The 142,400-nt window shown below is 43.8% G+C and overlaps 5 protein-coding genes and 1 non-coding gene across 7 annotated transcripts in view; 3 read left to right on the plus strand and 3 right to left on the minus strand.

The window, feature by feature from the left end:
* Window positions 1-22,061: 22,061 nt before the first annotated feature.
* TRNAD-GUC (transfer RNA aspartic acid (anticodon GUC)) lies at window positions 22,062-22,133 on the minus strand. Its single transcript has one exon. It is a non-coding gene; the product is annotated as a tRNA-Asp (tRNA).
* A 205-nt stretch (window positions 22,134-22,338) lies between these two features.
* On the plus strand, window positions 22,339-37,323 carry LOC131573518 (leukotriene A-4 hydrolase-like). The gene is made up of 19 exons (XM_058827535.1): window positions 22,339-22,556; window positions 23,546-23,676; window positions 25,785-25,905; window positions 26,394-26,462; window positions 27,142-27,246; window positions 29,463-29,515; window positions 30,153-30,225; window positions 30,550-30,690; window positions 30,912-30,935; window positions 31,915-31,985; window positions 32,099-32,210; window positions 33,067-33,211; window positions 33,287-33,390; window positions 33,745-33,815; window positions 34,047-34,101; window positions 34,943-35,038; window positions 35,566-35,648; window positions 36,379-36,483; window positions 36,796-37,323. The coding sequence occupies exons 1-19, from the start codon at window positions 22,410-22,412 to the stop codon at window positions 36,914-36,916; spliced, it is 1,827 nt and encodes a 608-aa protein (XP_058683518.1). The 5' UTR covers window positions 22,339-22,409; the 3' UTR covers window positions 36,917-37,323.
* A 2,130-nt stretch (window positions 37,324-39,453) lies between these two features.
* LOC131573606 (histidine ammonia-lyase) lies at window positions 39,454-50,614 on the plus strand. The gene is made up of 20 exons (XM_058827708.1): window positions 39,454-39,772; window positions 40,266-40,326; window positions 40,495-40,522; window positions 40,820-40,894; window positions 40,993-41,065; window positions 41,190-41,256; window positions 41,433-41,470; window positions 41,556-41,681; window positions 41,951-42,090; window positions 43,568-43,615; window positions 44,225-44,372; window positions 44,457-44,552; window positions 44,668-44,726; window positions 45,506-45,586; window positions 46,204-46,269; window positions 46,369-46,534; window positions 48,537-48,671; window positions 49,241-49,349; window positions 49,443-49,512; window positions 49,923-50,614. Exons 1-20 carry the CDS (start codon window positions 39,526-39,528, stop codon window positions 50,070-50,072), a joined length of 1,983 nt encoding a protein of 660 aa, XP_058683691.1. The 5' UTR covers window positions 39,454-39,525; the 3' UTR covers window positions 50,073-50,614.
* Window positions 50,615-52,631: 2,017 nt separating this feature from the next.
* Window positions 52,632-62,100, minus strand: LOC131573756 (probable imidazolonepropionase). The gene is made up of 9 exons (XM_058827983.1): window positions 61,921-62,100; window positions 60,974-61,080; window positions 59,649-59,713; window positions 58,774-59,051; window positions 55,853-56,078; window positions 54,783-54,907; window positions 53,820-53,913; window positions 53,269-53,429; window positions 52,632-52,892 (listed from the first exon to the last, which is right to left on the minus strand). The coding sequence occupies exons 1-9, from the start codon at window positions 62,061-62,063 to the stop codon at window positions 52,778-52,780; spliced, it is 1,314 nt and encodes a 437-aa protein (XP_058683966.1). The 5' UTR covers window positions 62,064-62,100; the 3' UTR covers window positions 52,632-52,777.
* Window positions 62,101-64,380: 2,280 nt separating this feature from the next.
* LOC131572909 (small nuclear ribonucleoprotein F) lies at window positions 64,381-66,333 on the minus strand. Its single transcript, XM_058826342.1, has 4 exons — window positions 66,175-66,333; window positions 65,517-65,642; window positions 65,067-65,131; window positions 64,381-64,496 (listed from the first exon to the last, which is right to left on the minus strand). Exons 1-4 carry the CDS (start codon window positions 66,175-66,177, stop codon window positions 64,430-64,432), a joined length of 261 nt encoding a protein of 86 aa, XP_058682325.1. The 5' UTR covers window positions 66,178-66,333; the 3' UTR covers window positions 64,381-64,429.
* A 36,116-nt stretch (window positions 66,334-102,449) lies between these two features.
* Window positions 102,450-142,400, plus strand: part of LOC131572813 (netrin-4-like) — a 47,030-nt gene continuing 7,079 nt past the window's right edge. Inside the window, exons 1-8 of one of the 2 annotated variants that reach the window (XM_058826189.1) lie at window positions 102,450-102,623; window positions 106,074-106,603; window positions 123,456-123,734; window positions 132,968-133,094; window positions 134,089-134,277; window positions 140,128-140,344; window positions 140,956-141,068; window positions 142,243-142,311. In XM_058826189.1, coding sequence (XP_058682172.1) covers window positions 102,548-102,623; window positions 106,074-106,603; window positions 123,456-123,734; window positions 132,968-133,094; window positions 134,089-134,277; window positions 140,128-140,344; window positions 140,956-141,068; window positions 142,243-142,311 — 1,600 coding nt within the window. In that variant the 5' untranslated portion in view covers window positions 102,450-102,547. Of the gene's footprint in view, window positions 102,624-103,295; window positions 103,435-106,073; window positions 106,604-123,455; window positions 123,735-132,967; window positions 133,095-134,088; window positions 134,278-140,127; window positions 140,345-140,955; window positions 141,069-142,242; window positions 142,312-142,400 lie in introns of those variants that run through there. The other variant, XM_058826190.1, reaches the window with a different exon arrangement.

Genomic DNA, 142,400 nt, shown 5'->3' on the forward strand with positions numbered 1-142,400 from the left:
GAATGCTGTCTCCTTCAGAGACAATTAAATCTCTTGCCTTTCTGGTTTACAACTGAAAGGGCTTTGCCATCTGGAGGTCTGCTGGTACTGAAGCCCAGGTGCCAGCACACCCTGCTCATGCTGGATTTCTGTGAGCCACGGTGTAGCTGCACCACTTGAAACGCTGGTAAGTGGCCTCTTCCAGCTCATCCCCATCCAGCCCCATCTTGCAGAAAGTTTCCAGTGTGTTCAGTATGGGTTGTCTCCAGGAGGCCCCAGAGTGAGGAAAAAAAGGCAGGAATTTGCTGTCTTTGAACTCAATGCATGAATGGTGACATTCACACAATCTTTCTGGAATATGCAGCACAAAATTTCAGCATCATCTCCCAGTTCTATCATCACTTGATGCCATCTTGATAAGTGTTGTACATATGACCTAAGTATCTATTATTGAGTATTGACCTATTTATACTCTTGTATGCTTCTAAATAACCCCAATATTCAAGACAGCTAAAACTTCATGTTCACTTTGAAGCTGCTGAGAAAATTGCAAACCTGTAATATACTGCCAGTTGGACTTCTGGACACAGTGTCAGGACATCTTTAGCACCAGCAATTCATCCAGTAGCTGCAATTTGTTGTATGTGTTCCTGTACTTGTACACAGGTAAAAAAGCTCCCTTCAGTCCTTCCTGACCAGGTCATTCCTTTCTGTCTGTGACATTACCTGGCTTTAACATTTCCATCCTATTGGAGCACCAATGTTATTTCCAATAAGAGGAAAGAGCCAGAACTAGATTAAACCGTACCCCTTACTACACCAGAGACAGGGACAACTGCAGGATTTGCAGGACGAAACCAAAGGCAAATATAATTTCTTTAGCTCAGCATTCCTTTAGTGGAATTTTGGGTGTATAACTGGGAATTTCAAGCAGTAATACCTCAATGTGTACTCCAAAGCTCAGTCCTATGGGTGAGGGGAGGAGAAGGGCAGGTTTTTTTCTGGAGGCTGTAATTCCTCCTGCCTTCTCCTGGGGAGGCTTTCCTGAACCTGGTGTCCCAGGCTCTCCCATCAGCAGCCTCTGCAATGATGCTGGTGACAGTTTTCTCTCCCACTTCCAGACCCACCTGGAAGGAGGCACAGCTGGATGAAGTTCCCACAGGAGGACTTTGTGATGTATGAAAACCGAAAACCTGAATTTTTAAACGCAAAGCTAAAAGGAGCTTGGTGCTTTCTCCGCAAGGTCAGGAAGAAAAGCTTCCAACTTGTGAGTCACGTGTTTTCGCTCTGCCTTGTGTGAATGGAGTAGTCATATTGGTCCTGCTTCAAGGCTCCCAAGAGGCCAAAACTAAGTTACAACAGATTTTTACATTTCAGGAAGGACATGTGATCTTTCAAGGAAAAGAATAAACAGTGCTGCTGTTCACATCTTGAGCTGCCGCTGGAGCAACACGGCAGGGGCTTCATAAACCAGCCCCTCTTTACTTACTAACAGGCCCAGTGCTCTCACAGGAAATCAGACAGCTTGTGCATTGGGCTCTGTGAAGCTTGCACAACCACCCCATCTTGTCACCTGTAAAAAGCACTCCACTGTATTTGGTCATAGGGTAATTTACTTTCTGCCAGTTCATGAGGCTTTTAATGCTATGCAGGCATAAGATTTGAGGCAGAATCCCATATCAAGTTTTAGAAATTGTTTGCCATTCCAGGCTCAGATGTCTCCTGCTAGCTGAGCATTTTGAGTTACAAAAAGAGGTGGACATGGCTTAGAGGGCTTGTGTTCTTAAATAATTTGCAGAAAAATTATTGTGTTATTGAAATTTTTTTTGCAATGTTTTCTGCTTTTCACTTATTTCCCATATGACTCTCTCAGAAGGGCAAAGAGAAATCTTCTAGTAGTGATGTCAAAATCTAATAGTATGATCAGATCTTCTAATAGTCCAAGCTCTGTCACAGTGTTGGACAATCAATTATAGCTATCAATCCAGATATCTGAGATAAACCTTAAAATGTATTTGGGCATAATTTCTGAGAGGAAGAGGTAAGTGTCTGGGGAAATCCATCTGTGTGAATACTAATTATTGCTAAATATTATACTCTTCTTAGAAAAAAGTGTTGTGACCCAGACTTGACTACAATTTTCATTTTCAAATTTCCATTCCTAGTAGAATAGCTGGCTAGTTGCTTACTTACTGAAGCATTTAAAGCTGTTTCTGATGAAGTAGCAGTGCCTGGGCACCCATGCCAGTGGGTAGAACTGGCTGGAGGGCTGAGAGCAGGGGTGCAGAGGAGGGACACAAGCCAGTGCCACTGCCTGGGACGCTGCTGAGTGCACCGAGGCAGGAGAAGGCAGCAACAGCCCCAAACTGGGAGTTTGCAGACTGCCTTCCCACTCAGATCCTGCAAAGGTGGAAATGATGAAGCGAACTGTCCTGCCCATGAAATCCACTGGTACAGCAATTGCAGAGTGAAGGTCAGCCTGAGCCACAGCTGTGGGACACTTGGATGTCATGGGTGTGTTTACCTCACCACAGCAGTGGAGGTTAGCATTAAAATTTGAAGTGTACTGGTCTCTGCAAACATTACTGTTCTTAGTTTGTGATTTCCATTAAAAATACCCTTCATCATCTTTATGTTTGTTGATTTTTTAGCAGATGGGAACACCTGTATACTGGCATTGTAAAGGAGAGGGAATTATCCTGTATCAGGAACCAATAATCAAAGCCAGTGATCAATTTCTCTTTTGGAAAGGAGAGAACGGAGGGTAGAGAGACATGGGAGGAAGTGCTAAATGTTCAATTAATCAAATTAACTAGCAGATTCAGCTTTGAGGGGTGCTTTATATGATATATTACCATGCAATTAAATGGCAGTATGGTATGTTTCAGGTTACATCAAATTCAATTTAATTTCATGTAAGCTTTCATGATGAAAATTAAGGCAAAAGCTGATTCTGTTGACCTCTTTTACTCTAACCTACTGGACAGCTCCTCAGTGAACAAATGACAGTTTTCCTTAGGATAGTTAAATATGAAGATAATCTGAGTTTAAACACTGAGGTAGTGACTTGCTCGTGTAAATGGCTTCACTGCATGCCTTTGGGACATGCTTAGGATGTCACCTGGGTGCATGCACAGTGTGTATAGCTTACTGTGTGATGCTAAATGTTTGTTGCTCTTTGTTTTTGTTCTTCTTTTCTTTCAGTATTGCCAAAATCCATGATGATGACTAATATTTTTCCAAATGTAGAAGTGAGTCACTTTTTAAAGTGGTTGAGAACTAAAGGTGGGGTGGGGGTGTATGTGGGTGTGGGTGTGTTAGAAATTAGTGCTGCAGGCTCGAACAGGTTCGTTTTGCCACTTTGTATCAGTCTTCAGTCACTGACACACCCTTCATCTAAGGACTGAATCTTAGATGTGCTTCTAATCATTCCCCAAGAGCATAAACAATTCATATGGTTGTGTGAATGAGGGGGCTTGAACTAACATAGGAATGCATTGCAAAGTAGGGATATACCTGAGTATATTCTAATTTATTCTAGAATAAATATATTCTATATAATGAAATTCTTGATTGCTGGCCAGTTACTACAGCACTGAAGTATTATTATTTCATATTCCTCTCATTATAAGAGACTCGAGTGGGTTCACTTGTCTTAAATTACACAAAGTGAGTAATTTTTCAGTTCTTGTAGGATCTGTGGTTTCTGTAGTGCACCACCCCTGTCAGTCTGGAAAGGAGCACAACCTTCAGAAGGGGAGGAGCACAGCAGGTCAGGGCCAAGCTGAGAAGAGCTAGGGCAGCTACTTGAGACGCTGAGACCATGTTAGCTTCTACTTACCGACGTTAATTTGTAATTTTCATGAGTGCTATGATCAAATAAATTTACAAAAACATAATCCAGATTGCTGGGGCAGAGGAACACTGAACACAGAGCTGTTCAAACATCCTGTGTGTTATTGGCCCAGAGCCATTGCCAGCTGCAACATTTTTCTGTTAGAGAGATGAAATTGCTGTTCCTGAATGCACACAAATATTTAAACAACCAGCACAATATAAAGCAATGGATATAAGGATGTAAAAGTAAATCAGCCTTTTGGCAATATATTTTGACAGGAGAGCAACAACCTAGTAAATCCCATCTAACTTTTGCCAGAGCCTTAGTCCTAACCCTGGCCTCTAAAAGTACATTTGTGTATAGATTTGATAGCAATCCCAACATCTTGGGTCTTAGTTTTCCTTTCTCTGAGTTATTACTAACTCTGCACATTTGACATTACTGTTCCTCTTCATCTGAGACCCGCAAAATAAATATTCTCTTTCATTTATTTTGAGTAATACCTATAAATAATTTGCATTTACAGCACATTCTCTTGAAAACTGAAGGCACTTCATAAGCAGGAGGACCAGAGCTCTTTAATATTTCTGAGAGGCAGTGTATTATTTTCCCTATTCAAAACTACAGAAGCTATTGCAGAGAAAGTGTCACATTCGGTGTTACGGCTGAAAGAGAAAGGCAGAGCCTTGAGGAGACATCGAGCCCCTTGAGTGCTTTTGCCACAAAACCGCCCAGCAGTAAATGAGAAAACTGCACGCACCATAAAAAGTGCAGTCACTCTGAATGAACCCGGCAGCAGTACCTCTGAAATACTAAGCCATTTTAAAATCAAAGGATTTTTAAGAAACCTGTTCATTTGAAGTACTTCTCATGAGGCATTTTGAGTCAGATTCAGCCTGCTAAATAGAGGGGGAAGGTGCTAACTCACAATAAGGGAAAGGTCAAAGCTGCATTGACTAGCAAACGTTGGAAATAACCAGACTTTCTACAGCTCAACCCAAGGAATGTTGATAACTGGAAACCTCAGTCCTCCCACCCCGTGTGCCTCAGTGGACTCCTGCTGACTCGGTGCTACTCAGAGCGGCAAAGATCTTCTCTCACAAAGACACTTTATGGTCCCAGAGTGTTCACAAGGCTCCCTCTTCTGCACCTCGAGGGTGGAGGGAGCTGGGCTGATCCGAAGCCAGGCTCGTGCCATCTCTGTGTCTTGTGACGGGAACTACAGCAATATGTTGCCTAGTAATGATCTTTCCAGGGACTCAAAAGGCTTTATAAATTTTTAATGCTCCAAATTCGTTTTCTGATAGCCTTAATACAGGTTTATGATTTCAGTCTGTGAAACAATAGCTGGTGCATGTTCCCAGTTATTAAGGTCCTACTTTTTTTTTTTTGCTTAATTTTCAGTAGTATCTCAATTTTGTGTGAAGTTGCTTTTTGAGCAAGAGACTTGGCAAGTTTTATCAATCTCAGCTCACTGTTCTGTGCTGGCCACAACACAGGGTGACTCAGGTCTCATGCAAATGAATTTTAGAGTGGGTTTAACTTCTGAGCTCCCTGTGGAGTGGCTCCTCCTTTATACCATGGTAAATGCAGGATAAGGATCACGCTACTGATATTTACAATTTATATTCCCTAGGAACTATGCACCAGAGTCTACCTCTGTGATATGAGTAGTGAATATATCCATTCTTCTCCACTTACAGGCATTCATTTCTTGTAATATAGTTTTTAAAGTAGTTCAGTGAAAATATATTTTTTCCTTTCTTTTTGATCTCTCTTAAAGCCCTGTTACTACTTTCAGTTAGTGTTGTTTAGTTTTTAAAGCCAGAAGGCAGACTTGTTGAGCTGCTTAGGTTTCTTATTAATCACTCCGTGTTAGCATGGTTTGTGTCAGCTGCAAGTGTAATGCAGAAGAGGGCAGCAGAGGCAGGGACAGTGTGTCTACCCACGTGTCTCTTGGTGGCACACTTGTACCTGTTCTTCCCTGGGTTTTTTTTTGTCATTTTAGTCCTGCTCCAGTTGAATCATGGACACATTGGCACCATAAGGTCTGCAGAATCAAGAGTCTTTGCCTTAGCCTGTGGTGTGTCAAGACCCCAGGCCCCCACCATGACCAACATGGTCAAGTGAGCAAAGTTAGACACAGTGCCAGAGAACAGAGTACATGGTGGGGAAAAAAGGGCTTGTCTTCACTGGCCTAGCTGCAGCAAGCTGTGGAGCAGGTAAGAACACTGGGAGAGCATTGGTGCTGTGCTGCAACACAGCAGGTTTTACACAAATCAAGTATGGTGAGAGTTTGCCCTCTGTCATCAGCAACCTCTGGTCATCATGGATGAAAATTGCTTCTATTCTCCAAGGAGGAGCAGTCTGAATACTCTGCCATGGGCAATAAAATGTTTGTGGAGATGGTTGATCTTCTATCTGAAGGACGTAGATAGGGGTGCCCTGTCTGCAGCTTTCCCCTTCCTTTATACGTCTTTCTTTACATTTCTTCTTTTCTCCTCTCAAAGAAATTTTATAGAGGAGAATGTATGCATTAGGCAACTGTTCACTTGCATCAGTGCTTCTGGAAGAGCTCTTGATTCCTCGTTACTTACTGGGTTTGTGTAAATTAGAATGTGGCACTTGTGTTTCAATGGAGAGAACAAAATAAGTAATGGTATGATGTGTTAGGCAGTTTTTCCTCTTGAAGACATAATGAGGCTGTTTACTGCTGGGTCATTGTTTCTTCCTGCAAGCTCTGTTGTAAAACCTCTTGCTGCCACCATCAGGACATCAAAATATAAAATACTTTTTTTTTTTTACATTACTTTTTTCTTTACATTACCTTTTTTGTTTGTTTTTTTACATTTACAACATTAAATAAGTCAGTAGAACAAATAAAAATGTCACTGAAACATAAATCTTTAAATGTACACAACAATATGTACTGGATAGTTGTCTCTCTGGGGAGACATCCATAAGGAAAAGTGTGCATGTCTCGGGGGGGTATGTCTATGATTTGTGCAATAGTCATCAAGTAAATAAAAATATAATAAAAATAACTTGCATTGCATGTATTAATGGACATGAATTAAAGGGACATTTAATTATAACATTGTATAAACACTAAGAATATTTTTGCCTGTACTTCAGTACATGATGTATGGCTCATTGAATACTGTGTTCCTTCCATGTTGATGCCAACAGCATTCATGAATTCTCAGAGACTTTTGCATATAACCTGGAAACCTAAATTTGTAAAATTCTGTCTGCCACTTTGCAAATCCAGTCATCATTTTCTATGAAATATTCAACTATCTGACACCAAATATAGCCAGGAAGTACCATGTCTACATGGTATCACATGTCTATCATAGGGAAGTGTTGGTGGAGACTGGACTGGGCAGGGTGTCAGGAGATGGAAATGGTCTCCTTCTAATGTGGTATATATTAACAGAGAATGTGGTATTCTCTTTATAGATTAGTGTAGTATCTTTGTGTGGTCCAAACAAAGAACCACTAATACAAGAATAAATAATAAAGGCTTTTCAGATTACATTGCAATGCAACACACCAGGCAGCTTTTGCAGCCAAGCATGTGGAAGAGCACGTGCTCTACTGCCCTGTCTGCATTAAATCTTTGTTTACTCCTATTCACTAATAAATTATATCCTAATCCAAGTGAACATGGTTTGGATCTTTTCAATTAAAATTATATCAGCCTTAAATCAATCTGTCTTCCCTGAAGAAGTTAAGCTACCCTGCTCCAGTCAGTAGGTCTCTACCTACCATGCAGTTGCTCCAGTCCACTGCTGTGTTCTTGCTGCTGTGGCTAAGGACCCCAGGACCCCCATGGGTGTGCAAGCAAAGCAAATACAAACAGAATTTACAGGCACACTAAAGGTAAGTGGATATTTACTGTTGGCAGTTATGTGCATACCTGCATCCTCATTGTCTGATGACATCACAGATGTTCTAAGGAAAGCCCTCGTGACTTTATTGATTTAATGCGTTTAACTCAGCACTGAAAAATTTGTAGGAAGAACCTTTGCTTTCCTGAATGAGGAGGGCCTAGTCTTTGATAGCAAGTTGTTTTGGGACAAGTTTGTTCTTTGATGGCTGTCTCAAAAAGAACTCTCTGTAATTCCCACTAATTCCATAAAAAGGAGAGGCACATTAAAGTGGAAAGCAGTGGGAGTACCAGGGGAGTGAAGAGCCACTCTTTATGGTCATTTATGGGAACAGTTTTGAGAACACGTTGGTGTTTCTCCACAGCTCAGTAAAGGGAAGCATTTGGCCCTGACGGCTTTATAGGAGAGATCACAGGGAATTTCATGGAGGAAGAGGCCATGGGAAATGGAAAGAGGTGCAGAGTGAGGACAAGCAGCCTGCAGTTTTGCACCTCACAGCTGACAATCTCATGTGGGATAGATGGGAATTTCTTCTGGACTACATTTCTTGAAGTGCTGTGGAAATACCCTGGGTCATCAAGGAGGCTGGAAGAGCAGGAGAGCACAGGGCTACCAGAGAGCTGGTGGGTTTGAAGTCTAGGTCTGAGACTGGCAGAGGTTTTCCACTCTTGGGAATGGGGCAGGAAGGTTCCTGGGTGGGGGACTCCTATAGCTGAATTTTAAATTTGGAAGAACATTATACCAAAGGAGCACAAAGCAGAACAGCAATTTCCCAGTCTGCTTAGGGCAGCTGATTCAAATGTGGAATCAAGGCATGGTATCAGCTGGGTATGTGTTACTGCAGACCAGCAAGGACCGGCAGGCTGCTGAGAGGGTGGTGTTGCACAGCTGCAGTCATGCTGAAATGTACTCTTCTTCTGGATGAACATTTACAGACTTTCAGGAAAAATACTTCCAATTATCTGAGTTTCCACGGAGGTCTGTGGAGGAAGACATGATCCTTCAACACCAGCCTCTAAACCATTTACCATGCAGTTTTATACAGCACTAATGGCTCAGATTACATCCAGATGGGGAAATGGTGTGGCTGTGCCATTCCTTCAGCCAGCTCTCCCCACTGTGGAAACATGCTCTGCTGCTGGAACAGGTGACTGGCTTTGCTGTATTGTCACACCTGCACCAGACATGGGCTATTCAGTAACTAAATTCAGGAGGAGTAGTTTTGTGTGAGGCAGAGCTAAGAAGGTCTGGTACTATCATATGTTTGAATTTTCTGGAATCTAAGGAGACATGAATTCTAGCAAATTATTTTCCTCTACTTGAGAAAAATTGGTTCAGAATGTTTCTCCTCCATTACACCTAAAGAGGGAAAAATGTCACAGTCTTGCCTCAATAGAGGCACTAGTAGGATTTTTCTTCCTTCCCAGTTATTTATTTTCATTTAATTATAATAAGCATAATTTTTTCCACTCACAGTAATGAGCATACTTGGTTGTTACCCCCTCGGCTTGTGACCAGTCTCAGACACACTGAGAGTGGTTTCATCTTGTAGGTGCTCACCTCCAAAACAAACAAATAAATCTTTCTGCATCAGCATAACATCTGCTAGCCATCCAGCAAAGAGCTAGAAGAAATCAAACTTTGCAGAAAGCTGTATTCCTGATGTAGCTGAGTAACAGGAGCTGTAAGCAGGTGTTTGTGACCCTCTAAGGATGCTCTTTGCAGGAAAAGTACCCAAGTAATCAGAGTACTGGGAGTCCTACTCTCAACTCTAGAGAACATGTTTGGGTTGTACTTAGAGTAAGGCTCTAGAAAGCTGCTATTCTCTGCAAGAGCAATACAGAACAATCTGAAACAAAGTTTTAGTGGGAACAACCACTCTTGTTTTGTGCTTTCCAGAACCAGAGGCAAAAATGCCTCCTTCTTTTATTAATGCACTGGGTATGTGGATGGTTCCCTTTGCTCTCTTTCCACATTTCGGGTATGTTTGCATATTTTAGTACAATTACCTGCAAATAGATTTGGTAGGGACAGACTCCAGCCCTGAATATTTAAATAGTCAAACTGGATTTGTGCAAAGATGAGATTCTCTTTTTTTTTTCCATTCAAAGCTGCAGAAAGGCAGGGGGAAAAGCAAAGGGGAATGTGGGAAAGGCATGAAAAATGAGGAAAAAGGCACCTGGAAAGGGCAAAGGGAAATGGAAAGCGCTCCACACACAAGCCTTCTTTGGCTCATGAATTTAACATGTGTGTAATGTTTCTTATGAGAAGTCATGTGAGCAATTTAAACTAGCCCCTAGGCAAGTCTAATCTGAACAAGCTGCTCTGAGACAAGCTACAAATTGCAGGATTTAATAAAAAGGGTTAGCAGAACAGAGGATAACACATGAGGGAAAAGGCTAGTATAATACCAGAACTAGAAATTAAGTCTCTATGAACAGATCTTAAAAATGCATTACATCGAGGTAGCCAAGGCTGAAAAGGAGATATTGCATCAAAATTCTACGCAGTTGCGGGCATAAATAGCATAAATTATCCTGACATTGACTTCCTATCCATGACGAGTGACACAGTTCTCTCATTTTCATCCCTGCCATGTCCTTGTCTTATATTGTGTCACTACCATTAGGTGTCACCAGTCCACAGCAGCAGATTTCTGAGGTGGTAAGCTATAAACTCTCATCTAACAGATGCAGTCTCTTTCTTAAGGGTTCCTCTACTCCTACAGAAGGATTTTCCTGGCTAATGAGCAGAGTTACTGCAGCAAACAGCAAGAGTGGCACTGGATGAGATGGAGCAGATCCTGAAAGTCCCTGGCATTGTTGGTTTAAGGCTCTTAATATTGAGGTTCAACTTCTGTGTAGGTTCAGCCTCAACACTGCAAAGCAAGGCTCCCACCTGGCCTTCAAATTCCTTGCTTGCCTTGCTCAGGCCTCATTTGGCTGGAATAGGCGGGGTGTGAGCCTTTCCACTGCACCTGCACATGGTGCAGCCTGGCTTCACATCATCCCTGCTTGTCCAACAGACCAAGAGTCTGTCTGTGGGTTCACAGCAGCCAAAGTGGCAATGGGGCTAAGGTGGCTAATTGTGTTTCATGAGGAAAACAGAGCTGGAAATGTGTTCTTTCCTCTCTGCCTCGTGTATCATAATGCTCTATACCTCCCCCACGAGAAGAGATTGTACAATAGGGGATTGAACACTGGTACAACACTACTCCTGGGACATACAAGTGTCATCTGATCGGCAAAACAGGTTTTGGAAATACCAAATGTACTTTTTAACTGGTCACAATTACAGGGATGGCCAGCAAACCTTGCAGACATTTTCGTGGAGTTAAACAACTCTTTAGGCAGAAGTTTTCATAATAAACTGTTAACAATGGCTGAAGTGTCTAGTTCAACCAATTTTGGTATGTGCAAGCTTGGCTTCCAAGCAAATCCTCAAGCAAAGACAGTAAATTGTTGGCTTCTAGAGCTGCTGCCTGACTCCACTCCTTGAAGAGTGGGAAGGCTCCAGACCCCCAAGCACAGTGGCCACAGCAGGGCATGAATTGCCAGACTGCAACCGGCAACATTTTGCCAATTAATTCAATACCTTCGAAAAAACAAGAATTTTTTGGAAATTGAAGGTTCGATTTTTCTCCTGTAACTGATAGCTCCTTAGCAACATAAACAAGTGGCTGAATAAGAGAACGTGAGTCACGATGTGACATTAATACTATTTGTAATTTTTGCTGGTAGGTGAGTGCTCTGTCACGCTGACTGCTGCCGCCAAGTTCATTTTGGCAGGAGACCGTGCAGATCCATTTCTTGGATATGACAACCTCATCTGTACTATTGGGAAAGTAACACCAACTGAGCCAAGTGTGAGGGCCCCATGGTAATAATCTTCTCTTCCTACCTTTCACCCTTCTCCCATCTGGGAGAAAGATAGAGGGGTTTCTTTCCTTTGCATGTTCTCTTGCTCCTTTATTAAGTTGTATCCAAAGAGATTGCAAGGAACCTGTGATGCTAAGCCCTGAAACAATATGCCTTCCCAAAAAAAGCATCGTAGTCAAAATCACAAGTGCAATGAAGAGGAAACTACTCTCATTTAGCAAAACTTTTGAAATGAGTCACACAAAGAATCTGTGACAGAGCCCAGATGAGCACAATATGATGTTCTCTGAAATCCCAGTCAGTGTCTGTGACAACATCTATGCTGATATGATCCCATATCCTTCCAGCCAGACACTACATTCCTGAGTGGGATACATGGCTTGCCAGGGACAAAAACTATATATCTAATTAGAAATACAATTGATTAAGAAAGTCCAGAAGCAAATCGAACTAAGAGCTCACCTCACTCAGTACCTTCATCTTGTTTAAGGAGAGCAGCATAAGATGTATGGAGCAATTTTTACCCCTGCTATAATCTCCAAGGTCATGGAAACCTGCACTTATAGATTTCAGGGCTGTGAAGCTGCATCCACTCATAAGTGTTTTAAAACACTGTTAGATCTAGACTTCACAACCGTTTAACTCTTTTGAACCTGTTTATAGTCCCAGTGTCCACAACATTCTATGACAATGAGTTTCATAGTTTAAATGGCTGCATTTAACTTAACTGCATGGAAAAACTGCTTTCTTTTTCATAACTGCCTCCCAAACATTTCACTGTATGCCTCCTAGTTCTCCTTTTATGAAGAACAATAAATAATCATTCCCAGTTCATCTTCCCCAGACCACTTGTGACTTTATAGACATCTATTTTAAAAAATGTTAAAAAATACATTCCCTGAGCTTTCATCAGTGTCTTTACAGAAATATAAAACCTGTTTCATATTACTTGGGTTGAAGCCTGCTGTGGCTATTGTCCAGCTACATATTTTAGCAACAAAAGTAAATATGTTCAGCTCAGCCTCTTGCATCACTCTGTGTATTTGTCTGGCAATATTGCTTCCTCCTTTTTAGGGTTTGCTGGGAAGTATTTATTTAAAAGCAAGACTGGATGAATACTTCTTTCATTGGACTGTCTCAGACACTCAAGGGTACTCCAGAGATCAACTGGAGGAAAATCGGGAGGAATCCTACTGGATACTGGCAGTGGAAGAAGGGCAAGCACTGCACTTCCCATGAGCTGGACTGATGGCTGAAGAATATTACCTATCAGTGGCACACAAGTCCCCAAAGGGTGATTTAACTTCCAGCACCCCTTTGTGTGCATGGGGATTTATCCCATGGTTTGAGGTTTGCTGTTGGCTGGAAATAGGAATGGTGTACAGTTATACATTAAATGCACACAGAAGTCAAAACTGTGTGTAGCTGCTTATTTCTAATGAATTTTGGGAGAGAGGCTGGGCAGTGTGAAAGGTCATACACAGAATTTCCTTTCCCTTTCCTTTCCTTTCCTTTCCTTTCCTTTCCTTTCCTTTCCTTTCCTTTCCTTTCCTTTCCTTTCCTTTCCTTTCCTTTCCTTTCCTTTCCTTTCCTTTCCTTTCCTTTCCTTTCCTTTCCTTTCCTTTCCTTTCCTTTCCTTTCCTTCCCTTCCCTTCCCTTCCCTTCCCTTCCCTTCCCTTCCCTTCCCTTCCCTTCCCTTCCCTTCCCTTCCCTTCCCTTCCCTTCCCTTCCCTTCCCTTCCCTTCCCTTCCCTTCCCTTCCCTTCCCTTCCCTTCCCTTCCCTTCCCTTCCCTTCCCTTCCCTTCCCTTCCCTTCCCTTCCCTTCCCTTCCCTTCCCTTCCCTTCCCTTCCCTTCCCTTCCCTTCCCTTCCCTTCCCTTCCCTTCCCTTCCCTTCCCTTCCCTTCCCTTCCCTTCCCTTTCCTTTCCTTTCCTTTCCTTTCCTTTCCTTTTTCCTTTCCTTCTTTCCTTTCCTGCTACTGTTCTAGTGGAAAGAGAGACGGCCCTGCATGTCTCTGCTTGCCTATTTGTTCATTTCTTTGAGGTGCTTGGCACACTTTCAGCCTCTTTCTGGCAGCCCATACACTGGTGTAAAATTGACATTGTCAGGAGGTGCTGGCAAGCTAATGAGGGCAATCAGACAGGAAACAAAAGTTCAAACAAAAAGAAATACCCCATAACTGAAAAGAGAAATATATTGATCCCTAGTAGAAATGGTACTTTTCATATTCTGTGAGTGGGATTATGTTGAGAAGGCTTTATGCTGTGCTTTGTGAAAAGCAGGAGAGAAGGGATGTTGGGAATATTTAAGCTGCTGTACCTGCACCAGACCACATGTGGTCTGTCTGCACTGCTTCTGAGAACCATCTCAGTGAGGATGGCCAAGGCTCAGAGGGTCTGTGAGCTCCTTGGGAACTGGCTGGGTTATGCCATCAGCCTTGCATGGTGCCCCTTACAGCCCAGCCCTGGCTAATGGGGTGCAAGAGGGTGAAAGGTGTCAGTCTGGGAAGCTGGGGTGCTATATTCCTCACAAAATCACAAATCCTTCATCCCTGACTGTTGGCTCTCCTGGCTCACAGAGGGCATGGCTGAAGGAAGGTCTTACCACTGATCCTGGCAAATCCCAATTCTGAGAACTACAAAGGGGATCCAGCCCCCCTGACCACCTCTGAGTGCCTGAAATCAGATTTCAGACAGCTCAATGTGCTCCCTGGGACTTCAGCCAGAAACCTGCAGAGATCAGGCTCTTGCAAAATAAATGTATTTGAATATGACTTCTGCCAAAGTCTTTCAGGCTTATTATTTCCCCTTAATGAGATTATGTGAGCCAGAATTGCTTCAGTTTCTGCTAAAGAGAGCTATCTCTGCTATTTCTTCAGCCCAGGCTTTGCAGTGTTTGCGCAGGCACCCTGATGTGTGCTCAGGACGAGAGGATCCCACTCCTCTGAGCAGTCCCAACAGTTAGAGGAAGTATTTCTTGACATGCCTGAGGAACTGCCTGTATCTCAGTGCAATGCTTGTTCAGGGAGACTTTTCAGCTCTGGCCTCTTGGGCCTTCTTGAACCTTTGTCTCTGCTGAAGATGACCTTGGACAACTCAGCAAAGACTTTCCTTGAGGTCATGTGATGATTAAAGTGAAAAATCCACCCCTGGCTATCTGAACTCAATCAGACTCAGGGAGTAAGGATGTAGCCCCAAGGTTTCCCTTGTGCTGAGGATATCCCCCACATATTTCAGGAGGAAGACCAAGGGGGAGAAGTGGAAAGGTCTGCAGTTCATGGCTCTGAACAAAACTTGTACAGGACCTTTCCTCTTGGTGTGAGGCCTTTCCCAAGAAAGTCCTGCTTCCCAGCTCTGTGTGCATGGACCGGGCAGGGCTGCAGGCATTGTGCAATGTTACATGGCTGAGGTTATGCACAGTGGGTCAAGAAGAGTAGATCAATGCCTCCACTGAGAGCACCACGTGTGGAAACCTGCATCTATGGGTTATTTCACAGATTTTCAGGGGAGAGACTTCCACCTGAATAGCATATTTAATCAGTTCATGTGTTATGTTGCATGTTATGCAGTAAATTGTGGGAGAAGTAGGAAGACACTTCTGCCTTGTGAAATATCCATGGCAAAAAAAACAGCTGAAGTACAAGAAGTATGGAAATTACTTCCTGTGTTGTGAAAAGCTGGCTGTGCCTGTGGTAAGGGTCTCCAGTTGTTCTCAGACTTGGGGCATCCACATACAGACAAAGGGGGAAGTCTACTAGTGCATCTATTTAGGGACATTTCACTTTATGGCCAGAACACTGTGGGCTTTGTGGGTATTTCTGCAAAGGAGCTGAGATATCCGGAGCAGAGGAAAAGCAGAGACAGCTAATGAGGAGCATTGCAGGGAGCAGCTCATGCAGAGTAAACAGTAGTGGTTATTGGCCAGCAACTGAAATGAGGATAAGGAAAGGCTTGCCTGGGTTTGAGAAATGGAAGACAAACTGTGAACAAGCAGTTGTTGTTCACACCCTTGCAGCACTTCACTGAGTGATAAAGATTCCCATTATCATTCACTGATTCTGGAGAAAGCATTTGTCTTTCATTATTTTGATAATTCCTTCACTTCTTTTCTCTTTTTCTTTTTTCTTTTTTCTCCTCTATAATATTGTTTGATTAAACTCCTTCCATTGCTTTTTGTGATAAAGCAGAGTTTGCTAAGTACTGGCATAGAATAACTCCATTTTTTCAGCTTTAACTCTACAAATAGAGTCCTATGCTGCTGCCAGGCAAAACCTAGCAGAAAAGTCACAGAGGGAAATTCAGGCCTAAAAATAGGAAATTCTTATTCATCTGACATAGAGCTTTTGAAATTTGGAGAGACTGACAACATCACGTGAGGCTGCATGGTAATATAAACATTGCTCTAATGAGTAGCCTTCAGCTCACACTCCAAGTCTATGCATAAGAAGGGGCAGAAATATAATATCAAATGATTTGCAAAAATGTCCATTGGTTGGAGATGCAGCAACAGCAGAATGCTGCAGATGGTGTGACTGTAGTAAGCCAGGCAGAAGAAATAAGCAATGCCTCTCCAACAATCAATAGTTACAGAGATATTATTGCCCTAATGAAAAGAAGAAAGCACACAACTGAATTTTTTCTTACAAAATTAATAGAAGCTTTTGGTGTTTAGTACATATTTCTTCTCTGCTCCCCACTCTTGAATAAAGACATCTTTAAGTGAGATGTAGAAGACTTCTGCTTTTTGATTGAGTAATAAAGTATTTTTTCTGCACAATTCATTTGTTTCTACTTGTGTTTTTGTTTTGGTTTCCATTCCTGCTCTGAATATGGATATAAGGGACAAATATCCAGCTAATTACTTGCACCTTTTTCCTGAAGAATCAAAGAAAGATTCCAAGAAGTCAGTCTAAGGGAAAAAAAATATCAAGGCCAGTTAAGGGAAATCCAAGATACTGAACTACAGTAGTAGGCCTGACAATATTCCTCTACTACTAGAGACAAAACACAGCATAGTACTAGCTAGGAGCAAAATAACTAATAAAATTATCAACAATTAGTATCTTTCAACACTCCTAACTCTAAAACCATACCCCAAGTTTATACAGAGGCCAGTTTCTATTCATCTCCAGAGTAAAGGTCTCTCAAAGCTGAATCCTAAGTAAACAAACATGAAATCTCCTCTTGGAAAGCTTTAGATACTAAACAACAGGAAAAAACATTTCACATTTGTGTGAAATGTCTCTTTTGGTTCAGTGTTAATTCTTGGATGCTTAAAGGTTAGAATGAGCTTGTTTGTTTGGTATCTCATGGAACAGAAAGAATCACCCAGAAGCAGAAGTTTTTTAAATTGATGACTGAGAAGATTGTGAAGATAGTAACAGCTATAGATACATGTAACACATAGGTGATTTCTTCATACACCACAATTCTGTCTGTATAAAAACTTTCATATGCACTAGGGTTTTCAGATTAAAAGGGATGTTGTAACCCACTGCTGCTACACACAAGTAACATGACCAGAAAGAGGAAGTGTTGTCACCCATGGTATTTCAAAATATTTAACAAAGGAATAATTTAAGCAAAGCAAAATCCTGAATAGGCAAAATGGTGTAATAGACATTTAGCATCAAATTAGCAGATGAGTTAACTGTGCATCATCTAGATTTTTGGGTTTGGGGCAGGAATTATCCTTACTTGAGCCAGTTACGATGGCATCCTGAGGCTGCCAGATCTCCATGCACAGTTAATTAACATCCTCTGGAGAAGAAAACACAATGCACACCTTGAAGTGCTAAAAAGGAATTGTGCCATAATTGTGTAGAAATATAAATATATGCAGTTCAAGTAGCAATTTTAAAGTTAGTTACTTACTTATTCCAAAGTTGTAGGTTAATGTTATCAAATGTTTATTGTGGTTTTTGGGTGCTTTCCTTTTAGAATAATATGAGTGAATCTGAACATCAGATCTCTCTAGTAGCTTAAACATATCCTAAAAAACATAACCTAAAAGCAGAGGCTAATTTTTCTGGTGGTGTAATTTGTGTGCATGTCTAGCAACATAGAAATTATATTTAACAGACCATCTGACAGGTAGAGATAGAACTGTATGAATTGTTTGTGCACTTCTACGAAGAAGATAGCACGGAGGAACTGTCTTGCTCAGGAAAAATAAAAGTAATAGAATAGACATTCTCAAGCAGTGTAAAAAACAAATAAATGAAGAATAAACTACTACTAAGATATTGCATTAAAATATTTTCTATCTATATGTCCCAGGAAACTGGCTCCATTAATGGTCATCCACGTACAAAACGGAACAGTTCTTTGTACATCATTTTGCTCAAGTAGTAAGTGCTCAAGATGTTAAGAGCTACTGGAGAAAAAGTGGACACCTAATCTACCCTTGTTATAAGTGAATGTGGAAGGATGCTAGGCTAGTCTGGAGGAGCCATAAAACCACAATGCATTGGGGTCAAATGCCTGATGGTCGCCTGGGTATTTTTAATTGACAGGTAGGCCAGTATCCCATCTAGTTTATATTATCGTTGTTCCAGTGACCCAAGTGGAGCTGCAGGATCATGCATCAATTGAAAGCCCAGACCTGTGTAATGACGTTGGAAATTCTCAATGAAAGGACTCAACTGCCAGCTCCTTGGTGGCATTCTGTGTTCACAGGCCCACATCCTGCTCTGTCAGTGTGCCAGGGAGTTGCAGGAGTGGGCTGCATCTTGGGGGCTGTGCTGCTACCAGCAAGGGCACAGCCCACAGTGCACACGGTGAGTGGGGAAGGGGTGGGGACAGCAGAGACTGGGGACAGCCATGGCCCAGCTGTCATCCTCACACTGCTCTTCTCCCAGGAGCTGATCCACGGCTGGCAACATCACAGAGCTGGCCAGGGCTGCTGGCAGCCAGACTCCTCAGTGGAGAGAGAAGACTGCAGAGCAAATCAGCATCCTTGGGACCAAAAGGAGGTGGATACTAATGATGACAAGCTAAAATTTCTCCAATGAAGATTAAATTCTTTTACATTGCTTATCTTATTTATATGATCTGCTGGTCCCCCCTATGCAGGGATCAGAAGCAAACATCAGCTACTGTTGCAAAGTGTTTCAGCACTTTCTGATGTGCCAAGATTCTCCTCTTCTCTTAGCAGCCAAAAGGTTTACTGCTGGGAGTCTCTGTAGAAGAACCAATCCGGAGTAAAGGGCTTGTATCATCCTAAATTGACAGTTCATCATGTTCACATTGGATCTCTTGACCTGCAAGAAAGCTTGTGAACTATTTGTCATTGTCTATTCCTGCTATTATCCCTTGATGAGCATTTATAGTGACATTTTCTAATCTGTTCTACCTCATCTCCCTACTTAGTGATTAGTTTACTTCCAAGCGATATGCAGTTAAGTTATTAAGTTTGTGAAGGGGTCCTATCTTCTTTTCCTTCTCCTTAGAGTAATCACCAATATAAAACTTCCGAGATACTGAGTTCTCCTAAGTTTGTTTCATCATTAGTAATGACATAAAGTGTTTTTTAACATTTGCAATCAATATTTTGCTTTTCAAAAATCACCTTGACAAAGGTTAGTTGAAGTATTTGGCAGAGTTAAGGGTACATAAAATGCACTTAGTTAAATACACGTATGAATACAACCCTCAGAGAACTGAGTTCTTGAAATCACACGGTCCCCAGGGCCTGAACACACTAAAAACAGATGTTTTAGCAAGATGCCATTAACATGCTTATGCTGACATTCCAGCCCACACCTCCCCACAGTGTTGCTGTGCTACCAGCCTATGAATTCAGCAAGACTGGAACTGGTAATTTACTCTCCAGCCTGCTCTTGTCTTGCTGGTTTGGCTACAGACCAGCCATGATGCTGGCTCTCCATGAGATTTTGATAAATTGAGGGTAATAAAACACATGCATGATGGCAAGCTAAGTGGGAAGACTAGAAGCATCAAAAGAGTTAAAGGTTAAAAAGGTTAAAGCTGTGTGTGGATAATTAAAGAATTTAATTTATTTGAAAAAGAAATCTGGGAAAGAATTCTACTATCAATACTGAATTGTTTGTTTCTCCAGATTTCATTAGTGCTCATTCAAATTGCACTTCTGCAAACAACTGCAGAAGTCTTCCAGACAAGTGATCCATTGCCTTGTGCCTCCTGTGGACTTTGCCCATGAGGAAGCCATCCTGAACTGCACTAGAAATCTCAGAAAGGTCTGAAACGTGTGGGGAGCTGTGTCTGGGCTCGCTGGCATTCCAGCTGTCCTGGCACCCCACAGTCAGCTGGAGAACAACAGCACAGTGGGGGTGCATGGGAAGGATTTGGTAGCACAGGAGAAGGGAAAGAGGTTGAGCTGACCTGGATGACTTAGGTGTGAACAAAGTACCCTGCAGGTGGAGAGAGGCTGACCCTTGTAAAACCCTGCTCAGTGCCCTGAGCTCCTTGTTCCTCTTCCTTTCACCTTTGCCCATGCACCAATGAGAATTTATTTCTAGGACTTTAGGAGCTATATGTTTACAGCAAAACTTTGCCTCTTAGGTAGTGGCTTGAGCACTGTGAGAGCTAAATCTGAAAACAAGAACCACAAGTAAGCAGGTATGAAAATGCTTACAAGACTTCTTTTTTTTTTATGACTAAAAACACTGTCAGCAGAGTTCTGTTTTGAATTAATTGCTTTTCTTATCCCTTATTGTTTTATGACAGCTGAAATTGCCTGACTGGATGCCAGCACACATGAACTACTAAATGATTCTTGCATCTTATTTTATGGTCTGACCTCTGTTTTGAAATAAACTGCTTACTAAACAAAATAAGTTCCCTTGATTTTCTGACGACATATATATGTGGATTTTGAGAAAAGGAAGTGAGCGTGGCAGGAAATTCAGAAATCACAAAAGGAAAAAAGTTATGGTTATTTTTTCTCCCTCCTGTAATACAGACCTACTGAAATTCCTTCTCTGTCCTGACTTAGTTTGTCTGGGCATTTGGCTCCAGTCTAGGAGTTTGTACAAAGCTCTGGAGTGTCAGTGTGGATGGTGCTCACACCCCCTCTTCACCTGCTTCTCACATTGCCATCTCAGATTTGCATCCAGATGGGACAGCTGGGGCAGTGGGATGCTCTTGAGTGACCCATGGGCTTTACCATCAGCTGATGAGTCCACAGAAGCTATCTCTTGGTCTTGCACAGTACATCAGGCCCAGAATTCCTTCTGCAGCCTCAGCTCCCCACAGCTCCTGGTGTGCTGCTCCTATGGCTGTGCACACTTGCGCTGAAGGTGTGCTGCTTCAAAAACCAGTTTCTGAGAGTGACAGGGGCTAGATTCTGCATCTGCCATTACATGTCCATGGTTTCCAGCAATGCTGTGTTAAGAGTAATTGCCCTTTGTTGCCAGACTTTTCTGTCAAGTTGCCCCATAGCTCTTATTACACAGAGAAAATTTCTCTTGTGTATATTCTCACTTGAGTGTTTGCTGCTGGTTGGGTGGCTGATGCGAGGTTGCTCATGGTACAGAACTATTTGCTTTCAGTGTGCAGTTCAGGGCATCAAATTAGTTTTACTGAAACTCAGTGCACAAGCCAGGGCCAGAGCAGGGCTCACCAGCCTCCTGCTCTGAACAACAGGCACATGCATCCTTGCGTCCCTCACAGCTGGGTGTCTTGGCCTTTTGCCTTGGGTCCTAGTTCCTTACTCCTTTTATGTGCAATTGGCCATGGAGCTATTTCCTGACTTGGAAAAAGAGAAATTTGGGCGATCATATTTGCTGCTCAGCATCTACTGACCTCCCACAGACAGGAGGAGATATTTGTGCTGAACTGTATAATTAATAAATAAATAAATACATTTGTGGCAAAAGGATTTTAAAAGAGGGGGTGCCTAAAAAAGCATTTTCAGGGATACTAAGTAAAGGTAAGCAGGGATGCTGGAGTCTCACAGCTGCTCTGCAAGCTACTCTTAGCCAGAGCACACACGGGCTCCAGCCAGGATCCAGTGAAGCCTCAGGGCTTTGTGATCGGTGAAGTTCTCACTTTGAGGACAAAAATGTCAGGCTGTGTTACTGCAAGCTAGGACATGGCCTCTGGCCTTCCACCTGCCCTGTTCTCCTGTACCTGCTTGACCCGTTCTCCTTCCCATTGATTCTGACCCAAGTGAGGCTAGGTTAGGTTTTTTCCATCTAGGTTTAAGAAAAAGGCTGAGTATTTTTGAAAGGTTTGGTCCCTTTGTTCGGCTGTTTGAGCCATTAAAATATGAAAATACTTTCCCTGTGCCTGCTCTCAGTTCTGCAGCTGATCTTGTGACCCTGCAGCTACCCCGGCTCTGGAGCATGTATGCAGCCGGAACCTGATGGGTTTTGCTCTGTTATTCCTGTTTCAGAGTCGCAAAGCTTTTACTACTGCAGTCTGGGAACAGCTTTAATTTACAAAAAAAACTATTTTGCCTCTGGGCAAGGAGAATAGGAAAATATGTGTACCTCCCCGTCGGGGAATCGAACCCCGGTCTCCCGCGTGACAGGCGGGGATACTTACCACTATACTAACGAGGAATTGTACAAGAGCCACCCCTTCCGCAGAGCTGATATTGTGTTTGGTGGCTCGCAGCCGGCTGAGGGCTAGTTCGGGCCAACTGCATTTCACAGCTCACCCGCCCCGCCTCTCTCGCAATGCACCATAGGTCCTGTAGTTCTCGCTCCGCTCTCCCGCCCTCTCCGCGCGGAGGGCGGCACTACACCTCCCAGGGGCCTCCCCTGCCCTCCCCGCGGCGGGCTCCGTGCTGCCCGCGGTGGCACGGCCGGGCAGGGCGGGCAGGCGGTGCGCGAGCGATGGCGGACCCCAGCTCCTTCGCGTCTCCCTCGTGCTGCACCACGCGGCACCTCCACCTGCGCTGCCGCGCGGACTTCGGCGCGCGGGCGCTGCGGGGCACGGCCGCCCTCACCGCGCGCGCGGAGCGCGAGGCGCTGCGCTGCTTGGTAACGGCGGGGGGGCGCGCGGGCGGGGGGCGCGACGGGACCCCGCGGACCGTGAGGGGCGAGCCCGGAGCCCGCGCCGGTGCCCCCTTCCCTCTGACCCTCATCCTTCCCTCTTCCCTTCATCCTTCCCTCTCCCCCGTCCTCCCCTCCGCCGTCGTCCCGGTGCTTCCTTCCTTCCTTCCTTCCTTCCCCGCCGCCGCTTGGCCCTCCCTGGACCCGCCGCCCCTGCCTGCTGCTGGGCTGGAGCCTGACAGCGCCTCGCAGCCCCCGGTTCCCGCCGAGCCCGCCAGAGCCGGCCCGGTGCGCAAGGGAAGGGCAGGACTGTGTCTCTTCCCTTTAAAACGGCGAAGAGCATGCTCCCGAAAAGATGGGAATGAATCACTGGAAATCTAGATTTTGGGCTTTTTCTCCTGTGTGTTTCGTTATGCCAGCTGCTTTCTCTGTTATCTCTGCAAATAAGCATGTGAACCTCTTAAACTTCGCATTATAGGCGAAGTTTGGGGGTTGTGGGCTTTTCTCATGCTGACTTCGTAAAATTCTTTTGTGGTTGTCGCTTATTTTTTTAGGAAAAAATCCCAGTCCTGTTAGTAATAAAGAGTAGCGCCTCGTTCGTGCTAAAAATGGGTACTGCGCTATTTAATTCGTCTTCCATTGCATGAAGGTCTCGATTCGCAGTGGCGTGTTCCAGGATGGAAGCCTTAGCAGGGGCTTTTATTCCGTTCTCCTCACTTCATAGCAGTACTGTGGAGTTGTTACCTTTTCCGTTTTTCTTTGTAAACTCACTTCTATGGTTAAAAGTCTGTTTGCTTCCTCTTTCCCCTCCAGCTTTCCCTTTTCAGTGCTTATCTCTTAAAATGCTGGTTCCTGGTGGTCAACACAGTCACCTTAGAAAATACTTTTTCTTTCAGAGAGACTTGTGTTTAAGGTTACATAGTGCTGCATTTATTATTACACTATTTAACTGGTGTGCAATATGTTCTTTTTCACAGGTCCTGGATACAAGAGACGTGCAGGTATTTAAAGTGACTGTAAATGGACAGGATGCACAATTTGCTTTTGGAGAAAAGCACAGTTTCAAGGGGACCCCCCTAGAAATCACATTTCCAAGTGAACTAAGAAGGTACACACTTTTGCCTGCTCCTTTAGGTGGTTTTCAAAATGCACTGTATAAGCTGCTTGTCTGCCTGTAGGGTTGTTGAATAAAGCTTGCAAAGGGACTTATAAATTAAAATTAGGACATTGCATTTGTTTGGTAAGATCTTGTAGATTAATGTTATATCTGTCTTTCATTAGTCAAAACTTTGTGAGTATTTGTACCTGTCCCCAGACCTTGTATCATGTACAAAATTACTAGCTAAACTGAGTAGCAAAATGATGTGTAATGTATCACAATTTTTTCCAGTGCTTCTCAGCAGTAATATTGTTTCTGCTTTAACTGCCTGGTTCAGAATTGTTGCAGTGTACAGCGCATGGAACTGTAGCCCCTGCTAGATATTCTTTTATACAAGGGCTGGTTCTGCATTTCTGTAGAACTTCAGGTTACCACTATGATTAGATAGAAGCATGTTTTCAAGTAATCAAAGTTTTATTTTGTTGACTACGCTAAGTCCAAGTCCCTGAAAACTGGAACTTGAGTGTTGGCAGCACAATGGAGAGTGAACTAACCATGGTCTACCTCTTAAAGTACGTTGCCAAATTACAGTATGTTTTTTGGCAGTTTGCTTTGCATGTTAATGCGTGATAACTCAGTGGTATCTCAGTCCTCCGTGGTGCCAAAGCTGAAAGCTGTGATTTTATAAGGAAGTTCTCTTGTTTGAATACAATTGAATATTAAGTTGCTTCTTCTTATTGTTTGGTTTTTAGAACTTGTTGCTACCTTTGAAAACTTTCAGTTTAGTCTGGTTTCCAAGCTTTTTTTTTTAAGGTTGTACTCTGAATTAGTGCAATTAAAAAACACAAATAATGAGGAAGATAAAGAAATGTTTTAAGATGGCTGTCCCTTCTGGAAAAACCCCTTCTGCTCTGTTATGAAGTTGAATCAATTAAGTACTTAGGCCACTTCAGAAGTGTAGGCCTGTTTCTTTTGTTTGACTTTCAGCTGCCTTTTTTTTTTTTTTTTTAAGTGCTAAATTTCCTGGTAAGAAAAAAAGAGGGAGGTATGAGTTGTGACCGCAAGAATTCATAATCTTGTGTGAGACATAGTCCCCCAACTATCAATAAAACAGCAATAGGAAAGAGTGGGAGTTACAACTGAATGTCTGATTGTTCAGAAAGCAATGTGCCTTATGGTAATACCAGTTATTTTCACTTTTCTTGTTGAATATGTACTTTGGAATACTGGTTATAAACCAGATGTTTCACCTGGTCAGCTTATCTAGTGTCCAGCTCCTCTGATTAGCTGAAGTTTGTTCTGATTTATGGCTGTATTGTCTATTCCAAGAGTTGCATGCATAATCTGGAGCTTTCTGAGAGCAGAAGCAAGTACTTCCACGTGCTTTGGGTGTCAGTGATGGTTGAGATATGTTTTTAATGAATAAGAGTATGAATGTGTCAGGTTTGTGTGTGTTGTCTTGTTAGCAAGCTGATACCTGTCTTACATGTAACTGTTAGTTTTTACTTGACGCCAGTCCTGAAACCATGAATGAAATCTGAACATTATTTGTTTTTCTTGTTAACCCCTACTGTTAATAGGAATTTTCTGTAATTACTGATAATTTTCAGGGTGGTTTTTTATTTCTTAAGGGTAATACTTGCAGAAAATTAACATCAGATGCAAAATCTAATTTTTTTGATCTACAGAATACTTATTTATTCTGTGTAATTTAATCGTGTGTCATCTTATGTAGATTTGCATTTTTTTGTTTGTGTATTGCAGAGGGCTTTTTACACCTTCATGTACAAGGTTACTTATCTGTGACAAAACTATATACATGTGGGTGGCCCAAGTAGTTTAAAGAAAAGGTCTGTGCTCTCCTTAAAGAGAGAAGAAGAGAAGTTTCTGCTTAGTAAAAACAATAATAAAAGTGCCTTGAGACATAAAAATTGAAATAAACTAGCCATTTTTTAATATCATAATTGAAAAGGAATAATTGCTTTTAATATGATACTTGTTCTCATTTTTAATGCTTTTGAGACAGTGGTACAGACCTATTTTCCAGACATCTTTGCAGAGGAATTTCAGCATGATCAGGATCTGTGTCAAAACAGTCTGTGTCCTTTATTATACAGGGGACAAGAAGCAATTGTTGAAATCTCTTTTGAAAGCTCTCCGCAGTCTTCAGCTCTCCAGTGGTTTACTCCAGAGCAAACTTCTGGAAAGAAACACCCATTTCTCTTCAGCCAGTGCCAGGTTGAGTTCATTTTTTCCAAACTTGTTGACATACCACTGTAATTTCCCTTGGTTTCTAAAGAACTGGAGAGGAAGGCTAGAAAGGAGGAGAACAGTAGCCTGTAACTTCCACTTGTATGTGTCAAAGGTCCTAAATGAGAACAGTTAAATGTCAGGGTATTGTTGAGATTTTATTATATATTCGCTGTTTGGTAATTCTGTAACTGCTTTACCCACTCCAGTATTCTTGCTGAAGAACATACAGTCCTTTACAACCAATATATGTGCCTATTGATCTGTCTTACCTACTATTGTTGCTTTTACAAATGTCTGTAAGGTCTAAGTGATAGAAGTATTGGATTATAGATAATGAATTCTCTGGAGGAGCTGGATAGACTATAGTGTATAGCATATTCCACTATAGTGTATTAGTTAATTTCTTTCTAGTCCTCTGCATTAGAAAGACTGTTTTGTTTCAATAATTTTACTTTTCCTTTCTCCCTCTATAGGCTATCCACTGCAGAGCCATTTTTCCATGCCAAGATACACCTGCTGTGAAACTAACCTACTATGCAGAGGTAGATGAACCTAGTCGTGTGTCTTAACTAAAGACAACTGCTACAATGGGTGAATTTATATTGCTCAGGGTTTTTTGGTAGCTGTCAGCATGTGGCCTAATATAAAAACAGAATATTGACTTTTAGCTTAATGTGAGAAGAAAGAATTGATCTTCCCTGTGGCAGTTCTCTTACTTTACCATTTCCTTTTTGTACATATCAACACTTTTGTCATTGATATGTCATTTACATAGGAAAATAAAAGTGTAGTAGTAAGAAAGAAATATGGTGTAAAATCAGAAAAAGCTGACAGGAAGACAGCAAAGAGTGCTGTAAAGTAAAAAATACTTGAAATGGCTCTCATGTATGCCTTAAGTAATATATTCTGCTATATAGTTAGGGGATATTTGCAGTCCCGGTGTAAATTGTTTTAAGAAAGAAAAAAGCAAGATGTGCACTGTGACATTACAATTCAGTTGTCTGAAGAAAGTGAGCCTTTAACTTCTGTTGAAGATACTCCTCTGATTAATTCAATATTGCCAGTCTTCAAGGCAACATTTTCTATATGCCTTATGTTCTACTTGACAGAGATGACCTAACAACAGAGCAAATCTGGGTTATTCTTTGTTATGAGCTGCTTGTCATATGGAGTGTAATGCTGAGTGGCAGCTGCATTGCTTATGGTTGGGTGCCCTTTCAGATATCCGTCCCAAAGGAGCTGGTGGCTCTGATGAGCGCTAATCGCGATGGAGAGGCGCCCGACCCAGAGGACAGCGCTCACAAGATTTACCGGTTCAGCCAGAACGTAAGTGCTCGGGGCTAGGAAATGGCTGCTTGAGTCTCATTCCTAACCTGTGCAGCTCACAGTCACCTCAGCTATGGTTTTGATGTCATCGATAAATCATATGACTCACAATGGGTCTTTGCCACTCTAGAAATACGAGGCATTATGGAACTTCATATTTTTTCTTCTTTACCTTCTTCTTTACATTCGCAGAAAAGCCAAATTCAAATTCTGAAAGCGTTTCAATACTCAATGCTAGTTCTGTCAAAACCCTTTCTGTCTGCACTGATTCTTGGAAAATAGCGTAGATGCAAATAATATGAGAGCGAGTTTCAGAAAACAGATCCTGCAAATTTTAAGCTCACCAAGATCTAAGCAGTGAAACTCATTGTCAGAACCAATTTTTAGCTTGAAGTTAGGTAAATTCTGACAACAGATTTTAAAATTTTTATGAAAGAAACCTGAAAACTTTGGTTTCTATAAAGAGTATCTCCAGCCAATTAAAGACTACTATTCTCTGGAAGTTTTATTAAGTGGTGCAGCTGGTCTAATGATTTCACTGCTCATAAAGCAGCAGTCTTGATTTACTCTTCTGGCATTTTTGTTCTTACAGATTTTTGAGTTACAGTTCTGGTGTTTATGGGCTCTTCTGGTGAGCCCAGTTCATTTTGCTGAGCAAGCAGATAAAATTAACATGAGATTTGGGCTGTTGAGACTGAATGACTGCCAAGAGGGATGAGATGATGTGAGTGGAGGAGAGAGGGGAGCCTACTCTGAACTGCAGCAGCTGTCAGGTTTGATTTGGCTGCTGCATGAAACCTGAGAGAGGGAAAAAAAGTTCTGTTATCTGTGGGTTCGTCAGTAGGCAGTCTGTGCCCTCTCTGGAGCCAAAACATTTGCCACTCTCAGTGTAGTACAGAAGACTTCTATATTGTGTAATCCAGAGCTGAATGTTGTCTAGGAGTACACTGTTGATAAGCATGGTGGACCTGGACTAGAAATAACATTTAGTGTAATTGAAGTTATAATGCATTTAGCACAAAATACATAAATGAAAAAAGACAAACACATGAAAAAGGACACACACATTATCTGATATACGAGACCATGACACTGATTTGTCAGAAGAACTGTCTGTTTCCTTAGGTGAAAGAGGCAAATGCATCAAGGTCTTGGATATGTATGTGAGCTTACCTAAAACTACTTTTTCTTCTCCTGCATAGCCAGGCTGGAAAGAAGGGTAGTGGAGAGCAACCTCTGTAAAAATGAGTTTACAACCCAACAGTCATTGAAATTTGAATTTCAAAATGTCAAAATAGCAAATTTGACATCAAAATGTGGGGGTGTATTTATAGTCTTTTAATAACTCGTCTATAGCATAAGTCAGCGGTATGTTGTCTCTTGGTCTTTTCAAGAATATGTTCTGTGGGTTAGTAGATAAAATTAAAACACACATGATAATATGGGTATTTTAATAAACAATATTTAAATGATTTGTGGATAATGGTGGAATATAGTTTTCTGAAATTTTGTCTCCAGCTACTTATGATTTAAAGCCTCTCTTACTTAACATTGTTTAGTCGGATAAAGTGGAACTTTTACAGGGATGGCTGTGTTATCCCCCTTTCTTTCCAGAGCACTTGGAGAAAGCAGTTCTCTATAAAGATACTTCAGTTAGGAGTTTTTTCATTAAAATAACAAATATTTAGAGTTTATTTTAATTCCAAACATAGAAATCAAATGTATACATTTTTATTTTTCCTGACTCTTTTGTCTTTAATGTTTTTATATCCATAAATATCCTTGTTTACTTCATTAAAGCTCTTCCTGCATCTTTCTGTGTGATAAAACTACCCTTTATCTGGGCAGTGTCTCGTAACTTCTCCATCCATAAAATTTAATGGAACTGAAATGAATATGGAAAACTGACTTTCTTTTGAAGAGAAACCAAACGGAATTTTGTATGCGGAATTTTTCAAACAGAGATGATGCTTACAGTTTTGTGGGTTTTGCCTGAAACATCTGTGAAGCAAGATCCTTTATCTACATCCTGTAGATAAAGGAGTATCATTTGGGGAAAAAGAACAATGTTTTTGATAAAACAGTGCCTGCCTCTAAGCTAGGAAACTATGGAGGAAAGCATGTTTATTTACATACCTTTGTTCTTCTCTGAGTCAGTAGTCTAATAACTGACATTACAAATAAGATTTCTTTATTTTTCTCACGTTCTCCACCAGGTTCCCATACCTTGCTACTTGTTTGCTTTAGTGGTTGGAGCTTTAGAAAGTAGGTGAGTGAATATGTACAATGAATAAATACTAATAACCATAATAAATCTTCGGAGATTTTTTAAAAATTTGTTTCTTGATCTTATTTCCAATTTTAAAGGGTCTTAGAGGTTCAATTAACCGATTTATTTGTATCAAACTGCATGTATCTTGATTTGCCCTTGAATAATTTTTTTAGTTTTGTAAATTAGAGAAACAACATAAAGAGTTTGGACCTGGAAAACCTCTTAGTGGTTACAATTTAGCGCAAGGAATAGATATTTCTTAGGTAACAGTTAAGCCTTGTCATGTACAAAAGGCAGAAAAGTATTACTTCAGCTTCATTTCTCATTGGCACAAGGTTGTGTTAATCTAGGCAACAATAATGCTGTTATATTAGGGCTTGATAGCATTTAAAAATCTTTAAGTGGTTTTCCTTTTCTTTTGTGCTGAATAATGCATGCATGTTGTTTGTTTTGTTTTGTAAGGCTTTGCTTTGTAAGGCTAAGCAGTGGAGAGGAAAAGCAGACAAAGATTCTCTAATGAGTTTCCTCTGCAATGTGGAGTTGCACAGTTACACATACGCTCTCTGTATTAGTTTCCCATAGAATTACTTCTGGTTTGTACTGTCTTATTGACATTTATTTTTATTTTCAACAGAAAGATTGGCCCAAGGACACTGGTGTGGGCTGAAAAGGAACTAGTGGATAAATCAGCCTATGAATTTTCTGAGGTGAGTAATTAACAACAAAAAAAACAACAAAAGACTATGTTGTTATATAATTATTTCACATAGTATTGGAAAAGAACAGACTACAGCTCACTGTTTTGTTCATCTTTAGTTGTCCTTTCTCTACCTCCCATCCCACAAAATGCTGCTGTTCTATTGCAGTACAAACTTAGTACTGGAAATATCTATTGATACTGTCCCATACTTGTTTTACATGTGGGACTTGCCAAGGTGAAAGGGAATGAAATATGGGATCAATAGCTTATTGTTTGTTCAGTGTTTGCAGTCAGAAATCATCTTAGTAACTAGTGTGAATTCTTGTTCCAGGCTGAAGCTATGCTGAAAACAGCAGAAGATTTGGCAGGCCCTTATGTGTGGGGTCAGTATGATTTGTTAGTGTTACCACCTTCTTTTCCGTATGGTGGTATGGAGAATCCTTGTCTTACTTTTGTAACTCCAACACTATTGGTAAGTATAGCTGTAATAAAAGTCAGCTGTTCCTTGGGGCTTGCCTATCAATCAGGTGATGGATATTAATGCACAAATTGCATTATTCTTCTTCCTAGAAAGACCTGTAAATGTTCCTGCCTTCTTTGGAGTTAGGGATCATACAAGAAACTGATTGAAGTGATCTATTTTGAGGTTGACTTGAACCTAACAACTAATTTGTCTTTCCCTTTTCTTTTTAGGCAGGTGATCGATCTCTATCAAATGTAAGTAAAAAATAGGTTCATCCCCTCAAGTAGAGCACAGCTTGAAATTGTACCTGAATTCCTTTATAATAAATACCTGAAAACTTGGTCTATTTTCATTGGGGAAATTAAAAGTTAAGACAGTAACTCAAAAACTCTTACAAAAGTGGGTGTTAGTTTTAAGTAAACTTTTTAAAAGTGGAGACATATCTAGTTTGTATAATGGATAGATGGAAATAACGTGGGTGCCTGTGGACATAGGGGGCTGACTGAGGTTAGCTGCTCCATGACTCTTTTCCCATGTTGTTAAACCACAACACCTGTATATAGATGTGTTTAAAAATCACAGCTGAATTGGCCTCATTGAAGTTGTTAGGAGATAACTTCTTCCTCTGTGTGCCTGTGCACTAAAACTCATATACAAATTTATTCAGAGTAGAAATAATGAGTACAATTTGAGTAAATACTTTTTTTTTCTACAAAGTAGCATACTTGGAATGCAATTTTATTGCCTTTGTCATTTTACTAGACTGATGTACTGCTACACTTAAAAAAAAAAAAAAATACTGTCTTAAACCAAGAATGCTGTAATATGTGACATGGATATGTTTTAATGTATCATGCATCATTAGCTTTCCCACTGCAGAAGTTGCTTAGGTGGGAAAGCACTACTAGTCCATCACTTGCTATTCTGTATTCTGAAACATGATTTTATAAACAAGTCACCTCCACCAAGCTGCCAGAGAAATTATTTCTGTTGATCAGTATGGCTCTATGGCTTGCAGGCTGGGCATTGAAATCATTTCTGTCAGCTAGGGTCGTGTTGGTCCTCTGCTTAAAATTTATATGGGTAGGTCTACAGAACTGTGAATGCTAACTGACTTTGTGGACATAACATCATAGTAAATGAGATCACATCAACATTTTATTCTTTCTATTGGGATTTGATGGGGTTTTTTTCCAGAGGAATCTAAATGGTGCATTTGGTTTTGTGTTTTAGGTTATTGCACATGAAATCTCTCATAGCTGGACAGGAAATTTGGTAACCAACAAAACATGGGAGCATTTTTGGTAGGTATGATGTTCAATGCAATGCAAATCATATTTTAAATTTAATCTGTAAAGAGACTGACTGAATTCATTTTGCCATCATACCAGTGCTGACTTCACCGATGTCTTTCCAGGCTGAACGAGGGTCATACTGTGTACCTGGAACGCAGGATTGGTGGTCGGTTGTTTGGTGAGCAGTTCAGGCACTTTCAGGCCCTAGGAGGTTGGCGAGAGCTGCAGAATACGGTAAAGAGTATTGAAGTTATAAAGTATTATGTAATAAAGTATTAAAGTTATCATTTCCCACAAATAAAATTTGTCTAGTCAGCTTTCCTAATGCTTTCTTAATAGAGGATAAACAACTTTGATTCCAAGGTGTTTGATTGCTACCCAAGGTAATAGCTTAATATACTCAGATTAGATAAAGCTTTTTGAATTGTTTTACGCTTTTCTATAAGGATGAGCATCTTTACAGCCTCTTCTGTTTGTTCTGGATATGGCTAAATTGCAGTATTACCTGTTAGCATACTGGTAAGCAGCTGAAAGTTTATCAAAATTATCTGCAGCCATTACCATCAGAATTTCCAGTGCCTCATGCAAGCAACTGATTTCTTACTGTCTAAGGGGGTTGTTTAGTTTTCTGTTTTGGTAGTATAGTCAAACTTTAACTTTCAGATTTCTAGTCTGTGATATCTTACTAGTTTCCTGTGCAGCCTGAAGTCTGTTGTGCTCATATCCAGAGCTGAAGTTTTGCTGAAACTTCTCCTTCTGTCAATAGAAGTTTTAAATTTAAAGGCTTAATGATGAAGTTCAAATAGTTTGTTAATAAGAGGATAAATATAGCCAGACTAATAGGTGCTCATGGTTATGACAGACATGATAGTAATTAACTACTTTGAGACAGCTGGAGCACAGGATGGTTGATTCTAAATTTTAGTAATCTAACATTTGTGCAGATTCAGAACTTCAGGAAAAAGAAGGACAATGCTTTGAAATAAATCTGTCTCAGTTTTGGATGGTTTATACCTTTATAAATAGAATTAGTACAGATCTGAAGGAGTGCCAGTTTTCCTAGATTAATGTTTTCTTGTGTCTTTGACAGATAAATACTCTTGGAGATAAAAATCCTGTAACTAACCTCGTCATTAATCTGGATGAAGTAGATCCTGATGTTGCCTATTCATCTGTGCCATATGAGAAAGGCTTTGCTTTGCTTTTTTACCTTGAACAGCTCCTTGGAGGACCAGGTTGGCATTAGTCTGATTTTATGTCTTTGTTTTCCACCTTAATTTCAAACACTAAAACATTTTCTTTTTTGTTAGATGTCTTCATTGGCTTCTTGAAGGCCTATGTTCAGCACTTTGCTTATAAGAGCATTGTAACAGAGGACTGGAAGAAGTTCTTATACTCCTACTTCAAGGATAAGGTTGGGTAATATTTAAAACAGACTGCTTGAAACCTTTTAATTATGTGAAATTATGACTTAGGTCAGAACTTATTTAAAGACCAGTTCTTTATATTTCTTTATTTCAAGAACTTACTATGAAGTAATCTGGCATCTTATGAAAATGGGTTTGCATTATGATGCCTTTTAATTTTTTTTCTTTTCATAGAGAGGAATGCTTTGTTTTGAAGTAATCTGTGTAGGATTATTCAGGATAATTGGAGGAATGTTATCAAAACAAATAAAGAGATTGAAACTAGATTTCGCTTTCTCAAAAAGAAATAAAAATCCTGAAATCACATTTAAAATTTAATAAGACTTTGTGTTGTTTTATAGGTAGATATTCTTGATAAAGTTGACTGGGACTCGTGGTTTCATGCTCCAGGAATGCCACCAGTGAAGCCTACGTAAGCTTGCACTCTTTTCTAGTTCATCTCTTCCTTCTCCAGATTGCATGTGATTTTCCTAAGTCATAAAGCAGTTTGTAACCAGGGTAAAAGTCTTATAAATTTTTCATTGGAAAATGCCCTACTACTATGTAGGTGTACCTAGCAGTAAAAATAGTCACTTTTAATGTTTTCAGTCTTTTATTCTGTGGCTATTTCATTATGTGAACCTTTGTTTTTAATATTTGACAGGTATGATATGACACTATCAAATGCTTGTGTTGCCTTGAGCCAAAGATGGATCCAAGTGAGTGGTTAAAGAATGGGGAAGTGTCTCTATCTTGAAAAGCTAATTATTTTTGTTACAGAAAGTGAGCCATTCTTTTCTGAAGTCTCTCGTTTGTTCAGACTGTGTATTTATAGTCACAGTATGACTGCCAGGGATTTTGCATTTCTTAGACTAGACCTTCATCGTAGAGTCAGGGGATTAGCTGTGACTCCTGTCTGTGAAGTGCAGTCCATATTTTAACAAGACACAGAGCCAACTTCTTTTATACATATGTAGTAACCAAACAGAAAATACTTTTTGAAACCCTGATATTATGGCTTGGTTTAAAAACAAATGCCAGGGTACCTCTATGTTACTGATTATATTGTATTAGCAGTACTTCCTCTATGGTATACTGGATGTAGTATGTATTTCCCATCAAAAACTGGTACATAAAGTATATTAATAAATACCACATGATTTTCTCCTAATTTGAAGCATAGAAGTCATACAACTAATAGAGAATTCAGCATACCTTCATTTTGTTATCTCTCTGTCTTTACACTGTACTTGCCATCCTATCTTTTAACTTTCTTCTTTTGAATGCTACTTTTTATAAAAAAAGCATTTGATTTTTCACTTAACTAACAGAAAGACAGTGGAGATAAAAAGATCAGTGGAGAGAAAATAAGTGAATACAAACATCAGATAGCAGCTTAAGCTCCCTTCTTTCGCCTAATTGTAACGTCCTGCAGAGATACAAATCAGTATCTTCTTTAAGTGAAGTGGCTCAACAGTAAGAATGGATGTCAAAACAGAAAATTATACCTGATTGTATTTTGAAATACCTATTAAAAATTAAGTAACTGTTCTCTTTTAGGCAAAAGAAAGTGATTTGGGCTCATTCAGCTCAGCAGACCTGAAGGAAATGTCATCTCATCAGTTAATTGAGTTCCTGGCACTGTTGCTTCTGGAGGTAATTGCACACTTGGGATGACTTGATTCTGGTATCAGAAAAGCAGACACAGAAGCTCTACTATGCTTTGAAATTAAGTTACTCTTTTTCTTTTAAGTTTTGCTAAATTAATCTGCTCTCACAATGTATATTTATTGAAACCTTCAGCCTTCCCTCCCTTACTATGCCTGGCTCTTCAGCTAATGAACAGCATATGAAATATTTTGGATTGAAAGCTAAAAACAAAACCACAAGGTGCTTGAATTGGTCTGTATTGGATGTTATAGCAAATAAGCTATAAATAAAATTGAACAATTTTTTTGTTCGTATTTGAATTGTTTCAATAGTACAGAGTGTGGGAATTAGGTAATACTTATTCCTTGCCCCTTTCCATACACGGAAGAGATGAAAGGAACAAATAAAGTCTTTGTCATGGTAGGACTTCCATTTCTTTGCAGCATCAATCTTCTTGAATTACTCTGTTTATTATTTAAATGTCTGGCTTGAAGTCTTCCTTTGGCTTATTCTGACTGCAATTTCTTTTTCAGGCACCTCTTCCATTGTCACATGTCCAGCGCATGCAGGAAGTTTATGACTTCAATGCTATAAACAACTCTGAAATAAGATTCAGGTTTGTTCTAGTATGGGAACTTTTAAAATCTTAAATGTCTTCATAAAACAAGGTGTCCTGCTTTGCCTGAGACATCCTGTTTTACAGAACTGGGGCAGGGTTTGCATTTGGGGTTTCTGTTGTGGTTTTGTAAATGCATGTGCGGGCATCATGCTTGCCAGAGTGGTATTCTGTTATTCATGAATTGGGCAAATACAGTCTAGTATAACTCGGACAGCAGATAAGCTGTTCTTTATTTTAATCTGGCATGCTAGCAAAGGAACCTGATGACCTGATAACAAAGTATTTGAAACATATATTGTATGGTTTCTACTTCTTGTAACAAGATAAATTTATTTTTAAAACAAAATAAGCACATGCAAGTAGCTGGTGGCGTTTCATTTGGTTGGTTGGTTGTTTTATCCATTGGTAAAATGAGACAAGTGCTGTATAATTCAGTTTGGAGTGATGCAACTGGGCACTATTGTAATATAAAAAAAATACATAGCTGCAGAAAATAATCTTCCATTTTGGAAGAATTTGGCTGCAATCTTTTCCTGTTGTACATAAAAGTTGGTGTTTGTAATGTATTAGTCAAACACTAAATATTTTATGTTGAATTTAGCTAGAATCTCATTCCCATGATCATATAGCATGCTCAAAGCATTTAGAGGAACAGAATTGTTTGATAACCAACCACCACACTAGCACAAATGGAATTATAAGTGCAAATTTTTTCTTACACCTCCAGATGGCTGCGCCTCTGTATCAGGTCCAAGTGGGAAGAAGCTATTCCTCTGGCTTTAAAAATGGCAACAGATCAGGGCAGGATGAAGTTTACTCGACCATTGTTCAGGTAAGAGTAATCTCCAAATTGCAGGAGCTCATGCTGTTGGCATTTCTAGTATAATGGAATGTATAATACTTGAAATGCATTTATTGCACATGTTGAAGTGGCACAATACAGAATTCTCTGCATACTGTGAACAAGCTTATCTTCAGAGCCGCTTTCCACTTGCTGACATTTTTTTGCATAGAAGAAAGCTTGGTCCCAGAATGCACCTTAAGGCAAGGCCTTTAAGGGAAAAGTAAAACCTCAGGAAAATCCCTGTTGTATTATTTTCTTGGATTTTTGTAATCATGCCTCCCCCCACTCCTTCTTTTACAGGGACCTTTACAGTTTTGACAAGAGTCGAGATCTGGCTGTCAAGACATTTCTGGAGCATAGAGCCTCTATGCACCCTGTCACTTCAATGCTTGTGGGCAAAGACTTGAAGCAGGACAAGTGACAAATGTACTGATTTCTCTGAGATTTTTGTGTTGCTGAAAGAAGAGACTGATTGCCCAAACCGTTTATATGCGTGCTTGATTATGCCATAAAATGCTCTGCTGCTTTGGTACTTATGTAACTTAAAATTAATTTTCCAAATCAAGTTCAGTACTTTCTATTTTGCATTTCCAACTAAAGCAGCAAAATTGCTACATCTCTGGAACTGAGAGAATGTTTTCATTACAAGAAATTTTTAGAATACACAAAAACTTCTGAGATGCGGTCATTTGTCAGTGATAGAATTGAAGACCTTGGAAAATTAATTGGTGGATGGTATTACTCTTTGTGCACAGCATTCTTTTCCATAGCACAGTGGTTGAAACTTCAAGTACCTAAAGAATAAAACATAAATCTTTTCATTCCCTACTTGTCTGTCTTGTCTGTGGATTGATCTGTACAAGAAATTTTGATTTAATAGTTTTGTTCTATTTATTCTTCTGTGTTGTGGGAGAAATTTTTATTATGAGTCCAACAGGACAATGAAGACCAAAATGGTTTTTCAACCCACTATTTATTTTCAAAACTTATTATTGCAGGGGGGGCTGAAGCCCAAGTCTTTCCTTACCCAGTTAGATTCTTTTAATATTTGGATTTTTTTAACCAGTTCTGGGCACTACCCCTCATGCTCATATAACAGCTGGAGAGAAGTTCAGAAACAATGGGAGAGCTATTTTTCCTGCATTTGTTACAGCAATTCCAGGCAATGGTTTAGATGATGCAGTGGCAAATGCTGCCATCTCTAGGCTGGGTCTTGCAGCGAGTTTGGTAAGAACTGCATTTCCTGCAGATGATCAGTTTGCATAAATGAAATCTGTTGACACAGGGATAACCTGTATAGGAGTGACAAACAAAACCAAAAAGTGCTGCCTTGGGGGAGGAGAGTAGCAATATAATATAAAAAGGCTTAGCTTCATTCTGGCACTTAGGATGAGAGGGGAGCCTGTCAGCTCATTTACTTCCAAGTTTTGATCCATATAAGCTTTCAACTTGTGATTTAAACCCAGGCAGTAACTAATCCCCACGTGGCTGCTTGCTCTCTCCCCTGTGGGATGGGGGAGAGAATTGGAAGAGTCAAAGTGAGGAAACTCATGGGTTGAGATAAAGACAGTTTATTAGACAGAGCAAAAGCTGTGCACACAAGCAAAGCCAAACAAGGAATTCATTCACTGCTTCCCATGGGTAGACAAGTGTTCAGCCATTTCTAGGAGGGCAGGGTTTCCCATGGAGACAAATGACATCACTTCAAATGTCCCTCTGCTTCCTTTTTCCCCCAGCTCTATATGTGAGCATGAGGTCTGGTCAGAGGAGGGGACATCTGATGTTAACAGGCTGTGGTTTGAGTTTTCAAATTGCAATGAAAACTGTCCTTTGTTTATAAACACCGTATGTCACTAGTTTGGGGGTAACTTGCATTTTGTTGTAAAAACCCATGTATGGTATACAGTCCTTTGTCAGTTAAGAGTTCCTGTTGCCAGATAATCCTGATTTCTTGCTGTCAGAGTCAGAAAAAAGAAAATTGTGTCAGGCATGGATTTCTCTAGCACAGTCCTAGGTAGCTCTGCTGCGACAGTGTCTTCCACCAAAAGATCCCAAGTTAACATTCCCTACAGTAATTAAACCCTAGGTGTAGTCCCTTTTAGGAACACTAGTGTGGGGAGCATGGGCAATGAGTGGTGTTACCGTTCTACCTTTAAAACAAGAGGTATTTTCAGATTCTGTGTGTACATGGTTATTTCTATATTTTGTTTTGGCACCATCTCAATAGCTATCTCCATATATTTTCCTCTTTGCATCTGCAAAGGAAGCATGACACGGCAGCATCAGAGTGTGTAGAGATAATGTGATAGTGTGCAGTTGTGGCCTAGTATTTGTCGATACCTGTTTTAATAACATCTTCCAGAGCATAAGGGAAAAGGTTGTAGAAATTAATTTATCTTTTTCTTACCTATAATAAACGGTTATGTTTTCAAACTTGAGTGTGGGACCGATCAAAGCAGGTTTGCTGCCTCTACAACCTGCTTTTATCCTGTTCTGGATAGAACAGTAAAAGTATAATACAACCTTCTCTCAGTCCTAGCAGCCATGAGCAACCCATATTCCCAAAGTGCCTCTCTTGCAGTCCTGTCCCTCGTGGAGGTTTTTGTTAGTGTGTTTTACTGCACATAACAGGCAATAGCTGTTAACTCTTGTTAAATCCTTACATTTTTAGAATAGTTGCCCTGCATCTTAGTCTATTATCTATTCCTAGTACATAAGCTTCAGCTCCTAGTTTTCCATTTCCATATTCCTGATGTGATCTTTGGAATAAAATTGCGGTGGCAATAGCTGGGGGGTGTGCATTTCTGTGAAAAGGGTGTGTTCCCTGGGTTTGGTTTGATTGGACGAAGTCAGGCAAACACGTTGATCTAGTTTATTTACAAAGATGAGGATTTTGAGGGTGGGTTTTTCCCTCTGATTGCAACACTGGGCTCTAGATAGGCACAGCAGTTCAGGCTATCGCATGGTAAATGTGAAGCTGCTGCACGCTGCAGCCCTTCTTGGTCAAGGAGTAATTTTTGGAGAGAAAGCATGCCGAGGTACACGGTGCACGTCCGAGGAGAATGGCTGGCAGTGCCGTGCCTAAGCTCCACCAACACCATTGAGTGGCTGGGAAAGGAAGCTGTGAGACGGTACATGAAAAACAAACCTGACAACGGGGGATTTGCCTCAGTGGAAGAAGTAAAGTTTTACATTCGAAGGTGCAAGGGACTTGGCTTGCTGGATCTTGATGATACCGTGGGGGATGCTCTAGAGGACAATGAATTTGTTGAAGTTGGTAAGCAAAGCCTTAAACATCGGACCGTAGAGTGACTGTGTTGTTATCTGAGTCAGCATAACAACATAAATAGATATAAAATAATAGATATAAACAACATAATAGATATAAAAAGATAAATGTGGCTTTATCTAGATTCATCTAAAATTGCACCTGAGAGATTGTGTGCAGTCTTATATGGAAAAATACCCAATAGTTTAAAAATATTTAATTTTTAGGAACAGAACTACATAAAAGTTAGAAGGTACAGGATTCTATGTACATCTTCTGTATCTGCTGTCATATATAGTGTAAGCTGTTCTGTTTTAGCCTTTGGAATACCTTAAATAAATACATACTTCCTTGTTATTTTCCCAGAAGCATGCAAGTATGTTCAGGGCTGATAACTGGAAATTAGAATTCTTATTGCTGTGAATTGTAATAAATAACAAATTAATTTATGTGAAGAATGCAATTTAATACTATATGTGTTAATTCTGCCTATTTCTTTTAGTTATAGAAGGAGATATAATGTCTCCAGATTTCATACCATCTCAGCCAGAGGGAGTTCATTTGTATCCTTTTTGAGTGCTTTGAGAAGTTTTTACAATTACAGATTTATAGTTTTCTAGATTGCCTGCGTTTTTTAGAGTTCCTTTATTCCTAAAACACATTGCCAGCTGTAACTGAGTGGTCACTGCCTGTGAAATCTTGTCTGCTCTTTTCCTTTACAAAACTTTCAGATACAGCAAATACCGAGAACCAGAACAGGTAGGAATCACCAGTGATTCTATAACTCAGTAACAAATCCTGCTACTCACCAGAAAATGTTGAGAGTTCAGCCAGTGCAGTATTCACAAAAGCAGGGGCTATTAGATTGGCTGGGTATAGGAAACTAAGCTGCAATGTGCTTATTATGTTTTTGTTACTCAGCTTCCTGTCTTATGAATAAGCATGAAGAAGCTTCCTGTCATTGCTGAGTTTTGACTGTATTTTTTATTTATACTGATTATTAAACAACTTTGTATGTATCCATATCCCAAACTAAAATGTGGCTCTTTGGTGTAGTATATTTCTTTAGATGGCAACAGCTTAACAACGGAGGACTTGGTCAATTTAGGAAAGGGACTCTACAAGATAAAGGTAAAAATTCTGAATAAATGCAGCTAAAAATTACATGTTAATTTTTCTACAGCTAAATAATGACAAACAAGCTAATATTTAAACTACTTATGTTTTAGCTCACAGCTGAAGCTGAAGCTAAAGTCAAGGAATCCCGAGAAGTGATTGAAAGGATTGTAAAGGAACAGACAGGTAAATATTTTTGCTTTTAACTATTAATTGTTTAGAATTATAAACATTCTAAACAATAATAATATTATTGTTTAGAAGACTTCATCAAGTTCTCTCCCTAACCAGCAGTGTGCATTTCTTGCAGTTGTTTATGGAATCACCACGGGTTTTGGAAAGTTTGCCCGGACTGTAATCCCAAACAGTAAACTGAGGTATGTTCTGTGTGCAGCCTTCTCTATCCTTTCTTTTCAGGAAAGGAAGGGCAGGGAACAGTTCCACCCTGTAGCTGGGGTTAAATGAGAGAGCTGCTTCAGGAATTCCTTCTGTTTTGTGCAAAATAAAAACCTGACAAGACTTTTTTGAGGTTTAACTTTTTTTTTTTCTGTAGGGAGCTTCAAGTGAACTTGGTTCGTTCACATTCTGCAGGTAATGAGAGATTGCTTGGTGTTTCCCTTTTCTGCCCTTGTTGGTAGTGGGGGAGTAACCTGAGAGGGTTCTGTTGCTGTTTCAGGTGTGGGGAAACCTTTGACCCCAGAGAGAACTCGCATGCTGTTGGCACTGAGAATCAATGTCCTAGCCAAAGGATACAGTGGAATATCCCTAGAAACCCTCAAGCAAGTTATTGAAGTGTTTAATGGTAAAAAGATGTTTAAAGAAAATCTCCCTTTTTTTTCTTTTTAACTGTTTGGTTAAAGGGTGTAGCTCCATGGGTCAAGATGCAGATGTTGGTTTTTCAACCTGGTAGTTGTGAGAGATCAGGACTAGAACTGCAATAAGAGTAGTCCTATTGGTGCCATTGTCTATGATTGTAGGCTGCTACTGTGACCACACTTACGAGCTGGCTTCTTGGTTTTCCAAGGAGTGTATCAATGGAAGGCTCTAAAATTATTTTTGTTTTCTTTCTAGCATCCTGCCTTCCTTATATCCCAGAGAAAGGGACAGTTGGAGCCAGTGGAGACTTGGCCCCTCTCTCTCATCTTGCTCTGGGATTAATTGGAGAGGGAAAGATGTGGTCCCCGAAGAGTGGCTGGGCTGATGCTAAATATGTAAGACTTGTGCACCTGATAGTTTGGATTTTTTATGCATGCTGATTCATTTTTCAATCTGCATGTAGCTTTGAGAGGAAGAGAACTTTTGCTCTTGTAAAAGTCTTTGGATTTTTTCTACCAGTTTGAATTGGGACTAGATTGCTTTTAGCTACTCATCCTCTGATTTGAGGAAGGTGTATCCATGGAGAATGCAAGAACTGACCCACAAGTTACTGGAGCAGGCATAAATAAGCAGTATGTTATTAAGCCTTAAAGAAATATCATGCCATAGTACTGCTATACAAGATACCACAGGGACATCATTTGTGAACTGGAGAAAGGGATAGGATATGATACCAACTATGAAAGAATTATTACTGTATGTTCAGCTTCTGATGAGCATTTTGATGAGCATCAATGCTTTTCTAAAAAATCCAAGATCACCTCTCAAATGCTGAGAGTACCTGGGGATTTACTGGAGGCAAGATCTTCACAGTAAAGTTTCTACTGATTTTATAATGGCTTTAAGTAAATATACAGGTTTGGATATTTAATTTTTGATAAATTAACTAGGGTTACAAGGAGCTTTTCTATCATTGTCCTTCACAAGATGGAAATGTTACAATGGAATTAGTATTTAATCCATCGTTATTCTGCCACTAACACATCAGGAGACTGATCTTGTATTAAGTATCTCCAAGTCCAGCCCCTCCAAAGTCTTTCATGGTAGTTTGTTCTGCTATGCCTATAACTCCTATCCATGAATATTTGAATACCAGACTCATTAATGGATTGATAGGTGTGCATCACTATAGACTGGAGAAGGTTTGGGAACTACACAGGGAGAGGAGTAAGGAGGAAGCAGACCAATGTGTCCTGGACCTTCAAGACAGAAGGTACAGCTGTACACTTCTGAGATGCATTACCTCTTCCATTGGACAGGGTGAGAGGATTAAATGAGAAATAGGTTATGCTGTTTCTCCATTTCCCACAGGAGCAATTGCCCTATAGAATAGACATGTACTGAACGAACTGGTTTGGACTCCTCCTGTCACTAGAGATTTTCTATAGAAAGGATTAGGGATCATTTAAAAAGGAATAATTTATGCCAAGCCAAAGTGCTGTGAGGCAGGGTGTAGGCAGAACTGCCTTCCCAAGAAGTTTCCAGCCTTCTTTCCTATTGCCCTCTCCCATCTTCTACAACACGGTAGATGTTAATGGGCTGTGACAGTGACATATATCTTGCTTCAGTGCTCCTGCTACCTTCTTGTATTGGCACTAGGAAATGAGGTGCTACCTTGGAAGCCCTGTATTTAGTCCAGCAGAAAAAATATGTTACATGTTTTTGATATAAAGCTCTTTTTCTCTCATCACTTGAGAAATTAGTTAATATTTCTGTTCATGGAAACTTTCAAGTTTTAGTGACTCAGTTTTGTATCTTCAGCGACTGAAAAGTATCTTTCATTAACTGCCTTGTCATTTAACTCCTTTGCAGGTCCTGGAAGCCCATGGACTGAAACCAATTACCTTGAAACCAAAAGAGGTAATAAAGTATAATGATGCCAGCAGATGAAAATGAGCATGGTCAATCACTATTTGCTTTATATGTACAATAAAACCTTACATGAATTAATAATAATTCAAAGTCAAGCTTCAGAAGGATAATGATGAAGTGTTGTCGGGAGTGGGATTTGCCACTACTGGTGTCACCCTACTTGATTTGAAATGTCAGACCCAACTTTGTGTTCAGATTGTCTCTGTGGTCAGTAGAGACAGACAGGCCTCTTCAGAAAGCACTTTATACCATCCTGAAACAGCTGGCTAAGAGGCACCTCCAAGGTACCTATCTGCCCTTTGGCCATAACAGGAGGTCAGATGACTGACTTGAAGCAGGTATCTGACTTGCTTGGAACTACTAGTGCTCCAAGGGTGTCTGCAGTGACTTAATGGGGTCATGAGCATTGACACTTTATGTTGCAAAGATGCAAAAAATCAAGCTGTGCATTTTATCATTTCAGGATGGCCCAAAAAGCTAGGGAAAGATCTTTAACTCCTTCATGTAAGAAGGAGAATTATCACAAACAGAGGGAATTCCACCCAGCGTGTGGAATAGCTGCAATGAGTTTGCTTAACATCTGTTCTCCCTTTGTAGGGTCTGGCCCTCATCAATGGGACACAAATGATCACCTCTCTGGGATGTGAGGCGGTTGAAAGAGCTGGGGCTATAGCGAGGCAAGCTGACATAATTGCTGCCCTTACACTCGAAGTCTTGAAGGGTACAACGAGGGCCTTTGACACTGGTGGGTACTGTGCCCTCCCTGAATCTTTGCTGAATAGCTCCTGACAAGAGAGGTACAGCCTGACAGTCTAACTTGTCTTACTAGATATCCATGCAGTGCGCCCGCATCGAGGGCAGGCTGAAGTGGCCTTTCGATTCAGGTCCCTCCTGGATTCTGACCATCATCCATCAGAAATAGCAGGTGAACAATCTTAACCTTCACCCTCTCAGGTTACCAGAACAGGCTGGGTCCTTCAACAGAACACAATGTTTTTCTGTAAGCAATATTTGGGGTTTGCCCTCCTTGTGTCTTCTAGAGAGCCATAGATTCTGTGACCGAGTTCAGGATGCGTACACAATGCGCTGCTGCCCTCAGGTAAAGACTGACTTTTAGATCCTTCCATAACAATAGATAAATGATGGTGAAAGTTCTGCCTCAGAAATACAGTCAGTTATGTGCTGTCTGACGCTGTTAGAGTAAGGGGCTTCATTTTGCTGCTTCTTCACTTCACAGTAGTGTTAATGGAGACATGTAATTTGTTGATCACGTGCATGTACACACCAGGCAGCATCTAACAAAGCTGTGTCCAGATCTGGAAGAGGCCAGGGGTTGGAAGCAGAGGGAAAGTGCTGGTTTCCATGCTTGAAGATTTTATAGGGATTTTCTTCTGCTTTTGTGTTAATAATATAAACTGGGTGTTTCCAAAAGCCAGCAGAGTGTAGTATCTCAGAGATACTGGAAGAGCTTGATCCTACGCATTTTAACAGGAGCAAAGCTATTAAATCAGTGGAATTAATGGAAGTTAATTAATTAATAGGAGGTTTTGTTTTCTGGGAGTCTTTGTAAGGCTTCCTCATAACACTTCTGCCACTGAATAAATATCTTCCACTCAGGTAAACCAACCCAAATAAGTAAAGAATGTCATATTCAGATTACTCTTTTGGTAAAACTGCCATAATAATAGTAAATACCATCTTTCAAGTGTCTAGGATTGGCAGTGATGCTCCTGATGTTAAAAGCAAATCCAAGACCATCTTCCAAGTGTGAAAGTCAAGTGGGATGATTGGGAAAGAGGGTCCCTGCAGCTCAGTCAGCATCCTGAGGATGAACTAAGTGCAGACACTAAGCTCAGGCACTAATATCTTTTGTTCTAGGTCCATGGAATTGTAAATGATACAATTGCTTTTGTGAAGGACATAATAACAACAGAAATCAACAGCGCCACGGACAACCCTGTATCTTTTTGATTACTTCATTACCATAAAATATATATATAAAATTCTGCTTGGCCTTTTTTATTCTTTTCTTCTGTATAATTACTTGCACAGGAGGCAAAAAAGTGATAACTGGCTTTGGTCAATAACTGCCATTGTTTGCAACAGCAACCTCTCTTCCTTTCCCTATGACTGCATGGAAGGATTTCTGTCAGCACTGTAATGCAAGGCTGCAGTTCTGTCAGTGTTATAATGATGCTGTCCATAGCATCCTATTAACTGCTGATAAGCATTATTGCTTCTAATCTGTTCAAAATTGTAACTGTCACGGAGAGATTCTATCAAGGAGCTGAAAATCTATGCTAGGATCTGAACAGATGGGGGTTTTTTGCACCCTTGATCAAAGACCTTCCTTTATGTAGTTTATTTGAAAAAAATCAAAATTGTACCTACAAATTTGAAGAACTGAGATTGTATCTTCGTTTCCTGAAAAGTGGAAGTGTGGATGCAATATAATGTGCTTGCAAATAAAAGCCTATTGGCACAAACACTCCTTCAGTTAAGATATTCCAATTACTGGCAAATACCACTCATGTAAGCTGTATTTCACTCATGTAGGCCTTAACTTCTCCTTAAAGATGGTGTTTGCTGAAAGAGAAGAGACCATTTCTGGAGGAAATTTTCATGGTGAATATCCTGCAAAGGTAATTCACCATCTGAAGAAAGGAAAAAAATAAATTCTGGTTTGATTTTTTTGCTTGTTTGTTTTTGTTCATCTGGTTTAATGAGATCTTCTTTTGTAGGCTCTGGACTATTTAGCAATTGGTGTGCATGAACTTGCTGCAATTAGTGAAAGAAGAATTGAGAGGCTCTGCAACCCCTCACTCAGTGAACTGCCTGCATTTTTAGTCACTGAAGGAGGTCTGAATTCAGGCTTCATGATTGCACACTGCACAGCAGCAGCCCTGGGTGAGTGCTTGAGCAGTACCGTAGAGAGAGGAAGCTAGAAAGACTGATTTTTTTCAAGACTGATGTAATCTAATAGTAGACACAAAGGTATCTGGCTCCTGTTTTCTGTCTCTTCTCCATGTGTTCTGTTCTGTTTTGTAAAGTATGAGCGTTGGGTGTAGCTGCAATTATTTCAGTTCAGGCTTCCTTATTCTGCACCGACCCTTGGGCACATTCAGGGCTCTGAGCATGAATCAAGGATCAGACCCCACAGTCCTCAGAAGACCAGGGTTCACAGGGCTGGCTATTGGGGGAGCACACTGAAATTAAACATCAGTTCAGCTTTTCCTCTAGTACTCATGGCTAAGGCAATAAGAAGCTTGCTGGCTGCTGGGATACTACAGTTCATAGGTGCAGGGAAGCATGAGCCAATATAAACATGCTTATGAGAAGAGAGTAAATTTTAAAAGTTACAAACACAGGAATGGAGGATATCAGATAAATGTGTAGGTAAACATTCTTCAGAAAAACAAGTGAATTAACTAAATCAGTGTGCTAAAGGAACCCTGCCTAGAGGCTGTTTTGGGAAGTGGGTATGGAAGAGGAGCTGAAATGCTCATCCCCTTTTGGCTGGGGAGAGTTTAGGATGGCTCCAAGCCTCAGCTGGTTGCATGACTTCAGGTTTCATTGCACACTTCTGCAATCTGGAGTGACAGATTCTGGGGTATTTGTGATTTCTGCTGTGAGAAATGAAAATTACAGCCCTGCCTCTGCTGACACTAAATGTCCATGGGTCAAAATCATCTCATCCTGATCAAAACAGCCAGGATTTTATCTGAATTGAAGTTTGAGTTCCTTTTATTTTTCTTAACTGTTTTTTTTAATTACCAATATTTTTCAAATCACTGCCAGTTTCTGGATTGTTTGTGTACCAGCTAATGTTTTTCACTCCCAGGGTTAATAGATAAATCTGGAAAAAAACCCTGTATATATTTTGCAACACTGCTGGATGTGTCTGTCTTCACCAGCACCAGCAGTTCTGTGCCTGCCAGACCAAGCTGTTTGCAGTGGTCACATGCAGCCTCTTTGGGACCTGCTGTCACCTGCCTGAATGTGCCAGCTGGGCTCTGGTCCTAAACTGTCACTCCAGCCTATTTGCAATTGGTGTCACCACCTTTCTGTCACTCCTGTTGCTTTTCTGAAGCCGCTAATTTGGCGAGGGCATTACACAACATCCCGCTGGGCTTCAGAAAGAAAAGGCCGAGTACAGCCGGAGTGCTGTGAATGCAGACTTCATTTTTTCTCTTTTAAAGAGTAATTCTCAACCTCAAATTGTCACTGAATGGTGCCTAAGGCCTCTCCTGCAGCCATATGCCTGTTGCTTTTGGATGCAGCATGAGAATTTACTCCAGACCTTTCCACCTGGCTTTCAAAGCAGGAGTGTGTCACCCTCAGGGACATGGGCAGCCTTGTAGTGAGGGGAAGGAGGGAGAGGGTTTGTATTGTATTCCCCCATCTTTCTAGAGGAAGTTCTGAAAGTGTCTCAGCTGCAAAGAGCAGACCAGATGCTGATCTCTAGCTGTATTCTTGAAAGGAGGGGAGGGGTGATATTCGTGACCAAAACCAGAGGGAGCCAATGCTCTTTACGGAGAATTGCCCCAGAGGAACAGGCAGGACCAGGCTTGTGTTTCAGTCATGCTGTCTGCTCTTCTTCAGTTTCCTCCAGGCCTTTGAGCCACAGCAACTCAAACTGGAGATAAGGGAGTGAAGAGTGAGCCGTCATTCCATATTTGGTTATTATTTTCATCTAAAGACTGCTGTTGGTTACTGTTTTCAGAAGCAATAGTAGTTTTCAAGGTGGTTATTACAAATGATTCAGTCCAGGTAAAATGCTGATGTATCCTCGAAAGAGGAGCAGTAGTAGGACCCAAGGTGGTAGATAGGCTCTTACCTCCATGTTGTCCATTGCTTCTGCTGTCTCATGCCTGTTCTGTCCTACATTCATTGTGCTGGGTTTTTGCAGTGTCTGAGAACAAAGCCTTGTGCCACCCCTCTTCGGTGGATTCTCTCTCAACCAGTGCTGCTACAGAGGATCACGTGTCCATGGGAGGATGGGCTGCAAGAAAAGCTTTGAGAGTTATTGAACATGTGGAACAAGGTGAAATTAAAATTCTGATTTCCAGACAGACCTTGAATCATGAAAATGAGGAACTAATACCAATAATAATCAGGTGTGAGGTAGGCAGATACAATATAAACTTCTCCAGACAGAATACTCTCTTCCAAAGCGCTGTCATTTTACTGGCGTTTTCATGGTTCTGGCAAGCTTCGGAGGGAGAACTGTCATTTTTAGCTCAGGCTCCTCTTTTCTCAGTGCTAAAAAAGTTTTCTGATTTATGATGGACATTAATACGAGTATTCAAGTTACTCTGGAAGAGATTCCTAAGGATTTAAGACTCTGGTAACCAAGAGTTCCTGGTACACTTGAAAGGTCTGTAGAACAGAGCACCTAAACTCTGCTTGCTGAAATGCTGGATACTGCCCCCAGCATCATCCATTAAATGATCCTGCCACTGGGCTGGCTTTCTGGGGGGTGTGGATCCACTGTTTTTTCACACCTGAACCATATCATATTAGTGAGAACAAGGGCCGGGGATAGCTTTGCATGGGAAACCTCGCCTTGAGCTGTACCTACCAAACATCCCTTTTGCTGTTCTGGTTTCCTAGTTCTGGCTATTGAGCTGCTCGCCGCCTGCCAGGGCATTGAATTCCTACGCCCTCTGAGAACGACAACCCCATTGGAGAAGGTCTACGACCTTGTGCGCTCTGTGGTGAGGTAAGATCAGATAAACACTTTCCCCAGAGGCTGCCTGCCTGGAGAGCAGCTGCTGGTGGTGGGGGTTAATGTTTGCCCAATGTCTCTTTACAGGCCCTGGATAAAGGATCGCTTCATGGCCCCAGACATTGAAGCAGCTCACAGGCTGCTTGTGGAGCAGAAGGTGAGTGCTGGCTTTTGGCTTGTGTGTAGGATTGTCTAACGCCCTTTTTCTTTGTCCATTCCAGCTGCTGTTTTTGCTGCCCAATCCTTTTCATAGTCAAGTGGTTTTGTAGCAAGTGGCAGTGACTGTCTCCTAACTATTGTACACAGAGCATTACCCTGGTAACAAGACAAAGTATTTTTGCCTTTAATCCTTTCACCTTGTTCCCTTGGAGCTTTCCCATCCCTTGCTGGCTCCCTCCACATGTTCTTCCCCAAAACTTGCTCTATCTGCCTCTCTAGTTCTGCTTCTCCCATACAGCATATCTCACCCAATAACTTTTCTTCAGGGTTTCCTGAACACATGCATTGATGTCTTAGCTGACCTTTTCTTTGCCTCTGACTGTGCTGTTTCACATTCTTGTTTTGCAGGTGTGGGAAGTGGCTAAACCTTACATTGAAAAGTACAGGAGGGAACACATCCCTGAATCAAGACCCATTTCACCTACAGCTTTCTCCCTGGGGTCGCTGAGAATGAGTGCAGATGATAGTCACGACCACAAGCATCAGAATGAACTTTAGGAGTTGTGATCCTCTGGAAGAGAGCAGAACCTTTCCAGAACCTTACCTGAGCATGGCTGTTCTACTCAAACTCAATGTAGTGTCTCCAGGTGACCTAGAGGACCTGTCTGTCTAGCTCAGAAGCACAAATAGATAGTAAAGAAAAGTCTCACTGCTTTCCTCATGTGTAAAAGACAACTTTGTCATGATAGTGTGGTTTTGACTGAATTTCACAAACTTCTGAATACAAATCATTCAGACTGCTGCTGAAACCAGTATTTTTGTCAACATTTTGTTTGTTTTCTCTTCATCTGTGCCAATGATACCAAATGGATTAAGTTTGATATTCTTACCTGTTTTCTCCCCCTTTGGATAACTGCTGCGATCCCCTTCATTTTGCCACAAACAAGATTATCTTTACACTTAATTCTTCTCACATTTGTAGATCATATGTGAGGTACAGGCTCTTGTATAACAGGAGCATTTTTAGAGCAGGTGCTTCACAAATCAGAGAAGCTGTGTGCATAGGAATGTGCTATGGAGATCATCACTCCAGAAAAAATATATTCGCTTCTGGTGATGGACTACATTTAATGCACCTTTCCAGGAGCTATGGGCTCACACCTGCAATCAATAAACTGAGGCTTCACATACAGCTGTAGCAATCTATTTTCCTGTCCTGAGTGTGATGATGAAAATGTAAAGCAAGAGCTTAATTTGGAAGTAAGTAGGACAGGTAACACAGGGGCCAGAAAAGGGGGAAGAGGAGGTGTAGGACTAATGAATGCGAACCAGTGTTGAGGCAATAGCACCAAGACCTACACTCCCATGGCTCCCAGATCTCTGCCTGTCTGCCAAGGGCCCTGTCCCCACAGATGGGATCATGACTGAGTGTGCTCTGTGTCAAAACACTGACCTCCAGCACAGGCTTTATTTTGCAAGGGAAGAGTCAGGACATGGCTTTCACCTCCTGCAGCAGTGATGACATGGCAGTAGTGATCTGGCTGAGGGCCATTCAGCACAAGCTGAAAGCCTCCCCAGGCTATTGGCTGTGCTGCAAGGGGCAGCCAAAACACCAGTGTGTGGCTGCCTTTCAATGTCTGACACCTGCCATGTTAAATGTGCTCTGGTGAGAGGGCTTCTGCCTGCATGGCAACCTAGCAGGTTGGCAAATGCCTTGGGCATTCAGAGAAGAGATTCTGGGCCTTGCTTCCCACTCACCTCTGCTTTTGCCTTTCTGAGACCAAGGGATCCCCAACACACACTGCAGATGGTGAATTCAGGTTTTGCATGGTGCCTGTGTTGAGCTGAGAGGCACCACTCTGCCTGGACCCTGCATTTAAGAAGTCCCTGTGCTTCCTTCCCTGATAGCCTTCCCAAATTAATAAATTTGGGAAATAAACATAAATTAATGTTTAATGTATAAACATTATTTAGGAAGGCTGTCTTGGGCAGAGTGGGCTGTGCAACCACATACTTGAGACGTTCTTTCAAGCTTTATAAAAATAAAGTTCCATGCCCACATCTGGTACAACATCTGCTTGCAGGAAAACACATCAGGTGGCAGGAATGCTATTGCATTGTTTTAAAAACTGATGTAGCTGGCTAGCCTGGATCAAATAAAGCATGAAGAAAGATACTACAGGGCATGGCTTGCAGATTTTGGGTGTTAAATAGATGTGCCCAAGGCTCAGGGAGATCAGAAGATCATAATAATTCTCATACATGTTCATGATGGCTTTCAAATATCTGTTAATCAGAATGAGACCATTGTCCTTCCTCACGGGTCTTGTTCACTGAAGCACTCTGCTCTGTATTACAGATTATGTTGCTTTCTTATATCAATAATTATTTTTGATGTGAAGTTCTTCATGCTTGTCAGGTGCAATTTTATGACCTCACCTTCAGAAAGTAAATCCCTTTTGCTTCTGCAGCCACCATCCATTTGAAAATTTGAAGAAGACTTTGTCCATGGGTATTCAGAGACCCTCCTACCCCAGACCCTCTGCTTAAATACTGCAAAAGCTTAAATTCTCCAGAGCTGTATCATCCTTTTTTCTACATACTGCATTCCTAAATTATGTTACAAGCTGTAGGAAAAAAAGCAGTAGTTGAAAGATAAATGAAAGAGCGCTTTAAAGAAGTTAGGCTCCTAAGTTTCAACACAGCTTTGAATAAAAGTTATCATACTTATCTTACCAGAATCACACTCAAACTTCCACAAACAAATACGTCTGATGCTATTTCAGATTCAGCCTAGAATAAATAAAATTAGGTCTTTTCTGGAACATCTGTATGACACTGCATGTGGTCTTCTTCCAACACATCCAAGGGCCATCCCAAATGTGTATGCCTGAGCCCCTGGCCCTCTGTCACAGGTAATTTAACATCACACTCCCCAGTAAATCTTACCTGGATCCAAACTCTGCTTATTTATTGCCAGTTTGTTTGGGTTCTTTTAAAATATAATAATATTATAGATTAATTGTATAGAAAACATTTTTGGAAACTGTCTTATTTAAGATGGATACAATTAGAAATTATTTTATTGAAGGACAACGGACATGGAGATGCATCAAATGGGTAATGCTTGGTAAGGTTTATTTGAATAAGGGTAAGGTGAGCAGGAAAACAATTTACTGGTAAATACAAATCTGATTTGTCTGTTGCATTGAAATACTCCATGCTAATTTGATTTTAGTAGCTTATTAAACTACTGCCTTCTCTCAGTAGCTGCTCATTGTCTCACACCTTTCATTTTCATAGACAACTTTTCCTTTAACTATAACGTAGTTGATCAATGCTTCATGTCCACCAAACTGGTAAATCAAGTGCTCCCATCTAAAAAGACAAAATGTTTAAGAATATAAAAACTTGCATAAGATCAGGCCACATGCCCAGAATACCTGGCAATTTTATAAGATTTTCTTGAAAATGGGAAAACACCATTCCATGCCTACATGTTGTCTCTTGCTGCATGAATACAGTGACTCTCTCAGTAGAGAATCTATTCCGCAAAATAAACACATGTTAATTCTAGGTAATTTGTAATTAGGCATGGATTACTTGTAATAACAGCCCCAAAAGTCTTAGGCTTGATTTTCCCCTGGAGTAATTAAAGAAAATGAAAGTGTGTCTGAAATGCTACCAGTGTCCCTTTATTCAGTGAAGATAACTAAGGCTAAAGCACATTTCAAACGACAACAGAAGAACAAACCTTGATGAATTTATGATGAGAAGATCCCCCTGCTTGCCAACCTCCAAGGAGCCATGTGTGTCTGATTTGCCCAGAGCATAAGCTGCATTAATGGTGGCAGCTGCCAGTGCTTCATTCATTGACATCTTCATGTTTACACAGGCCAGATGCATCACCATAGGCTGAGAGGCAAGGAAGGGGACAATGGGAGTTACCAGGAACACAAAGCTGTTTATGCCTCAAATCCCTAAGTGCTCTCCTTCTTCCTTGCACGTCAGAAGGAGTTGTTTGTACAACATACGTTTTGCCAAATCCAAAATGAAAACTCTAAGATCAGTAGCTTTGAGAGCATTTTGAATAGGCCTCTCAGTGCATATGAGGGATGGAACCCATTCTGGTTTCAAGAATTTCTGGCAAAAACTTCCAATACGCACAAACAAACGCAGAGAGCCGTCTGCGTGGAGCGTGCAGCTCTCCTTGTGCACGTGAAACCAGTTTGAAGTGTGCAATACCCAAATTGTACTAGTAAAAATTGCCATAATTCAATGGTTTCAGTATTATGGCTATCTTACCATTGAAAAACAGTATGCATTAGGATTAAAGTCACTGCCAAGAGCAACTATAACACCTTCTTCCAACATTCTTCTAGCTTGAGGTTGCTTCAGTCTAGTGGGAAAAATAAACTTATCAGTACAGTTAGCTTAGTTATCATACAATGATTTACAAAGGCAAAAGTCATCTCTCAGTTTGGCTACATTCATGCCTTCAGTTACACTGATCCTTATGGAGATGAAAGCCCAAATTCACCTCTTGCACCCCTACCCATCACCCTATGGACAGCATCAATGAGAAGTGTGAGCCACAGCTTTTGCAGTAACATCATGTGGCAGTAGCCAGTGTTAACCATCAGGCTCAGACAAATGAAATTGTGGAATTTACCCAGAATTATTGAGAATTTAGAACTACCCCCATTATTTAGAACTCATCCATTTAAGAATTTAATAGAAGAAAATCTTCATTTCTGGAAAATTATTTTCTATTTCTTACAGCTTCAAAGACAGGCTCCAAAATATGAGCAGCGGTAAATGCAATGCAATAATCCCTTCCCAATTTTTGAGTCTGAGCTTAGTCTGCGTACATTAGAGATCTTTTCACTTAGCAATTACAATGCAAAAGGCATTTTCAATAACTTCGATATCTGGAATAGCCATTTCAAAATTGTTCAGTCCCTGGGTTAATCTGTGTAGGTGTTTGCAGGGTGAGCACTTGGAAACACTCTCTAGGAAGTTTTAGCCATAGCTGCTGTAAAGCCACTCCAAATCTATTGTGAGACTTCTCAGCAATCTCACAGATTTTTGAGGATTTCCAGCAGAAATAAGACCTAAGGAGGGAGGCTCAGTTCTCTGTAGGTGTGATTGCCTTCACTGACCCAGACTGATCCTTAAGGCATAGATATGCTTTTAGATTAAAAGACCCTCAAACCACACACACGGCTTTGCAATTGCAGGAGCTTCCCTTCAATCTAGTGGCCTTACCTTAGCATGTAGGCTGTTGTTGGCAGGAGGACAGCAGCACACTTAGCTCTTGCCATTGACACAATACCTTCATCTGTAACTTCTTCCAGGTGGCTGATGGCCCGGGCTCCTAGCTCAGCTCCAAGCTAAGTAAATTTTCGAGCAAATTACTCACTATTCTCAATTTATTCAGTTTTAAAAGTTGTTTCTAAACAACTGGAAGAGACAATCTACTATTAATGTAAAATATACCAGAAGAGAAATAGCAAAGAATGCTTGAAAGAACAATCGGAATACAGAGACAAAATATTTGTTAATTTGCTGCATGAAAGGCTGATCACTTTATCCACAGAGCAGAAGCACACTTTCAGTGGTGTTTTTAACAGCCTAACACTCAAACTGTGTGAGAGACATGGATGGAAACATTATCAACTCCTGTTCATAAAGGATCCATCAGAAAATAGCTCACAAAATTGAATGCTGCCTTCAATGGGGAAGTCAAATAGTCTTTTATGATCAATCAAGTTTTTGGTTTGGTTTGTTGTTTTATATTTATATACAGCTTGGGCAGACCCTACAGGAAGGAAGCAATATTTAAATGATGGTCAAACATGGTGTCAAAGGGACTTTCTTTATCAAGATGTTTGGGAACCTAGTCTTGACTAAACCACCTCTCTGAGTGTGCTCGGATATCTGATATCTGAGTAATGAGACCACTGAGTGTGCTCACTGCAATTTGACTTGTTGCTTCTAACAGGACATTTAACAAAAAAATATTTTTCAAGTTGCATAGAAACCATGTTTTTGTCATTCTTGGGTGCATGGATATCCACCTTCCTGATCTGTATCCCGTGTGGACGATAAGCAAAGTCAATGTTTGATTAGCCAGTGCACATTAGTCCCAGAGGTCAAGGCTTCCTCCCATGTCCTTAACTCCAAAGCTGCACATGGACTGCTCTTCCTGGCATCTGCTTCTATCAGATGGTCTATTTCATAAAGTCTTAGAAAAGACAACCTCCATTTTGAAGACTGCAATTCTTACACAGATTGGGCTCTCACAGGAGCAAAAATAATTGTTAAGAAAGACATACCTCAGCAGATTTCATCGGATGGAGTTCATCACCATGGAAGTTAATCTGTAACCCTATATCTTTTCCAGCCTGAAGTATCCTCCTTGTACACTCCAGATCAAAGACTCCCTTCTCACAGAACACATCTATATTGCTAACATTAATTTCACCACTTAGTTTGAGTTCTTTCAGTTTAGGAAGGTGGTTATTGATAATGTCATCTGTGGCTTCAGTAGCAGTTTTCCCTCTAATGAAAAGAAAATTACATTACAGAGCTGTATGAGTAACATCCTTGAAATCTGGCACACACTCAAGCCATACATGCAATTACTGAATTACTTAGGAAATGATGTAAATATGAATCCCTCAAAAAAAAACTTCACATTAAAAAATAAAGCCTCATTGTAACTCATGCAGTCTCCAACATGAGTTACTTTCCATTCAGAGAATACTAGATTGTGTTACCGAATGTTTTTAATAAGGTTGGCATCTTGGATGCTAACAAAGATATACTATACTTTAAAACAAATTTTTCTGCTTTCCTATTCATATATTCTGACCTCTTTATACTGTATTCTAAAATATAACTATTTAAAATATGTAAATGAGTATTTAAATATGTTAAATGGTATTCATATAATATTTTTATGCAAGTGTCAAAGCTCAAAGCAGGCATGCAGTGTAAGTCATTATTTTTAATTTACCTGTCCTCCTTTTATACCATTCAGAGTGATGGACAGATAACTGTTTCTAATCAGAGGAGCTCCCCAAGGTTTGACTTGCCAAAGTCAGAATCATTTATGAATCCTCTATTACATAAAGATAACCCAGGAGAGATCACTAAATGCCTTAGAAGGAGCAAATAATCCCAAAACATGCAGTTGAGTTAGAATTTTCCAATTTTAATATCTAAGGACAAGGGATGTACAGCAGCTAAATGCCTGAGAATCTCAATGCTCATTTCAGGCACCATAAGGCACACAGACACTGGCACTATGGAGTGCCACACATGGCTGAGTTGGAGCTATGCAATGGCAATAAATTCAAGAAGCCAAGTTCTGCCTGAATTTATCAGCAAGGTTATAAAGCAGAGCCTTTCTTCCATTCCCTTCTCACTGAAACAGTCATTGGGGCTGCTCAGCCTCTGACCGTGCCAAGGCCTCTCCCTTTTCTCTTTCTACTCAGCAGCCTTTGGAGGAATTTGGGCTGAAATATTATGCCCAGAGCAAAGATAAAACAGAGGGAAAAACTAAGAAATTCCACTTTTGAGGAATATAATGCCCCAAAATGCAAAACAAAACTGCTGTGGTTTTAATGCAGAAGATTTCTGCTCAGGAAAACACTTTAAAAATTTCATTATAAAGTTGAAACGGACCAAATAATCATTTTCCAATAAAAAATAATGATGATTTTTAAAAATCAGACATCTCCCAAATCATAAGCTCGATTCAAAATGATGACTGGAGAGACCAAGGAAAAACTGCAGATTTTCTCCCAGTCAAAATAAAAACCCAAGCCAGAGTCTAAGTTTGAGGGGTAGCATAAAATTCAAGCAAAATAGCCTAGACACAAACATTTGATTGAAAAGAGAAGAGAGGATTTAAAAAGACTCAAACTGGAAAATACAGATAACTCAATATTTCCTTCAGATAATTTCCTCAAATCCCAAACTACCTTTTGTCCTTACTTAAAATACAGTATCCTTACTTCTACTACATTTCATTATGCTTGATGCATCAGTGGGGACAGAAGTGTGCACAGAATGAGAAGGCACATGTCTTTCTAACACATGAGAGTTAGTATATATTTAAAAACACTGGAATTGATTTCACTGGTTTATAAAAATGCTCAAAGCATTTTGGTGGGAAATACTATTTATCAGGATTTTGACTGAGATCCTGCCAAGGCCCTTTAGGGGAGGGAGAAAGGAAGGACTAATAAATACATATATAGTTTGGGGTGAAAGGTCAATTTTATTTTACCATTAAGTCCTCTAAATTTTAGTATAACTTCTTGAAAGAAGAAGCTGTTGCCTTCAGCTGATTTTAGTTACTTTATTCTTAACCATCTTCCAGTTACTGAAGATGATACAGGATTAATTTTTCATAGTTAAATTGACAAAAGATAATTTACCATCCTGCTCCAAATACACAAGAATTAGATTCCAAAAAATATTTTCTGGGTCATGTTTTCCTGAATGTTAGAAAAGGCTGGGAGGGTTTTTTTTGGAGTATGCTGCTTTTTTTCTTTTAATGAACATCTCTTGAATATTGCCACATAATAAGCCTGCCTCCATCTCACATGCCTTGTCTCACAGCAGCCTACCACTCAATATGTCAAAATATCTAGCTAAAACTCCTCATTAATTCCTTCATACACTGAAATCTGGTGACATGAAGATGTTCTTTTCACCATAGTGAAAAAAAATCAGAAGTGAGAGAGGATTTTTTATGATATGTCTACTTGACCCACCAGAATAATTGATTAAACACAGTTTAATCTTCATCTCATAGCTGTAAGATGTGTGCAAGTCTTCATTGCATGGAAGTATAATTAAACTTTGTTTATGGAGCTATATAAAGATTAAATATAGTATTTTTTGTTGTTATTTGGCCAAAATAAAATCTCATGGCAGAGACCAAGTTTGAAGGACAGCAGCAAATGCAAGCAGAACGATCTGTATAGGAAGCCCTGTAATCTGTGTTATGTACAGTGTGAGCACCAGCTGGAGGCAGAGGTTCTGTGCTAAGCCTGTGTTGGCATTAGGAGTCACAAAATAATGTTGCACTGCAGTCCTTCAAACTAAAGTTTAGCAGAGCTTCCTATAAATATTGGCTGTTGTTTTTCAAGTATGTTGCGTTTTAGGAGTGGGGAAGAAGAAACCAATTCTCAATGCAAAGCAGCAGCATTTAACAAGAGAAAGAAAAGTCAAATCCTATTACTTGGGCACAGCGTGAGCTCCACAGTACGTTGAGGAAATGCCAATATCCATGGATTTCTTAGCACGCTCGATCACCCTGAGCATTTTGAGCTCAGTTTCCAAGTTTAAGCCATATCCACTCTTGCACTCCACCAGCGTGGATCCTGCTCTGAGCATGCGTTCAAGGCGGTGCTGGAAGGTGGAGAGCAGCTCCTCCTCCGTGGCCTTCCGAGTGTGCTCCACCGTAAAATGGATTCCTCCCCCAGCCTGGTGGATCTCCATATATGATGCACCTGCCAGCTTGGGTTAAAGAGAAGAAAACAAAAACCACTCCTCATATACAATTAGCTATGAACAGTGTGTTTTCCACCCAATAGATAGTGGAAAGTGTCTTGAGGTCTCTTTGCAGTGAGAAAGACAAAGAGAGAAGAAAAAAAATCCCCATTAATTCTTCTTCTCCCCCCCCCTCCCCATTTACTTCTCTCTCCCACTTAAGTGAAGAAATGTTGTAAGAAGTGGCATAAAGAGAAGTACTCTGAACTTGCTTTCTCCTGAGTCCAAGGGAAAACCTGATCTATAGCTCAAAATTCATCTATGTAGAAAAGAAAAAGAAAGGAAAAAGTCAAGACTTAGATGGTAATAGAAGGCAGCATTCCTGTATTGCTTCATCAATGCAAAAATATATCAAGGGTGGCTGCAAAGGATGCAGGTACACTCTCAGCCTATCAGTATTCAAAACTCATCCCTCCTCCCTCAGGTAGATTATCTGACTGAAATTATGTATTTTTCTATAAAAGAAAGATGAGAGTCACTAGGAAGTAGAAACAGTTATACATTTTAAAAGATAAAAAAAACAAGAAGGAAGAAAAATCCATCTGTGCAATTTTATGTTGTTACCTTCATTGCAAACTCATGAACCCTATCACCAGCCCACACTGGATGTGTATGTGCATCTACCAGGCCTAAAGAAAACAAAGTAAATGTACACTTGAGTTAATTCACTGTGTAAGAGAAAAGATTATGAACATTCAAGCAAGTTAAATAGACAGCAGAAGCTCCCCTAAAAAGTCTCTATTGGTTAGAGAAAAATAAAAATCCAACCAGACAAATATCTAGGATTTTCTTCAGAGACTATTGGTTTTCATTCAGTTTTTCTTTCTAGGTCTAACACCTTATGCAAAATGTCTCCAGGTTGTCATGTTATTTTGATCAAATTTTCAAACTGTGGAAGAAAGGATAAATAACAAACTTTGAAAGAGTTCATTAGTCTTTAAGCCTGTACGCTTTAAAAAAAGGCACACTGCTTAGGCTGGGCTCAGCACAGTAGACTTCCTCTGGCAAAAATTACTACCCTAGGAGCCTTTTCCACAAGCTCTGGAACTGATACTGCTGAATGGCAAGGCCACTGTAAGAGAAACACAGGTCTGACAGCTCGTGTACTAACACCACTTGGATAGCTGAACATGCAATAGACTTGCTCATCTTTTGGGGATTTTTTTTATCATGTAAAGTTGCAGAATATGTGACCTAAAATCCCTTTTGCCTCCAAACAGCTGTGGGCAGGATGGACAGACTGAGCTCCGTGGCTGAATGGCTGAGAGAGTACAGGAAAGAGCAGTGAATCTGAAGAATCACTCTGTGGATCAGCTACATTCCTGTTGTGATCTGTGATACAGAGGAACAGATCTAAAGACAAAACAAGAGGAGACAGAGCTCCACTATGAAATTCAAAAGAACCCTTGAGTATCTCCAGTGAGGGAGACTCCACAGCCTCTCTGGGCAGCCTGTTCCAGAGCCCAGTCACCTGCACAGTAAAGAAGTTCTTCCTCGCGTTCAGGTGGAACTTTGTGTGCATCAGTTTCTGCCCCTTGCTTCTCGTCCTATTGCTTGGCACCACTGAGCAGAGCCTGGAAACCTCCTCTGGGCAACCCCACTTCAAACACTCACAGACATTGATGAGGTCCCCTCTCAGTCATCTCTTCTTGAGGCTGAACAGACCAAACTCAGCCTCTCCTTGAAAGAGAGATGCTCCAAACCCTTCATAATCTTTGTAGCCCTCCACTGGGCCCACTCCAGGAGCTCCATGTCTCTCTTGTACTGTGGAGCCCAGAAATGGCCACAGCACTCTAGATGTGGCCTCACCAGGGCTGAGTAGAGTAACAGGATCACGTCCCTTGACCTGTTGCCAGTGCTGTTCCTTTATATCATAAAAATACACCTACCTGGTAACACACACTTCCCAGAGCAGTCAATTATCCTTTCAAACGTTGCTTCTGAAAACTGATTGCGAATAACATCTGCCTGGCCCACAGCTTTGATACAACCATCCCTGCAAAACACAGGCAATGAACGAAGGACGTGTGAGCCTGTTTAAAAGTGCTCAATGACAGAGCTCCTGGAACAATAGGGGCAGGATCCTCAGCAGGACTAGAGATGCACATGTGGAGGTGGTTTGCTAATCTTACAGATGCACAACGAACACTGGGGTAATGCCATGCTTTTCAAGCTGTTTGCCATAACACCTGTCCTCTCCTTAGATCCCTCTGGAGGACACCTTGGTGCTGTTCTGCTCTAATTCCTGTTTTCCTCCTGTGGATCAGCGAGCACACAGCATCACTCCAGAAGGGATCAGTCTGTCTGTCTGTCTGTCTGTCTATCTATCTATCTATCTATCTATCTGTCTGTCTGTCTATCTATCTATCTATCCATCTATCTATCTATCTATCCATCTATCTATCTATCCATCTATCTATCTATCCATCTATCTATCTATCCATCTATCTATCTATCCATCTATCTATCTATCCATCTATCTATCTATCCATCTATCCATCCATCTGTCTATCTGTCTATCCTCAGGGCACTCGTACTCTGCCACCGCCTGCACCTGGATCACGCCCTGGGAAGCCACAGAAGCCTCTTTGGGACCGTTCTCCCAGAGGAGCTCGAGGATGGTACCGGGAAGGCTGGGCTGCGCTTGGGGGATGCCTTCCAGCCTCCCACGGAGCTGCTGCTCCCCGAGCCCAGGGGGCCGAAGCAGCGCTCGGTCCCGGTCCTGGCCCGGACTCACATCCCCAGCCCCAGCCTGGCTGCCCGCACTCACATCCCCAGCCCCAGGCAGGCTGTCTGCACTCACATCCCCAGCCCCAGGCTGGCTGCCCGCACTCACATCCCCACCACCAGGCTGGCTGCCCGCAGCACGCCCAGGCTGGCAGCGCCGTCCCTCCGCAGGTAGGGCTCCCGCCGGCCGCACACCAGCACCAGCTGCTCGGCGTTCTCCAGCAGCAGCCGGTGCCGCTGCCGGCCCGCCATGGTGTTGAACACCGAGTGCCGGGGCCGCTCGGCTCAAAGTCCCCCGGGGCGGCGCGGCCGAGCGCCCCTCCCGCCCCCCGTCCTGCCCCGCCTCGCCGGCACCGGCCCGACCCCGGCTCCGGAGCCAGCCTTGGCCCTGCCCGGCTCGGGCTGCCCTAACGCGGCTGCAGCCCGCTCCGGGAGCGGGATGCTGGCCTGGATTCGGTCCAGGATAACGTGATAAGATCCGTGCATCGCGCTGCTTCGTGACCGGCTCCGAAGCATCGGGTGTCGCAGTTGGGACTTCCCGGAGCTTTCAGTCCTCACAGCACCACCTGGAGATCTCCCTTTGCCAAGAAAACAGAAACTTCTGATTTGTGAGAGTTTTCTTTTTGCCCACGTGCCCCCTCCCCGGCGTCCATCACCTCTCCAGCATCCTTCATTTTGCCGGCGACAACCACTTTGCCCGCATCCCAGCAACAAGCCCCGAGGGACCACGACTCCCACGCACCGCGCCAGTTATTCAGGCAGACATTCATTTATCCAGGCAGGTAATAATTTATCCGAGTCCAATAACGAAACGTTTGTGCAATTCTGCTGCCCCCTAGTGAACGAGAGATGGGAGAATCAGAGAGCAAATACTTGCTCCCAACACGGACTTTTGGCTTTCTCTTCTCTCTTCACGTATTCATACCGTCTATAGGACTCCAGTATTTTCCTAGATGAAAAATTGAGTGTCTTTCTAAAGAAGTGTTCCCTCAAACACTTCTCCCGGGGTGGTAATCTTCTTTAGACACCTTCTTTTCTTTTAGAAAGAGAAGTGATTTAAAATGCCGGTAACACACGTATGTGCATATACATACTCCTGCTCAGCAGAAAAAAATTGGATATGTTGACTCTTTGAAAGAGCCCTTCTGCTGAAGTCTTGTTTGCAAATGAGGCAAGATTTGCACCTAAAGCCCAGTATTTTGTACTTATTACCAAACCTGAAAAGTGAGTATAGCTACAATAGTGTTGGGTGTTATCTTGTGGTGCTGTTCCACTGACATAATCTTTGTCTTCCGCCTAAACTCTCACTTAGGCATGCAGAAGATTGACAGGGGAGGTGGTAGAGGGTGCTTCACCACTTCCAGGAGTTCCTGCTGCTGACTTTGGCCCTCCCCAGCAGCATCACAATGTTTGAAAGCAGATATTGAAGAGGAACCTGGCAACAGCATGGTAACAAGCACAGGACATCCCATTGTGGGTGGTGCTTAAGCAGTGGTGGTGGGCTGAGAGCTGTTTTGTCAGGAACAAAACACAGCATGTTGCGGTGGAGGGGGAAAAAAGGAAAAATCAGCACACCTGTGAGCTGTGTTGTTACACTTTTAAAGAAAAAATCGGTTTTGTGCTCTAGGCCTCTCCAAGAATCAAGGTCAGATCCTGATTTAAACCCTGAGAATCAGAAGCTTACATACGTAAATATTAAAGGAACACAAGGATAGCTCCAGGGATGACTTCCAACATAAGAAACGAGGAGGTATTTCTCTGCAGGATCTATCCTGACAGGCTGGTGTCCTTCCCTCAGTTCACATAACCAGTGTTCTATCCCACTGCAGCCCCGAGCATCCAGCACTGCCCACTCCAGCTGTCTGAAAGGATGTGTGATCCCAGCCAACAGGGCTGGAGATCTGCACTCCACATGCACCTACTGCAGCCACAACCTGTGCAGCTTTTAGACAGAACATCTTCTCTTCATGACATGCTGAGGAGGACCACAGCATCCTTTCCACCCTTCAGCAGAGACTCACAAAGCACATTCCCATTCTGCAGTCTCTTGTCTCAACTCTGTTAATGCCAATGAGGTCTGTGGATCTCTACAGCTGCCAGGAGCCTTTTGTTTGTCTGGCTGTTGGCTACTAAGTTGATACAAGTTTGTCCTTCCTCAATGATTGTACGGCCACACTCCCAGCTTCCTGAGGCAAAGCAGGAGAATATTTCTGAGAGAAACTGGGATTTAACAGATCTCCACACCTCACCTGCAGTGAAAGCCTCCCAGCTAATTCCAAATGTTCTATAAACATGTTTAAAGATTAAATATACTTAAATAGTCACTACATACGTACTGTAAAATATAGAGACTGCCAAGTCCTCCTGCGTTTCAGATGGGAAAATAACTGGTATTTTTTTAAACATTCACTTTTCCTTTTAATATTTTCAGTTTTAAATTGAAACAATTACCTGTTGTTCCTCCAGCATTAGTTTTTTGGACACCAATAAAATATTAAAGACCTTTCAAAGGGTAAATTTTTTTCACACTAAAACACAATGGAAAAAAGTAAACACCTTACTACAAAAGTATGAAAAACAAAAAAGAAAAAAAATTTATTTCCAGAAATACAAAACACCTATTCTCTCATTTCTCCATCTTCTTCCTCTTCTTCCACACCTCTGATGTACAAAACATTATTGCACCTGTAAATAGAATCAAGAGTTCCCTTAGCTATAAACATTATCATTTTCCCCACATAAAACATGCTTTAAACATTCTCCTGCTTAAATGTAGCCTGGCATTCTACGGAACAAAATGCTGCTGTTGACCTTGTACTCCTTTTCCACATAGTACATTAAACTGCGCAACTTCATAAATGTAAAAACTGTTTTGACATTGCTGTACAAAAAAATTTTTACTTTTGGTTGAACAGTTACCGTCAAGTTTAACTTCCAAGCATATGAAATGTTTCCAGTGGCAATGCACTGGTTTACAATGCCAAAGGATTCCCAGATATACAATAATGTAGAAAAAAAAAAAGTATTTAGTTACCACAAAGGGGATAGTAACTGCTTCTTTAAATATATTCAAAAATTAATTTTTTTCCTTTCAGAAAGGACTTTGACACAAAAGACACGTTCACAGCCTTCCTGTAAGAGCTACACTTAGCATCTTAATTAGACAAGAAACACGGCACCCACCGGTACAAGCTTTAATGAAAGCGGTGAGGTAATTTAGAGCCTTCCTCCACCATAAACAAGTACCCCAATTACCTTATCAAAACTTCACCCAGGTGTCCAGACAGTGCACCATCTATGTACTCCTCTGTGTTTGCAAGCTTGAAAAGAAAATGAGAAAAAAATCAGAATGACAGCAATAAAAGTGGCTTCACAAAGCACATGACTGTTCTGTCCTCAGCCCAGGGCTCGGCTACAACATGAGAGGGTGCCCTGCTCCAACACTGCACAGCATCCCCACTGAGGATGGAGGGAGGGAGAGAGGGAGGGGGCACTGCGTGTCATCCCAGCACGCAGCAGCTATAGGCGGGAAAGGTCCTTACACATCATCTCGTTCCGACCCCCTGCCATGGGCATTGACACCTTCCCCTAGACCAGGCTGCTCAGAGCCCCATCTAGCCCGGCCTCGAACACTGCCAGGGATGAGGCCTCCACAGCGCCGGGGCCCGGCACCGCCCGCGTCCCAGGCATGCCCCGGCCCCTCACCTGCATGTTCATGTAGCCGTCCACGGAGACGAGGTAGCCCTTGTACTCCATCCCCCACTTCAGCTTCACCATCACCGGCTTCCCCGTCAGCCCGTTCAGGAACGGCTTGGGGTTGAGGGGCAGGCTCTGGAGGGGAAAGCACACGGTCAGCGCCTCCCGCTCCGCCTCGCCCGGCCGCCTGGGGCCGGTAGCGGCCCGGCTCCCGCTCCTCCCGGCTCCCGCTCCTCCCGGCTCCCGCTCCTCCCGGTTCCCGGCCCTCCCGGCTCCCGCTCCTCCCGGTTCCCGGCCCTCCCGGCTCCCGCTCCTCCCGGTTCCCGGCCCTCCCGGCTCCCGCTCCTCCCGGTTCCCGGCCCTCCCGGCTCCCGCTCCTCCCGGTTCCCGGCCCTCCCGGTTCCCGGCCCTCCCGGTTCCCGGCCCTCCCGGCTCCCGCTCCTCCCGGTTCCCGGCCCTCCCGGCTCCTGCTCCTCCCGGTTCCCGGCCCTCCCGGTTCCCGGCCCTCCCGGCTCCCGCTCCTCCCGGCTCCCGCTCCTCCCGGTTCCCGGCCCTCCCGGCTCCCGCTCCTCCCGGTTCCCGGCCCTCCCGGCTCCCGCTCCTCCCGGCTCCCGGCCCTCCCGGCTCCCGCTCCTCCCGGCTCCCGCTCCTCCCGGCTCCCGCTCACCATGGCGGGAGAAGCGCAGGCCCACGCGGGAACCCCTCGTGCACGCCGCGGTACAACGGGAGGCGAGAGGCAATGGGAACAGCTCCGCTCCCGCTTCCAGTTCCGGGGGCGCCGCTCTCCCACCTCCGACCTCTCACCCGCGCCGCGCCCCCCATAGGCCGGCGGGCCCCAACGCGCCGAGCAGGGGCGCGGCTGCCCATTGGCTGGACACTGCCGCGGGCCTCTCTCATTGGCCGGACCGCTCTGTTTCCTCCCCCCCTCCGCCTCCGTCTCAACCAATCGCTGTTGCCGCCAGGCGCGCCGTGGTCGCGCGGCTGTGGGCAGCGTGGGGGGGCGATCCGGTGCGCGTGCCCGTGTCCCCGCGCGCGTGCCCGTGTCCCCGCGCGCGTGCCCGCGCCCCGCGCGCGTCCCCCTTGCCGCTCCTTGCGGGCGCGTCCCCGCGAGGTGGCAGCGCCTGAGCGGCGCGGTGGCCGCGGCACCGGGCGGGCGGGCTCCGACAGCCGCTCCTGGTGGTGCCGGCGGGCCTCGCGGGCGGCGAAAGCCTGGCGGCGTCCATCCGTCTGCGAAAATAAATCCGCGGACCGACACCTTTTCGCTACCAAAGATGGAAAATCTCAGACTTTATAGGACGCATTAAGTGCGAATTCCCTATTAGTGTCTTTTGACTCGCAGGCAAAGATGTTCTTGGGTGTAGAGAGAGGCGTGACACATCAGCCCTGCACTAGCTATAACCTGTGTCTTAGCCTTTGACAGGCAAATATGTTGAAGCAGCGTCTGTACCGTGTACCAATTTGTCACATCCTCACTAATGTCTTCTACTACTCTATGTATAGATTCGGCAAATGCCACGATGTGTGTTTCTGTTCCAGCATACAGCGCATTCCCTTGATCTTCAGTGTTTGAGTGCTGAATGCGGAAAACACAGATTCAGGAAACTTAACCTTTCAGTAACAGAACTATTACGGGTTTCGAGCACTTCACCTTCCAAAGGTGAGTCTAGTGCCCTGGTATTGAAAGCAAAACCATTCTCGCCTCCTTGAATCGGCACGTTTAAAGCTGTTGATGCAACAAGCCGTGTTCTCCATGTCCAGACTGTCCTTACACACAGCGGCACCGTGAATGTGTAGGAGTGAAACAGATGGAATTGTAATTCCTGTTCCCTAGAATAAATCAAAAGTGCAATTACAGAATCACAAAATTGTTAGGGTTGGAAGGGACCGCTGAAGAATATTGATTCAACCCTCCTGCCAAGGCAGGGTCACCTGGAGCAGGGACACAGGAACGTGTCCAGGTGTGTTTGGACTGTCTCTAGAAAGGGAGACTCCACAACCTACCTGGGCAGCCTGTTCCAGTGCTCTGCCATCTTCACCATGAAGAAATTCTTCCTCATGTTGTGGTGAAACTGCTTGTGAAGATGTCTAGATGCACATCTCCACAACCATTAGGAATAATAGTGATTTTCTTTTAAGGTGTAGTGGATAAGCAACAGAAATAACACCAGAATCATGCTAATTATCTTTCTGGTAGCAGTACTTACTATGGGCCAGCTGAAAGAGTAACTAACTTACAAGATTGTTTAGACTATGTAGAAAAAATATTAACACAGTGGGAAATGGTATATATATAAAATTGTTCATGCCATTTGCAGTATAGAATTTGCAGATTTCACATGATAACGTGTATAATGTGGCAGAATTCAATGAGCTTAGCACAACTGTCTTGGATAAAATTGTACCGTAAGAGCAATTTTTGCACTGTTCTGACAAGGATAAACATGTATGTCTGTGAATGACAGTATGACAGGTTTGGTATGTTATCTGTAAATAGTTATTTTTACATACAAAATCAGTTTTGACCACAATGTCTCCTACTCATGTTGGGAAAACTTTCTGTATACCAAGAAACAGGAGCATTTATATTCCTGTTTTTATATACTCTGATCATCAAGTGAGTAAATATTCCAACCCCGTTGCTACAAAAAACAAGCAATTCCCAGCAACATGGATCTCAGTGTAGAAGTCAGAGAGTGAGAGTGCTTGACTTCTAGTTCCATAATTGGTCCATGAATTCATGCGTCAGTAATCTCATCAGCTGCAGACTGGGTCTGCAGCAATTTTGTGTGGTGGTAGGGTGGGAAGGAGTACTGAAAGCACAGAATGCGTGACTATGTCTGATGTAGTTAGCTGAGTAAAAGTCAGTCAAATAGCTGTTGGGTTTTTGTCCCTTATGAGGAATTTGTTGTTTACCTTGTTGAGTGAATCATTCTGACTCAGAGACAGTCTTCTTACGCTGATCTTTGGACCTTCAGCACAGGGGTGAAGTTCACCTTTTGTCCTCTTTGTATTTCCCATGTAATAGGGGAAGTAATAATTTGCATTCTTTTCTGCCTTTGGGTCTGGGTATTTAGGCTGTTGCTCAACAGGAAATGAACAGGAAAGAGTTGTTGTAATAGATTAATCCAAACTTTAGCTCCTGGGTGGATGGATAGGATTTTCTCTTACAGCTCAGGGGTGGGAATTTAACACAAATGCCTACACTATGTTCCTAAAGAAATACATTAAGCAGCTGGACATTCAAGGGCAGCAGCACTTCTGGTGGAGGGACTGGTTAGATGGTGTTGTCTGTGTAAGTGCAAATGCTCACTGACATCACTAATGCTCTGTGTTGCCATAAAACCAGGCTGAGAGAGCCCCTGTAACATCACATTGCTGAGAGGAACCTCAGCGGCCCAGAACTCCTTCTGGATTCAGCCGAGTTTGCTGGGACAGGAACTCCCTGCAATAACCTGTTTCTGCCTGCCATAAACACATTATTAAGGAAACTTTCAGAGCTGCCCCATGTTCCAGCTACTAGGCTGTACATTTAGTGACCATCCTGTGCCTTTTCCTAGTGATCTGCCAGTGTCAGTGGGGATTACCCCCACTACATCTTTTTTCCACATCAGGCGAACTACTTTTGATACCACAGAGTCATGTCCACCAGAGCAGTCAGGGCATCAGCATGTCATGGGTAAAAGTTGCAGACAAAGAACTTAAAGCAGCCATGAAAGCACAGCCCTGAATTACATGTGGGCAGAGCTGAGTTAACAGGATGGAAGCTCCATCAGGAGACAGCACCTTCAAAGGACAGCTTTGCATCAAAAGGGATCCAATGTAGCAGCATGAGTTAGCCCTGCTATGTGGCAGATAATTGTGGGCTCACAATTGAGTTTACAAGGCCAAGTATGTATATAAAGGACATCTATTTTTCCTTCAGGAATAGGCATAATGCAAGATTTTCTATTAGATATCATACTGGAATGGAAAATTAGATCTTACCCACAATTTGTCTGTAGAGAGTATCTTGTCTAAAAATCTTCAAAAAGTAACACAAAATTTTCTCTACATGCAGAAAATCTGTGTCATTTATCAGCTCTTGGTGACTTGGGAACTTCTGTAGCAGTATAGTGTGGACTATCAACAGCCCTTACATGAGGTATAGTACTGGCTTTATGGGGCTTTGCCAGAATGAAACATTTTTGCTTCAAGCAGTATTTTTCGGAAAAGTCTACCAGTGAAACACCTTTCCTCTCTGCTGATTGTAATTTTAATAACACCACCTTTGATCAAATCTCCACGTGAGGCGATCACCATCCACCACAGACCTCCACCACAGATTGTGACCGGGAGTTAGGAGGCAGTGACATCAGACTTAAGAAGAACAGGGGGCTGTAATTTCTCTCTGAGATTCTCATCAAACAAAGTAAAGCCACACTGTGCTACAGGGGTGAATATACAGGATCCAAGTACTAGGAGGCACAAAACTGGTTAGCCTGTTTCAGGCTTCATCCAAGCAACATGCCATTTTCCACATGCTGGCAGACTTTCACTTTAAGACTGTAGCCCAGAATAGATGCTCAGCCTTGCTGAACAACACTTGGAAACAGCCAAAGGGAAGGACACAGGGAGACCACAAAAGCCAGGAGACTTTCCTTTGGCCCTGCATGCCTGGCATTGGCTAGCAACAGTAATGTGAGGGCACACAAATGAGTGCAAAAGTCTGTTTGGGATGGACTTGCGCAGTTAGCAGGAGACCATGCTCTGAACAACTTGCAGAGCAAGATAGAAATGAAGGGTTTCTTCTTGGGTAGAGGATTTATGTGCAGTTTCAGATCAATACAATGTGTTTTTTTCTGCAGTGATATCAGTATAAAATGAGACTGAGGGTGGAGGGCAGGTATGCTCTAACAAAATCCCCAATCTTTTGTCCACACCATCAAAGATCTGCCAGAGTGGCTCTTCTGTGAACCTGTCACAAGGCTGGGCTGTGCCAGCAAGAAGGGGCATGGGATGGGTATTGTACAGAAATTATGGGCACATTAAAGCCTCCTTTTATCCATATTGAAAACCTTTATTTTTCTGTGCAAAGAGTGTTCATGCAAATTATGCAGCTACACTAAAGAGAGGCCCTTTAAGAATGTGCCTCTGAAAACACAGTCTCCTTTGCCAAGAAATAATGGGACTTCCTTAATTATCAGCTGTTATCTTCTGGGTTTAGCAAACTTTTGTTGCTTTATGTGCGGTTGCTTCTTTTATGCTTTGACATTAATGAATTGGAATTGAAATTATGTACTGAGGAAAACAAAGTACAAATAATAAAATGGTGTACTTGTGTGTGTGTCAAAAAGAAGGAGATCAAATATTGTGCAGAAGGAATTTGGAAACCGTGCTTTCACACAAACATTTTAATAGATATTAATAACTGGCTCCAAATCACAGAAGTTGTTGAAGGGTTGATGTTTTGAGAAATCTGTCTGATCAGAGCTCAGAAAGTCTGGCTGGTGTTGGAGGCTCTCTCTGTTAGGTGGCAAGCTCTGCTGTAACAGAGGACCTCATCTGCTGCCATTTTTACAGTGAATCTTGTGGGGAGGGAGGAGGGAAAGGAGTTACTAGGCAACAGGCACATAGGTCAATAGAGTGTTGCTGGTCGGGAGAGACTAGGTATTGTACAGATTCCCCCTGCACCATTTCAGAGAAAGAGGGAAACTAGCTGGTTGGGAGAAAGAGACACAAATGATGCTGGGTTAAAAGGAGAAGTTAAATCTAGGATTCATGAATTTCTCAGAAAACTCTGTCTGAGCCCAAGCCATCAATATTCTGGAGAGATGAGGCAGAGAAATAGGAGCCCAGGTCCCAAAGAAACCTGAGTCATCAAGGTTGACTGGCAGCTGCAGGGACAAATATGTCCAGACCTCCCTCCATTACACAGTGAAGCTTTACTGTTCTGGTTCTGTTAATTTGGCAGATGCATCTATTCTTCTGATAGCCAGAGGGAAGAGTGATTTGGGGTTGGAGCCTCTGCAAAGTCTACTCAGTTATTTGCACCCCTCCCAGGAAAGCCAGTGCTGGTCCTCAGGCAGCTGGGCCAGAGAGTCTCATTTCCAGGAAGGATCTGCAGACAGAAGAAATCCCCAGCCTCCTGTGCTCTAGAAATGTGCCAGAAGTGACGTCTGCGATTCGTGTTTGACTTGAACCTGAGCCCAAGGCCCACATCTCGTCTTGGAGGCAGCAGTCACTGCTCTGAGACCAGTGGCTTCTGCCTCTCTGCTCTGTGTTTTTTGTTAGGGCCACTCTGAGGGACTGCCAAGGGTTCACTGTAAAGGCAAATGTAGGTGAACAACCTTCCCTGTGGAGCAGAGTGGAGGAGAAGCTTTCATGCAGCCAGTTTGTGGCCAGTAGTTGTGGCCAGCTACCAGAACTTTGGAGTATCTCATTGCCTGCCTGAAGCAAGCAGGAGTCTGAAATTGTGTAGGTGGACAGGCTTTTCTTGAACTCTGCTAACCCCAGAGGCTTAGCCTGCCCAAGGTAGCAAAGACTACAGGAACCAGGAATTAACTGTGGAGATGGTCAGTTAATTAGGACCAAATGGCCAAGGCAGACAGCACAAAAGACTGCAGTATGCTCGTAACACAAAATCCCATGGTTCACCACACATCATCTGTTACACACCAGGAGAGAGAGCGTGGCTGTAGCTGTTTACACTGGTCATATGCCAACTGTCCCCAAATTACCAGTGCCCTGACTTTCATGCTTCTTGGGGCAGTGCCCAGCTGTATGTGTTGGGTGCCGTGTGGAATCACAGAAATGCCTTTTTTGAGAATTCTCTAAGAGCTCAGTAAGTTGGAGTTTTGGCCTGTGAAATTTCCACTGCATTATGTCAATGACAACTCCCAGAGACCAGCTGTATCTGGTTCATTTTTAGTCAGGAGTCCATTGGTGTGCTGGTGTTCCCTTGACACAACTGCCTCCTGTAAAGCTGTAAATTGTCATTTAGTTTGGCATTTCTGCTTTTGTTTTGCTGAGTATTCTGTTAGGTCAACTGTTAGTTTTTTCGGAAGTGCACGGAGGGCAAGAGCTGGCTTCTCTTTGCCCAACAGGTGTTTTTGAGGAGGCAGCTGATGTGCCCTGGGCTTCCCTGCTTGGACCAAGAGCCTAGAGAGATACTATGAGTGATTTCAGTGCTTCTGACAGTGCACTGACAATTCCTTATGCTCCTTGCATGCCCCAGACTTGGCCCTACTGCTGCACTCCTCCCTTTGGGTCCTTTTGTATTCCTTGAATCTTTTACAGCAGCCACTGTTGGTGTCTGCATTTGCCATGAGTGGCCTCAGCAGCATAGCATGGTCTCTTAGAGGCATTCACATCCATTTGGTGCCTTCCTTCTCCAGAGCAGTGTCTTCTCTGTGGCAATTTGCACTGCAGGCACTGGGCAGGCCCAGGTGGTGAAGCAGGGCATGTTCTTGCAGTAGGAGCCAGAGGTGCTCAGTAGGGGACACTCTCTTCTGCCCAGGAATGCAGTGACAAGCACACTTGCACTGAGAGGTACTGACCAGGCCAGCAAAGGGAAGATCGTGCCCTGATTGCATTGTTTACTGCAATGCAGGATAAAGACACTTAGCTAGCTTGGGTAATAAAAACAGTTGAATAAAAGCCTGCTTCTCTGCCAACAGACATATCAGACATATTGTCTGACATATTGTCATATTGTGGTGTCTGAGCTGGCTCCATCCACTGCGTGCAAACTGGGATGATTTGGGGGACTAGGTATGTTCAAGGGTTAGACCATGGCCACATCTCACAAGCACAAGTACACAAAAGGTGTACTCTCAACAAAAACTATTTGCTGCAGCACTCAAGTCTTTGCTACAAAACTTTTGTTTTTCTAGAAGAAACTTTTATTCTTTTTTCTTTTTTTTTTTTTTTTTTTTTTTTTTTTTTTTTTAAGTAGAGGGAAAGGAACTTATGTTTTTCCCAAGCACCATTCTTGGATATGACCTTCTGAAATTTTCTTGAAACATATCAGCTTGGAGCAGATACTTCCTGCTTCCAGGAAAGCTTTTCTAGAGATCTGCCTCTTGTAAATGTTTATACAAACAATTAAAGACTGCCAAACTTATAAGCGGCAAAGATAGAGGAGCTTAGGATGGAAAACATTGAAACCTTAATAATAGCATTGCCAACTGCACTTAATAAACAGATGCATTTGATACGGAATTTGTATAATAAAAGCTAGCTTAGACATTTAACTTTTGTACCCTTTTTTTGTTTTGCTGCACACAAGCAAAAATGTAGCGTAGCCTTACACAATGCTGAGTATTTTCTGGCAAATGTTGTATTTTTAAAATGATTCTTAAGTTTGTTTGATCAGTTGTAGGTTGCAATGGACTGATATTGATGTTCCTTTCCTATGACACTTCACGTAAGGCAAGTGACTACTTGTTTTGACAGACTGTAAAAGATACGTAATTATAAGGGGAAAAGGGCTAGTTCATTCCTGTGACACTTTATGGATTTACATACTTCTGTGCATTGGACATAAAACACATCAGCTCATCTGTGGTTTAGTGGGGTTTTACTTTAAATGCTCAAGAAGAAGCTCTTATCATGTTTTATCTCAGGGAAAGGAGATCTAGAGGATTAAATGATACAATTAAAGATTTATTTAAAAACAGGCAAAAAGTTCAGTGCTAAACAGTCTTGATTAATCTTGATTCACAATACTGCCATGTTGAGACACCAAGAATTTTAATGGATCTATGACTTTACACTAAGTATTTGATAAGATAATTCTCAGTAGAGTGAAGTGGATGGCAATTCCCATGCCCCCCTGAACTGGTCTGTCTGAGGCCAAGTGCGATTGTGGCAGTGCGTGACGCTGCTCCTGTCCCAGCATCCCGACACAAGCTCCCACTGGAAGACCCTGGCAGACCCTTTACCCATCCATAAGATAAGAGTGGCTGGAAACCTGAATGCCATGGTGCTTTGTCACCATTCACCATCTGAATTTCGGCCTGTGGAGGGCCTTTCCCACAGGCTGTGTTAGCAGAGTCTTTCCTATAAAGCTCTACTTTTTGTGGTGTTTGGAGGGCAACATTTAGCAGGCTTAAGAACCTGTGTTTTGTGAGGTATCTTTGAGGCTATACATCAAGAAGCCCATTCCTCTAAAACACTATTCATACCATATGTTTTCTTTATGGGTCACATAAGAATTTCAGGGATTTTTTTTCTGAAAATTTCCATGAAATTCGATTTTTTAAGCCTGAGTAGTCAACATCAGTAATCTAAGTATAGATGGAAAATACTGCTGAGTATTCTGCTGCTGAGCAAACATATGAATATATAATTGCTTATACAAATGAAAAATACAACTTTTTTATGTTGCCAAGTGGACTCAGATAAAAGGGGCAAGCTCAGCACATTGGCTGGAGCTGTAATGTCTTTAGCAAATGAGGGAAATTGAATACCCTTTGCCTACATAACCTTTGCCTTCACTGGTGTTGCCTTATTCACGTTTGGAAGTACACATCATCCTCTAGTGTGTTTAAATAGCAGCAGGATGGAAGTAATGGTTGTGCTTTCAAGGGCATAATGCTCCTGAGTTCCATGGGAACTGGATGCTAAATTATACCAAGCAGTCACAGAGCACACATGACTCAGACCTGAGCTGCACGTCTGAAATGTTGCTGTAATGAAAAGCTTCACTTTATTTTTTATTTTTTTTATTTATAACACAGGCAAACTTATTTCATATTTTTTTAAAATATGTTTTGCTTTCCATATTTTGTCTGGTTAATACTCCTATATGTATATATCTACACATATGTGACACCACAGAATGCATGCAGACAGTACCTTGCATATTAATATTTATTTATGTGCTGGACATTATATGTACATATACTCTCTATTATTTACTAACAACCACTTCAGACATCAGAAAAATGTGGGATTTTACTGTGTCTAAGAGCACTGATTACATTCACAATGGTGAACAGATTAACCATTTAGTTGCAGGTATCAAGGTTGTCACTCAAACTGGCAGCACCTCAGAATAGCTAAAGCTTATCAAAAATTGTCTGGATTGGAAATGACAGCCATACATGCATGAATGCGTCTGTATGGCTGGAAGATTGTTGAAGTGTGAAGTGAAGAAGTTCACTTCGGTTTATTTTTTATCATGATTACTGTATTTCATGAAGGAACATTGACTTGCCACATGATAAATACAAGGGGAAACAGAAAGAAACTTCATTCTCTTATCGTTTTATTTCCCAAAGGTCACCACGATTGAACAAAGCATATTTATTTCATTCCTTATGCATTTATGTAGCCATTTACTGTACTCTGTATAAGTGAAGCAGAATAATTTTTTGCGAGACTAATTAAAAGTTGCATGGTAGAAAATGTTTTTGTGATCACACCACCGTAACGAAATTGAGCTGTCTTTACTGACGTGTGCTCCATTTACTGGGTTTTTTAAAAAATATTTCCCACACTTCCAGGAGATCATTATTTTTAAAAGCAAAACCACAGTAAAGTTTTTCCTCCTAAGTAAATTAATATCCTCAATGAACATATTTAGAAAAACAAAGTGTCAGCTAATCTCATCTTTTTTTATATACTGTGTGGCTCTATCCTGCTTCCCAGCTCTGTAGCATCTACAAAACTTCCATGTCAAATCAAGAACAACTAAATGATTTCTGAGTCAACAGGCTTGATGTGTAAAGTTTATTTGTCTCCAGCCTGGTGGTGTTACAGTCTCCTTCAGTCCCAGCATGAAGTACCAACCAGACAATTTTACCATGTTCTACGTTTTGGATCCCAGGTGGAGTAAGCCTTTAGTAAGTGGAAAAGGCTAGTAATTTAGTTATATGATTTCATCATATAATATCAACTGAGTTGAGGATCACATTGAGCAAATCTGGTGGTTTTATCATGACAAGTGGACAAGCCCAAGCTTTTATTAAATATATATATGTATGTATATATTTTAAATCCCCCAAGTTAGCTCAAACCACTATTAATTCTTCCCAAACACTGCCATAGGTGGGGATGGGACGTAGGTCTGTGGCTGATGCTTTTGAGGAGAAAATGGTCTACTGAAGAAAGAGGAGGATTCAATTTTAACCGGCACATCACTCACGTCACTGGCACAGTACTCATTTGGCTTCCTCACAGAATTTGGGAAGTTTTCTTCAGGTGTTACATGCCAGATTAAATTGGAAGCATTAGTACTCTCTGTGTGCACTCAAATGCAACTGCTGTATCTGAACGAGGCAGTGGATAAAGTGTTGATATCAGCAGAAGTTCCTGTCATGCTTGAAAAGACTAAAACATGTGTCACCTTCAATGCATTTTATCTTTCTAGGCCTGACCGGTCCAGCAAGCGGCCTTCAGCAAGTTGTGAAACTCCTGTTTGCAAAGCAGGGGTGTTTTGTGTTATTCTGGCCCTTGAGGTTATGATGGCACCCAGAAGACTTGTGCACTATCAAGTCTCTGTACTGCAGGACAACTGATGGTCAGAAAAGGGTGCCCTGCAGAAATATTGCACCACGGGTAGGGGAAAGGAAGCATCGTTTAAAAGCTGGAGAATGAGGGTAAGAAAGACAGCTCTTACTGCTCTACCTGCCATTAACGAAGTGAAAAAGCCACTGCCAGCTTATATTAGTTTTTGTTTCAAATCTGTGACTGCCTAAAGCAGAAACCCATACATGCATTATTTTCCCTTCCCGGTGGCTGACCACATGAGCGAAGACGAAATGCCTCCCTTTCCAACTGTGTGCAAATGGCTCTGAGATATGGATAGATATGGGATTGTCAACTCCAATTAGGTGAAGAAATGACCTACTGTACTTCTCTTCTATAGGTATTACAAAAGCCGTTCCGCCCATGAATTAGACATCGGTGAGAAGCTGAATTTAAGCCCACTATTGTATGGGAATGTCCACTCCGCTTTGCCACACTAAAGACATTCAGGCAGGCAGAACACCCTCCGCTGACTCATTAGAGCATACATTAGAGGCAAACTGGCTGCGCTCGCCATGAACCCACAGCGCTCTCTTGAATGGTAGCCCTTGGTGGACGCTTGCAGGGCAGGCCGGTTCCCACAGCACCCCGCTGATCCCCTGTGAACAGATTCGCAGCTCCCCGCTGGCTGCAGAAATGGATTGCTTGCCCCATCCTCACCCGCCACTGACAGCCCTCATAATAATAACTTGCCCGGGAGGCGAGGCACGGGGACGGGTTTCTGACAACTCATTAGCCTGAGATACGGTCGGTTCCTGCCAGGGACCGTCACCACCGCTGCAGAGGGAACAGGACAATGCTGGGCAACACCGGTCGGGCCCTTTCGAGGCCATCCTTTCCCAAAAAACATTACTTTCATCCTCAGAAAGGAGCACCTGCAGGAGGTGACACCTTGGAGATCCCCGAGGAGGGGAAAACCAGAAAAGCTGGAGTGCCAGAAGTGCTGAGGAGAAAAATGAGGCCAGCAGGGGGTCGTATGATACTACAGTGAAGCTACAGCTGCTCAGAGGGACGGGAGACAGCCCTGGGCTCAGGCATTCACACTTCGGCTGATTTCGAGGCAGCAGCTCAGCTCTGAGGTCCTGGGTCTGATTTCTCAAGTGCTGTCTCTCTTCCTCCTTTGGCTTCACCATGACATCTTGATCAAGGTATCAGCCTGGGAAAAGAAATCAAGAAAAGAACTGGGAATACTATTAAATATTGCTTTTCACTGTTGTCGGTAGTTTGTCTTTTAAAATCCAGGCGCATTGCATTGTGCTGTGACTTTTGTTCCTGTCAGGAACTAGATGTGAGATCCTATCCACAGTCCTGTGTCACTGGAGTGGTAGACAGGGAACCTCTGAGTCTGGCAGAAATGCTCTGGATGTAACTCGTCTGTGTGTGAAAATCAGCAACTAGAAGTTCCTCAGCCTGGTTTGGCAAGAGGGGTGTGGAGGGCTGGCCATGATGAGCTGTTTTTTCTGACAGTCACAGAATGCTATTACCTTACCTCCAGCTTCAGAGTGATGCTTACAAAGAAGAGATCTTCAATCAAAGCCCACAATGAGAGAATGTTGAGTAGATTGGTCACTACAGGCAACAGATGCCCTCGCTTCTAATGAGACAGGAACAGGACTTGGGGAATCTTATTTCACATTCGCTGCATATATTTGATGTAGTATTAGAGAATTTTCTATGCAAGCTGAAGCCCTGAACTGTATGTCCTCTAACTGATGTTTTCAGATTTAGTCATTTGACTCAAAAAGAGCAAACCCATTTATTTGTAAGGACTGACTGCATACTGGTAGACAATGAAAATTTAATGAGATTTTTTGCAAATTTTAATGCAGAAACATGAAACGGTTTCATTAAGAGAAACAATTTTCAGCACTACTGCAGAGAAATACCACCTATCAAGACTGGAAGCAGTCACTCTAAGGCAAATGCCAGCAGGACCTAATTTGACAGCAATGAAAGAAAAAACAACTCAGACCATGAATAAGTAAATAAATAAAAGGATCATCACAGTGTGCTGTTCCCATAGCTCAGCTGCTTTAGAAATAAGAAGACTTTCTGAACCACAGCTCTCTAAGTACTCAAGTGTTGTGGTCAGAAGAAGCTCACTGCTATTGCTGAAGTATTGAGGAGTATGTAAAATCACAAAGAAGCAACTTCTGTTTCAGAAGGGAGGAAATGGCCATGGTCTAAAACTGTGTAATTTCATTGTTTCTTTCCTCTAAGCAGCTTGTCCTGCATGCAGTTCTTGAACTATGGAGACACAGAAAATTTCCAGGCACACACTGGCGATGTTCCAGACCCACTAATAGCCCCCCCTTAGTCATGAGAAGCAGCAACACATAGTAAATCATGCTGAGGACCGACAAAAGGTTTCTAACAGCTTTGTTAATGAGCTGGAGGTAAGAGCATGTCATTGACATTAGCAGAAAATGTTAAATTTGGATCTGATGCAGGCAGAAAAACTGCTTAAAGACAAATGTGGAGATTAAAATGATCTGGGCAGAATTGATAGTAAATCATTCCATTTCAGGATCTATAGCTGTTGAAAAGAAAGTAAAATATATTGCTCTAGGTTTCAGATGCAGTCTAAACCATGCGGTGTGTCTCGAGATCCAGAGGAACTTACCTCTTGTGAAAATAGAGGCCCAGCAGATATATGTGATGGTGACATCATCTGCTGGCAAGTGACAGCTGGTACTGTCCCAGTGGCCTCAAACAGAGCTATTGATGGAAAAAGGTGCAAAGAGAGAGAAAGAAACTAAGTTCATCCAAGTTAAAAGGCTGTCTGATGTGGTCTAAGGCTGTAAGGTACTGCTAAGTAAACAAGGAGAAAACAGTTTGTTCCCAAACTGTATTGAGAATTTTGTGAAAAAATCCCTAAAAGCAGAATTGCATGGGAGACTAAAACAGCAGAGGAATGAAATGGGTGTGGATGTAGATGTTTTGTCAAAGACAAGAAGAAGCAGAGTCTGCTGCTGAGATAAACCACAGAAGTGTCTTGTCCTTCCCACAAGATAGAGAAACTCTGACTTTATGAAGAAGGAGTTATGAGCAGTGGTGTAGGTAGGAGTGCAGCTGGGGTTTTGTATGCAGCAAAACAACCTTGGAAGGGAGGCAGCCTCTCTCCTCTGGGAGATTCACCAGTGTCCAGTTTTTCGGACCTGGTTCATATTCCTGAATTGCTTTAAGCACACAGTACAAAGCAGGGAAAAAGGTTTATTATCTATTTTTAAGGAATTCTGGCCTACCAAACTAATATTAAAGAAGCTTTCCTCAACTACAAAAAATTTGCTTGTGCAAAAAAAAGCATTCAGTTTATTTTCTTCCAAGTCCATTTTCAGCACTGAATTTAAATTGGACTCAGCAAGACTAAGGAAAAAGAAGATAAATCTCAACTGAGCCAGAAGAGACATAGTCCAAAGGAACAAAGATTTCAGTGTTGCATCTCAGAGCCACTAACAGAGCTGTGTTGGTCATAGCCCGCAGTGACACATGTCTTAAAATCTCAAATACAGTTTCTGCACCAATGTTCTCCAAAATGTGGTCCAAACCACAGGTTAGCAAGTGAGGTGAAGTCTGATGTTTGAAGACAAAAGTGACTGGTGAGATGCAGGAGTCCAGAAGGAGGTGAGTGAGGAGGAATTCAGAGAGGAACCTTTAGAGGAGACTGATGGTTTAGGGCCACCACCTCTGTGAATGGAACAAACAGCTGCTCATCTAATATTCCTTGGGGCAAAGGAAGGAGCCGATGTTACTTTTCCTTGTGTGTGAAGAGCTCCAGTTTCTGGGTGTGTGTTCATTTGGAAATATTTAATACAAGGGAAAAGGTTTCAGAAGATGAGTTTTTCCACTTTATGATGTGAAGGCTATATAAAAAATCTTTCTTAATGTTTGGAGTACCTTCACAGCAAGCCATTTTGATATGTTCTACTGAAACTACTTTTCAATGGGAAAACAAATACATAAAGAAGAATAGAGGATGTTTTTCAAACCCTCCAGAAGATATTTTTGACTTTAGTACACTTCCTTCCAAGCCCACTAAATACGCTTTCCAAAAGTCAAAGCACTTCTTTCGCTTCAGCAGGCTAAATAAGCTGAGAAAAGCGTCCGGTCCTGAGATCTCAGTGCCATTTCTAACCCCTCTTATAATATTTTAGATACCTCAGATATTTCTTCATCAAGCTCACTGAAGGCAAAGACTGTTAAATCACATCTGTAAACTGAAGCATGGAGAATTCTTTACACGTGTAAAATTCCTTCTCATTATTATAGAGAGAAACAGTTTACAGACCGCTCTAAGTACAAGGCAAATAATTCACCAGAACAATAGGAGTAGTATATACAAGCCTCTTAGCCTTGATGATCTTGTTAGGCTACAAATGTCTGAACAGCTTGCCTGGTTTACTTGAAAGTGACTAAATTAAATGCTGTCTTTTGTTCATTGGCTGGGAGATTTTTTTCTAAGCACTTTGCTCCAATTCTGAAACATCTGCACATAAATGAGAAAAAGAAAAGAGGGGGAAAATAGTACATAAAGGGGATTTAATTCTCTCTTAAACAGAAATGCAAATTAAGGAATTCTAGCTAGCCTGGGAGATCCCTGCTCAGGGCTGCTGGATATTGGATGGGAACAATATGGACATACATTTCTCAGAGCATTCATGTTACCCAGAGCTCCAAAACTGGGGTTCATCCATGATCATATTCACAAGACATGAAAAATTACTGTTTAATACTTACATTGGGAAATGTCAAGAGTTCAGACCAGAATCTGATCTCAGCGTTTGATTTCAGTGTTCTCGACTGAATTTACACACATTAAGACGTTCATCTGGAAAATTATGTGCTCCCTAAAGCTTGAATTCCCCTCATGACGCTATACTTCAGATATATGAAACATGCTGGGTTGCATACATCCATCAGTGCATGGGTTTCAGTGCCATCTGACATATTTTCAAACATATCAAGCTCCACGTGTTATTGGTGCACTCCTGCTGAGACCGCAAATCCCCACTTAAATGCCTGCACCACAACACTGAGTGGAAGGCTTTCATATTTTATTTTCTTCAGTGTTCACTGTGGCAGCACTGTACCCTGCTTGGAGGCAGTGGTTGCCCGGTCTGTGATCTCTGAAGTTCAGAAATAGAAGATCTGGATGCAGAGAACAGCCTAAGTGCTCTGTCACAATCACAGGGTGAACCTCACAAGGTTCTTTTCCCGGACAGTTTCTTTGTTTTCCACCTGGGAGTTTCGCTCATGTTGCTTTTGCCAGCTCCCCAAGGATGGATAAGGGCTGTGGATGTCCTGATCTCCCTCTCAGCAGGGAGGCTGGGTCATGGTGCACCTTCACAGGCTGCTCCATAGCACAGTCTGCTCCAGTCAGTGCAGATGTGCAGCGCTATCCCATGGGATGTGCTTCCTGAACAGGACAGCCAGGCCTGTGCTCGGCAGGGCTGTAGGCAGAATCCCCTCCCAACTGCTGCTGAGTGCCACTGCTTTCCAGGCACATCGTCCCACCTGCAGGTGCTGACACCCATCGCAGGACCCCAGGAATATCATGTTCTTGCATGCTCAGAGGCAGATGTTGAAAGGTGTGTTTTTAGAGTTGCTAGCCATTTTTGTCTGAGGCATCTGCTCTACTGTGTGCTTTCTCGCTGTCTCTTATTCCCTCAAACAAGGAAGAAGCCAAGGTTTGGGGAGCCAAGTCTAATCCTGTTTACATTATGCTTTTAACTCCTGTATTACTAGTTCAAAGCATGTGTCCAAATTTAGAAGCAAGACTAATACAACCTCAGGCTTAGCGCTCATCAGATCTCACTAATTAAGCATGTTCAGGCCTGGTCAGTACCAGATGGAAAGTTGTCAAAAAATTATATGCCTTATCTAGGAGTGGTGTCAGAGGCTGCAGGTGAGGCACTTCTCTCAGTCATCCTCTACTGTCCCAGCCACACTTAGCTTGGAAGTCTGGAACATCCAGAGCAAAGTTTGTGAAGTGAGCACTTCATACCCATTTTTCCATGAGGAGAGGGAAAACCAGCCTGATTTTGAAGACCAGCACAGGACTGCTTGGCATTTAAAGAATGAAATTCCTATTCAGAGAGCAGAGAAGTACTTTGATGCTGCAGAACACGTGTGCTGGCCATGGGCATGGCACTATCTCCTAGAGCCATCCCCTGAGTAGATGTAAGGAAAATGAGGATGGTTTGGTCTGGAGTCCTGCAGGTGCTCATGTATCATCAGTAAAATATTGAAATATTTTTTTTGCTGGAGATAGGACATTGATTAAGTATCAAGTTTCAAAGAGGAGAACAAATCTCTCCTTTCCTACATTCTTTGTCCTTCTTATCCATATGATTCCTACACTCATCTGGCCATGCTGCTGTTACACACGTTTCACATATGAGTGAAACTCACCTTCGGTTTAAATGTCTAGCATGAGACCCCTGAATGAGCTTTGTAAGACCAGTATGAATCAGATTTATCATTGTATACCTGAAAGCTGAGTTTAGCCCTAAAGAAGGCTTTGCAAAAGCCCAGGGATGGTCATTATGACACAAGTGGTTGTACTAAACCAATTTACATAGACAACACAATTTTGCCAGTGTCAAATGCTCTACAGCATGAGAGTCAGTAGATATATATGCAAAGCTTCACAGCAGACTTTCTGCTACAAACTTCTTAACCCCATAGCTATATTGTGAAAACAAAACTTAGCTCATAAGGTGACAGAAGTGCCCACAAGGTTCATCATATTTGCTATAGAACTCATGTGTGATCCAAAGCAAGCTGGGATCAACACTTTGAAGCAATGGTGTCTTTCTGATTTCACATGAATTGTCAAGAAAAGATAGGAGGTAAAGGGGCAATTTACAGATTTAAACCTAAGGCAGATTCCTGCCTACAACCTGGTACTATCTTCTAACTCATTGTTTAGAAACATTTTCACATTCATCATGCATTTTGAAAGTGTAAACCAGCCTGGCCTTTCAACATCCAGTAAACAGCAAAAAAATACAAAGTGAAAATCAAAAGTTTTTGCAAACGGTGTCTAATTCTGTTTATACAAATCTGTCAGGTTTAGAAATATCACTGCTTCCCTTGCAGCCCATCTCTGTGGGATGCCACCAGTACCGTGGGATTCCCCCAGCTCTGTGGAAAGCCCCTGGCACCCTTTTGACCCACAGGAGGTGCACACATGGAAAGGTCCCTGAGCCCCAGTCCTTGCCCAATCCCCTCACCCCTCAGGTGGATTCCCCTGGCCTCTCAACCAGCTACACACGCTGTCTCCTTTTGTAGACCCGTCAGTCAGGATAACGTCCTTGACCAGGCAAATCACAGCCACTTTTCAGCTGGAAACAATGCTCGAGCCACAACACGGCATTGTGCTCAAAGCGGATTACACAAGCAGGGCTGTCTGCCTGGCATGATATTATTATATCAATAGGACTTTTCTTTCTCCCGGAAAACGTAAGCTCTGTTATCTTTTAACAAAGAAACCCAATGCCAACCTGCTGCCAGTCGGCACATTTAGCACAACACTGCTGCTTTTCTTGGAAAGAACTAACGGCTATGGCTTTCTGTGACAAAAGAGTCAGGGGCTCCAGTGGGGAGAGAGGAGAGAACTTCATCAGCGGTCCAGATTCCTCTTTTCAAATCTGGCAGTGAGCAAACCATAAAACGGAGGTCACGTGAGTAAAACCCTGCCCTGATACAAAATCCTGCTCCAGTGCAAAGCTCCTGTGCATCAGTGGAAAGCCCCCAGCAAGAGGGTGCGTGCAGTGGAGACAGCTCATGGATGGTGGGGTTCGTGTCCCCGTGGTGTCACTGGGGTCTGCATCTGGAGCTGATGGTGAGGCAGAAGGAGGAAGAGTAGGTCAGTGGAAGTAGCAGTGGAAAAGTGGCACTTGCCAAGAAAACTCTTTTGCTGTGTTTTTTACTGCTCCTGAATAAGGTAGAAACCTCACCGCTGGCCTACGAGGAGTCAGTGAGAGCCGAAACATTCCCTCAGGTCAGCTGATTCCTCCCAGTCCTTGGGTTTGCTACATTCAACAGTTTCTGGGTGGATTTTTCCCTTGAAGCAATTTTGCACCACCATTGCCTTACACTCTGTTATCTCTGGCTCCAGCTGGGCTAGAGCCATGACATAATTCCAGTCGAGTTTCAGAGCACTTGATTCCTGTAAAGCAGCATTAAAAGGCTGTCGCTGCTGTGCCCACTGATTGTGGATAAAAACAAACATTATTCCATCTGGCTACATCAATCTATCTTGTTCGCCCATCTGTGGTTTTGCCTGACAGTTGAATTAATGTATCATTAGAATAAATCCCTTTCAAAAAGAGGGAAAGGAAAAGTGAGGCCATGTGCTGGGCTGAATTCAGTTTAATTTGAGATGTCTGCTTGAATATACCAAAGGAAATTTGTGAATAACATTCCCAGTCCATGCTGGGAAATATGCCTGTCTTCACATATACTGAATGTGTCTGCTCGCAAGGAAGGGCTGGAAGACAAGCCAGATATGTCTCCAGCTATCATAGGAACATTGTCCGAGGTATGGTTTGTTCATATATGTCTGTGCATGTGAAAAGGAACCCTACTAAATCAGTGCAGGGCTTTGGCATAAATCTAGTGTTAAAAGGTGACACCATAGAAGATACCAGCTTACTGGTGCCTGTCAGCATCTGTAAATACATATGTTTGCAACATAGAATCCACGCTCTTTAGCCTAGATTTTTCCCATCCTTCTCTACTGTTCAGCTGTGGGTTGTATTTCCAGAGATTAATCTTCTTTCCAGTTTGAAATTATCTAATCCTAAATCGTTCTGTCCCTGCTGGCCTGGTAGTCATTCCATCTCCTTCATCAACTTCAGTCTTCACTGTGCTGCTTCTTGTCCAAGATGAGACATTTCCCAATTTGATGCTCAGTTTCCTTCTTCCCAGAAGTATCTAGTGCCTGGGCCAGTATTTGTAGAGCTGCTTGTGCACCTTGCCTTGCAGATGGGAAGGGGCTTGGGGCCCTCACACAAGCCAGAGGTCCTGGTTGCCTTGAGATGGAGCGTGTGTGCAATGCAAACGAGCACCAGTACTCCAGTGGCTCCCCATTCCACTGCAGTGCTTGCAGCATCCCTAGGCATGCACCACCTTCCACACAGGAAAAGGTGACCCAGAACTGGGTCAGAGATGCTGGATATACACTGGAATAAATCGCTGAGCCTCTGAACATGAATGAGCCAGTCAGCTGTAGTTCATTACCACCTTAGTCATTACTTTGCAAATATTTGGACTTCTGCCAGAATTCATCAACATATTTCTGGATTCCAGGAGTCTCAGGAATTCATACCAGCTGTTCATTAGTCACTGCTCACCACTCAACTTACTCATGCTAGGGAATGTTGGTGTTTGCTTAGAGAATTAGAAACTATACTGGTTCATCCACAAGGCACCCCAGTCACAAAGGTTCATTAGTGGAGCATGTTAGTCAACTTTTTGTAGGACACCCATAGGCGGAAAATTATTTGCACAGACAGTCAGCTAATGTTTAAAAAAAATACCCCAGATTCTTCAGACTCATTTCCCAAAACTTCATACTCCCTGCTGCATGACTGCCCTGAGTGGCTCTAACCAGGGGATCTACAGGGGGCTGGTGCTAGGCTTCTGCCTGTCACTTAATTGCTGCTCAAAGCCCCTTTGAGTGTCTACTTGTCATTTATGGGGTACTTCAGGCCTAAAGTCCACATTGCACAAGGTCCTGGAGCAGAGCCCAGAATCAGCTCCCGCCTCATTGCGCTGCTGCATCCAGCTCTGTCTCGTGGGGTGACCTGACAGCCGAACTCTGGTTCACTTGTCCCTCCTGAAGGTGAAGCTCATACACTGAGGTGGCTCTGAGCAGGATCCAGCTGCTTCTCCGTGAGGGCAGGCTCCCCAGGGAAGCGGTCACAGCACAAGTCTGACAGAGTTCAAGAAGCTTTTGGACAACACTGTCAGGCACGTGGTGTGACTCTTGGGGATGGTGCTGCTCAGGGCCAGGGGTTGGACTTGATGGTCCTTGTGGGTCCCTTCCAACTGATTCTGTGATTCTGTGGCTCCTGTTGTATGAGAGCAGCCTCAAAGCTTGCCATCACCTGGTGATGGGGCCTGTGCACTTTGAAAGGAGAAGGGAGAAGAGGTGAAGCAACATGATCAAAACAAGTTCCTCCATTCACCACAGAAATTCATCTGTCTCCAGTATGGGAGTCATACTCACACTCAAAGTGTGAGCTTTGCACAGACATATTTCTCAAAGACTTGCACACTCCTGCAAGGCTTCTTTTGGAGCTGAAGAGGTTGAAGCAGCTGCTCCTTTCATGATTTGGTCTGAAACAAATAAATGGCTATCTCTCAGTGACCCTGCTATGTGCAGCTTAGCCAAAGCTGCTGCCTGTCTTGAGTGACTGAAGGGTGGAAATGTGAGCTGGACACAGCCTCTCCCATCAGCTGGTCCTAGATGGGTTCCCTCACCAAAGACAGACCTTTGCTGTCTTTGTTTAGCAGCAGCATCTTCTTTTGTCTGCTTGTTCCCTCAGCATTATGGATGAAAGTGCACATCCCTGGCCTACCAGTGAGCACTGCCCAGGGGAATAAACCTTTGAAAATGTGTATGTGGCCCAACTCAGCTTCCCTGCCTTTGCTCTGGATATCCTGGTGCCAATGGAAGGGCATCTTCTGCCCTGGGCCTCCCAAGGATATGCAAGGAGAGTGACATCCAGGAGATCTCTTTATGTTAGGAGTACCTGCTCCAACAGGCAGCATTACCTGGTTATGGTATTTGGGGCTGGATGGTTGTAGGTGTTTCTCATTTACAGGAGATGGGTTTGGCCCTAAATCAAATGTTCCCAGCATATAGAAGTCTTTCTCATAAGCTCACTTATGTCCATCTTTGCTAAAAGATCTTGAGTGGAAAATTACTGAGGAGGAACTAAATGGTAAATGTGGAGTCCAGTGTACCGAATATTTGTGCAGATGAAAGGAAATTGCCTCTATTACAGGGAGATAAAGAAGGTACAAACACAGAATTTAACTAAATGTTTGATTCTCTCCTGTTAGTCCAAAGGAAAGCTCTAATTTCCCTAGAAAGGACAAAAGGAAGAAGAAAGCACAGCCCAAGGGAAGGGAGGAAAAAAAGACATTAAAAAGCATAAGACAGTATTTCCCATTATGAAAGGGGCTTTTTGGAGACATAATGCTCAGACCTACATTATTACAAGATTTCTTGTGATTTATGACAAATCTTATAGCTGACAGAAAATACTTGACATAATTCAGTTAATAGTACAAAAGGTCTTCAGAACAAGCTAGCACAAGCTTTAAACTTTCAACTTTAGATAAATTAAAATTCTTACACGAAGAGCCCATAAAGACAGCACGTGTTCCAGCAACACCATGAATGTTACAGTTGTTATGTGGACATAGGCAAAACAGTTGCTGGTTTTGGGAGATTGTCCTTTAGTCTACTGTTTCAGAATAATCTTGAAAATTAGCTGGGGGAAAGAAACCCAAAATTAGTATGTATTCTGACTTTCAAAAATTTAAGCAATTATGGCTGCTCACTGAACACTAAAATCTACTGTCAGAGAGTTCAGTGGAAATCCCACTGGACATTGCTTTTCTCAAAATACAGAGCTTCTGTGCGTGGGAGGCCACAAACAAACCCACACAATTACTCACTATAAAAAAGCATTGTCCCAAGATAGAAAATATAGATCACCAATCCTTCACAACTGTGAACTGAGTCACTGCTGGCTTTTCTCTAAGCTCTATTTTGAACCCATGCTTTTGGGTCGGTCTCTGTCCTCCTTGGCAGGCTGGGATAGCTTGATTACTTTCATTATGTCCCTATGCCTGTTCAATAAATGTATAAAAAATAATTTATGTGGATTGTTCCACATCTCCTTGCCTTTCCAAGAGTAGTGGAGTTTGCTCAGACTTTGTGATGTGTTGCTGCAGCAATGAGGAACGTGCTGTATGTTAAATAAAGCAGGAGACCAACATGAGTATTGCTTTCTATGGAACATTATAGAACAGAAATTTTGTGGAATAACTTTCAAAATGTGATTTCATACTAATATAAATGGTCTTTTATTTTAGCCCTTATAGAAAAAACCCAAGTCACTTACATTTTTGCTTTTTTCTTTTCTCTGGACTTTCTATGCTAGAAAGGAGAAAAAAAGACTACAGGGTAAGGGAGAAACTTCAGTTTAGATCAGCAAACATGAATGCAATATTGCTTTATATATTGGAGGATGGATGGAAAAAGAAAAATGACCCCTTTAATTAATTTTAAACCATATCAAATCCCAGAACTTGTTCTGTATCTGTCCAGTCTGGAAAGGGAATTTATGTATTGAAATGTACTTGAAAATCAGAAATTATTTTCTTAGTTATGTAAGAGATATTTCAAACATATCAACAAGTTTTTATGGAACAAAAAGTCCTTTTTTAACTGACCTCACTAGACAGTAGTACTTACATGACAGACCTCTGCTAGGTACATGTATTGAGCTGGTGGCTTCATGTTTTTTTCCGTTCCCCTTTTCATCTCCTACTTCTGTCCTTTGTTCTTCAGTGACTTTCTGAATGGCAGCTTGTTTTTCTTGGCTTCCTCTCAAGAACGTCAGTCGACATTGGATCAATGGATCTCATCTTCTTTGATTTCAAACCAATTTTAAACCCATTAAAAATCTGAGCCATTTGTCCTGTAGTGTTCCCACTCCTGTCTGGCCTCCAGAAGCTCAGGTGTCTTATTTAGTCAAGGGCAGTAAGGTGCCAAAATACCTCCCAGTTTGTGGCCCGAGCTTTGTCCTGGCTGTCCCCTCTGTTGCAGGGCACAGCACGTGCTCAGGTTACACAAGGCTGCTACAGCCCATGGCCTGGCCTTGGCATGAAAGAGGGACCTGGGGGCACCCCATGTCCCTACCCTCTCCCAAAAGCAGCATTTTTCTGTGTTGCATTGGGGGTGGATGGGAGTCAGACCACAGATTTCAGATTTCAGTCTGTAACCTCCTGGAGACATTTCTGAGCCGGGGATCTATAGTGGGGGTTAGAATGTCACTGGCCTACAGAAGCAGTAGAAGTCCATTCCCACCACCCAGATCTTCAGTGGTCTGTTCAGAACACAAGGAAAATTTTGTTACCTCCTTGAACCCCCTTGCACTTGGAAAATCCTCCCCTTGCCAATGAAGTGAAGTCCTGGTCTCCAGCCTGGCTGTCAGTTTGTTTCCTTGCTGAACTTCTGGGAGCTTACATCCATGGCCCTGCCCAAGTCTCACAGTCACTCTAGCTGTTAGAAATGTCTAAAATTATCCTGTATGAAATATGATTAAGTGGCTTTGTATCAGCTCATATCTCTCCAGATGTTTGAGTATCTCATCTGTCAGGAATGTATGTAAAATTTTGTCCAATGCCAAAATCACAAAGCTATAAAAATATTTCCATCCTTAATAACTCCTGAATCTTTCTGAATTTTCCTCTTAAGCACTGCTTATCTCTCTTCATCCTTTTCCAATGATTTCTTCTTTCAAACCAAGGAGAACATTATCTCAGTCATAATTCAATCATTCTATGCCCCATCTCTGAGAATGGCCAAGATCTGGTGAAGAGCCAAGTAAGCTCAGAATGGAAAACTATGAAATTAAATTATTTGACCATAATTAGAGATATTCCCCAGAGTTTAGTTTCTGCTATGTGTCTTAAAAATGTTTTTGATCCTGTCTGTTGCTACAGACTCTTCATTCACATGCAGCTATGTATGTGTTTATTTGCTTCTCTTAAAAATCTTAGCTCTGCAGGGCAGTGCATTCTGTTTTATGGTCTCTAAAGATATAGAAACTGGAAATGGGAAAATAAGTGTCTCATATGTCTCACTCTTACAGTGCTGTGATATCCTTGTATTATCCATTATTATGTTTTTTAATGGAGTTGGAAATCCCCTAAACTTCTTTAATTTGTTCTTTCATTCTATATTGCATTTAATTTTTCCTGGCATTCAGTTATGATTTTCTTTTGTGTGCACAGCTGTCCTGCCTTGAACAACCATACCATGACTCATTTACTATCAGTATTTCTCTCCAGTCCTTGTTCAGCCAGATCAGGCTTCACTGTCTGTGCTTCTAGCAGAGGTCTGTCCTCCCTCTCTGTTTTCTCCTGTTCTTGTACGAAACCCATCAGCATTTCAGCATCTTTCCAACAGTGGGGTTCCCAAGTTGGTGAACAGACCTCTAGGTCCTTTCTAAGGAGTTTTTCTGTTACAGAATAGATCTTAGGGCAGAGGAAACATTAATTCATTGTCTGGGTTATTGGAGGGCAGTCAGCCTAATCCCCCTTGCATCACAACACTCAAGCTAAAGGTCTAGGGTTGACCACGGTTTAGCAGTGCCTAAATAAATAGGAATGCAATTTCCATTGGGACTGGGGCCACAAGCAGACAGAAGTTTTGCAAATCAAAGTGTCCTGTCATCTTCCTTTTAGGCATACTGCCACCTTCTTGTCCATATTTTCCTGAGTGAGCTGTCTGTGTGCACTGTAAGGAGAAAGCTGGGTGCCCAGGAATGGGACTACAGAGGTCAGGACATTGGAGCTCCAGGACATGAGGAGGTAATTCATCATGCTAAATGAATCTCTATGTAAATCAGCATCTACCATATCTGTCCAAGGGGTTTTCTTTGGACTGTAATGTCCCTATCAGCCATTGGTTTATAGGACCCTGATGGCCTGACCTGAAGGACAGGTCACTCGTGTGATCCTGTACATGCCCCTAGGTGCTGGAGTGCTGCTGGTGCTCTCCTGGAGCAGAGCTCCTGCTTAGTAGTCATTGAAGGAAATCTCATTCTCATGTGCCAGAACCACACTGCAAATCCAACCACTTAGCAATAAATGGAGATTACCAGGGAATTTGTTTACAAACTGCACTACTGCTCCTACAAAGCCAAGACTACTCCCATGTTTGTCTGTCAGAGATTTTATGGTCATGATAGTGGAAACATGCCACTGCACTGCTGGACTTCGTTGTTTTCAGATGCTAAGCACAACAGTCACTTTGTCACTGCAGCCACTGTGCTTGCCCAGTGGAGGAGGGGTTTCAAGGCTCTCAATGGACACTTTCTAAGAAGTCTAGACTCATTTTATAAAGACAGGAAACACAAAGAGGGATTGTCTCATGTTTTTTTCATTCTGCAGATGACTTGGCTTTTGGACGCATGCTTTATAGCACAAAAGGATATTATAATGACCCAGAAGAGTGGAGTCTGTCATGCCTGAGCATTTCCTTTATTGTCAAGTATTCTTTAGGGATAATTTCTTACACACAATCTTATACTAATTTTGTAAAAGAAAGATATCAGCAGAAGGGGAATGGGAGAAGTGGGTGGGTATGATCATGGAAGGGAAGACAGAGATCAGGTGTAGGCTACAGGGGGAGGATTGTTTTTTTAACTGGAGAGAATTTAAGGTCACAATGGCAGGAAATAAAGGACGGATCTAGGCTGCAACATAGAAAAGCAGAGCAAGTTTGAAACTTAAGAAGAACTTAGAGTAAGGAAGAAAACAACAATAGAAGATTGTTAGATAAGAAAGAAACAGTAGAAATGAAATCTCATTTAATTTTATTTTCCAGTCCAAATAGACCTTTTTTTTTTTTTTTTTCTTTAAAGAATAGAGTATGTGTTTCAGCTGATAAGTTCATGACAAGGAGAAAAAAACATCCCTGTCAAAGCTTTCATTGACTGAAAGGCACAGTTCAGAATAGCAGAAAATATTTTTGGGTTAAGGACATAGGTTTAGCTATAATAGGAAATACTGATCAGGAAATGCTAGGATAAACCTTTTCATAATGCTCACAGCAATTTTTAGGAGTCATTTATGTTAGCAGCAAAAGTTTCAATTCAAGCAGCAATGCTATCAACCCTGACTGCTGCTGGTGTTGTCCCAGTTGAAATACCAGTGCATCCAGAGTTCCAATTCCCCACTGAATTAGCATACCCTTATGAGCAAAATTGTCAGGGCTGCTGATAGAATGGTCTTATTCATACAAACTAAACATCTGGCTGGTATCTGCCCCTTTTTGTGTGCTTTTTCCTCCCCTTCCAAGCACAGTCACAGCACTGACTCATAGCACTTGAAGGAGTTGCCTGTTCTCCAGTGGAAGTGATTTTAAACCACCATATATTGAAGTTGCCCTTCAGGAGTTTAAAACAAACACCTGAAGAAGTCTTGCCTGCTGAACTGTCTTCATAGGAGTCCATAGGACTTTGCTAAAAGAAGTAGATGAACTAATGCATCTGGCTGTGTGTGGGTACGGCAGCCCCTTCCGCTCCCCCATAGCTCCCAGTGCCCAAAGCCCACTTGCAGAAGGGATTTGGGCATCTAAGGTCTCACAGCTCTATAGCAGCTGTATTTTCTGTTCTTCTGTGAATTTACCAGATCAGCTGCTGAGAAGAGGCTGTGCAAACCAAAGCTGCCTCAACTTCTTTTTCTTCTCTGAGAGTTCCTCCTAAACCTCTTGGGTACAGGTACACAGCTAGCATGTCCCAGGATAACAATCTGTCACTTTACTACTGTGTACTGCAAAATGTCTCCAGATCCCTGTGTTCCTGCTGCATGTTGTGGGATCAGAAGCATACACACCAGGGCCTGGAAATCTGAGCTGCTTTGAGGGGGATGGAGAATCCCCAGAGGACTCTCTCTGAGATGATCAGGCTTTGTTTCGGCCATGTTGATATTTCATGTCTTCACTGCTGCCTGCAGCATGGCTCAGAGGTACCAAAGCTAGCTGTAAGCAAGAGCTTAATACAGGCTAATTTAGCTTAATTACTCTATTTTCAACCAGAGCAAAAGTCATGAGGCCCCTGGCATCTTTAACATATGCAGGAATAAGGCAGCTGGGAATAGTGTTACTTAGGCTGGCTCTCTGGCCATCTTCCCACTCTGTACATGTTCTAAATCCAGACACACTGAACAACCAGGGCTGTTGTATTTAACTGCCTATAAAAAATTATGTTTAAAATCTCCCTAGTGATCCAAGCTTGAAAGCAGCCAAAGGGTGACTAGAGCAAATGCATGAGTTACATGAATCCATAGTTGTGCTACCCTGGTGGTGCTACAACAATACAGACACAGCACATTCCACATTTATGGAGCTCTTTCTGTTTAAAGAGAGAAGTGCTCTTCCATTTCCACTTCTGCTGAAGCTAATTCATTTGACTAGATGGTATACTCCAGATAATCTGCTGGATGCATGTTAGACATACAGAATTAATTCTCTTTTGAAGGTGTATTTTCCACCAGCCAGCACTCAGTGATGCTCACATCCAGCAACCTGCATCATGAAGTCTGGCTGCAATGAAAGTACCTCAACTAGCACGAGTTCTTTCTGGCATTAGATCTTTCCTCTGCACCCCATGGTGCATGGCCAATATTTTCCTCTGAGCCAGGACTGTGGCTCCCTTGGATTATTCCTGATGTTCTTTGTTTTCCAAAGAAAGGAGGGAAAATAGACCTTCTGCAACACGCCTCTTTGTCAAGAGAGCTTTCTCATCAGTATAAGACAGACATAATTTCTGTCATATTTTTGTAGAGTCTGTGCTACACAGAGGGGAAGGAGGAGGATAGCCAGTCATGTCCCTGCCCTCCCCGGCTGTGCTGTGACAACTTAGGACTGTAGCTCCTTCCATCTTTGCCGCTGGTTCATTGGTACAAACTCCCCATCACTTCTGCATGGGGCTCTGTGTGCCTTTGGAGGCTGCACTGCATGTCCTGCAGCAGGCAGGGTGGGAGCCCTTGCACCGCTGCCCAGAGGGACTCAGGCTTAAGAGGGGACCAATGCTCACAGTGCCTCTTAGACCCTGAGAGGAACTTTCTATTCCAACAGCTCTATTCCAACAGCTCAATCAAGTGAAATCATTTAATCAATGTTTTTTCACATGTTGTCTGACAGTCATTTCTGTTTCGTTTTCAATGAAGTCCAATGGGGTCATGAAACAGTAATGTGCTTTCTCTAAATGCTACCTTTATTGCTATGTGTGATAAATGGTCATTATTTAAATTGGTCTGGAATGCCTGAAGGGGGTGATTTACAACCTCCTAACCCTCCCTAAGTCTGCCATGAAACCACTGCCAAATGCTTGTTTGAGCATTTCTAAACTGAGTTTGTCAGATTTTCGTTGCTCATCCTGTTGATCAGGCAGACAGAGGCATGTTTTTCCCATCTTGTTTTCTACTAATACCATCTTTCCTTCGCATGAGTAGTGATTGTAACTGAAGGCTATTAACCTCATTTAATTCAAATGTAGTGCAGCTCTTGAACGCACTGGGGAAGCAGGTTCAGCAATAAGTCGCTGTCCTGGAGGAAACCCTGATCATCCAGTGCCTATTCCTGGCTTGATTAGTTAGATTTTAAGCTGGTTTTCTAAATTCATTCTTTGTTTGCATCTGAAAGTCCCTGCAGCTGTCTCTGCTAAATTCCCTTTCTGTAAGGTGCAGTGCAATAGGCTTGTTTCCTGCACTTCAGTACCAAATTCCCATTGATCAGGCCACCAGGGAAGAGCTGGATGCTTTGAGAGTCCTCAGGATGCCTGGACAGCTCAGCATCATAGAGCTGAGGAGGATGATGCTCATAGTTTGAACCAAAAAGTAAGGAGCAGATGCCAAAGAGGGTGGCATGGCCTCACCAACATCTGTGTCCCGTACATCCAAGGTCCTGCAAAAGGGTTCTGCTGACAGATGTCCTGGCTGAGAAGTGGGAGCACACACAGCTGTGTTGCCCTCCTTTCCCTGGCAAAGGCACAGAGGGAAGCACAGCATGATGGTCTCTGTGTCCACACACAGAATAACACCCTAACACCCACTGGCAGGGACCCCTCCCTCAGTCACACTGAACCCCAGCTTTGGGGGTTTGGCTCACCTTACATCAGTGACATCTTACAAGAGTCCCATGTCAGGAGCTGAGAAACTGGCTGTGGTATTCCATGGCCAGCCAGGTGTTTCCTGGAGATGAAAGATGTGGCAACTCTTACCCTTGATGGTTTTCCAGCACAAGGCAAACATCCAGACCAACTTATGGCTTGGAGGGTAGTGGAGAGGTGACAGCAGATTTCCTCAGCTAATCCTTTTCCCTCTGTATCCCCAGCCCCACATCCCACTGCTGTGCCTACTGCTGGCTGCTGGGCTTTCCTCTGGCACTCTGCTCCCAGCTTCAGGATTGGGTGCCAGGGCTGAAACAAAGCCAGTGTGAGGGCCTGGGAGGGCTGTGCCCAGTCTCGTCCCACTGCCAGCCCCATCGCTGCTGGCCATGGCCAGCTGTCTCACCATCCCAGCCACCTCTCGCCGCCTCGGCTGCTCTCCCTGGCTGCCAGGAGTGTTTCTGCTGACTAGATGCTGAAGTTGGCAGAGGTGGCATTCAGGAAGCAGCCAGCAGGTTAATCCTCCTAATAATTTGTAGCCTGAAGGACAGAGCAGAGAACTGACATAGAAAGCGTTGATGCTGTGGGTTTCTATGGCATTTAAATTTCATCCTGGTCTTGATATTTGCATATCAATTACCCAGGAAAGAAGGGGAGGAGGAAGGGCAGAGGTTATGTGGGAGCTAAGAAAACAGTGACAGCAATAGTCCTGCAAGCACAGGTCTTATTGCAAAAAATTATGCTGACTGCCTACCAACACTTTCTTTCTTTACAAGTCCTTCCCATCTCTTTCTGTCTTTTACTTTGCTTTTTTTCCTCCTGAATCCCCTATAAATGGAGCATGGGCAGATTAGCTGGTTTCCCTTCATTCCTGCTTGTCCAAAATGGACAGTAAAAAGAGGGAGAGAGAAAGGAGAAAAAAAAAAAAAATCTCAAAATGCCTGGAGCAATGGCTTGTGGATAAAAAACAGCTGCACATGAAAAACAATTGATGTGGGGTTTGAGCTATTATGGCTGAGAGAATGAAACACCAACTCACCCTTCCAGAAAGATGGCAAAACCTTTAAAAAGTATTATTGAAAATAGGGTCTGAGGTTGGGTTTTTATAGGAATGGATGTAGAGAATTTAATGCACTTGGATCCAGTCTTGTGCACTGCCAGGCAATCCCCTGCAGCAGTGGACTTGGGACTGACCTTTCTTCCTAAAACAAATCCCTGTCAGAAAGCATTTTGGTGTTGCTAGTCAGGGAAGTGCAGCAGCTATTGGACCTCCTGGATACCTGAAACAGCCTTAACCCTCTCGTCCCTCCCATGAATCCCAAGAGAGGACTGTAAGTGGAAGCAATACCTGCTTTCATCACCATTTTCAGGTGATGAACACTTACTGGAGCACCTGTGTGGGGAGAGCCATTCCCACACTAAAAGGCCCCATGCCATACACAGAGTGGCAAGGATTCAAATCTTTACCAGACTACATAGTAAACAAGTTTTTCTGTGATTAATGGAGGGGTTTAGCATTATGTGCCAGGTGCAGAAGTCTACACAAGAGATTGTCAAGGTCTCAGTTTTGCCCTCACATTAAATGTGAAGTGCAGTGAATAACTCCAGGATTTCTTCTTCCTCTCTTTTTCAGTTTCCTGACGGACCCTTTGCATTTTTCCCTTGTGGTGGGCAGAAATTTGGTGTTTTCCAGCCACATTAAAGACTTCTGAAGAATAGTACTATCACTGCATAATCCTGCTGTTACTTGACTTCCAATTACATTGAATTCCATAAATCCCATGAAAGTACTCCCTTTCTTATATGCACCCTGGTCCAGCATGCAAAACACTTGTCTCCAAAAAATTAAGTCAATCAGTCACTGGGTAGAGGGCAAAGTAAGGGCACTTTGGCTCCTTCATTTTCTCCAGATTTTTGTAGGATGTTGTCATGTATCATAATTCAGCTTTCACAGGAATTTGCATATCACAGGGCACTTGAACAGATTGCCCAGAGAGGCTTTGGAGTCGCCCTCACTGGAAATATTCAAGAGTTGTGTGGACTCAATCCTGTGAAATCTGCTCTAGGATGACCCTGCTTGAGGGAGGGTGGACCAGATGACCCCCTGTGGTCCCTTCCAATCTTACCCACTCTGTGATTCTCTGATGCTGTGAATATGGAGCTTGAATCAGTAATGGTTGCTCTGGGTTTTCCTTTGATTTACTTTCATACAGGAAACCTAGGAATCAAGTTGTTTCAAAATCTTATGAGTCAGTGAAAGGTTTTTGTTGCTTATTGAATGATGTTTGGAAGATTTTCAGTGATTTGCAGAAAAAAAATGGAGAAGTACAAGAGTTAACAAGGTGTTTTAATAGAAAGGATTTAAAGATGTGGTACCAAAACAGAGAGGAGGGAGGTGGCTTCAGACCCCATCCAAAATCCACTTATCAGCTGTCAACTTCCATTTACTTCAGTAGGCTTTGAATCAAAACCATATTTTTTATTGAAACAAATTTCTATTCTCTCCTACAAAGCTCTTCTAACATGTTTAAAATGTGTGCATGGTACATCAACCTCTGTTCATAGCAAAAGGGGCAGTTCATCTCCTGAAAATTACAACAGCCAAAGGATCTGGATCAGCCAAATTTTCTCTGAAACAAAAAGGACTGCTAATCCAGTAGATCCTTCACAGAAACAGTAACATCACCATTTCCTACACAGTAAAGGACCAGTTCTACTGCTGAGCAGAGCGAGATACATCCAGTCCTGCCCAAGGGACGCTGAAAGGGTCCCTCAACGAAAAACAATTAACAAACTAAAAATAAGCATCTCTAGAGCTAAAGCACACAGGTAATTGTTTGGCTGGAATTGCTGCCCTGCAGTTATACTGCTTGGCAGAGACTGCTCCAATCCAGCCTCTCATCTCCCTGCCAAGCTGTGATGGTCTCTTTGGGTAGCAACTCCGCTCCTTGCACAGCACTGAGCAGGCTATGCCCAGCCTGTGGAGGAGCAGTGAATGAACTGGCAGGCTCAAGATAGCACACGTCACACCACTTAAAATAGTCAGGCATGTCTGAAGGACTGCCTCGACCCCAAGGGCCTCCTGTTAAACTGTAACAGGAGTTCTGCATACTTACACAGATGCCAACAGAGAAAATGCTGATCTTTGAACAAGCTTCTAGTTAAAAATAAGTTTGATCTTTTGAATTTTTGAGATTTTTTTAATGACAAAAGTCTAAACCAGGTGGCTCTGACTGGGTATTTCCTCCCCCCCCTGCCCCCTGTGGTCTGCTTCTAAATTTAGCTTCATACACTGACTCGAAAGTGTTACCCCCAGCTCATCCTTACCCTTGGTAGGGTGCTTGGGCAGGAGATTCGCTGAGGATCATCTCTCCTCACACAATGCAGGGCCCAGGATTTCACACTGACAGGTAAGGCCAAAAGGCTTCTGCTTCCACCCCCCAGGGATAGCATCATGCTTTTGGGGGCCTCTACCAAAGCAGCAGGCTCCTTCCTTCAGGTTACCTCCTCAGCATCTCTGAGAAGGCAGAGGCCATGCCCCCAGGCCTGCCATCCCCGATTATTTCCTTCACATTTACTGTGACACCTTCATTGAGGGAACATCATTACACTTTCAAGACTTCTTAAGTATAATTGAGAAATGCATGCCTCAGACAGGTGATCTTCACATTCTGAGCCTTTCCATCTACCTGTCTGCCTACAGCCACACTGCAGGAATCATGGAATCACGGAACGGTCTGGGTTGGAAGGGGCCAAATATCATCCAGCATCTACCTTTTGCCATGGGGAGGGACACTTTCCATAAGCCCAGGTTGTTCAAAGCCCCATCTAACCTGGTCTTGAGCACTTCCAGTCATGGGGCATCCACAACTCCTCTGAGCCATTCTGTTCCAGTGCCTCACCACACCCACAGTGAAAAGTGACGATGAGCTGTAAACAACTCTTGCCCTTCCTTAATTAGTAGTAGAGTATGAACCCAAAAGTTTATGATCCTGGAGAAATTTGGTGAGAGGTGATCATTCACCTCCTTGCAAATACGTGATTTTATTTCCTCTGGCAACTCAAGAGGCAGCACTGACAGACAAAGAAAAGAAAACTGTGCTGAAACACCTCTGTGCCCTTCTAACCTTCTGGTGAACTCCCAGCAGCCCAGTGAAGCAGCAACACCTGCCCTGGGAAGATGTCCACGGTTTGTGGCGATGCACAGCTCCCCAGGATGCATTCACTGAGCCACTGGCTTGGGTGCAGTCATGGCTGCAGGTGTGTGCAGGTCCCATGGAGCCTCCAGGAGCCAGGGAAGGGGTGCAAGAGGACACGAGCTCCCTGTGGCCCGTGTTGCAGACTGTGAGGCCTCCAAAAAGTAAAACAAAGTCCTGTAGGAAGAGCAGAGCTGCTAGGCAAGAAAATGTGAGTTATTTGGCTTAAGAGGACTGAGGCACATGAGCCAGGCAGCATCTCAAAGGAGTGGTCTCACGCTATCAAGCTCTCAAATGTGTGGATACCTAAGATGACTTTTGGATGTCATCTCTGAGGTTATCTGGAAATTGTTCTTTATTCTCTCCGGTTTCCTATTCCCTTAATCTGTTTCAGCAATATCTGACCTCTTGCCTCTGACAATGCTGTGAGTTTGTTCTGAGCACACACTCTCTCCGTCTCCTACCCCCACAATTACACACCCACTCTGTCACCTTCATCTTCATTTCCATTCACTGGGCACTACTCTTCCCTCTTCCAATTTAATCCTGAACCTGGTTGCACACTTTCTCCAGCCAGTGCTAGCACCATTCATCTCCTTCAAAATTTTTGTTCTGCAGTTCTTTGGTCCAGATCATCTCCTTCCCTCCTGCCCCGGGGATTTCTCCAGAGCCATCCTCTGCTCCTGTCAGTCTTACCTTCTGCCCTATCAAGAAAATGACTCCTACTGTTTATGGACCTCGGCCTGCTCTGTGCTCCTGATGCCAAATGGGTTGACACAGTAGCGTGAGCTCTTGCTCAGGTCCACCCAGACTTATCAGCCTACAGCAGACTTACCACCTGGCACTGTTGACGTAGAAGGAGCTATGAGTTATGAGTTGCAATGGAGATAAATTCCCCACCTGTGGCTTGCACTTTTCTTTTCCCAGCCCTGCAGAATGTGACTGCTGCAATCTATCTGCAACAACACAAACCCTTGTGTGATTCCTTGGCAATACATCACTGTTTTGAAAGATGCAAGGCAGAAAGTCTCTTTTCTCTGTGGTCACTGCTATAAGGAGGCTCAGACGTCACACCATGACAAGCAGGCTGCAGGAAAAGCCCCTGAAGAGCCCCCTGAGACATGGGGACTCAACAGGTGCCTGGAGACTAGAAGTCCCTGTCTAGACTGTCTCACCTGGAGGGTGGAGAAAACGACAGTAGCAAGGCGAGCAAAATGCTTCCCCGTGGCATATAACTCAGCACTGAAAAACTGGAAAGATGGCAAAGAACGACCTTCCTGTACCTTTTGAGGTAAAGACATAGAGATAACACTGTCCAGTCAGATGATTGTGCACTAAATACCTTTCAGTGCTCATTTTGGTGATGATATAATCCTAGCAGCTCAAAATGTGAGGCACTTTTGAAACACATTACAGGAGGCAGCATGGTAGTCTTAAGACACTGTCATGCTGCTTTTTAAAACAGAATTGTTCTGAAGTTGTCCAAGTTCAAAGTGCAGAGAATGACATATGCAACATTTTGTAGCTCTTGCAATATTCTTGCCTCCCAGATTAGATTCAGGTAAGTAAAAAGAAATGACTGCTCAGAAGTGCTCCACCCTTGCTCTCCTAATGGTCCTTTGCTGAGATCTAAAAAGGTGACGAACACTGGATGCAACTGTGTCTTTTCCTGTTTTCAGAGCCCAAAGCTGCGGTTGCGGTGTCGTGACCGATGCTACCGAACCCATCAGACAGTAAGACATAGATAATAGACATAGACAGCTAAGACACAGACGGTCAGTTCCTAGGAAGGAAGGGAAAACCTCTTGCGTTTACGTGGCTCCATCGCTCAGTTACCAGAGGAGCCGATAAAACAAGTAACGTCTTCCAAGTTGAGCGAGCCGGGGTTACTTGTGGTAAATTAAGTCCCTCGTTTGAAACCGAGCCGGGCCGGCGGAAGGCTGCCTTTTGTAGCTTCACTTCCACCCTCTGTGCCCCGACAGCGCGCCCGGGCTCGGAAGCCGAAGCCTCCGGAGGTTTGCGAGGGGTAGCCCCCCGTCCCGGGGGATCGCGGATCTCTCTCTGTCTCCCAGCTTTGGGCTGCCGCGGCGGAGCCGCCGGGGCTGCGGGCACGGGCAGGGGGGTGTGTACGTGTGTGTGGAGGGGCGCCCCGCGCTGCAGTACCGCGCCTGGCCGCGCACCGGCAACAGCCCCCCGCGGCGCGGCGGCCCCGGCGGGCGGGCGGCCGGGAGGGCAGGGCGGCGGCGGCGGGCGGGGCGGGGCGCGGGCGCTGCGCGGCGGGCGGCGGGCGGCGCGGGGCGGCGCGGTGCGCGGCGGGCGGCGGGCGGCGCGGGGCGCTGATGCCGCGCGGGGCCGGGCGCGCCGCGGGGCGGCGGGGCGCGCAGGGCGGGCGGCCACGGGGCGCTCGGCCATGGGGCGCGGGATGCGGCTGGCGCTGCTGCTGCTGCTGCTGCTGCTGCTGCTGGGCGCCGCCGCCGCCGCTGCAGGTGGGTCGTGACCGGCCGCGCTCGGCGTTCTCCGTCCTCCGCGGGAGCGCGAGGGGGATGCGCGCGCGTGTGCGGGTACGGGCGTGCGGCGGGGCGGCCGCGCCCGCGGGGCACCGCGCGGGCGTGCGCGCGCTGGGCGCACACGCGTCGGTCTCCGCACGCACGTGTCCGCGCGCCCGCGCTCTCGCCTGTACCCGCGCCGATGTGCGCGCACGTAGGGCGGGTGCGCGTGTGTCCGCACGTGCGGTGCCGTCGGTACGCGGGGTGCGCGGACGGCTGTGGAAAGGCAGGGCCGGGATGCGCGTCCCCCCCGCGCCCCGCGCCGCAGACAAAGAGGGGTCCGGCCGCACCGCACCGCGCCGGGCCGCCCCTGCCCGCGGAGCGTCCGGCGGGGCGGCGAGGCCGGGTGGGCTCGGGCCGGGGCTTCGGGGGATGCCGCGGGAGCGGGGCCCGGCTGCGGGGCGCTGCGGGCTCCGCGGGCGCTTTGGGCGGCGGTGGCCCGAGTGGTCGGGGTGCGGAGGAGGGCGGGCAGGGTTTTCAAAGCCCCTTCCCGCAGCATAAACACTTGGCGCTCAGAGCTGCCCGCAGCGGGGTCCCGCAGCAGACACACTCGGGCATAAACAGTTTGCGTAACGCTTCCTCGGCCGGGTGCAAGCCGAGTGCCAAATTTATTTTTTTAAAAAGAAGAAAAAAAACTCTGATGGGATACAAACATTTAATCAGGCACAAGATATAAACGAAACATCACAAGGCATGTGTTGCTAAAATGCTTAAGCAGGAAGCATATGATTTTCCATGGATGTTTTCCCAGGTGAGTCATGATATTTGCTGCATGCTCTTACTCATTACTGAAGGTCCCAGTCCGGTGGCATGTGCAGTAGATGGAATGGGAAGATTTAGTTGGGAAGATGCATTAAGTGCAATAAGGAAAAGCACCTTTTCCAGTGCTGTGTCGGAGCAGTTGTGAACTTGTGACTGCCAGCATAGAAATCTCTATGCTCTCAGTTTGTCCTTTTACTGAATTGCTGTGGCAGCCAGTGTTGCACTCGAAAGCTGTCACTTTTCATAACGTGAAGTGCTCTGCATCGGTCATGCAACTCTTTTCCAATTCAAGTGAAAACAAACACCCTTTCAAAGGAGGTTTCCTCTCCCCCCTTTCTGCCCCTGGGACCCACGTCTGTGTGCCAGCAGCATTTCTCAAATCCTGCTGAAGCCAAGGTCGCTTGCCCCAGATGTGATCCCGGCTGAGGAAGGGACCCTCTATGCCTGGCCCGAAGACAACTGCAGTCAGTGACCGTGCATGACCAGGGCTGGAGCACACCCCGAGCTGGGAGCAATCAAATGCTCTCAGCTCCCGGGGTCTGACATGGGATTTTGTAGCCAACCCCTCCCATCTGGGCTCAGGCAGAGCCTTGTCCCTGCCCTGGGGCCATCTACGACAGCCCTAACACCAACTGTAGTCACAGGGAAACCTCCCATTGACCAGGTCCTCCTCCACTGCATTCCTGGAGGCAGCAGTCTGGTGTGCAAAAAACAGAAGGACTTGATGAACACAAACAGTAATCTCAACCTGTCTGATGGTGCTGACTGAGCCCTGCTCTTCCTACCACTTCCCAAATCTGCTTTGCAATCCCACAACTGAGGGAACCGCAGTAAATGTTCATCTATTTGTGTAGCGGCCAACTGCACTGTGTTACACGTAGCCAAAGAATCCAGGAAAGCAGCCAAAGACATAAATTAGGCCAACTACTGGCTAGCCTAACTGATAATATGATAATAGCACTTAACTTACCTACCCCTCAGGAGAGCTACGTAGGTTAGTTAATGTTTATACAAGGCTTTGAAAAGGATGTTCAGGAGTTGTAAGTGATATTACATTGACCTTACAGCTCTATTTGTTTACTTTTCTAGAGCAATCGTATTCTGCACAGTTACTATAGGTCACGTCCAACACACCTTTACCAGCACACTGTAGGAAGCTAACTTGACTGAGCATTTCTTGTTCACTAAGAACTTCCCAAGACTGCTTACCCAGTGAAATCCAGAGACTGGATTCAGAAGTGCCTTGCACTGGGTGCATAGCAAGCAGGGGTCCACATCTGTTCTGAGGAAACACTATAGAAAACCTGTATAGATATTTAGCTTTGGTGGTAAAAATGGTTTTTATCCAGGGTGCTTCTTGAGGAGCGGAAGAAGTGGGGGATGCTGTCAGGCTTGGAAGGCTTAGCACTGCTAGTGCATGATATAGCTTAATTGCAACTATGACACTGTAGGCAAAAGCTGAATAAGCCCCAGAGAAAGGATTTGTTGGATGCTAAACTGAAATGACCTTCAGACATAACAAAAATGCCAAGAAGACATTAATTGGTGCACAAAGCTGACTGTGTATGACTGGCCTGGTGAAAAAGAAGACATTATGAACCTCAGATTTTTTTGACCTGCACACATCCTAGTCAACAGAGTTTTGTTTTTTTATGTTAAACAATTCACCAAATACTACTTTGACCTACTCATACATTCATTAATAAAAAGTTGGAGAGCCCCTAATCAAGCATTCCTGCAGCAAGAATTACATTGATTATGTGTGAGAGTGACATGGTTTCACAGCAAAGCCCATGGTGATTTTATTTTTCTTTGACTCTGTAACTGGATTTCAAAACTGACAGGACTTCCAGAAAAGCTTGAACAAAAACCACAGAGCCTCAGCTGTGCGGCAGCTTGCCAGCATAATTTCAACCAAAACTTTTTTTTTTTTTCCCTTCTCTTTACACACACTAGCAACAGCCTTTCCAAACTTAAGCGGTGCTACAATTAAACACTGATGTCAACAGCAGTTTCTGATTGTGGGAAGATTTGGGGTAGGGATGGAGCGGTGTGAAAGGAGGTGAAGACTTGAGGTCCTTGCTGGCAGGTGATACTCCTGAGTGCTCCACACCCCTGACACCCGATGTGCTGCACCCTGGGCTGGGTTGCTGCAGTGCTGTTCCCCATGGCAGTCTCCTGGCCTCGTGGCAGCATGCTGCCTTGGCGGCAGCTTGCCTTTCTTCTGCTTTTCTCCGCTTCCCCAGGGCCACCTGGATCCCCTTGGAGGCCTCGGGGCATGGGTGGCATGGCTCTGAAGCCTGAGCCCTGCTCCGGTGCCCCGGCGCGGGAGGGCAGGGTGTACTCATCTCTCCCCCTGTCTGCTGCCCGCTCTGCATCTCTTGGTAGGCAGGGATTTTCCCAAGCGCAGGGAAACCCCGAAAGGTTTGGGGGTGTGTTTCTTTTATAGGCGCACCGAGCTGCACAGAGGGGAGAGCTGAGCAGCAGTGTCGCACGCTGTCGCACGGCCCCTCCAGGGCTCCGTGGCTACCGGCGGCACTCGGCTTCGGCGGGGGCAGCGCCTGCTGTCGCTGGGCGAGGTGTCCCCACCTCGGGAGCCGCCTTCAGCCGCCGCTCTCTGCCCCGCAGGTCTGGGCGGCGTGGCGGCGGCGAGCAGTCCCTGCGAGAAGGCCTGCAACCCTCGGATGGGCAACCTGGCTCACGGGCGGGCGCTGCGCACCGACACGTCCTGCGGCCGCCGCGCCGCCGAGCCCTTCTGCAGCTACAGCGAGGACGAGCAGCGGCGCTGCCGGCGCCCCTCGTGCGGCCGCTGCAGCGGGGCCCAGGCGGGGCTGGCGCATCCCCCCGCAGCCATGGCCGACTCCCCGTTCCGCCTGCCCCGCACCTGGTGGCAGGCGGCCCAGGATGCGCCCCGAGAGACCATCCGCCTGGACCTGGAAGCCGCCTTCTACTTCACTCACTTGATTATGGTCTTCAAGTCGCCCAGGCCGGCTGCCATGGTGCTGGAGCGCTCCCAGGACTTCGGCGAGACGTGGAAGCCTTACAAATACTTTGCTGCTAACTGTTCGGCCACCTTCGGGCTGGAGGATGATGTGAGGCAGAGAGGAGCCATTTGCACTTCCAGATATTCGAGCCCCTTCCCCTGCACTGGAGGAGAGGTAAGTCTGCCTGGGCTGGGACGAGAAAGCCCCTGCTCCGGCCCCATTTCTCTGCAACCTCTGCGCCCGTGTTTACGCTTCGTATTTCACTACACCTGCATCTCCATCGCACTTATTTCACGAGGCGAATTAACGTAATTCATTCCTAGGTGATGTAGGCACCGCCCTGCCTCTTGCTTTGCTGCGTTCGTGGTCCCTCTCTTTTCCAAAAAACTCCTTTCCTTTCACCTGGTGAACTCCGCTACACAACTGCAACCTAGGCACGTGCTGCTGATTCCTCGGGAACGCCAAAGGGAATGTCACTCTAGACAGCTTTCTCCAGAACTTGCAGTCGTGTGGTTTTAGGGTGATGTAAATCAGTCTGACCAACATGCAACTGTGTTAAAATTAAGTCACCAGATTGACTTTTAATAGTGACTTCACTGAGAAGTTGGCGTGTAACCAGTCAACGTAGCTACTCGCCACACACTGAAGTATGGTTCCCATAAACCAGGTTAGCCAGGTAATTTTAAAAATTATACCTTGTCTTCTTTTTTTCCTGTGCACGCTTATATGAAAGGAACTTGGGAAAAAAGGAAGGAAAACATCATATTTGCTAAGAAGAAAAATATACGTGAAAGTCGGATGATTTTCAGTATCTGAAGCAGCAGATAACAAGTGATGCCTTTGGAGGCTTTACCAATAATGCCCTTCCCAATGTCCAATTCTGACCCCCGGTGCTGGGGAGCTTTCCCTGGGAGTCGCGGCCGTGGGACCGCGCTCCTGTGTCCCCCGACTCGTGGGGACACATCCCCGGTCACCAGCTCCGGACTTCAAAGGCTGCTCCCTCTAGTGGCCTGATTTCATGAACTTGCCTGAAAGCTTAATCAAAATTTCCCTCTGACCTAACACAGAGAAAGGATAAAATCTGGTTAGTGAATCAGGAGATCACTTACATCATTGTAGTTTCTGCTGAGAACTGCTGTGAGGTGAAAGCCCGATCCTTGAGGACCAGCATTCATGTTGAGAAAAGTCATGTTTTCAGACCCCTTTGCAATCGTTTGTGGTCACCTCTAGCCATGCTCTGGCTAGGAAGCCACTCTGCAGAAATACTGAGAGCTGTTTTTCACTAAAGTGCATCTGTTAGCTGTGTCTCAGGAGGCAGCTGATGTCTGGCTCTAGGAGAAGCTGTTCCATGCTCTCACCAGCTGAGAAACAAGGATCTCCAGACCTGTCAGACAGATCCAGGGTGACTATTCCATTACATTTTAATTCAGATGGCTGCTGAGAAAAAATGTTATCTTTCTTTTCCTGCCACCTTTTGCTTGTGCCCCCAAAAAGCTGCCTAAACTTCCTTTCAGAGTGCAGTATATAAAGGCGCTTACAAGAAAGGTGGAAAAAGACTTTTCAACATGGCCTTTTCTGACAGGACAAGGGGCAACAGTTTTATACTGAAATTTATTTAGATTGGGCATAAGACATTTTTTGATTATGAGGGTCATGAGGCACTGGCACAGGTTGCCCAGAGAAGCTGTGGATGGCTCATCCCTGTAAGTGTTCAAGGCCACTTTGGATGGGGCTTTGAGCAACCTGATCTACTGAAATGCCTCCCTACCCATGGCAGGAATGTTGGACTTGATTATCTTTGAAGGTCTTTTCTCAGCCAAATAATTCTGTGGTTCTGAATCAGGACTAACTACAAAGTAAGACCTACAAAAGGAAGGCTGCATGTACACCACTGGGAATTTCTCAGGCCCTCAGTACTTGTGCCAGACTCTGGGTTCCACCACCTGAATCATAAAGTTATGCCAGCCTGTGATGGAGGGCAGGAGAAATCCCCAGCTCTTAGGCCATCCAGTGGGACTTCTCTTGGGTATATGATTTGCAAGCTCCTTTTCTTATCTTTTCAAGGATTTTTACTCAGGGGTGAGAAACCCAGGGCATCCTACAAGGCAATATTTGCCTCACTGGTACTGGGTCCTGTGTTGCTAGCATCCTGGTGCAGTTTCCATTGTGGTCACTGCACACCAGGATGGGGGCTGTGCCTGGAGAGAGAGAACCTGTACAAATCCCAACCTTGGGCAAGTTCCCGTCTGGGCTGGTGCAATGTGGGGACAGTAGAATCAAGGTCTTGTGTGTAGAAACGAATGCCTGTCTCAAGAAGAAAAGTAATTTGGTGGTGTTTGATGCATCTGCAGTAGCATGCTGCAAAAAGAGACTATATACAGAGCCTGCTCCCGTGGGACCTCTTCTTTTGGCATCACTTTAGTCTGTGTTTTTGCAAAGAAGCTATAAAAGTCAAGAGTATTTAATTGCTCCAAGTTTTAAACAAATATTGCATCCAAGGGGCTGGAGTGTAGAAGACTTTTCTTACATGGTACACTTCAGTTTCCTGCACTCAAACACTACTTTTTACCTGCAAAGTAATAGCAGCAGCTCTCCAGATGGCAAGCCTGCATGCTTAGCAAATATCACGTTTAATTTATTACAGTGTGCTGCATTCCAGCAATTACTAGTAGCTGCCAATAGCAACATGTATCTGACCTAAAGAAACACCAGAGTTTTGTGTTCTGTTTGGAGTTATGTTGTGCTTTACTCCCACTTTGGTAGCACCTAATTTCAGACATATGGAAACGGTAATTTCACTTGAAACAGTGGTTTCAAATATGCAGCCATCCAGAATGTCCACGTCTGAAGGGTATTACTCATTTTCTTTAAAGCACAACTACAAATTCTGTGAGTGCCACTGGATTTCTTTTTTTAGATTTCTTTTCAACTGTGATGTAACAACTGTAACCCGTGATCCAAACCATGTGTCACCATGTCTGTACTCTGCTTTCTCGCACTTCAGACATTCCAATGCCACATGTGCATTTCTGGGCTCGGCACTAAGGGCTTGCAGGATTTTGCAGGATGCTGGGGTCTCTCTATATGCTGCTGGCAGCTCACTCACTGCTGTCTGTCCCCTTGGATGAGCAGTTTGTCTTAGGTGAGGCCTCAGGTGGTGGTGACTCACCCCAAATATCACTGGAGTTTGGCACAGACCTATGGCTTGGGCTGGTAGTTTCTGGTTTTGCCCTCTGTAAAGAACAGGCGGTGCTGGTCCACCTGGGTTTCTGCTGATTGTCACGGTGCCTGCAAGCCCCAATTCAAGGCAGCAGTGTGAAAAACCCCACAGCACTCAGGGGCTTAGGGCCTATTTTCAGTGTATGACCTGTCTTAATTTGGGTCAAAAGTGTATCTGCTCCACTTTTTATTAAAAAGTAAGATCAGACTTTTTGCATTCTCATCATCATGAGTCATTCCTTAGATGCCTACTTCAACTCTTATGGCAAAAATCCTCCCTCATCAGAATTTGCCATGTTGTTGATCTTGAGGAGATTTACGATAGTGTAGAAAACAAGCTGCCAAGCCTCTAGGTTCATTTCAAAGACCCAGACCTCAGAAATGCTGAAATGGCTCTGAGAGATGCTTTTCATCCTTCTGTAGCAGAGTGGCTCTGGGCTTGCCTTTGCAGTAGTGGGATTGGGGTGTGATGGAGAGCAATACTTTCGGAAGGCGGCACGGTGCTGCAGTCACCTCAGCTGGGTGCCACCTCAGCAGTGGGAACCAGACATTATGTCGCACCATGTGTGGCACTTGGATGGTCTATTGATGGGTAGAATCACCTCACCAGGTGACATGGCAGGTCCCTGCTCTTCTTTGCTACCTGTCCCTAATGCTGCAAGTCCACAGGACGTGGTTATCTCTGATGTGGATGCGGCTCCAGCCTGAGGCAGGCAAGAGATGGAGGATCCACAGCTCAGTGGTGGGATTAGGAAGGACAGGACAAATCGGGGCAAAACTGCCAAGCAAAGAGGTTGAAGGCTGTGCTGATGTTTGGAACACTGCATTGAAATGCTCTGGGTTTGGTCTAAATGGTTTTCTTGGTGGAAGTAAGCCTGAGACACAGGTCAGCATGTGTCCAGGGACCTCAGGGGCTCTGCTGAGCTGAGCCCCATATCAGGGCAGCCTGGCTGCAGTCTGACCTCATGCAAAGAAGAACCACTATTTCAACAACCAGCAAGGTAGTCAGTGATTTCTTTGCAGGTATACAGAAGTCAAACTAACCAAATGAGCCTCTCCTCAGTACAGGAGGAAGAAAGGAGGCAGATGGTGGGTGCCCATCTCCTCCCCTGGCATCCCAGCCTTGGTACAGCCAAAGTGGATTTCCAGCAAGCTTCAAGCATCTGCCTGTTCGAGGAGTTGGATTTGCAGCATTGCAAAGGGGACACATTCCCATGTCAGGGAATAATTTCAGATCAGCTGCATGCAGAGAGGTCATTTTAGGCTTCCCCTATGCTTAATAAAGTGAATAGTTTCACAACAGCAGTTTGTTTAGCATAGGCAGAAACCTCTAAATGTTAGCCTTGTATCACCAGTGTTTTAAGAGAAAGGCTACGGCCAAGTTTTAGCCTGAATCATACAAAAATGCTGCAAATGCTGAGTATTTTTGTTGGTTTTCAGGGTGTAACCCTTCAGCCACATTATTGCAAAGGGAATCGGAACTGGATTCACCAGCCAAACATAATCTGATCTAAGTAAACAAGATGCAGAAATAAACTCTTTCAGCTTCATGCTCAGACAGGAGTACTAATTTTACTAGTATGCATAAAAAGCTATTTTCCCTCCCATAGTTCAGATCATATTAATATTTCCTTTTCAACACACTAATCTTAAAATTATCCTTGGCTAGGGATCACTGTTGAGGGCTCATCCACAAGGGGCCCTTAGCAGATGTTAATTCTTTAACTGTGAGTGAGAGTGACTGTCCACTCTGCAATGCAATTATCTCATTCACTTTACATTCCCATCTGTGGTCAATTCAGATTAGCTCGCCTGAGTGTCCCCATTTAGACAAGCTCCAGGATAAAAGGGCTTACTGAAGCAGAGTCTCCTTGACAAGATTTTAGTAATTTGGTAACTTATTTTAGCGTTCATCTATTCAGAATACTGCTAATAAATCACTTGGGGACCTCGGCTATTGTTGCTGTTTGCTATTTATAGAGGAGGCATATTTGCAGTTTGACTGTATTCCAGCAACAAATTCTGACATGCTTTTTAACTTTTGAAACATCACATTACCACTGTTTTGCTGTGGGATGCATGTCCTACTGAGCATTTTATTGATCTCGTGCCTTCCGTAGCGGAAAAACCTTCATGTGTTTTGCCTTTCTCTGTTACTGCATGCAGCCTGCCTCTCTTCCTTGAGGATTTGGACACCAGTCCTACAGGTTTTACCTGAAATTGGCTGCACAGAGCAGAAGTAAATTGTGTACTTCTACTCAGAAGTCTGATCATGACAGACAGTGAGTGGTTGTAACACTCGCTGCTGAAACAAATAGGAGTTAAAGACGGTCAGTAGCTTTTATTTTTTAGTCCTGATTTTGGGTTGTAGAAACTTCTGCCTGGTTGGGGTTTTTTACATTTTTGGCCCAAATAAGCTTGGTTTTCAAGTTTATCATTGTTGTCCTTAACTAAAGCTACATTTTTATTGTGCTGAGGTCCTTCAAGGGTCTTGTGGGTAACAGGAGATTTCAGTTCAGTCACTTGCAGGTCTCCACAAAGAACCTGAGCAAATACGCAAGAATAACTCAAAACAGCCTGGGATGTCAACCCATTGAGGGATGCAAACATCTTTTTTAATTGTTCTGTGCCACTGACATCTGCACAGAGAGAAAACAAAGGCCCAAACTGATGAGAAGGAAAGAGGGATCCTGGCAGGCATTCAGCAGAGCTCAGGACATGCCTAGCTGTGAGGACACACCTATGGAAGTATGTTTTCAAGTCCCATCTCTACACTTTATAGAAGTGCACTTTGTAGGAAAAAGACCTCTTTAACAGCATCCTCCTGGTTATCCTATCTTTGGAAAAACACAAATTGTTGGGCTCTGTTCAGAAATGCCATGTGCAAAGGAGAGGCTGTTCAGCTACGGGTGGTTGGGGTGATGGCCAAATCCTGTCCAGCTCTTCACATTATATCACTAAAACTAGCAAGACATGGGGACCACTGTTTCATAAGCACAAGAATAGTGATTTCTAGGATAATAGTTAATGAGATGAAGTAAATGAGGCTAGGCTGGAGTCAATAAAATTTTATAGGAGCCTAGAAATCCCAGGCTGTGGCAGCTGGCAGTAGCAGCACACCAGCAGGGCACCATCTCACACCAGCCACCTTGCTGATGGCTGTGGTGAAATGCATCCCTTGGTTTGGTCCTCAAGCTTTCCTTCCTGCAGGGAAGTCCACCTTCCCAAGCACTGTGGAGTATTTCCAAGCCAGTGCAAATTTCCAGCAGTGGAGGAGAGGAGATTTTCCCTTTAAATAATGGGGCAGAAAAAAGTGAATTGGGAAAGGGGAAACTTTAGCTTAGCTTTCACCTGTGTCTGGGAAGACAAGAGACAAGGGTCATTCTGGGCATATGTGAAGATGAACCTTTGGTCTCTGACAAATTTTACCATGAAAGATACTTCAGAGCTCAGTCATTGCAGGGCTGAGCAACACAACTGTTGTTTTCAGGGCACTAGCACCTGCCTTTGAAGTTTTCTCTCTGTGGAGTACCTGGCATGACACTGCCAGATCTGTGGGCCAGGTTGTGACAAATCCCTCCCCCTCTCCCACTGGCCTTCCTAGAGGAGTGACATGTCCCATTATGAGGCCTCCTGGATGCTCAGCATCTCCGAAGGACAAGGGCTTGTGAAGAGCAAGATGCTTCTCCAACCTGCCTCATGATCCTCTGCACTATTTCTCCCATTCCAGCCAGCCCATAGGATCGTCTCCTTTTCTTCCTGGATTTCCCAGTGCTTTTGGCACTTGGGGGTTGGCCCTCTGCTTGGCCAGCTCTTGAAATGCAGCCCCCTCTGGGATGGAGCATAGCCAGTGTTTAACAGTGCATATCGGCAGTCCCCTGTTTGGAACAGCAAGTTTCTAACAACTTCTTCTGGATCAACCTCCAATTATGGCTAAAACAAATTATTCTGTGGAGGGAGCTTGACCAGTCTGTGAAAGGGGGGATATTGTAGGCTGCCAACAGCAGGAGGGAATAGGTTCCAGGGCTCCAGGAGACCCTTTCCAAACTTCTTATGTAGGACGTGAAGAGCACTGTACCCACATGAAACAAGAGGAGTTTGGGTAGGCAGAATTTAATTCTCTAAATTGGCATCTGGCCTTGTTAGCAGGACTATTGCTTCCCTTGAGAAAAGTGCCACGGGATTTTAACAGTGCCTCCGGAGCCTCTCTTCAGGAGAGAATGCACCCCACTGCTTCATTTCACACTTCATTTTTGGCATGAAGAGAAGGCTAACTCACTTATTCAGCTCCCAGTTCTCTGGCTGGAAAGGACTGCCATGTTTCTCTTTGGGATTCCTGGATACAACTGGTTACATGGGAAGCGTGTAACCTAAAGCAATGTATTGACATGTCTCAGAAGCTTTAGATCAAGAGCTCATTTGAGATTAATTGCCATGCAACAGTGGGTGTCGGTGTGAGATACCCACTCTAACAACATGCAAAATCCTACACAAATGGTGAAGTTCTCAAATTCTCCATGGGTAACATTTACAGGAGGAAAAGAAGTTAATGTCCAGAACCCAGTTTACTAGATGCATATGCTATGAGTCTTTTGCCTCAGTCTCTCTGCAGCATCCCTCATTCCAGTAGTCAAAATCCATAGGTATGGGTTGAAAGAGGGGTGCTGTTTCTTGTGACCTTTTTGACAGTGTGTAGTTACATATAATTCTGACAAGTGTTCTTTTTCCTAGAATTAAGTGTAGCTCATGGTAGCTGGGTAGCTCAAGCAGACAGTCCTATAGACACAAAACCTCTTCATTATAAACAAGAGCAATTGAAAAATATTAATGGAATTTTGTTACTCTTAGGCTGAAAGAAATCCCCTTGATCCTTAGTACCATTGCTGTTACTGAAACACTAACCTGCTGCCTTTCAGGCTTTTGCAGTGGTGTGTTGTGCTCAGAAGCTGTTAAAGAGGTTATTCTGCAGCTCTGGGGAGTGAGCCAGCTTTTCTTACAGCCCTGCCAATGAAGAAGCAAGTCCAGTCCTTTGACTCCTTGGAGGTAGCTCCAGGATTTTTTTGGTCTTCCATATGCACAACAGGTACTGCCAGCAGGCTACGGCTGAGAACATAAATCTTTTATGGGGATAGGGAAAGGAGGGGAATTGCTGGAGGGAGGAGTATTTAAATACCATCTTTCTTGCTGATGGGTCAAAGGACTTCATATCATCAGCTGAGATGTGCTGGTTCATTTTCCTGACTGGGCTAGCGCAGCCTTGGAAACGATGATTCTAAAGATGAGAAAAAGCAGTAATTGTTTCCCTTGATAGTTCATAGCCAATGATATCACACATCTGGAGGGTTTTGTGAGCCAAGAAACCGAGGGTTTCTGTTTGATGAGCTAAAGCAGTGGTTAAGCAAAATGGAGCCATTGTGGAATAAATTATCAATTATTGGAGAAGCACTATTGACCAGAGATGAAGAAATCCAAGAGGTTTGAGCTGTAGTGAGATCTTTCTGATAAGAACATTACTTTTGTGGTCACTGACTGCATGAAAGCAGGAATGACCTAGCAGTGTTTCATTTTCATTTAATAAGATTGTGATGTTGAATGTTGAAGAAAAGCTGAGAAGATGGCTCTCATCTGGCTGATTATTGCCAGAGATTTCAAGGATCCTGTAGAAATCCCAAGAGTCTTCCCTAGCTCTCCTTGTGCTTTTTCCAGCCCCTCACTGGTCAACTGCTGCATGTGGGTTGGAGCTCTTCCTGTACAGCTTCTCGCTTTTGAGAATGGCAGAAGAATGCTTTGAGTTTCCCAAAAGATAAAAGTTACCTTGGTATAAATTAATTTGGGAGGGCTGATTATTTGAAATAGCTGGATTTTCCTCCTGAAGTCTTTGTAAGATTGCATAACTTTTGGATGGTGAGGTAAGGGATTATTTGCCTTGATTTATGTGCTGTGAAAGACTGCAGAAGGGCTGGAGGCATGGGCCAAATGCTTTCTTATGTCAAATTACATGAAGGAGCCTTGTTAAGGCTGCTGCAGGAGTGCCATTTCTCCTGCATCTCAAGCAGCTCAGGGACTGCTGGTGGTGGTGGTGCACAATGGGTTTCTGTCATGGTTGCTTGGGGATGTTGATGGAGTGCCAAACGCTGTGGCCTGCAATACTCCAGTGCTCACTGTGGTCTTAGTGTCTCTGATGGTCTCCTCTCTGCAGTGGCAAGGCAGGTTTTCCAATTCCTATTGCTGTTTCAGCTCATCCAGGTGATGCTGAAGTGTGCACCATGGGGGTGGTCAGACCTCTCCACAAGAAAAAGAGGCTCTTCTTCCCTGCAGTCCACTTGGTCTGAAAGGCAGAAGAACAGAGAAGTGTTTTAGAGGACCTGCCCAGCTTAGGCTGATGAACCTTCTACACCATGTGATTTATTTGCAGCATCTGCCAAAAGCAGATCTGTCTTTTTTTAGCCTAGGGTCATTGCAATGAACATAGCACAGAGATGCACATTAGTTTCTCTCCTAAAATCCTGTTGCTTGGCATGGTAATACATGAAATAAGTGTGTTCTGTCAGTAGAAGGTACCACCACTGTGGCTTTATCAGCCTTCTTCACAGGGGGTAGTAGTCCAACAGGCCTGATTTTGTGAAGCAATGAGATTGTTTTCTTAAAACTTTCAGGAGGTTAACATCTTTAAGATATACCTCCAAAAGGTGTCTGGAGTTAGACAAGTTTTTAGAGTGGGCTGATGGGCAGGACATGGATACACATGCAGTGCAATGGCACAGGGCCCATTTCTGCAGGGAACTAATTTTGCAAGCAAAATATTCCTCTGCAGACACAGCTGTCCCCCCCAGGAAGAGCCAAGGAGAGCCTGGCAGATTTTGACCACACTGAAGCAGGAAATCCCAGAAACTAAAATACCGACCAGGAGGGTAAATGCTAGCATAGAGTTGCACCCTCGATACTGAAAGTGGGAGACAAAAGAAGCTACCTGCAGAGTCTGTGTCTCTCTCAGAAGGCATATGAGGGCAGGGAACCTACTGGCTGTTGGCAGCACTAGGTCTGGTGTTTAGACCACACATCTGACAGTAGTTGCGCCTGAGCTGCTCCTGCTGAGAGAGCCCTGTTAAACCAGGCAGCTCCTGTATCTGAGGCTTCCCACTGTAAAAAAAAAAAAAAAAAATTCCCAAAGGTGTCAGGGCAAGTAGGACTGTCCCTGTTCCCCAAAGATACCAAATTAGATTCATTGCTGCAGCTTGAGTCTCGCTGTATGACACAAACCTTGAAAGTCAAGCCATCCTCACATGAACAGTAAGACAGTCTCACCTCAGTTTTCCCTGCATGCGTTGTGGTGTTAGAAGTTTAATTACTCTTTCCTGGGAAGGCAGAGGGGGACAAGCACAGAACAGTGTTAAGCTCCAAGGTTCCTCTGCAGCACTGAAGGTCACTAAGCAGGGGTGTAGGAAGGAGGTGTGAGAACCAAGGGGGAGCACCTGACTGGCATTGCATTTCTTGCAGCTAAATTTACATCCAGCTCCATCAATCGTGTGGTGATGATAAACTTATTGCTCCTAGTACATTTCTTGGGTGGGAGTTGGAAGCAGACACTATGGCAGGTCAACAGTTGGCACACATACTGCATCATTATTAATATTTTCAGTTACACATTTCTACAAACCTGTATTATTGCTCCCTGGGAGCTTTCCATAATGTTTACCAAGAGAATTAACTACTTATGACTTTTACATCTATTGAGCAGGAAAACTTAATTGCCACAATAAAATTTCCCTACTAAGCTTCTCAGGACAAGACCAGCCCAGGTTTTGGGCAGTGCATACAGGAGAGTTCCTGGGCTGGGCTGGCTGTGGAGGGAGGTGCAGGGGGATGGGGTGCAGTGGCTGGGGGATGGCAGAGGTGCACCATGCAGCAGATATAGCATGGACTATCTCAGCTTGTGCCAAAGTCTGAAGTGACAGCCGAGGCCTGTGAGCACAGGCAGATGTGAGGCAATGCTGGGCACACAGCTGGGGATCCCAGGGCCAGGATGTCAGAGACAAGGGCTCGCTTTCACCTCAGCTCCAGCACCAGGCAAGGGGCTAACCTCAGCTGCTTGTTGTGCTTGAGAGAAATTTTTCAGGAGGTAAAGGGCTGAGGTCCTGGATGTGCTGGCAGAGCTCCACCACTACATTTGCTGCCTACATTTTGAGAGTCTTGTCCAGACACTAAATAAATCAGATCACTTCCAGTGACGTGGAGATTCCACAGGGCCCCAGAATACAGGCCAGTTAAGCACATTTATTTAGTGCCTACATACCAAGAGTCACTGCAGTCTCCTAATGCAAACCTTAACTTTTCTGTTAAACACTTACTTAGATATCATGCACCCTTTTGTAAAGTAGTGCACATCCCTCATTGCTTTGGCTGTCTATCTGGATAAAGCAACAAACTTTGCATTCTTTTTATCCATACTGGGTTTTTTCATTTGCTCCTGTAAAATGCATTGAAAGGGGTAAATCTACCAGCAAATACCAAATAAACCAGTACTGACTTTATCTAATGTCCCTGAGCTAATTACACGAATCACTAATACGGATGTCATTATTGTACAGTACTTATGGATACATTTTCATGCATCCAGGTCAGACAATATGGGGTAGAGTTCATCAGTCTCTTTTGGAAAGAAATCACACATCACTTCATGCAATATTACCACCCTGGTTTTCATTTACAACCAAGTAAAAATGTGGTTATGTTTTTCATATTTGTTTATTGCTTTTATTTCTGAGTCTTCTGTCCATTTGTTCTCTCTGTGTAATTTATTGATGTTGCCATTTCATGAACCATCTCCTGCTGCCTTCCTGGCTGAGGCCAGGCTCCCAGTTGGAGGTTGAAGCGTGGCTCGTCTGGCCAGGTGCAGGGACCCAGGGAACAGGCACATGCACAGCAGCTGCAGGACCCTGCGCAAAGCCTCTGTAATTGTGCCTGTTTCTGAGGGTCTGTGGGGAAGAAACTTTTTGTGGATCATCCATGTCTCTTGAATGTCACAGGCATTTGTATCCCAAGGATCCCACTCCATTGCTCTGGACATTTGCATCTTGACAAAGGTCCAGGCCTTTGCAGCTGCATCCAGTGGAGGTGAGCCTGTGACTCATTGAGAAACCTTTGCTCCTGGCAAGCCTTTCACTGAGTTTGTTGACTTCCTCAGGCAACTTTGACTTCACAGCATATTTTGTTGCTGTCAGAATCATCCTTTAGCATTTTCCTTCCCACTGTAGAGATATATATAAAGATGTCCTTTCATTGCCTCTCACATGTAAACATATTAGGGTACTTCTTGCAAAGGGACTTTATTTATATATCAAGGTCATTGTGGTGCAAGTGGTTACTTGAGTGCACCACGTCCGTGGCTGCTGCTTTATTTATATACAGGGCTATGTTACTGCATCTGTGGAATGGTGAGGAGCTTGGGCTTCTTCTGACACTACAACTTGTGAAATAATCAACAGAGCAAGAGTTGCTCATGGCAACCCATAAGGAAATCGAAATCCCATGGAAAGGTATTAGAGGCTGTGTAATGATGTGACCAAACTGCAGACAGCTGCAGTGGTCTGGCTGAAGAGCAGAGCATTTTTACTTCATGGCACGTGCAAGGTACTGTGGGACAGCTTATCCACTCCTGCTCTCTTGGAGTGGATTTGGCTTCCCATGGGAGTGGAGTGGGCTCCCTCCTGCCACCAACATGCATTGCACTAAGGTCAGGGGAACCCAACCCTCTTGAGGCATAACAGTGACATTCAGAGACTCAGAGACTCTCAGATTACAGCTCACTCAGAGACTGCAGACTGCAGCTCCTATTTGGCTGTGTAGAGACCACCACCCTGCCAAAAAAAAAAATCTCTGTGCAACTTTTAAATCGCTCTTCAATTGATGTTGCTTCATGCAAAGGTTGCTTTTAAAGCACGTGGGATCCAACAGCATCATTCCACGTGTCACAGAAGGAACATTACCCCAAGGACTAGATATTTTGTTTCTTAGCAGTTCTATTTGCCTCCTGGTTTGTGACATGAATTATTGCTGGTTACTTAATTTTAAATGGAAGCTGAGATAAAAATTCAGTTCCTGAGACTGCCTTTAAGAAGAATCCCAAATATCTTAAGACATTTTTGTGAGCTAGCAACACTGGGAATGAAAACATCTTTCTGATAAGATATAATATGGATGTAAAGGACAGAAATGCAGGGATGGTTCAATGTATTACTTCTGACTTGTTTTACAAAATATAATATTATAGTTGGTGCATACATTTCAGAGCTGCTGATGTAAAGATCAGGGCCTCCCACACTTTGCTGTCATACATGGGGCTGACTACTGCATAATTCACACCGTGTGCCTAACGTTGTGATGCTGGGTATTGATGTTTTGTTAGAAGGCCTCACACACAGAGCTGGACTTGAGTGGGAAAGACAGAAGTCTGGTCACTCTGGGGTGCTTACTGGTGAGGCTTGCTGCCCGCAGAGTGGCTGGGGACCACTGCCCAAGAGAGTCCTGGCTGGACACTGGTACCAGGGAGACAATGGGCTTATAAAATCACATCATCAGATGTGCACACATGTTGACAAAGTGTTCTTTTCCAATTTTTCCTACAAACCCCCCCCCCCACCCCCTACACTGCTGAAACTTAACAATATTTTGGATGAGGAGACCTCTGATTGCAGTAGCTAGGAGTTGCCAGCAGAACCAGAGGTCAGGTCTGCTGTGCAAACCATGGTTCATTAGTAGAGAGGATGCTGAAGCCCATCCTATTGGTGGGACTATTGCATGGGAAAGCCTAAGAGGTAAAAGCAGGAAATCTGGCACTGTCTATGTGTGTAGGTGTGGCTGGGCTGCTGGAAAGCTCAGGGGTGCAAACCCATGACATCTGTGTAAGACCAGTGTGGCCCCAGTATTGTGCAAACTCCTGAGACCTGATCCCAGCTGGGATAAATTAGTGATGCTAACGACTGAACAGGGAAATCTTGCTGGGAAACACATCCTTATCCTTATCCTTATCCTTATCCTTATCCTTATCCTTATCCTTATCCTTATCCTTATCCTTATCCTTATCCTTATCCTTATCCTTATCCTTATCCTTATCCTTATCCTTATCCTGCAGTGTCTGAGGGCTTGTAGAATCCCACCTGAATCTGCTGTGTCAGAGCAGAAAATTGCTATTTGTATGATGCCCTACATGTTATAATGGCCAGTTAGTATTTTGTTAAAGCTGGGCTGCGGGGGTCTGGAAGGGAGGGATGGGGATACTTGCTGGCCTGGCAGCACTGAGACCAGGCTCACTCTGGTACAAAGCTGCAGGGCACAGTGCAGCTGCCCAGGCCAGGCTGCTGGGCACAGCCAGAGCAGCTCAGGACAGGCAGGGGGGAGCAGCTGAGAGCCCACAGCCCCTGGGAATTACAGACAGAACTCATGTTTAGCATCACTATTTTCATGCAGCCATAAAAAGAAATGTTTGTAGCATTTTAGGGTCTGAGCAGGAATACTGGCTCCATTGAAATCAGCAGCATAACTCCCCCTGAATTCCACATGGACAAGATTTAACTCTGTCAGTGCAGAGGGGTTATTGATTTTCTTGCTGCAGTTGTCTTTACTAGAACCACAAACATCAGTCACATGCATTAAACAGGGATAGATAAACAAGGAAAACTGAAAACACGAAAGTCTGCAGCTCCATCTAGCATAAATTGTTCTCATTTATATAATTTCTTCCCTGCTCTCATCTTAATAAGGACAAAGAAAGGATTCTCTGAGATGCAATTTATGTAATATGAAGAAACCCAAAATGCTAGTTTTTACTGAAAATTCTTGACCCGGCATTTTCTATCAACTCCACTAAAAGGAAATCAATGTCTCCAGTTTGGATTTTTTCCAAGGAATTTTCTTTCCATATCTGAAAGCATCTTGTGTTCACAAAACCACTAGCAAGTAAATGTGATCAGAATGGCATTGATTTAAATTTGGGTAAATAACAAGCCTTGGGTAGAGGACTTGATAGTTGGGGTTCACTTGGGTTTGTACTGATATCTGGTTTGTATCTTTATTTTAGGAAAGAAAAAAAAAATAAATCTGTATATCCCTGAAAGAGATGGGGGGAAAGACCCCTTTTGAAGTGTGTCCAAAGGACTCATCAGACTCAATACTTCTGTACAAGGAGCAGACTCACCAGCCTTGTCCTCTGACCACCTCTCCCAGTAAACCTTCTCCCTTATCTGTGTCTTTTTGGCAGAAGATGCTCTTCTGGAGGAGGGAGTGTTTGCAGGAGGGCAGTGCAGAACTGCAGCCATGATGTCTTTGCCAGCATGCAATGCCCAGCTCCAGCACAGCCGAGCCCCGCTGTCACCAGCATGCTGGTGGCAACTGTGCTTGGCAGGCTGGCGGGGCACGCAAAAGCATGCTGCAGCCATTCAGCTCCGAAACAAGGGCTAAATCTCCTTCCAGGCCGACACAAAGCTTCCTCTGGCTGGATTCTGTCAGCTCTGGAGGAAAGCCAGGTCCCAGCCAGGAGCAGTGCCAGCAGTGGTGGGGCTGATGGAGGCAGCAGCTGGTAGGCAAAGCCTGTGGGCCAGCCAGCTGGCAGCACTGTGATCATTATTTCCAGGATCTGTGGATCCTGGTCAAATAAAAGGGAAGCCTTCATCAGCTGAAGCGTATCAGCCACTTTCTTTGGAAGGAGTGCATTTAGGGCTAGGAGGCTGTGATCCCTGCTAGCAACAGCGGCAAGTTGGTGCCCTGCCTCTCACCTGGCAGGGAACAATGGTCACGTCCTTGCTGGCCAGCATTTTGGATGGCTTCAGTGGGGCAGCACTGCAGTTTGAGGAGGTTTTAAGTCACTGCTGGGAGTAGTGCATTGAGTCATTAGCCTGCATCGCACCCTCAAGCACTCAAGTGATTTGATCAAATGTTGTTTATAATTATTGTAGTTCATCAAGCTGTCAGTGACTATTCACTGAAGAACTACTTAACTATTCAGAAAGTGTCACTGTAAGTTGAATGTACCAGTAACTAATACATATCACTATCACATATGTGCTGGTTTATGTCAGTGGTAGTCATATAAAGTATATGCTGTTTCTGATTTCTCATTGTAGGCAGCTAGACCAAAAACTTTAAAATAAGCCTTTTCAAGAAAATTGGTTAATTTTATCTAGTACTCTCAATATTCAGCTTGAGCCAATATTTGCCTATTCAATCAGACTGAAGTTAAAATAAAGAATGAATGATAAGTATTTGTTTAAACTTTGGAAGCCCCCCTCTTTCCTTTCTTTCTTATCTCAGTTCTCTTGATTATCAGCTTGCTGTCACTAATTGCCACACCTAATCACTTTTCCACTAGGAAGCAGCCTGGGACTGATAGGAACCAAATATTTGGAAATATGAGCTATATTTGTTAAAAAATACACCCATTCTGGGAGAGGGAATGTTAATGAAGGGTCCCCCACTTGTGCATCCCCCAGCAGGGTGCTGGTCCTTGTGCTGGGCCACACCACATAGCAGGGGCACCCACCTCTGATTTGAGTTAGTGGCAAAATGTCACTTGACACCCGTCAGGTCCTTACTCCTTGTGGAGAGGAGCGTAAGGAATCATGGGTGGATCACCCTGTGCGCACTGATTTGGCGGTGGATTTGCTGCTCCCACCCCTTGTAGAGGGGGAAGAGCATCATGAGGGCCTGGTGCATGCTCCCAGAGGATGCTGTCATTGCCGCTCCACCCCATGGCCCACCCTGGGGCTGGCTGGCATCCTCCTTTCTGCTTCACCTGCTGTGTTTCTCTGCCCAGGTGATCTTCCGAGCCCTGTCACCGCCTTACGCCGCAGAGGATCCGTACAGCGCGGAGGCCCAGGCGCAGCTGAAGATCACCAACCTGCGGGTGCGGCTGCTGGAGCGGCAGGGCTGCCCCTGCCTCCCGGCCAGCCCGGCCCCACAGCCCCCAGCATCCCTGCACTACGCCATCTACGACTTCATCGTGAAGGGCAGCTGCTTCTGCAATGGCCATGCTGACCACTGCATCCCCGTCGCTGGATTCAAGCCCGTCAAGGCAGGGGGTGTTTTCCACGTGGTATGTACATGCACCCAACAGCGTCTGTGCTGCAGGAAAGCAGAATTTTAAAAAGAGTAAGGGAGGGTATAGAGTATGGTGTAGGTCCAAGTATGCGAAATGTGACGTGTGATGCCCTGGATTCCAAGCACAGTGAGCAGAAATGGTCTTTACGAAGGAGGTGGTTTCCATGTGGGGCTGAAGTGCTGAACTTCCTTTGTGTCTTGGTGTGGGACTGTCATCCTTCAAAGGTGCTCCACAGTAATTTATTTACTTCTTTAGAGTACATCTTTAAAAATAAATTTGAATTGCTGACACCCATCTTTCCCCAAATGCTGACTTGCAATAACACAATATCTAAAGGATGAAAAATGCAGGGCATTTTGGTAACATAAAAGGAGGAGAGCTTCTCTGAAGATATGAATCATCACGTGACTACCATGGCTTCTGGAGGATCCTAGGATATTGGGTTAGGTCTTGAACCAAGGGCATAGAGATGGGCTTTGACTCTCACTCATGGGCTTCCTACTGCACATTGCAATACATTTCTGTGCATAAAACCCCTGTGCTCTGGTTTCAAGGGGGCTCTCACAAGAGCTCTGACCCCAAATCCCTAAGGACCCACCAAGACCTAAACTCCAGGGAAGCAAGAGCAGCTAACCCATTGGGCAGGAGATGGACACAGCAGTGGCCAACACGTTGGATGCCTGTGGCTTGGCATGCCTGCACCCAGCCAGTCCAGGGACACTTGCTGCCCCCAGTACATTTTGTCCTTTCTGCTCACCTAGGCTGGCTCTGAAAGCTCTGGCTTTGCTGGCAGAGGAGCAGTAAGGAAACACAGAGCAGCCAAACATACTGTGCTGGAAAATGTTAGAAAGAGAAAAATCATAAAAAAAAAAAAGAAGGCAGTTAGTCAAGGTAAGGAGTCCAGCTCTTTGGGGAGCTCTCATTTCACTGAAATTACAGTCTCAGGCATGAAGCAGACAGGATGTTTCCCTTCTAATAGAGCTAGTCTTGCAACATCTTGAAAATACACCAGTTTGAAAGCATGCGGCACTGTGATTGATAAGAGTGTTTCAAGTAGCGCTGCTCTGCTTTCCGCAGATGTCCCCTGAGTGAAATCTTTGAAAGGAGCTGTTTGCTCAGGATTATTTTGGTGGGATACAATTGCATGGGAGCATGCCCCGGAGCACCACTGAGAGTTGTAACAGAGCCTGCAGCCAAATAGGCTTCCAGTACAGCTACAGCGTGTGGCAGCCATGGTGTGCAGGTAACAGGCAGTGCTGTGGGAAGGAAACAAGTGCCAAAATCACACTGAAAACAGAGCAAGAAATAGCAACAAACCCCTGTGTTGGCCCCGAGGGGGAAATTCAACTCCGGTTATAAGTGTTTATGTGGCAGGAGTCCCAAAGGTGACGTTTCCACAGTGAGGCTGACTCATTTTGCTGTGTCGTACTGTGTTTTACTTACACCTCATCCTGCATGTCTCGTGAGGGATGTGCCAGTGTAGGGGTGACATAACCCCATGGTTTGCAGGGACAGCCAAGGCATGGTAAGAGCTTTCCTCTCCCAATACCACTTTTTCCATCATAGAACTGGGGCAGTTTTGGCTGAGCCTAGTCTGTGCCAGACTCCTGTGACATGAGGCTATTGCTGTCTGGGGATTGCAGTGGCACCCACCTTGTGCAACCCATCCCAGGGTTTGCCAGTGCATTGTGTCAAGACTGGAAGAGAGAATTATTTCCAAGGTGATAGGAATTCATCAAACATGTGAATGAAAAGGGACAAAAGATTGCGATGTCTGTGGCTGTTTAAGTGGGAGAAGTCAGAAAACTTCTGAGAACAAAGTAGGATTTCAGACAGGGAGCATTTTTGTACATTTGAAAAACTCACAGCAAATATAATTCTAAAGAATTATGACTAGTCATTCAAGAGGGAGATGGAGACTTCAGTATAGTCTTTATGTAACTCTGTCTACCAAGGGTTTTAATAATGTAAAACTGAGGAAAACAAAAGCAGGGAAACACAGTATCATTTCACAATACGATTATAAAATCTAGCTCTGTTTTTATGCTTGTTTAGATAAAGGCACCCCTGAAGAATATCCTCTAAGACAGAGAGTTAACATCAAAATATGAGCATGATTAAGATCATTTAATAAAAAAACCAAACAACTTTTCCAAAAAATCTATGTGCAAGTTTTCTTAACCCCACACTTTTTTCTCAGCCTACAAACAAAATCCTAACTGCAGCCTTAGTTTCAGTCCCTGCTTGGCCAGCAGAAGACCGAGTTGTGATATATTTATTTTTCTCTTGGGCTGCTCTGAGCAGTAAGCTGGGCTATCCCAGCAGCACTGGGCACAGCTGCCAGGTCTCAGCCAGGTCTCACAAAGTGACCAGAAGCATTTCAGCCACCTCACCCAGAGTCGATCTGACAAAAGGACACGGGTATGTGAGAATGCTGGGGGCTGCTGCTCTGGCAGGTTGGGTGCAGGATCCTGACCCAAGGGGCCAGGATGGTCAGCTTGGGACATGGGCCCAGCTTGCTACCACAAGATTCCTCACATTGGATGTATTTTTTTCTTGAGATCTTGGCAATTATGAGTTGAGAAGGTGACGGTTTTGATGGCAAATATTGTGAGTGGCTGAAGTGAGGCTACAAGTCCACTTGGCCATGAAATAATACTTACCTGGGATACCCTCAGGGTGTGGGGTTGGGATGCAAACAAGGTGGCTTCATGAACAAAGAGGAGATCCTTCTGCCCTGGCAGAAGCACCTCTAGCTTCATTTTCTGGGGTGGGGAAACCTCTGCAATCTGCAATCTGTCTGAGTCAAAGTTCAACTTTATAGAGTCTGATAAGAGATTTGTTTCTGTGCCCTCATCACTGTTTAGCTACAGAACTCTCCATGATGCTCCTCTCCTTCTGGCAATTCCCCTACCTACCCTTTATCCTAAAAGAGAATGGAATTTGTGTAGGAAAACTCTGTTTTTGTTTGAGTGTCAGAAATGCCATGTCAGCCTTTAGCTGAATTCTGAATATACAGTTGGAACTTCTGCTCTAGTGGAAGGTGTATTCCCATGAGCTCCCCAGGAAGGCTACAGAGAAGACCTGGTTGCCTTCCTAGGATGGCAAGGGCTGCTCCTCATGGGTAGTATGATCCTGACTGTCCCTTTTTGTACACTCATGTGCAACAGACAGCTGTTGATACAGAGACAGGTTTGATACAGATACACTTTCTCTCTCTCCCAGTTCTCTCAAATTTATTCAAAGGGTCACTTCCCAAATCTCATCAGGAACAGCCCAATGCACACTCAGGAAAAGATGCATGTACAAAGAGACCTCCTACCATACCATGCTAAGCAGTTGATCACTTTGTGACCTGCATCACACGGCAAACCACAAATATGAGCAAACAAACAAATTCACATATATAGGAGATCCCTCCTGATCTTCAGTGGCCATGAGAAAACTGTTCTTTTCCTCTGATCTGTGGCAGAGTAGCTTCTCACCCTTTGCCAGTAGCTCTGCACATGGAGCCATTGCACTGCATGCCTGACCTCTTACCAGCTGAAGCATCCCCATGGCCTGCTTGCAGCTATGGCAAGCAGCACGTAAGAGGAGAGGCAAGTGTTGTGCAAGCCTGGAGATAAGTAGGATCTTGCAATTTAGGACTCCAAAGTAGGCAAAGCAAGCCCAGAGATACCTCACCTGGGCTGTGCAGTTCTGTTTCAAGGTGAGAGCTGGAGGTCATCTATCTCAGAGACTCCTTGGCCCTCCCCGAATAGAGATTCCTGCAGGTTAGTTTGGGATCCTGGGTGGACTAAGATACTTGGCTAAAGCACCTCTGTGTAGTTAGGCAGGGTGAATATTCTCCCCCACTTCCCATGTGGCCAACCCAGTGGCTGTTATAAATTGTTATCATGCTACTGACATCAAAGGATGTTCAAGGTCTTCCAGAGTAACGCTGACAGAAGCCTATTGTACCAGGAATTAAAAAAACCCCACCACACAGCCCCCACACCCTGGACAACAAGCTTTGTATTCTTTCACAAGAACAAGATAGGATATGAGAATTTTCTCATGCATAAATTTGGTTGTCTGGTGCTTTGGGAAAAGAATACCTCCCTGCATGCTGACAGCCACCAGTAGGCATTGGTTCTAAAAGTGGCACAGCAGTTCAAGCACAACACAGTTTAAAAGCTATGGTTAGAGACTCAGTGTGAATGCTGCCATTTTCCCTTAGGCTAGTATCATGCCTGTTTTCCATGAAAGCTGAAAAAAAAAAAAAATACAGTTTTAGCATTTCCAAAAGGAAATTCTATTAAAAGCAGTTGCCCCTCCCAGCTATTTAGACTGTTTAAGCTATCAGGTCTTTGGGACATTGATTTTCTTTTAGTGTGCATTTGTGTTGGACTCCATATAGTGGGTGAGTTCTTGCAATATAAATCAATTCATAACAGGTGACTGAAAGCTTTTTTCCTCCAGTGCAACAGTCTTTGTCACTGCCTAACATGATAAATATGGGGAAAAGGATTTTATAGGATTCAACTAGAGAAAAAGCCCTATGTATTTGTAATCTGAAAGGAAGCACTGGAAGGTTATAATTTGGCAACAAAAGGCTCTGGAAGGAAGCATGCCCTAGCAACTGTCTTTGTATAGAGAAATCAGTCGCTCGTTTATCTTACAGAAGGCAACTTTTGTAACAGTGTTTGCATTGTGCCCTCTAATGACTGACGTTGTGATGGGGCTGTCAAGCTAAGAAGGGGAACAGTGTGAAAGTGAACTGGGATATAAAGACCCTGTGACAAAATGAAAAATGTTATAAGAAGGCCTTGCTGCTTAAATGAGTCAGGAGCCGTGTGAATGCTTAAAGGAGTGAGACATACTGGGAATTGTGTTTGTGTACTTAGTGATGCTTCATAATGACCCTAGTGGGTATGCCTTACAGCTAGCTATAAGTTGAGGTGAATGCAAAGGGAAGAATATATGTGCTCCTTTCCCTGTCAATGCACAGGGATCACATTCTGCCTTCACAAAGGTGCTGAGATGCTGCAGAAATCCTGAAGGCCAGGTACATCATTTCCCCAGACTACCTTTGTCTCAGCAGAGCTCCTGGGCTGGTTTCTCAGCCCCGTCTCCCAGCTGCTCTGTGGCATGACAGGGTATTTGCATGGCAGACCAGTCTTGCAAGTGGCCTTCCTACAGCTCTTACAGACATTCATTTTGCCCAGTGTAGACAGTCTGTTGGCTGTTTTTCACCTGCTGCCACTTCTCCTTGTATTACCCCTTCTTGTCCTATACTTCTTGTATTTCTTGCTCTCACAGTATTTCTTTATAACTAAGAAAACTGCATGTCTACCTATGGGCTGCAAGAAAGGGCTTGCTAGTATCCACCTTTTTTGTTGTTTCCAATGCATGAAAATGTTTGCTGTCATGCTGCAATTATGTAAAAGAAAGAAGGTATTTTCTTCAGTGGGATAAAGCTAGGTCGGAGGAACATTTTAAAGCAGAGTTCATTTGGGTGGTATTCATTGTAATGCTATTCTAAGAGAACAAATACATCAGCCTGAGGCAAGATTTTTGAATCACTTAGGTCTGACTTTTCATTAAACTTCTGTGAAAAAGGAATATGGAAAAGAAGGTACTAACTAAACGGTTGTACTGAGAAGCAAGCTGTTAAAGACTGTTTCCCTCTGCTCCCTTGGTTTGATTGCCCATTTGGCTCTTCAGCTTCTTCATTAGTGGGTCTGCGCCTCCTGCTCTGCCTGGCTGAGAGGGCTTGGGGCCACCATGAGACCTGAGGGGACCTTGGGAGAGGCAAAGTTTTCTCAGCCCATTTAAGCTGCAGTGCTGTAAGTCAGAAGTGGGACAGAAGGGTCAGAAGTGGGACAGCACAGACAAAGCTCAGCACAGAGGTTTGCAAAGGGTGCATTGCAGGCTGGGTTACTGAACAGCCGTGCTCGGCCCTGCGCAGGTGGGCAGAGGGATCCACAGTGGGATCTGCGCTTGGGAGGGAGCAGCTGATGGAGGCTGGTTGTGATAAACCCTGAGGAGAGGACACTGCAACACAGCACTCGTATGATGAGAATGGGGAACGTGTTCCTCCTGGCCCAGGAGCTCAGCACCCACTGAGCCAGGCAGGAGCCCAAGCCTACAGGGCCTCTGTGCTGGCCCCACACTTGCCTTTACGCAGACGTCGGAATCGTGCTATTGTGTTATTTTTTAAGCCTTGCAGCCAGATCATTTGTTTCCTTTCTCCCAGGTGCATGGCACCTTTACAAGCAATCAATACCAGGAGTATGATCAATGCCATGCTCTGCCTCTGAGTTTATCTAGATAAACACCAGCTGGCTTGATTTGCATCATCTCCGACTTGGCTCTTCTGCAGTTCTCCTTGCCACAGCATGAAAGACCACAAACCTTCTATGGCTGCAACAGATTTTTAATTATATACAACTTCTTTCCTTAGAGTTCACATACAGATTAATATTAATATGTTGGTGCCCAGCTATTCAGTGGTTTACTTATTAGTTCTGCGTGCCAAATTAATGGTGGCACAGCAAACTCTTGGGATACCCATCCTATTCTGCTTTATTTTCACTCACCTTCCATTATTCTAGCAATGCAACATGCTCTATTATACAGTACTTGGGCTTTCAGAAAATCCCAGCTCTTGCTCTTTGGAACCATGAATGCTCCTTGGTGGAGCATTTTGCCTTGCTCTCTGCTGGTGTCTTGGGATGCTTAATCCATAGAGGGTTTCTGACATGCTGCTGAGTTTCAGATGAGTTTTTGGATTATTAATGCTGAGCAGCCTCTGAATGATTGATTGGGTCCCCACTGATTCTGTGTGTGGCTTTGGCAAGGAGCAAACTGAATTTGGAGGATGAGACTACAGGCTGTGGGCACAGAAAGGGGGAGCACACACCTCCACAGTAATCCCAAGTATCCCCATGTCTGAGACTATTTTTGTTTGTAATTCTTCTCCCATGTCCTTCTCACTTTGGCATCATGATTGCAAAAGCACCAAAGGACCTCCTGATTTTGACTATGGCACCCTTCAACTCCTTCCAGTCACCTTCCCTTCCTGATCATGTATGTCCTGGGTCTGGTGGGTCCCTGTACCCTTACAGCTGGGACAGGCCTGTGAGGAAGGATTTCTGGAGAATGTCTCTTGCCACAGATGTGGTTCAGGCTAGTACAACATGTCTAGTCATAACCACTCAATGGCCAAAGGGCTTGCAAGAAACTCCTACCAAAAGTGGCATCAAAGAGTTAGGACACCATCAAAACCACCAGAAGATGACCAGTACAAGTTTAGTCATCCTCTGTTTCCATGCAGGTGTGTATGCTTTTAAATGTGTGTGAAGAGATTCTGTAACTTTGGTTTGTGTGTGGACCTTGCCTAAAAAATATGAGAGAAATTTATGAATGAGTAGTAATTTAGAAGAGGGAGGTATCTGAGAGTTTGAAGAACATTTTGTTGGTGGTAGCAAAAATGAAAATATGAAAACACAAGACACACTTTGAGAACTACATATACTCTCTGCAAATTTGTTGTTTCTTTTCTATATTTACTTCTCATTCTCATTAACACACATTTAAGATTATATCAATATGGTAAGCCAGGCAGACCAAGTAGTACCTGGAAAGTCCTTCAAAGACTTTTGCACAGAAAAAAATTAACTTAGTATTTTCACTTTAGCTTAGATGCTTGTGCATTCTGACTTCATCTGTACCTATTCATTGCTTACAAAGCCCAGTTCCTGCTCTGTATTTTTTGATGATCTGACATTTTAATAGGGCAGGAATGAATTCAATAAGTTTTTGAAAGATCTTGCTATTTTCATTTCTGCATAAAAGTGTTTGAAGGACTTTCCAGGTCAGTTTTGAAATTTTGTCTGTATTGGTTGCATTTGACTCCTGTGAGAGCAGCTGAAATCTATTCATTAAAAATGAATAAATCAGAAAGTCATCAATAGCCAGGAGTGTGTGTGGTGGGTGTGTGTGTGTATGCACATATATAACAAGCAGAAGCTGTTTACAACATGTTCAAGGTCCTCTTCTGTTTTGTTTACTGTTCAGGCTTTTCACAGGAACCTTTTTGTGGCAGTCTTGGCAGCAAGTCATGCAGTTAGGAACAGCACACTTGTAAAACCACAAGTTAAACTGTGTGGAAGGCAGCAGTTTCCAGTAGCAGTTAAAGCCATGCCCCAGCTCCAGGCCGGATCACCAGGCACCCCAACCACCCTGTGCTCCCCTGGATGCCAAAAGCAGCCAGCAGCTGGTGCAGCTCTGTTGGTTTCATGGCCAGCTTGTGGCTTGAGCACAGGGCCACGCTGGCAGGGCAGACTGAGACCCTCAGCTCAGTCATGAGCAGCGGGAGAAGCTGAACCATGCATTTAAAAGCAAAATGTGGAGCACAGTAAAGCTGCAAGCACAGGCACATATCAAAATAGCTACAGTAGGTAGCTACCTGCCTTGCTCCATGGGAAAAGGCAGGGCCTTCAGTCTTGCCAGCAGAGCCTTGCTGCTGCAGAGCTTGATCTTGTTGCATCCAGGCACTGCCGCGCTGCTCGTGCCCTCTGGCTACATCCTGTTTTCTTTGCATTTGCCAACAGGGTGAGTAATGCCAGCGACTGACAGGGCAGCTGGCATCAAGTGTGCTGTGCTGGCTTTTCATCTCTAATTACTCCCTTACACTGGCCTGTCTAGCTGTTAAATTATCTGTCATGAGCATGTCCGAGTATAGTCAGTCACGGGCCTTGTGCTATCCTTGACTTTTCCTTTGTGGGGCAAAAATTCTGCCTAAGATGGGTAGATAGTTATCTTTCAGGGGGCTGATTTTCTTTTCTCTCATATTTACTTGTGCTGGAGACAGCTGGGCACACAGAGCTGGGTGCTGAGATTGTAGGTGCTATTCCTGCTATATTGCAAAGGTGTATTCATAATTATGAGAGAGAAAAAGAGAAAGGTTTTACAGTCTTTCCCAAGGATGCTTTGAATCCTGGCATTTTTTTAATCTCTCCTGGGAATTCTTTATACAGTGACATGCAGATCTACACATACTAACCTAACTGAAAGTGTAACTACAGAGTATTTGCCCTTGGCTGGAATGGACGTCATGCTATATCCCTCCTTCTAGTCAGTGCAATAGCATGTAGCTGGCATGCTATTTCCTGTGTGTGGGCTTGTGCCCTGGAGACTCTGGCCTTTACTGTGGGTGATCCTTGCTCTCTTTCCCCTACTAGGTGCATGGGAAATGCATGTGCAAGCACAACACCGCAGGGTCCCACTGCCAGCACTGTGCCCCGCTCTACAACGACCAGCCTTGGCAGGCTGCCGACGGCAAAACCGGAGCCCCCAAAGAGTGTCAGTGTAAGTAGCCAGCAGGAACCGTGTCTCCAGATCCTCTGCCAGAGGGAAAAGCTTCCTCCATGTGTGCCTGTCTCCCGTGTGTCCAAGAGGCAGCACATCCCGGGGTGGGGGGGAGGTGCTTTCTGAGCAGCTCAGTGAGTGAAGAGCCACTGCCACGGCCCTGCCCAGCACCCACCACACATTTGTGTGGCAGGGACAGCCCTGTTTACACAGCCCCTCACTTGGAAATCCTCATGAAACCATGATGTCTGTTGGTTTGGCCTTTCTCTGGGACCCAAGTGCATCTCCTGAGGATGAGGTCTGCTGCTGTGGGCAGACTACAGCCTGCCAGGGTAGCTTGGAGGTGACAAGGGGCCAGATTTGTCCTCTCCATGGACACCACTGACAAGCTCCTGTGCAGGAGCTATGACTTTCTGTTGCTGAATGTGGGCTCTGCTCACCCCTGGGCACTGAGTGTGGGAGCAGCCATTGAGGGTGGGCTCTAGAGGTTTGAAGATCAGTTTTGCAGTGCCAGGGAGGACACTTAGGGTGAGTGCTGGAGGCAGGGGAATCCTAAGGAGGATGCTTGTCCTCTCTCACACACCTCTCCTCCACCTGCCTTTTTCCTCCATCAGCTGCAGGGAACATCCTGACAGCACTCTCATGGCAGATGTTGTATAGGGCAGTGCTGATTTCGAAGACTGGGAGGGAAGGACCCTTCCTCAGCAGGACCAATGAATGTGGATCTCTCTTCTAGCCTGACTACCTGTGGCTGTCCTTGTAGTGGAAAACCTGTATTGGAAACAGAAGATTTAAAGAAAATACTCTGTCTTAAATATTATCTCCAGAGGTTGGAAAGTGTGGATGAAAATGTAGTGATACTTCATGTATTTGAATGAGTAACAGGTCAAGTCCTCATTCCAAAACACAGTTTGAGTTTTTGTATCTCTTTTCCATAAATCAGCATCTTTCACTGCCTTAATGTATCTTTCTGTTACCTTTGGGTTTGCCTCAGCATGCAAGTGTAATGGGCATGCTGACACTTGTCATTTTGACATGGATGCGTGGCTGGCGTCGGGCAATCGCAGTGGCGGCGTCTGTGACAACTGTCAGCACAACACGGAGGGACAGCACTGCCAGCGCTGCAAGCTGGGCTTCTACCGCGACCTCAGGAAGCCCTTCTCTGCCCCAGACGCCTGCAAACGTAAGTCAGTAGTGACCTTGTACTTCTCCAGTGGGAAAGTGTCAAACGAAAGGTGACATCATCTTGCCCTTCCTTGGAGCAATCTTCTTGCTTCAGTGAAGGACAGGGAGCTCTTTGAATCCTCTTTGTGATACTACTTGCAAAGAGCAGTGGTGATATTTGCAGGGTGAAAGTTTGCAGATGCTGTCGACAAATTTGTCCCAAGAATCCCTCTAGCCTGAGGGCAGGGGAAGAGAGATGATTCATTTACTTTCTCCTACTGCTATTTTTGGAGAGGAAAAGCTGCATCTTGTTTTCATGTTCTCCTTGTTTGGTGATTGTTGTAACCTCAGAATCAGGTTCCTCAGCCAGCAGGGGTGCAGCTGACAAATAGCATCGCCCACCAGTTCGTGTTCGCAGCAGCAGCAGGTGGGTATGGAAGGACAGGCAGGAAAACAAGTTAAGTGATATTCCAGAAGGTGGGACACTGAGGAGGCAAGACTAAAAGCAATGATTCAGGCACATGTGAAATTAAATCTTTCCCAAGGAAAGAAGCAATCCAAAAGCCACACTCCCCAGGGGCCACTGTGAGGATGGTGACTCACCATGGGGGGACTCCAGATCCCCAAATTACGCTGACAACATTATACTGGCCAGCTAAATTTGGGGTGCAGGCGTGCCCTTCTCCCTGAGCCTACAGCCGGCTTCACCGCATTTCTCCTCGCTGACTCACTTACTATGAGGGGGACCTTCACAAGTGACAGAAAGAAATCCAGCTGACACCCTGCCTGTGTCTTTTGAGGAGACTGAGCACATCTCTCCCCTCTCAAGGAGAAGTACCTGCATGTAAAGGAAGAGAGAACCCTCCTGTGGTGGGGAGCTGCACCCCAGGCGGGGAGGGTGTGTGAGGTTTCAGTTTGTTCTTTGAGTCTGGTGGGGAACATCTGCTTTTGTCCTGCTCCCTTGCTGCATATTATCCTCGTGAGATTCCCGGCAGCCCCACCAGTCTGTTGCAGAGGTGCTCCTCCTCTCCACCTTTCGCTCATTGCAAGGAGGGGCAGCAACAGATGACCTGCCTGTTTTACCACCCTGGTTCTCTTTATGGAAACGGAATTGACCACAGTTCTCAATTGCTTGTGTAAATAATTACTTCACTGCTGCAGAATGTACACAATAATTTTTTTTTAAACAGTGAATTTAATTACTTTAAAAAGTTCCATTACCTACTTGTATTCATCAAAGTTCTGAGTCTCCTCTGTAACATCAGATACTTTCCCTTCTTAATTATTGCCAGAACTTAGGCAATGAACTTTCGGAATTTCATTAGGAAAAAAACAAGTTTAAGTCTTGCATTTAGACCCAAAGCAGAAGCTATATGTTTTTTTCTAACTCATGGATTCATCCTTGCTAATTAAAACAAGAACAAATAGTATTAACTGACTGCTGGTAGATAGTGCAGGACTGAAGACTGAAATAACTGCTGCATGGCACCCTCAAGCTCTGAAACATCATTATACTGTGGTTCTGGTACCTTTGCTAGGGTTGTAATTCCTGATATTCTTTATATGCCAGCTCCCTTCAGGGAAGAATATGCACTCTTCTGAGGCCATTGAAGACAAGTGAAGCTTTGGAACTGGGTTGGGTGTGGTTTTCTGATGTGTAAAAACACCGGTGTTCACTTTGGAAGCAGTAAAGATGGCTTCTATCTCCTTTGTCACCTCATTCAGTCCATTGGGAGGATGGAGTTTCACGAGGGACTCATTGTAGGCTTGTCCTTGTGCCAGAATGCCCAGTCCATAATCTGTGGCTGTTTGCAGGGGGGTCCAAGAGGAAGTCAAGTGGCACCTCCTGGGCTGGCCAGCATAGAGCCTCCTTCCTTGCAAAGCCAGATGGAAACAAGAGGTCTCAGGACATATTGCTGCAAAGCAGCCCCAGCTCAGAGGGAAGCCTGCCAACCCTGTGCACGTGCCTGTGTGCAGGTTAGACCATTGCTAATGAAGTCAGGCAGTGCATCACATCATTAACTATGTCTTAGCCAAATTCTAGGGTTCTTGATTAAAAAGTTTCTCCCTGCCTTTATGAGTCAGAGGAAGCTGTGGATATTTGATCATTAATGGGTATTTTTGTTGACATATGCCAGTGCTTGGTTCTCTTGGCTTTCTGCATTAATCTCTGAATCACTGGCCCATGGCATTCCACTTTCCACATTTAAAAAAAAATTGTGCCTCCATTACTCTTTAATGCAACAATCCAGCTTTATGGACCACTAGATATTCATGAACTACGGTGTTTAAATGCCAAAGATAACATATATTTAACAAGAACTGTAAGATACTCTTGAGTATAGTGAGAAAAAATTTACATTATTTACCTTCTGCATTAAGTACATCTACTTCATGACACTTTTTTTTTCCTGCATTTATGAATTGCAGAGCATGATACTCCCTCAAGTATCTGAGGAAGACAACTTTTCCTAGCACAAACTGAATTCCACAAATATAAGGATTATCTGAATGCTTTCCTTTCGGAGACCCTGTTACTACAGACTCACAGATGATTTCTCTCTGGGCTTTTCAAACCCTCACAAATGCACTCCTCCCTAAGACCCCTTCACCTCTTCACTTCTGGTCTCCTGCTGCTGAGAATGCTCCCTGCACCCAGGGACCCAGCGTCTCAAGGGGGAGATAGCAGCTGCAGGGCTGTAGAAAATGACTAATGACTGTTAAATTAAATTGTATAAGATCAATTACAGCCTATGCCTGGAACATTTCCAAGGACCATGCCGTGGTCTGCAATAATAAGGGACATGCATGGAGCTCTATTATTCTTTCTTGGGAAGGCCATGGCATTGCCTGCTTGTTTTTGGCTCAAGACACCATTTTTATTCAATCACTGAAAATTTAAAAATACCTAGGTTAAAGTAAATAAAGGAGTTGTTAAGCCGTAATCTTTAAGGATACTTTAAAGATTCTTGCAGGCAAAGAGTGTATATAATATTTGTTCAGGAGTAGGTGTGTACCTGATAAAATGAAACATTCTGCTGTTTAAAACACCAATCTGATGACTCTTTCCCCCCACCATACCTATGAGTCCTTTTCTTTCCATCCTCGTGAGTTTTTAAGACTCAGCTACGGTACAATTGCAGACAATAAAATCGAGTTTTATAATTGCCAAGTTTATTTTGCTTTTCAACTGTAGGGTTTTGAGGGTAAATATTTGTAATTTCCAAAGGTTAGCTGGTAGCTGAGGAAACCACAACAGTATCACCAATCCAGGGCAGGGAAATCCATTTCTGCTGTCATCCGACTCGCTGATTTTCCATCCCAGCCATGCAATGCCAGGACAGGCAGCTGTTAATTCATAATCTGCATGGAAGTCACATGCAGACTCCTGCTATGTAGTACTGGCTGGTAAATTGGCATTTTTAGCAATGCTGCTTACAAATCAAAAAGCAAAAGGAGCAAGCTTGTGGAAGCCTTCTCTTGATCCAAGGCTGGGGCCCAGCCATTCCTTCCCTCACAGCTACTTTTCGTGCTGCTCAGCTGCTCCTCTCACCTTCCTGGATGTGGATCTCCTACTGCTAGTGCTACAGTGAGGTGCAGATTGTGTGGAAGGAGGAAAATGGGATCTAAACCCAGCAAAGCACAGCTGTCCATGAGGGACCAATAGCTCCAGCTTTCAAACATTGGATAATCAGTCCTGCAATCTTTTCCCTCCTGCCCTTGCCATAGTATGGAAGCACTCCATAACCATAACTCCAAAATTTCCCACCCAAACCATTCAGATTAATGCCCTTTAGTGTCATCCTGGGCCTTCACCCAAAATCCAAGAGTAGAAACCTTCAATTTGCCCGCCACCATTGGAAAGCAGATTGACACCTTGGTGGCTCATTGAGGAGCAGCCAGGAAGAATGGAATTAATGGAAGTGGATATGCAGGCCTGTTAGAAATTACCAGCCTTTACAACACGTCTCTTTGTGGCTTTTATTAAAATGTACAGCCAACTACATTCTCATTTTTAGTTGTCTTTTAGATAGCCTATGAGTTTCCTGCTCTTTTTCATAACAGCTTTTGTAAATTTAATATTCATGCTTCACCATAGGGTTGCTACTGATGTTAAATTTTATATTAGAAATAAAAAAGTGTGTAAAAGAATTGTCTAAAACATAAAAGCTCCAACCCCATTGGGGTTATATGTAAAATTCAGCTGAAACCTGACCAAAACAGGACCAAATCTCTGGCTGAGCAGTGGGTTTATCTCATTAACTGGAGGGGAATAGAAGAGCCTTAAGTGCCTGATATTTCCCCTGAAGGGCCTGAGGAATGCCAGAAATACCCTCCTGATCTAGTAGGAAAAGAGAGCATTTGGCTATATGTATCAGGTGTAAAACACTTCACAGACTTCAGGAGAAAGGTATGCAAGTCTCAGTGCACGCTGTTGAAAACTATGCTATTAAAGGTACCAGAGTTCACTGCCTGCAGCTACTTACACAGTTTGTGGAGAGGCTTTCTAATCTTTTAATTTTATATAATTATATTTGTTTGCGAGTGGGAAGGGTGGGGAAAATTTGGGGATTACTTTGGCAAAGATGTTGGAATCGTAGTCGCCTCTAAGTTAACTGCCAATACTAATCTATCCTTTAATATTTTGAAACTATACTCTGGGTATGTCAGATTCCTGAAACCACAAAAATGTTGTTGGAGCAAAATTAAATGTAAGTGTGTAGCAATACGTATTTTAAGAGAAAGAAATATGTTGCCTGTAGTGGCTTTCCTGCTCTATTGCCTTCACAGTTGCAAAATAGAAAGATTGGTATTAGAATTTAGTGAAAGTATTCCCTACAGGTATAATTTTCTCAGGAAACTCAATTTTATGTAAATGAAGCTTTGGGCAAAGGTCTCTCAGCAGGGAATTTTTTGCTGTAATGTGTAAGGCTGACTGTACCACGTCCTGGTCAGAGAACCAAACCCTGGGGCAAGAAGAGCACAAGCAAACCAGTTACTGATTCTGTGGGCCACAGCATCGCCTGCTGACCTGGCCACACAGCCAGAGGTTTGGCTTATGCTTAAAAATATATTTCTGTTCTTTGAAAACATTAACATCTTTGGGGGACAGTAACCTTGTAACAGACATAAATTATGTTTATGTAAAAAAAGCCCCTAAGGAGTAGGTAAGGAAGACTTCACACCACCACATGCACCACAGCACGCTTCTAGTGCATTTTTCTGATGCAGGGGGCTGTGAGGGACAAAAGAGAGCAGCTGACATTTCTGATGTGCGCTCTGCAAACCTGTGTCCTGGAGAATACGCAAAAGCCTATCTCTGAGCTGTCAGTTTCCTCATTCTTCTTTCCTAATGTTTTTAATTGATGGTTTTAAAAATCAGACACAGACAGAGGGGTACTTTTTGCTCAGCCTTCACTTTAATTAAAATGACTGTTCTGAGGGGTTTTTTAACCTCCTGGATGCAAGACAGTTGTTATTACTTTAAAAAGCAATTATGCTCTGATTCATTTTAGCAATGAAGCACCCGCAGCTGCTTAAACATCACAGTGAGGCAGGCACATCCCTGGGTGCTTGGCCGGATTAGAATCCAGATGCTGCAAGAAAAGTAATAAAGGCCTGTTTGGCAAAACATAACACGACATCAGTGTAGGTTGACTAATTAAAAACTAGCTCACAAAAGTTAAAATTCTACAGATTCCAAAGGGAGACTTTGCTCAGATTTCTCTGGGTGAGGGATAAAAAGCCCAGAAACCCCAGAGGTGTCCCTAGGCAGAGAGGTGGTTTTGCAGGCATCTCCTGCGCCTTTGCGAAGCAGAGGTTGTGCGCTCACAGCTGCTCTGTCCCTCACGGTGTCCCTCTGCTGCAGCTTGCTCCTGCCACCCCGTGGGATCGGCCGTGCTCCCCCTGGGCCCCCGCACCTTCTGTGACCCCAGCAGCGGTGACTGCCCCTGCAAGCCCGGCGTGGCAGGGCCCCGCTGTGACCACTGCCTCCCCGGCTACTGGGGCTTCGGTGCCTACGGCTGCCGCCCCTGCGACTGCGCCCGCAGCTGCGACCCCCACACCGGTGACTGCCACAGCAGCAGGTGAGTTGGGGGGTCTCACCATACCTCACCACACCTCTGTATCTCAGTGCCAGGGAAGGCTCTGTTTACACGTGGCAAGCAGGCTGAAAAGTATCCATTGTGTAAAATCCTTGGGGTTTGGTATGGGTAAGGAGCGGGGATAGAGTGGGAGCTGAGGCTGGTGCTAATGTATCGAGTGTTTTCCATAACCTTCACAGTCGTTTCCTCTCCACAAGCAAATGTGGGCCTCAGGGACATCTGAGTGAGAGAAGACAAAAGGCTTAATTTTGCTATTGTAACTCAGCTTATGTTGACTGTGGCTTGGAGTCAAGCTCTGACTTTTAGAAAACAGCACATTTTAATAATACCCCACTCTCCAAATCTGACATGTTGCTTTTTTTACCAAACTGAAGACATTTGTGGTATATTAATCCCTATTATGTATTTTAAACCCAAAATGGATCCATGATCCTCTCAGACAACACTCAACCCGTTCACCTTCCAAAACTGCCTCTTGCATTTACCGTCATCAAGACACACAGTCACATCGTGTCTGGAGGATGGGCTGCTAGTGGCCCTCCTTTCCACTGGCTCCTGGAAGAAAGCTAATCATCTTCCTTTCCCCCCAACAGCTCAGATGTGACCTGGCACAATGAAGCACCTCCTTTCCAGGCAGTGCTCAATGAGAGCGAGCCCACCTGGGGCTGGGAGGATGAGCAGGGCTTCTCAGCACTCCGGCACTCTGGTAGGACTGCGGCTTTGTACGTGTTCCACCTGCCCAATCCCTCCCGCCAGCAGCCACTGCAGACCTCGTCTTCTGCACTGACTTGTAGTTAGCACCCTGGCAGTTGCAGGGGGGAAGAGACATTCCCCCACTAACATGTGGAGGAATGTTCTTGTGACAACCTCCTTCCCCTCCAAGAGCCAGAGGAGCCTTATGGCTCATCCCATCAATGCAAGCTTGTGCAAACCCATTAGGCAGATGCTCCATGCAGCTGGGAACACCTGTACCCAGCATTTAGGTGTTGTAAGGCAAGAATTTGCAGTTCCAGCTCTGAATTTCAAGGCAGAATGCCCTCACATTTTACTTGACCATCATGTTTTAAAGGTATCCTTATATTCCCTAAAACTCAACAAACCAGCAACTTTATTTAAAGGGTGGGGTTTGCCACTTCAGTGGCAGGCAATTAAGGGATTTCTAACTCAGAATTTATTTCCCCGATACCCACAACAGTTTTGGCATCACTTGCAGCTTATGATGCAATTTGAGATGGTCTAGCATGCAGCTGGAGAAGTCATTTTCCTCCTGTGTTCCCAGCCTGTGGGAGGTGGGTGCTACATGAAGGCTGGTGCAAGGCAGGCTGGCCCCGTGGGGCAGCATCAAGCTGTCCTCCCTTGTAGCTGCTGCATGCAAGCAGGCAATCGTCATTTCCTCCATTTTCAGAGAGCGGCTTGATAACATCTTGAAGATACAATAATTGAGTTAATTGAGGGGAAAGCTCCATCATTTGTCTAGGAGATTTCATTTTAAACGTAAATAAGTATATCATGTTATTCTTTGTTCTAAGATCACGAAGTCATTAATCTGCCTTAACCTCTGCAACGTTTCCTTTTAAATTTTTGTCTGGTACATTACGGTGTGGAAAATACCAGAGGGAAAGATACGCATGTTATTTGCATCCCAAGGCAAAATAATAAGGCCTTTGTTTTCCTTCTCTTCTTATTGTAAACAAGGAGTAATTGCCCTTGGACTAAGAGTCTGTATTCGCTCTCAATCTCAAAACAGTTGCAAATTCCTTTTTTTTGCAGGAGGCTTGTGGACCATTTGAAAAACCTCTGGCAGTTCCCAGTCTCTGCCTGCAAATGCTCCTGTCTTAAGAGCACAATTCACAGCCATTTGCTTCCTTCTTTTTCCCCAGGTAAATGCGAATGTAAAGAGCAAGTTTTAGGGAATCCCAAGGTCTTCTGCGGGATGAAGTACACCTATGGTGAGTTGTGGGTGAGGGGGCTGTAAAGGGAGGTGCTACAAGTCAGTGCTAAAGTGTATATAAAACACGAGAGGTGCTGTGTGTGCACC

The sequence above is a fragment of the Poecile atricapillus genome, chromosome Z (assembly GCF_030490865.1).
Source record: "Poecile atricapillus isolate bPoeAtr1 chromosome Z, bPoeAtr1.hap1, whole genome shotgun sequence".
Classification (NCBI taxonomy): domain Eukaryota; kingdom Metazoa; phylum Chordata; class Aves; order Passeriformes; family Paridae; genus Poecile; species Poecile atricapillus.

Coding starts and splice junctions, on each gene's coding strand:
- LOC131572909 (XM_058826342.1), bottom strand. Junction 65,132..65,516: donor ACGGCTACATGAACATGCAG/GTGAGGGGCCGG, acceptor TTTCTTTTCAAG/CTTGCAAACACAGAGGAGTA. Junction 64,497..65,066: donor CTGGGTGAAGTTTTGATAAG/GTAATTGGGGTA, acceptor TTCTATTTACAG/GTGCAATAATGTTTTGTACA.
- LOC131573518 (XM_058827535.1), top strand. CDS start 22,410: ATGGCGGACCCCAGCTCCTTCGCGTCTCCCTCGTGCTGCACCACGCGG. Junction 31,986..32,098: donor AAAACATGGGAGCATTTTTG/GTAGGTATGATG, acceptor ATGTCTTTCCAG/GCTGAACGAGGGTCATACTG. Junction 32,211..33,066: donor GGCGAGAGCTGCAGAATACG/GTAAAGAGTATT, acceptor TGTCTTTGACAG/ATAAATACTCTTGGAGATAA.
- LOC131573756 (XM_058827983.1), bottom strand. CDS start 62,063: ATGGCGGGCCGGCAGCGGCACCGGCTGCTGCTGGAGAACGCCGAGCAG. Junction 59,052..59,648: donor TTCATGAGTTTGCAATGAAG/GTAACAACATAA, acceptor CTTTAACCCAAG/CTGGCAGGTGCATCATATAT. Junction 53,430..53,819: donor ATGCATACTGTTTTTCAATG/GTAAGATAGCCA, acceptor CTTGCCTCTCAG/CCTATGGTGATGCATCTGGC.
- LOC131573606 (XM_058827708.1), top strand. CDS start 39,526: ATGCCGAGGTACACGGTGCACGTCCGAGGAGAATGGCTGGCAGTGCCG. Junction 42,091..43,567: donor GCTGGGCTGATGCTAAATAT/GTAAGACTTGTG, acceptor ACTCCTTTGCAG/GTCCTGGAAGCCCATGGACT. Junction 46,270..46,368: donor ATGGTGAATATCCTGCAAAG/GTAATTCACCAT, acceptor CTTCTTTTGTAG/GCTCTGGACTATTTAGCAAT.